The 121,896-nt window shown below is 47.3% G+C and overlaps 3 protein-coding genes across 7 annotated transcripts in view; 1 reads left to right on the top strand and 2 right to left on the bottom strand.

Moving 5' to 3' along the window:
- Positions 1 to 955: 955 nt before the first annotated feature.
- CCDC180 (coiled-coil domain containing 180) lies at positions 956 to 59,974 on the bottom strand. Its single transcript, XM_032478027.1, has 40 exons — positions 59,844 to 59,974; positions 58,943 to 59,007; positions 50,372 to 50,462; positions 48,885 to 49,075; positions 46,217 to 46,305; positions 45,083 to 45,192; positions 43,981 to 44,109; positions 43,767 to 43,877; positions 43,551 to 43,646; positions 41,490 to 41,653; positions 39,950 to 40,069; positions 36,406 to 36,485; positions 33,976 to 34,064; positions 31,841 to 31,963; positions 30,544 to 30,717; positions 29,588 to 29,703; positions 28,363 to 28,489; positions 27,726 to 27,765; positions 27,116 to 27,597; positions 25,682 to 25,893; positions 22,142 to 22,317; positions 21,249 to 21,314; positions 20,521 to 20,701; positions 19,427 to 19,573; positions 18,583 to 18,727; positions 18,277 to 18,393; positions 17,025 to 17,123; positions 14,954 to 15,073; positions 13,151 to 13,320; positions 12,847 to 12,902; positions 12,666 to 12,744; positions 10,955 to 11,032; positions 9,458 to 9,524; positions 8,569 to 8,710; positions 5,521 to 5,681; positions 4,823 to 4,960; positions 4,230 to 4,341; positions 3,247 to 3,352; positions 2,281 to 2,416; positions 956 to 1,128 (listed from the first exon to the last, which is right to left on the bottom strand). Exons 1-40 carry the CDS (start codon positions 59,889 to 59,891, stop codon positions 997 to 999), a joined length of 5,085 nt encoding a protein of 1,694 aa, XP_032333918.1. The 5' UTR covers positions 59,892 to 59,974; the 3' UTR covers positions 956 to 996.
- LOC116663192 (stimulated by retinoic acid gene 6 protein-like) lies at positions 55,638 to 100,121 on the bottom strand. Of its 5 annotated transcripts, XM_032478030.1 has the most exons (19): positions 100,039 to 100,121; positions 99,461 to 99,616; positions 88,127 to 88,202; positions 86,263 to 86,363; positions 84,056 to 84,186; positions 82,725 to 82,845; positions 82,265 to 82,310; positions 80,939 to 81,067; positions 77,900 to 77,970; positions 76,407 to 76,518; positions 73,911 to 74,064; positions 69,167 to 69,242; positions 65,931 to 66,012; positions 65,553 to 65,601; positions 65,009 to 65,126; positions 63,817 to 63,936; positions 61,754 to 61,917; positions 60,881 to 61,027; positions 59,685 to 60,184 (listed from the first exon to the last, which is right to left on the bottom strand). In XM_032478030.1, the coding sequence occupies exons 2-19, from the start codon at positions 99,478 to 99,480 to the stop codon at positions 60,036 to 60,038; spliced, it is 1,866 nt and encodes a 621-aa protein (XP_032333921.1). In that variant the 5' UTR covers positions 99,481 to 99,616; positions 100,039 to 100,121; the 3' UTR covers positions 59,685 to 60,035. The 5 variants fall into 5 exon arrangements, 3 of the variants coding, with proteins under 3 accessions (XP_032333920.1, XP_032333921.1, XP_032333919.1); XM_032478029.1 differs by lacking the exon at positions 100,039 to 100,121 and having other exon boundaries at positions 55,638 to 60,184; positions 61,754 to 61,842; positions 99,461 to 99,716; XM_032478028.1 differs by lacking the exon at positions 100,039 to 100,121 and having other exon boundaries at positions 99,461 to 99,715.
- Positions 100,122 to 112,480: 12,359 nt separating this feature from the next.
- The window catches only part of IGFBPL1 (insulin like growth factor binding protein like 1), a 14,822-nt gene continuing 5,406 nt past the window's right edge, over positions 112,481 to 121,896 (top strand). Inside the window, exons 1-2 of the mRNA XM_006187826.3 lie at positions 112,481 to 113,057; positions 121,537 to 121,646. Coding sequence (XP_006187888.2) covers positions 112,610 to 113,057; positions 121,537 to 121,646 — 558 coding nt within the window. The 5' untranslated portion in view covers positions 112,481 to 112,609. The remainder of the gene's footprint in view (positions 113,058 to 121,536; positions 121,647 to 121,896) is intronic.

Below are 121,896 nucleotides of genomic sequence, written 5' to 3'. Positions count from 1 at the left end.
GTTGGGCCAGGTGGGAGGCCGTTTTCCAGCGAGGCGGAGCCTCGTCACCCACAGCAGTGGCCACTCGTCAAAGCCCCTTCAGTGGCTTTTCTTCTTCCAGGCCCCCAATCCCCATGTCCTCGCTCAGGCTTCTTGGGGTCATCTCCAAAACAAACGACTTTTCCCCAAGTCCTTGTCTGCTTGCAGGGAACCCAAACTCTGCTGAGGTTCTGTCTGGCCCTTCTGGACTTGAGTTTCCACATCTTTAAAATGGGCAAAACTTACCTCATCGAGTCGTTGAGAGATAAAGCATGTGGAAACGCAAACTGAGGCCACGTCAACATGCAAACTGTGCAGAAGCAGCAGGAGCTCAGGAAGTGGAGGAAGGAGCGGGAGCCTCTGTCCAAAGGGCACAAAGAGCCACTGACAAGTGAGGCCTGGCACGGCGAGGCTGTGTTCAATCCAAGAGAAAGGTGAAGAGGAAGACGGTGGAATGCAGGTATTGCCAAAAAGAATGATCTTAGTCTTGTGGGACTAAAGAGGTCCTTAGGAAAGTTAAGGAAGCCTAGACGATTTCTGCCAAAATGTTATAATTGGCCAAATGGCCAGACACCCAGTCAACACAGGATGAAGTCTTGGCTGGTTCTAGGAATCAGTGCATAGTTGCAATTATAACCACAGTTTGTTAAATGTGAAATAGATTCTTTCTCATAAGTTTTAATTATTTCATTTTTCAAGATGAAGTGCTCAGTATGCCTTTTGGGAGTTATTTCCTCTGAAGTATTGGTGATTTTAAGTTACCCACCCCTGTGATCTGCCATCCTAGCTGACCGTGTGGAACTCCCCCTGTCACTTCTGTCTTCCTCATTGGAAGTGACCTCCATGTGGGCTGGGTCCTAGTCACCATGAAGCTACAGCGCTCAGCATAGAGCACAGGTGGATGGATAGATGGATGGATGGACAGACGCAGAAGGAGTCCACACAAAATAAGCCTTTATTTGGGGAGGGTCGAGGGTGTCACAAGTACAGGCCATGGACGGTGCGCACGGAGCGCTTCCAGCTGTCCTTCCAACACTGAGCCTCCCTCACCTGCAATGTGTTGTCATCTTCGATCTTCTTCAGCTCCTCTTCAAATAATGCTAAATATTTCTGGGAGCAAGCAGCAGCAGGAGGCCACATGAGGAAGGGCTTCTGGACTCTGTGCCCTAGAGGAACACTGTAACCTGCTGGGAGGTAGCTTTGACCCCGCTGCAAGCACTGGCAAGAGCTCCACAAGTCATTTCTCACGTACTTTGCCCAATAGGCAGGCGTGGGTGTCTTCCTCATTTTATAGATGGGAAACTGAGGCTCACAGCCTTGCCTGGGGTCATCCAGCTAGAAGGAGGCTGAGCAGTGACTAGGACACAGGACTACCTGATTCTGGACTCTTCCCTCCTTCCTAACCACTGTCCTGGGGCCCTGGCTTCCCCGAGAGGCTGAACCCTCCAGGCCTTTAATGCCCACGGAACTCAGCAGGCAGAGGTGTTCCCTGCCTAGAGCTTGGCATGGTGGCTGGGGAAGGGCTTGCCCGGGCACTTGAGGGCTCTCCTAATACAGGGGTCAGCATATCTCTAGGCAGGACGAGGTTTCTCTCTGGGACACTCAGACCAAAGGTCCACACATCCTTAGAGTCGAGAGGTCCTGCAGGTGGCCTCTGGGTGCCACCTCCTCTTCAGGTAGGCCCCCTGGGGTCTAACAGGCACTGGGTTCAAATTCTGACTCACCCACTCTGCAGGGGCACAGACGGGACACATTTCTTTAAGGCTTAGTGTCCTCAGCAGTAACATGGGGACAATTCTGTCTTCCTCACGGGGTTGTTACAAGGAGCCAATGGGAAGCCTCCTGTCAAGTACAGAAGCTGCAGCAGGTGCAGTAACTGTCCCTTATTCTGCCCATTGCCACCGCTGCTCCCATGGCCCCTGTGCCTCTGGCTATTCTGTCTCAACTGTTCCTTGGAAAGCCTTCCTTTACCGCCCCGCCCCCAGGTCTGGGTGTGGAGTACGGGGGCTCACGTCATCAGACCCACGCTGTTACTGGAACTGGACATGACCTGCAGCTCATGTCCTGGTGCCTGAGACCATTGGCTGTCCTGAGCACTGACACTGTGCCCTGGGGCATCCTGACATGTGTCATGTGCTCCATGGGCCAAATGTCAGGATACCTGGTGACGGGAAGCCCCCTCCTGCCCAAGGCAGCCACACTGAGCTGCCCTGTGCTCCCTGGGATACACACCCCCTACCCCACCCGCATCTCTCCGCTCACCAGGTAGACAGCATCTCGGGCTTCCACGGACGCCAGGTGGCCCAGCGTGGTTTTGGTGGTCGTGATCGATGATGTTTTCTTGAGGAGAATCTTGTTTTGGATAGTGACTTCAGTGGGTTTGATTCCCGGCCATTTCCTACAAACAAATATGAGTGAAAACTCCTGCAGGCTTGTCTTCATCATTTGCAGTACCCTCTTCAACCTTGGTGGAAAATGTTAGCATTTCTTTAAATAAAATTATCATGCTTTAAACATCTTAATTAAAAGAAAAACCCTACTGAATATTTCACGTTAAGTGTGTTCATGTTCATTATTTTTCGTATTTTCTCACTGTTTAAATCCATGTGTACAGACAGGCTTGGGTTCTGCATGGGGCTGGGAATCCCACACCTCCATGTGCTCCCCTTCTCTGGGCCTCAGCTTCCCCATCAGCCCACCGGCCTGGGGCAGTCCTGGTTCCTGGCCCACGTTTCCTATTGTGCTATAAAATCCACTGCTGACAACTGAGCTGGGCAAATTGCTGCCTTACTTCTTCTTCCAGAGTCACATTCTCACATTCTTGGGGCACAGGGGACAAGCACTTTGGTAGCCCTCATCATACATGACAGACCGCAGCATTGGTTCACAGTGCCACCAGCAATCTGAGAATGTGCCCCAAGCTGGGACAGGCCTCCCTGTCTTGGGGGTCCCTTGTGGGTCCTTATCACGTGGACAAATAGCTGCTGAGCTCTCAGCATGTGCCAAGGCACTCCCAGTACAATCTCACTGAATGTTCTCCTCATGATTCCAGGTAAGGTTGGGTGCCATGCCCATTTCACAGATGAGGAGACTGAGGCTCTGGGTGTAATGGCTTTCTGAGGTTACCGGATCTGTCTGACTTCAGAGCTCCTGCCCCTGACCGTCCCACTGCACCGCCCCCAGCATGCACAGCCAAGCGTGGTATTCCTCCCAGGTCTCGGCTCTCACCTGCTCCCCCGTTCAATCAGGGGCTTCTCACTCTTTTCCTCCAGGGAGAGCCCAGCGAGCTTCCTCCGTATTAGGATCGATGTTTTCTGTTTGGGGGGCTCCATCTCTGGCAGGCAAGAGACAGGTTACTGATGGTGGCCTCACCCACAGCCTGAGATCAAGGGGTCTTCCCCCTGACCTTACATTTAGCGAAATAAGGGCTCACTCCCCTCTTCCCGACTTGGAGCCTCAGGCAGGAGACAGAGCCCTCTCCCACAGAGGGCCCGAATGCAGCTGGAGGAGGCGAGGTGTGGTCTGGGTGCCGTCTCCAACTCCACAGCCTGGGGCGTGATGCTCTGACCACACAGGCCCCCGAATATGCTTTGTAGAGCCTCCTTTGGCTTATACTGGCTCAAATAGGTCCTGAACTAAGAATTTCTTCTGGAATGAACACATTTAAGGTTGTCCCTCTCATGCCTGGCTCACTGACCTGTCCTTTGATGTGGGGAGAAAGGGGCTCCGTCCATGGAATGAGAGTCAGCAGGCAGGAGTGGCCCTCTGCACCCTGGTCTGTAGGGGTGGCAGGGCCAGGCTGCTTGGCCCATAGGCTACTAGAGATATGTTCCAGTTTGTGGTTTCTTTCCATCCTTTGACATTTTTCTTTGTTTTTGTTTTGGCCACAGAGAGGTGCCGGCTCTTTCCTTTATGGCTTCTGACTTGCATCTCACACTTAGGAAAGCTGTCCCTACCCCAATATTATGAAAATATTTACTATTAGGGTTTCATTTTTTACATACAATCTTTGACCTATTTGGGATTTGCTTTTTTCATTAAAAAGGAGTTACTTTTAATAAAAACAAACAGAAATTCAACAGTCCCCTCAATGGAGAATTTGTTTGCATCCTGGTGGTGCTGGGTGAAAGCAGAGTCCCCCAGCCCCAGCCCATCACCCTGTGCCTCACCCACCCGCTGAGGCCTGGGCACAAGGCTGGTGATGCACCTACTTGCAACCTTGACATCGTCAATGGTGACCACCTCATCCAGCTGCAGCAGGAACTTCTCGGTGAAGGTGGCCAAGCTGGCTATGAAAAGTCGGCCGTACCTCCTGGTGAATTCCTGGAGGAAACAGAGGAAGCACGGTGCTGCAGGGAGGGGACCTTGCCTCCAAAGGCAGGCTGAGGCGGGGTCTGGGGATCAGCGTGTGAGACAAGACCAGGGCCACGTGTCAACTGTGTCCAAGTTAACTGGCATCTGGTCCTTGGCCAGGAAGCTTCTCCCAAGAGGTGACTTGTTTTGAAGATAGAAAAATGATTCTAAAATGGCCAGACAATTTACCCAAGAGGAAATAAAACTAGACATGGATCTTGGGACAAAAAAGTTCTCATTAGTAATTCTGTAATTAATTAATTTAGAAATTAAAAATCCAAGTTAAAACTACCAATAGTGACCATAAAACCTGCCTGCTTTCATGCTCTGCTTTGGCCAGGCTTCCAGCTGAGGGCTGTGCTCTGTGCCGTTGGTGGGCTGTCAGTTGGGGTGACCGCTGGAGGGCAGTGCACAGCAGCACCTAGACGTGGGGGTTGATGGCACTACTGACCTCCAGCTTCTCCTTGGTCGCCGCAGTCAAAGCATCCAACTCTTTCTGCCTTTTCTCTTCCACTTGACATAGAGACTTCATTTCTTGGAAATGTGCGGGGTGTCCAAGATTTGGATGGAGCTTCTGGGCATTTTCATCCTTCAAACAATCCAGAAATCAGCAAGAGTTCTGACCTGGTCTTAAGGTTGAGACCAAAAAGCCACTGGCCTATGCCCTCTGCCAATTATGGCCACGGCCAGACTGATGTGTGCTCTGATTGGGGTGTGCAAAGGGCCGTGGATGGGGAGAGGAGTGGCAGAGAAGGCAAGACAGGAGCGTGGCTGGAGCTGACTCTGAGGGTTAGGGAGTGAGAGGGCTGAGCATCCGCCCTATAACAATCAAGGCTTTAGCCCAATGAAATCAACAGCACTCACGTCCCATGGCTCTAAGGACCATGTGGACAATCACTGTTGATCTCAATGACCGCAGCCCCAGAGAACCCAGTGGACCCACCCATTAAATCCAACAAGGAGTTTGCCGATTGCCTTCTATGAAGGAGCTGCTGGCTCAGCTCTCATTTCTCTAGTGTCTCATGTCCAGGAATCCCAAGCCCGGCCCATCTCCTTCCCTGGGACTCAGTTCTGCCAACACTCTGCCTCCATTTCTGAATCCCAGGGCCCCTGGTCCTGGAGAGGAAGGGCTGGTCCCAGGATCCCCACCTTCCTTTTCTCCAGCTGTTCCTGATACTTGCGGAACTGTCCCCGGATCTCTTCGGTGGAGGCACAACATTTTTTCCAGTGGTGCTCCTTGAAATTCTCCATCACCTGCCAACACACCTGGGGCAGCAGCTCCTCAAATCTTCTCATCTGGGCCCGTAATTCTGCAGGAATCGGGGGTGGGAGGCCGGGGAGAGAACAGAGCAGAGCCAAGCTGCCAAGGTGATCTCTCCAACAACAGCTCAAAGCAGCTTCCCAGAGAGAAAGCTTGGTCTACAATGTGGTAATAGCTATTCTCTCGAAAGGGTTCCTGTGGTCAAACCAGTACAGAAATACTGAATTAATCAAGTTCAAAGAACTTTTCTTCTATATTCTGCAGGACTTTCCAGCACTTTTAAAATGCACAGTGTCTTTCAGCAGTTCTGTCTCATCTGTTATCTCTTCAAATACTGCCTTGACCCTAGACTCCCACTCTCCCTCCGGACCTGTCAGGCTCACTCTTTCATCCATACCTCTTCACCTCTCTCCCTTGGTTCCACCTCTTTGTTTTTCTAAGTTGCATTTTGGTTATTTTCTTAGGTAGTAAAGGCACGCATAATTTTTTAATTTCAATGATTTATTTTTCCAATATAGAAGTTTGATTTGGTCCTCTTTCATATTTACTTGGTCATTTTAATAGCCTCTTGCTCCTTACTCATGTTTCCAGTTTCTTCTTTACTTAGCTCTAATAAATACACTATTTTATATTCTGTGTCTGATACGCTCAGTATCTGAAGTCTTTGCTGGCCTCATTCTGCTGCCCCATGCTCAAGGTGCCTTTTTTCTGTGTGTGTGTGTGTGTGTGTGTGGTGTGTGTGTGTGTGTGTGTGTGTGTGTGTGTGTGTGTGTGTGTGTGTGTTTATGGTGAGCTCTTACTCTGGGCATTTTATTTGTGGGAATTCTTGGAGACCTGAAATGAAGGTGGGTTTCTCTGGAAAGGATCTGTAGCGTCTCTACTAAACAAGCATCTGGGCATGACTAACTCAAGATCATTTTAAGCTAATGTATCAGCTGGAGGTCTTGTGAGTGATCCACAAAGACAATGTTGAGTTCAGGTTTATCTAAGTGTGACTTCAGGTTTCAAAGCCACAGAGGGCTGGCCTGTTGTTATGGATTCTCGTTGGAGTTTTTCTTCTTCTTTACCCAGAACCATGGCTTGTAATGAGACAAATTTCCTTCTAGTCACTGGCGGAGGGGGTTCATGTCTGTCTCATTCCCTTACTCTGCAGATGGGGCCCCGTGGAGTCTGTTTCAGGTGGCTGCGCCCTTTCAGACTGCCCACCTTGGGTGGACTGGGGCTCGGTCTCTGTTCCCAGTGCCCTGAGACCATGAAAACAGAGGCTCAAGTGCTCCAGGGAGTCAGCAAAGCCCTTAGGGCGAGAGCCAGAGCTACTGCTCAGTTCACCCCTCTGAGTCCCTATTTCACTTCACCTTTGCAGCTGGCTCATCCACGCATTTAAGAGAGCTCATCACAGAAAAGCTATATGCAGCAATTTTACACGTTTTCAGTGGGAATACTGGGCTCCCAATCTGAGGGAAACGGAAGTCTCCATTTAATGTGAACTGCCAGCCTTCCAGAGAGGGACAAAATCCTCAGTATTTCCCGAGCCCATCTGACCGTGGAGCCCTTCTTTTGAGGAAGATCACGCGGGATGGGGTCCCACAGAGTTCATCTGGGGAGATTCTGAGCTAGAGAAATGAAACGCGGTCTACAGTTTCAGTTCCAGTTGTTCTCCGACGACAGTATTGAGAGCCACTGCCGCTGATGCTCCCTGGACATGGCAGGTCCGGGAGGGGCTGACCCCCCAAAAAAGCCTTGCATGGCGGCTGTTGTCATTGTCTCCAGTTTACAGACAGGGAGGTTAAGGCTCACAGAGATGACGTGACGGTCAAGGCTACACGGCTGGGAGATGGCTGTGCCAGGTCTTGACACCAGGTCTGGGTCCCCTAATCCTCTCCCTCTCTACCCCTGCTGCGCCTCAGCCAGCACAGAGGCCCGTGATGGGCCCTCAGATTCCCTGCCTTACAAGCAGGAATAATTAGGGCTTACGACTGCATAAAACGCACGTGGACACAGAGAAATGGGGGCCTGTGCATGTGTCTCCTTTTCTGTCCTGATAATAAACAGCTCCTTTTCTGTCCTGATAATAAACACATATGGTAAGATGTGTTCTACCTGCCTGCTTTCGTGTCCCTCTTCTCCAGGAGGTTGTGTCTACCAAGCTCATCACAGCCCAGCAAGGCCAGCATACAGTAGGCACTGTGGAAGGAGCCTTCAGTGATGGAACACAGAGGCACCCCAAGACCCAGCAATTCCACTCCCAATTATTCACCCAAGAGAGATGAAAACATACATCCACACGCAACACGTAATGAATGCTTGCAGCAGCAGCATTCATATCAGCCCACATGTCCGTCACTGAGTGAATAAACAGACTACTGTATATGTATACTATGGAATATGATTCAGCCACAAAAAGGGGTGAAGTCCTGACACCTGCTACAAAGTGACTGAACTTTGAACACATGCAAAGTGAAAGAAGCCAGCCTCAAAAGACCACATACTGCATGATTCCATTCATATGAAAGCCCTGATAGGAAAATCTATAGAGACAGAAAGTAGATTAGTGGTTGCTTCAGGTTGGGGAAGTGATGGAGGGACAGGGGGTTCCAAAATTCACAGTGGTGATGGCTGTACAACTCTGTGTACAACTCTGTTAAAATCTCCCAAATTGTACATTTTACATGAGCAAATTACATGGTAAGTGAATCTCTCAATAAAGCAGTAAAAAATATCTATGCAATGAGTGAAATATTTTTGATAATGCAAATTACCACATTTCTCAAGAAAAGGGAACTTTTGGGGGGGCATTGCTGTTTCTCCCCAGTTAAATCTGATTGAGATTTTTACCTAGTTCTAAGATGTCAGCTTTTCCCAGGGAGGCTCCTGTGCCTCCCCGGTGACCTCCAGGTGGCTCTGTGCCACATCCTCGGTCTGCGGGCTGCACCCACCTATGAGACAGGAGTTGTGGTACTCCTCTGCCTGGCTGTGGTACTCCAGGATCTTCCTGCCAATGTTCTCTGCGCACTGGTCGAAAGTATCGAACATGAAGTCAGGCCTGGCAACTGGGCGCTTCTCTTTGCGGTAAAAGTCCTGCAGGAGAGAGGTGACAGCTTGGGACATCCTCCACTCACTCTCCTCGCCTCCCCGCCTTCTCTACTGCTGTCCCGTGTGCCAGGATGCTCCTCCTCCCTGTCTTTCTGTCCTTGTCACCACTGCCAGTCTCCCAGGGCTATAGGAGCCAGGAGCGAGGAATGGCAACATTCTATGGATCCTTCAAGACCCAAATGGAATCTCACTTTAACAACCAGGCTGAGAGCTTTCTGTGAAGCGCCAAGCAGAGCAGGAAGCTGTGGGCCACAACTACAGATGACCCAGAGCTCTGTTCTGTAGACTCCCAGCCTGGTGGGAGGTAGAGCAGAAAGCACACAGACAGCCCTGTCGGGGTATGCTGGGCCAGGGCACTGGGCAGCTCCCACTGCAGGTCTCCTGGCCCCACCCAGCACTCTGTGGTGCCACAGGGTCTACGGCCCTCCGCTGGGAGCTGGCCTCTCAGGGACAGGGAACGGGGCCTGTTCCTCTCGGCACACCACTATCTGCCACACGGTTAGCACCCGAGAAATATTTGGTGGCTGCATAAATGGATAGATGAATGAAAGAGCTTTAATTCCTAGGATGAAAAACACCACACTGTGAGAGAGGCTGGGAAGTTGTGGGCATGGGGACTGGAATACCCTTTGCTCAGTTTCACCCACAGGGCCACTCTCAGCAGAAGACAAGAGGCAGAGGCAACTGGGCACGTGTGGCCTGCAGCTGGCAGAGGGCAGGGAGAGCCCTCACCTCCACGACGTTCAGCAGGTGCTCGTTGCTCTCCCAGAGGAGGCTCAGGATGATGCCTTTAAAATCCCTGCAACACACGCAAGACAGATCCCTGGGAGTCCTTTCTAATCACACCCAATGGTGTGGACAAAACAAATGGACAGAACATTCTGAGAACTCAGCAGCCCAGCCTGAGCTGGAGCAGGACAGCTCGTGAGGCCAAAGCATGGTCCCACCTAATATTTCTACCTGTCTAGTTTAATGCCACTTGTATGTGACAAGCTGAGTTTGGCCCCTTCCAAGCATCGTTATCCTTATTACCCCCTTGTAATTACTCACTTCTGCCCCATTGCTTACACTGATTCCTCTCCAAGAATGCTAGAAACTTTCTGTTTGGTCACATTTGTTCCTGCTCTTCCTCTTGGCTCAGTGGCAATTCCTACTGACTCGTTCCAATACTCTGAGTGGCTCTCAGCTTTGCCGCTCTCCCCACAGCTGTGGGGACTTGGGATGGATTTGTGTGACTGCCCGATTAACTTCCACCTCTCCCAGCAGACGGTAAAGTCCACCAGGACAAAAACTCTGTGTGTCTGTTTTGTTTAGTGCAAAAAGTCACTCTGAAAAGGTCATATACTGTATGAGAACATTTATAGGATATGCCTAAAGTGACGAAAGTGTAGGGATGGAAAAGAGATTAGCGGTTGCTCAGGGTTAGGGATGGTGAGGGAGTGGGGGTGGGTGGGGCTATAAAGGAGTAAAAGGGGGAGATACTGGTGATGGACCAGTTCTGCTTGTTGATTTGGTGATGGCTGCATGGATATAAACAGGTGATAACATGACAGAACTATACAAAATTGTGAGAGTCAAGGTTTTAATGCAATGTCTTTCTGTGCATAGGAAAAGGAGGTGTCTAGCTGCTGACTTGGATGAGGCTTCTGGGTCACTGGATGTAAAAGTCGCCCTTCTTTGTATAGTTCACAAAATCCCAGAGATAAGACTGTGCGGTAAAATGACTGACGAGTCGATGCTGTGAGGCTGGGCTCCCTGAGGAAGGGGTGAGGGGACTCTGTTATAAACACTGACTTTCTCTGAGTGCTTTCAATTTTCTGAAGTGGAAATTTTGCTTGTTTGCTTGAAATGTAGCCATGTTAAGTGCAACAGATTTTGTTTTAATCAATGAAATTCAAATAAAGGAAGAGAGAAATGGGGAAGGGGGAAGCATTAAAAAAACTGCAAAAACCACAAAAAACCCAGCTCCCACCCAAGGTATGCTGCCCTGTGACCACAAAATACTTGGCTTAGAAAATGTGAATTTGGGGTAAAAATATCAATCAAAACATGTATGTGAAATAGGCTCAAACTGACCTTGACCCTTATCCGTCCCCTCGCCAGCCTCTCCTGCTCTGCCCCCCACTTCTTATTTTGCCCTCAGGTGAGTTAGGAGAACCCTGCCAAAGCTGCCCCCTGACAAAGATGACAGGTTAAAGTGGAGTTAAAGGAAATGGCATTGTCACTTACTCAGCCGGAGGAGGTGGCTTGTCCCCGAGCACCTGGTACTTTCTGTCCAGTCGGTTGGGCTTGGAGTACCGTGAGACGCTGTGGGACAAAGGTGGGTCAGTGCTCTGGAGGCTACGAACAAACACAGGCAGACCTGAGCCTGCGGGAGCCCCGTCCAACTCAACAGCTCTTGAGACAACCTTGTCGTGGGGATGAAGCCCTAACCACTAAAATCTACACAAGGCCATCAGAGGGGCCAAGGGACAGAGGTGCTCGGGCCCAGAAATGTGTATCCTTGCTTCCCTCTGGTGAGGACTCAAAGAAAAACAGGTTGAGCCACATGGAGGGCTGTCAACTTTTCAAATAAAAATACAAGTTAAACTTAAATTTCATGTAAGCAATGGGTAATTTTTAGCATTATGGCCCATGCAGTATTTGGGACATACTTATGTTTAAAAATATGTGTTGTTCATCTGAAATTCAAATCTAACTAGGCATCCTGAATTCTTTATCTGGCAGCCCTAGCAACGTGGACTTCATAGATAACCACTGAGAGACTGAATATACAAACGGGCAATGGCTGGGCCGTATATGAATAGAGAACTCAGGCCCATAACCTGCAACAACCTGCCCAGGAAACCAACTACTTAGCTACAATGAACAACTCAGGAAACCAACCCACTGGAAGTCAGACTTGCAGGAGGACAGACTGTCATCTCTAGTGACCATCAGGAAGATAAACAAAACCTACTGTAACAATCAACCCCAAATGGCTAGGACTTAATTAGTAACTGACCACTGCCCTAAATTTTGTCCCTGTTTCCAACAGAGAAAGCCAAATTGCACCCCTAACCAATCACATAGGACGCCGGCTGCTGGCTGGCCTGACTCCAGCTTCCTCAGGCCAGCAGCCTCCAATCAGGCACATCTGAAGCCTTCTCTTTGCTCCACTATATACCGCTCCCATTCCTTGCCTGCCTTTGAGTCTCTGTTAAAATGCAAGTGGGAGTGAGTGGTGGATTCCCTGGCAGGAAGCAAGTTCTAAATAAATAGCCTTTGCTTCTCTCACTTGGTTGGTCTTTGTTTATTTCCACATTGCAGATGGCATGCCTGTTCAAAAAGGCTTTCTGGATGTATGCAAAGAAGGAATTTCTTCACTGACACTTCCTCAAAACCAAGAATTCAACCAGGTTAACGAGGGCTCACAGCAGATCCAAAAAGTCAGCTCAGCCACGTGGCTTCTGTTATCCACCTTCTATAAAATTGGTGCCAGGGGCCAGCCAGGGCTCATACTCACTGAGGCATGAGTCTAATGACTCCCATGGGGCATAATAGGTGGAGCATATGACCAGGATGCAGAGGCCCAGGACTCCTGATGCTCCATCATCCAAGGGAAGCCATCTCCAACGTCACTCTCTCTGACCAGGACAATGTGTGGGGAGCGAGGTAGCAGGGCTCGGACCCACCAGCTGGCACCATGGAAAACCACTGAGCTCCCAGAAAGGTTCTCAGGGTGGAACACACTTATGTCCATGTGAGCCGAGTCACTCAGCAAGAATGAGCACAGGCCTGTCTAAAGCTGGTGTCAGAGCCGGCCCCTCACGGGGTCCCCTGGAGTCTCAGAGCTGTGAGCACAGGAGGTGTGCTCTGAGGACCCAGTCTGGTAAAGGGTGGCCTCTGGCCTCTGTTAGGGGAACAGGTCTGGCCTGTGCATGCAGCCCAGCATCTCTACCTCGCTGCTGACACAGCACTGGCGATGGACACGTCCTTCTTCACGGAGCATTCTCCCCAGTTCCGGTGTCTCCTCAAGGCTTTGGTGATGAGCACCCAGAACAAGAACAGAGGATCCAAGGTAAGGACAGGCCCAGTGGCACCACCAGCTTCCCCACCGCCACTGCCCTGCCTGCCCCTACCTGTCTGGGACCGATCTTTGTCACAATGCTGGGTTAAACATCTTGAGTCAGGAAATCTGAAACCAAAGGAAAGGATGTAAGCTTTTCCCCAGTGACCATGAGGACAGCTCAGGCCAGGCACTGGGCACCATCCCTGTTGGCCCAGAATGCCACGTGCCTCTGCCCTTCAGGAGCCCAGTTTCAGAGAAGGAAGCTGAGGCTCTGGAGGAAAAGCCTCTGCATGAGGTCACAGCTGTCAGGGTGGCCCACGTGGGAGCTGGCCCCGAAGGCCCAGGGCCCCCCTGTGCACCCCAGGGCCACTCACTGTAGGAGCCTCTTGACCACCTCCACAGCTGGGTCCTCAATCATGGACTTCCCCATGCGGCTTGGCTGGGTGAAGGACTCAGGGTTGACCGCATCAACCTTGGCCTCTTCTTCATGGGCTTCTGAAGACACCAGGATGTCACTCTCTACCTCTAGGTTGGTCAAGATGTCCTGTAGGCCAACGAGAAAGGCCCAATTGCATGGACCCAGTCTAGGTGCCAAGGAGGCAGGCGGGCTGGGTTCACGTTCCAGCTCCACCTTGCCCAGGGGCTGGGGCTGGAGGACAGCTGCCTGGCCTCTCTGAGCCTCTCCTTCCTCTTCAGTGAAGCAGCAGTGATCATATCTGCCTTAGAGGGCTTCCTTTCTTTCATGCATGCATGCATTCATTCATTCATTTATGCATGTGCCAGCCTTCAGAAATGTTTCCTGAGTGACTGCTTTCTGCAAGGCTCTGCCTGGATCTGGGACACAGGGTGAAGAGGCCACCTGTGACCCTTACCTGCATGGAGCTTACAGTCTAGTAAGAGAGACAGACATTTAATATGGACTTCTGCAAATAGTCAACACTGGGACCAGTGCTGTGAAGGAGAAGTTCCAGTGTCTTCTATGAGGCTGAGGGACATGGACCTGTAAGGCTGCCTGCAGATGTGCACAGGCAAGGTTTCTGACCGGTGGACAGGGGAACGAGTGAGTGTATGGACAAGTGCATGGCCACCTCCACCTCGAGCTGGACCTTAGAGAAAGGGTCTGAGGGGTGGCCCACAGCTCAGTTGAACTGTTCCCTATTTTATTCTGAGTCTTGGCTTAGTGGGGGACTGTAAGCCCCACAGGGGAAGGACTCCAGCTGGACTCCTGAGTTCCGTCCTGTCAGGTGCAGCACTGAAGGCGTGAATGAAAGCTTCGAGTCAGTGGCATGGCGGGAAGCGCCTCCCGATAGAAGGAAGGGCTGGTTCAAACCGTGGAAGTAAGAGGCAGGGCCTGAGGGCGGCCAAAGCAGAACTCGAGGGGTGCACACTTCTGCTGCCATTGGCTCAATGACACGTCCTCCTGGAAGTGGGCTGAGCACCTCTGATAGTGAGAGAGGCTGGGTGTGTGGTGACAGGCTCTGCCCTCTGGGGCACACAGTCTAGGGAGGCAGCTCTCAAAATGGAAACCTTACAGCACAGCCTGTGGGCTCATGGGGAAGTGGGATGTGCTACGGGGTCCCAGAGACCCTGGCCCAGACCAGGAGTTGAGAGAAGATCTGGGGGAAGTGACCTCTTAGGGGGGCCAGAGAAATGAAGAGGCTACAGAGGGCAGACCAAGGAGGAGGCTGTGTAGGTCCAGTTAAGGGGGCTGGATTTATCCTGAGGGCAGCCGAGTGATATGGGCAGACTGGCTGCAGCTCAGGGATGGGGTCATGGGGAGAAGTGAGAGGATGAGCACAGCCACATGGGCAAGAGACAGGGGACTTGGACAAGGCCAGGGGCAGGGTAGGGGGAAGCAGTGGCTGCTCACAGATGTGGGTGGGAAGGAAGAGGCTGAGAAGTGAGGCCACTCTGAGAGCTGCTGGACAAGGTGAGCCGAGGGTCCTAATGGGATGAGGAGGCGCTGCCGGGAGATGAGGGGTCTTCCCGTGCAGGGAAGTGGTCCATCTGGGATGCGAACCCAGATCTGACTTCACAGGCATCCCAGTGGGCCTGATGTCCAGCAGGGGCCTGGGAGGCCTTTCCTTAGGCTCTGCTGGTCTTTCCTGTGGGTCTCTGGGAGCCTGGACCTAACAGCCCACCCACCCTCCCCCTCATAGCCCCACCCCATTCCTTACAGTAAAGACCATCTGAGTCACGGACACCAGGTCCAGCTTGCAGTTGAGGTACTGAATCCGCTGGCTCAATTTTTCCTTCCAAGTTCCAACAAGGCCAAGGAGGTCTTCTGTGGTTACCATCTAGTGAGAACACAGAGGGGAAAAGCCAAAGGAAGCAGGCTGCGGGATGGCAGGTTGACTCCGTCTGAACCGCAGGAACAGGCTGGCTGGTGAGGACACCTCTTGGTTCCATGGTGGCCCTTCACTTGGAGGGAGGGCCCTGGGGGAGTAGGGAGCCCTGGGCCAGCTCTCTTGGGCAGCTGCACTGGGGCAGCGGCTCCTGCACTGATGGGGCAACGGGAGTTCTATTCCTCGTCCTATGGGTTAGTTCTGGGAAAATGATTTAAATTTGCTTAACTTAGTCTGCACATCTGTGTGACAGGGCACAGAATGTTCTTGGGGATCTCTTCCAGCTCTAATACTCTGCCATCTCCATAACAACAACATGTATCAAATACATGACCCCTCAGAGCAGCGATCCCCCAGACCATACCCCACGGGGGTCAGGGAAGCTCCATGAGGGCATTCACCTTCACCACACAGCTTGCATATCACTCAGCGGTCCTCGCACATTGTTCCCTGAATGGCTCGCTGACCTAGTGGGTGACCTAGGCCACGTGGCGCCTTGGCCTCTTCCCATTTCCTTCATTTCCAATGCACTCTGAGTCCCACCCAGCCCTGGGATTGGAACATGTCCCTGCTGGCACCTTGAATAGTGTCACTATTCAGTCTTGGCACCCTGCCTCATTCCTACCCGTCTCCCTGCTTTTTTGCACCCAGGAGCCAGAAAGATCTTCCTTAACGTGGCACTGAGCACACGGCCCTGGTTGTACCTTTCCCTGGTCCCTACCACCTTCACTGTGCATCTGAGGCATCGCTTCCGTCTCCTGGTCACCACTCTGCAGAAGTGCCCAACCAGCGTCCTCCATCAACACAGGATGGCCCAGCTGTTCAAGTTCATGCTCCCCACCTTGTGCCTGGAATCTGTGCAAGCCCCTAGGACCATGCCTAACACCCTGACACATCAGGAGGGGGAGGGGGCGGGGGCAGGTAGGAAGCAAGGAAATGTCGGAGAGCAAATGCTTCTGCTCTGAACAGACAGAGCTGTCCCTAAAGGGCCTGCTAAAGGGGTCACAACAGGTCAAGCCGGTTTCCCCCTGCTCCCCAGGGGATGTGTAGAAACATCTGCATGAAAACACAGAGGTCACACGGGCTCTGCCCCATGTGGGGAAGAGTATTCTCTACTCTGTGCTTTGTGGATGTTTGAACCTTTTTCAACAAGTACATGTAACTATGCAAGAAAAAGCAATAAAGATAGAAAAAGAAATGTTAGCTCTCAGTGCTAACAACACAACCTCAACTTAGTCACTGAAGTAGAAAAGACAGAAACTCTGGCTGGAACGTGCGGTTCTCGAGTGCCTGGCTGAGCTGTGGAGAAAAGATTACTGGGGTGACCAGCAGGCAAGTGGCACAGGGGACAGAGACGCGCACCAGAGGCAGAAAGATAAGCAAGTCAACAACGTGAACACCCACAGACCTGCTATGCCGATCAGGGCCTGGCAGGCACTTAGAACTTTGCTTCTCCCAGACTTTCCACCAATTTGGACATTTCATAGTTTATACATAGAAAACAGAAGTAACCAATTTATGTGCAAAGGTCAAAACAGAGGAAAAAATCAAACAAAATGTAGTTGTTCAGAGGGTAGAGTCCTACTACTGTTATTCAAACAGGGCTGTGTTCCAATAACACAGAGGGATGCCTGGTGACATCAGTGTGGAATGAGGGCAGACTCAAGCCTCTCACTCACTGGCCTCCACACATCTGCCTGGGAGGCCCTGGGGATTGGGGGCAATGGCTGGTTTCCCTTCTCTTCCTGAATTTCATTGAATAAAACAGGCGTTAAGTAGGAAGGCTCAGAGGACCCTCTGGTGCTGGAGAAATCTTGATCACTGATATAAGTTTATTTCCAGTTTATGATTCTAGCATGATGTATCTTTACTGTTAATCACTTGGTATCTACTGAGTACTCACTGTTTTATCTCCCTTTGAGATTCGGCACATTTGAATCTTGCTTTGAAGCTGTTCCAGAGAAGAATTTAATCCATCTGTTTGCAAGTTAGATTTTGCCACCTAGGAAAACCAGAGGTTCCGAGATTAGTTTCTAGAAAACTTACTTTGATCAAGAAAATGTTCAGCAAAACATTATCCGGGAGACGGATTAAGCACTGAAAAAAATGAAATCAGGGGGAAAACGTATAACCTTATTAGAAACCAGATCAACGCAAATTTAAAGGACTTCTGTATAAGTCACCAGGAAAGCACAAAAAGCCTTAAAACGTTCATGCTCTAACCCAATAATTTTAGCTTTGGGAGATGCCCCATGGATATAACCAGAGATTCCACTGCAAGCATCTCTATCACACCATTGTGTGAAACCCACCAAATGTTCCTCCAAAATGGAATGGTTAAGTAAAAAAGGTAACACACCGAGGAGAGGGAAGCCATCAAAATGATGTTTTTGAAGAAACTTTTAATGATTATACAGTTTAAATAAAAACTGTAATAAATAGCACCCTTCCCCAATCCCCACTGCTCAGGCCCTCCCTTCAGCACCGGGAGCCCAGATCACTTGGCTCTGCTGACCCAGTCACCTCTCCAGCCTCCCTGCTCCCCACTTTTTCTTGCTCAAGCTCTCTCTCCTTTGGGCTGCAGCCCCCGGGATTTTTTTCGTGATCTCTCTAGGACACTGCTCCCCACTTCCCTGCCTGGCTGGCTCCTACTCCTCCCTCAAGCCTTGGGAAGCACCCTTTTCCCAGCCCAGGTGAAATCCTCCCCTCTCCATCCCCACGCCCCTCACAGGGCCCTCTTCCCTTCTGGAGCCCTGATGGCCTGGCAAGGTTAAGGCCCTCATTCTGGTGTCAGGCAGACCTGGTTCACATTTTGGCTCCATCATTTAGGAACTCTGTGTTCTTGCCTCAGTCACTGAATGACTCTCTGCCTCAGTTTTTTCTGAGTCTCTAAAACGGGGATAAGAACAGTACTTGCCTCACACAGCTCTTGTGAGGACTCGTACAGCTAATCAAAATAATTCAGTTAGCAGGATGCACGGTGCATAATAACTCAGTGGATGTTAGAAGTTACTACGATCAGTCTCTGACTGCCCGGCTGGAGTGCAAGTCCCACAGGGCAGAGACCACACCAGTATTGCCAGCATCTGGGACAGTGCCTGGCATGCAAGTGTGTGTGGTAAACATTCACCAGATGAAGGATAAAGCTGTCCTACCTCACACTTGATGTTCACTTGCAGATTGGTCAGCAACCGCTGGATTTTCTCTATGAAAATAAGGTCCACAGTCAGGTTGTGGAATTTACTTTCAAACTTGTTGATGACCTCATTAGCCTGTAAAGAAAGAGAAAAAATTAAAAAGGGGGGCCATAATTTGGAACTTTTGGACTTTAGAAGCAGATGGGACAGGCTCAATTAATGTTGGAAAGGGTATGACCGGCCCATCAGGCAGTGAGCAAGGTGACCACCTTGTAACCAGGCGTCCTGGGAGCCCGGCTGGAGGTCGGGGCAGGGTCCACACACCTGGTCCAGGTATTCGCTCTCCATCTTCTCCATGTTGATCATGATTAAACTTTCAACAAACTCTATCCGGGCAGCTTCCTTCTCCAGTCGATGACACAGTGACTTGATTTCCTCAGAAGAAAAGTTGCCTCCCTCTGAAAACAACCTGAAAATAATTTGGGAGAAACAAAAGCCACTGATCAGACCTGAAACTTTCGACCCAGTCCAAACACTGTGATTGACAAGGCTTTAGATTAGAAGTACAAGATCGTGGAAAAATAAATGCAGGGAGTCGAAGGAAAGCAGCAGGGAAACCACCCAAATGTCCTTCAAGGGATGAATGGATAAATAAAATGTGCTATATCTACATAATGGAATATAATTCAGCTCTAAGAAGAAAGGAAATTCTGACACATGCTACGAGACAAATGAGAATCGAAGACATTATGCTAAGTGAAAAGGCCAGACAGTCAAAAAAACGAATATTGTGTGATTTCACCTATAGGCGGTCCCTAGAGGAGTCAGATTCGTAGAGACCAAAAACAGAATGGTGGTTCCCAGGGGCTGGAGGAGGGCGAAAGGGGCTGGAGGAGGGCGAAACGGGCAGTTAGTGTTTAAGTTAATGTTCATATAATTTCAGTTTGTGAAGATGAAAAAGTTTTGGAGATGGATGGCAGTGATGGTAGCACAATAATGTGAATGGACTTAATGCCACTGAACTTAACCCCTAAAATGGTTAAAATGAACCATTTTATGTTATGAATATTTTATCACAATTAAAGAATGAAGGGGCAAACAGGACCATGGCCACCTCTCAACAGAGGAAGCCCAGTGGCCCACAGAGGCTCCAGATGCTGACTCCCACCTGCAGTGCTTGATAAACTCAATGTTGCTGTAGCGAAGCTTGCCCAGGCTCTCCTCCAGATACTGGCGGAAGCTGCGCAGGGACAACTGGATGACGTCAACGTAGCTGAGCAGCTCCTGGTGCAGGGTGCTGCTGAGTGCGACGAGCCTGTGGGACATGGGAGCGCAGGGGGGTGACCTGGGTGCGGACAGCAGGCAACCTGGGAGGCCCGGCTGTGGGGCCACCAGAGCCACTGCCTGTCTCCTCCGGGTAGAAAAAGAGGCATCAGGAGGAAGCTTCCAATGCCAGCATGTGCAGGACACCGTGTGGAACTCTCAGGGTGCTGATCAGGGGGTACCCCTCTCCTCTGGCTGGCCCCTCACACCAAATTGGTAAAAGAACCCCCAGGTCCCACTGGATCTGCGTCCTCCTTCCAGCACACTCTCTCTTTCTAACTCCTGGCAACGTGACTCCTGTGCCCCATTCCTGGAAGAGCGCCTGCAAGTTTCCTTACACCCAAGTCCCTCCTAACGGGCTGCTTCTTGTATACCTGAGCACTGTACAGACACCCAGAAAGCTCCTCACATGAAAGGAGGCCTCCCTGGGCACACGAGAGCCTCCACCTCAAATCCCTGAAAGGCTTCCCTGGAACCCCTTGCTCTGCCCTGAGCACATCCCCACCTAAGGCTGGGCCAGTGCTTCTCCTCTGATGGGAGAATTCTGCCCCCTCCCCATCTCCCCTCATCCCTTGTCCCAGGGCCTCTTTCTGGAAGCTCTTGCTGATTTCCCCTGATAGAAGTGATCTCTCCCACCATGAACACTTCAGGGCACATCGTTTGCACCCCTGCATTCTGATCGCATGCACCCTTTTCTCTCTCTGGCTGCTCCCCCGTCCCCAGCACCCAGGCCCTGGCCAGATGCTTTGTACAGTTGGACCTTTACTCTTGTGAAGGGGTGAAATGAAAGGAGAACGTTGCTGGGGGCCTGGAAAACCTGACTCTCCTTTTATCCCCAGGAGTGGGTGGGGATGGGTAGGGGGTCACTCCTTTGAGAACGGCTACCTGGCTGGGATTCTAGGGCCACGAGGCTAGGGTGGAGACTCCCAGGGCCCTTACTTCTGGCTCTTTGTGGCGTTCAAGAAGATGTGCTCCATGTCACGAATCTTGTGGCGGAAGTTTTTCCTCCTCGTGTTCTGCTCTTCTTGGAACTGGCAGAACATCACCCTCTCCTTCCTCAGCATCTCCATCACCCCCGCACAGTGGGTGTCCAGTCGCTCTTCATGAAGCAAGAGCTCAGCTGAAAAAGGATGAGGGGAGCTAAGGCCCTCCGGGACAGAGCTTTCCCGGACAGTGATGTGCCTCTCCCGGGACAGCTGCAGAGCAGGGATCATTTGGGCCAAGGTCTCTTATCCTGTCCCCGCTGCCCTCACCAGGGCTTGGCCTGGGAATGCACGCAGATCTCAGGGAGGCCATTCTGAGATGGCCCAGAGGTCTTTAACTGGAGAGGAGGCTCTGGCCAGCTGTGAACAGGGAGGTCCCTGCTGGTGGAGATGCCCTGCCTGCAGCAGAAGGGAACAAAGCCTAGGAGACAGAGAGCATCTCTCATCCCCAGAGCAGGTGGGATGGGTGGAGGGTGTTGGCAGGGCAGGGATCCAGTGAGAGGGTCTGGGAGGAAACAATCAGCACAAAGCTGGGCAGTCAGGGTTTATCCCTTTAAATCTGTGGCTACTCATTTCCAACGAACCTGAATTAAAATGGACTTTGAAGGTGGAGTAAAAAGGATTTGGCTTCAAGAGGTCCATCATAGGCCTTTAGAGCTAGCAGAGAGCCCCAGATCATCTTACCTGACTCCCCTGCTGCCTGGGTCTCAGTTCTGCCAAAAATAAATTCTGAGGTTTTGCTTCTCTGGCCTCGGTTTTCACATCAGGAGCAAGGAAAGGGGAAGAAAACCGGCCTTCAGGAACATCTTTGTTTGTATTTCTATTTAATGCACACATTTTTCAGATGAGGACAATGAGGTTCTAAAAGTCAAGCAGGTCTCCCAAAGCCACAAGCATTAGGCCTCTGGACCGGTTATCTGAGTCCACCCTCTCTCACTGCTCCAGGCAATAGGAGGTTGGCCGGCATCATGTAGGGGCTGTGAACTCTCAGGGTCTATAATGAAGCTTGAAGTGTGACTTGAGCCAAAACCTGACAAAGGGTCATTGAAGGCACCAACTAAAAGTGTGTTCTCCCAAACTGTTGGAGGCTACTGCCTTAAAGAGAAATGGCAGAAATGTCTTTCAGTGTTAAAAATTATAAGCTGAAAATAATGGCTACCACTTTTGGAGACTCTGGTTTGTACCAGAGGCGTGTGATTCCTCACTGTACAACATGCCCTACAGGTTAAGAAGGGATCAGAGAGGTCAGGTAACCTGCCCAGAGTCACACAGCTAGAGAGGTTGAATCTGCTAGCTCTAATTCCTGAACTACAGGCTTGCCGCTAGAGTATAAGCCATGCAGGTGTATGTCTGACAAATATGTGAGCAGATCTGGGATCCACAAAGTTAAAACAGGACAATTTCTCCTCATTTCCTCATCTAACACATTCTTTAATAAAAAAAGAAATCATAAGTGAGGATTCTGAATACCATCTTCCAACGTGTGATGACAACATGCTAAGTGTCATGCGGGTGCAAACCGGGACAGCTAATGAACACAGAGCCGCAGTGGCACAGACACCAGGGGCCTGGGGTACCTGCTCTGACGTTGTGGATGTCCTTTTCAATCTGCTGGGCTCTTGGCTGGTGCAGGTGCAAACGCAGCTCCAGTTCTGAATCCAGCTCATCAATCTTGGTGGCCACGATGACCCGGGTGTTGACAGCACATTGGTCAAACCACTTTTCTAAGTGTTCAAAGAAGCCAGTTCGAAGCCTGAGGAAGAGAAGTGTGAGGGTCAGCAACGGCGATCATGGAGAGACCTTTCCATACTGATACATAAAATGCTTCCCTTTTCCACTCCTTCTTTCTTATTTTATTCCCCACTACATTGGACTATCATTCATTTAACCAGACACCCTGCTGGGGGATACTGGGTGGTTTCCAATGGTTTATTCTTACAAAAAAGGCTGCAGTGAATAACCCTGTACATACGTCAAGTGTAGCATAATTTCTATGGATAAATTCCCTAAGAGGGAATTGTTGAATCAAAGCCTAAAATACATTTGTGGATCTGGTAGATACGGCCAAACTGCTTCTGTCACAAGGCAACTTGAACTCCCATCAACGATAAATAACAGTTCCTTTTTCTCTGTAGCATCAGAATGTACTGTCAAACTCTTGAATTTCATAATTTTGTCATATTATGACTGAGACTTAGCATATTTTCATGTGCTTAAGGCAATTAAATTTCTTTTTCTGTGTACTACCCATTAATATCTTTTGCCCATTAATCTAGTGTGTAGCTCTTTCTTTCCTTATTACTTTCTAGGCGCTCCTTATACATATTTACATATTGAGAACATGAAGTCCTTTGACTGAGATGTGAGTTGCAAATATTCTTCCCAGTTTATTATTTTGTCCTGTTAAAAATGTACAGTGATTTTCCTGGCTATGTATTGTTAAGACGTCAGTTCTCCCCAAATGTGTCTATAGATTCAAGACAATAACCATTAAAAGTTCAGCAGATGTTTATCTTCTTATGGGAACTGATGAGCTGATTTCAAACTTATATAGAAATACAAAGGGCCAAGGATAGTCAGGACAATCTTGGAGAACATCAAGGTTGGAGGGCTTTACACAACTAGACAATAAGACTTAGTGTAAAGCTATGGTAATCAATCAGGGGACATGGTGACACAAGGATAGCCACTTACAGAAATAGAAGAGGCTCAGCAAAGCCGTGGAGAGAGGAGAGTCTTCCCAAATGGCCTGGAGTTAACTGGTTATCCATACGGGAAAGAAATGAATCTGACTCCTACCTCACACATAAACAAAACCAATTCCACTTGAATTATACACCCAACTATGAAAGTTTATAACATTTGTAGTAGATAACACAGAATATTTTCATGACCTTGGGGCAAGCAAAGATTTCTTAGATAAGACAGAAAGTACACTAAACCTAATGAAAAAATTGACAACTAGGACCTTATTAAAACTAAGGATTTCTGTTCATCAAAAGTTAACTTTAAGAAAGTAAAAAAGGCAAGCACAAAGAGAGGATGAACAGTTGCCATGTATTTAACTGACAAAAAAATCATATCTAAGATAGATAACTAACTTGCATAAACTAAAAGAAAAAAGATAGGTAATCCACCAGAAAAAAATGCGCAAAGATTGACTAGGCATTTCCTTAAAAAAATTCCTAAATGGTTAACAAATATATGACAAGATGCCCAACATCATTACTCATCAGGAAAATGCAAATTAAAACCACAATGAAACACCACTATACACATACCAGAATGGCTAAAATCAAAACCAAAAACCACTGACAATACCAAGTGTTGGTGAGGATGTGGAGCAACTGGAACTCTCATACGCTGCTGTAAATTGTTAAAAACAAAACCACTTAAAAAAGCTCTTTGGTAGTATCTCTTAGTTGTATCTCCTCAAGATGGATGCACATATAAGTCAATGTCTCAACAATTCCACTCTTAGTTATATATCTAACATATATGCACATGTTCACCAAAAGACTTGTACAAGAATGTTCAGAGCGGCATTACTGGTATGGCCCCAAATGGGAAACAACCCAAATGTGTATCAGTTGTAAAATGGATATGTAAAATGGGTCATCTTTTTTTACAATAGAATATTATACAGAAATAAAAATGAGCTATAGGCACACTCAAAAATATATATGAATCTTACAAACACAATGAAAGAAGCCTGACATAAAATAATATATCCAATATGATTCCATTTAAATAAAGTTCAAAAACAAGCATGATTATAAATCAATAAAAAATGTTAAAAAAAAAAAACCCAAAACAAATAAAACAAGCAAAACTAATTCAGAAGTTAGAATATTTGTCACCCTTGGGGAAGAGAGGGCAGTGACTTGTGACAGGTATGTTACGAGGGTTCCTGGAGGGTTGGTCGTGCTCTCTTTCTTGTGGGTACTGATTACTGCGTGTGTTTCCTTTGGACAATTCTTTGAGCTATATGTACTCATGATTTCCATACCTTTTTGGTATGTATGCTATTCCTCAATATGCAAATGCAACTGGCTGAACATAGAACCATTTTTGGGGGTTAGTCCCAAGGCTAGATGGCTTTTGGTTCAAGACTCTGACATTACAGGCTCTAAATTCATATCCTGAATTTAATCACTTCCTATCTCAGAGATCTTGTCCAACTTATTAACTCTGAGCTTCAGTTTCTTCATCTGTAAAATGGGCTAATTATAGCACCCCTCTCATAGTTATTGAGAGTATTAAACCCTTTCAACAAATATTAGCTCTGGTGTTGGTCCTTGCTTTTCTTCATCCCATGGTCAATGGTGAGGGCCGGTGATAGAGGAAGGAGAAGGATGAGGTTCAAAGCAGGAGACATTTCCAAGGTGAGATGACACTGAACTGAAGGAGAACAGAGTCCCAAGGCCTGACCTTACTGATTCTGCTCCCTGACTCTGGTTACCTGTCCATGTGTAAACATGGGAGGTAGACTAACCAGGTGATCTCTAGCTAGTCAATCCTAGCTATGATACTGTAGTGTCAGGTTGGCAATGCAAATGCTATCATCCGAAAGCCAAATGCAGATTTCCACATTTGTTCCAAATTCAAACATGAAGGCCCAGAAACTTGCGCGTTAGGGTAGCGTAGCTAAATGCTCAGTGGTAAAATTATTCTATATTCTTCACTGCCCTTTTTTTAAATTTTCTAATTTTCTGCACTAAATGTGTTACATAATCAGAGCAAAATACCATACTGATATATTCATATCTATGGTCTATATCTATATACTTAAAAAAAAAAAAGAAAAAGAACTCTAATACTATAGACATGCCAGAAGGGAGAACCCAGAAACACCTTGTAGGGAAAACATTATTTCTTATGTAAAAGGCCCAGGCCTGCAAAGCGCCCTGGGAAAGGCAGAAGGCTCGCTCTCACAGAGGATGTCTGTGACTGCAAAAAATTCCTGGGCATTTGCTACTTTTTATTGTGTGTCTCATCTCTAGCCTCAGTTACCTACGTTTCCTTTTCCAGCTGAAACCAGTCCAATCTTTTGTTATAGTATTTCACCTTGTTAATAAAACCCAAAGAGAATGAGAATAAAAGGGGTTTTTACTTACTGTTTCTTAATTTCTAAAACTAGTCTGGACGGAATGACCACTTGTTCTAGGGCTTCGGCACTGGAAGCGTCACTGAAGAGAATGGCAGAAAGGCTGGAATGGGGTCTCTTGCTACTGTCTTCTTGTTCCAGGGGTAGGAAGACAAAGTAAGTATTCCCACTGGAGGTTGTGAAGGACTCCATGTCCTGTAGACTCTCTTCCTGGGCTTTGACCTAGGCAAAAAATAGGACTTTACACTTGACATGATCAAACAGGCTTGGTGATCCCCATCACAGGTTTCTTGACATCAGAGGTTGTAAAACTGTGGGCCAAATCTTGCCTATATTTTTTTTTTCCCCAGACAGTGCTTTTAAAATTGGGAAATTCTACCTAGTGATCTGGGTTTCTGATTTCTCTTAAAAATCAGAAAATCTGACAATTCTGAGCCTACATTCCCACATGGCATCATTAGCTGGAACTGAACAATGGCTACAACGTTGTCATAGACTGAATATTGGTGTCCCTCCAAAATTCATATCCCCAATGTGTTGGTATTTGGAGGTGGGCTCTGGAAGGTCATTAGATCATGTGGGCAGAGCCCTTCCTCATAAATGGGGTTAGTGCCCTTAAAAAAAAGACTGCAAAGAGCTCTTGCCCCTTCCACCATGTAAAGGACACAGCAAAAAGGCAGTTGTTTATGGACCAAGAAGCACACTGAAGCTGCCAGTGCCTGGATCTTGAGTTCCCAGCCTCCAGAACTGTGATAAAGAATGTTGTTTATAAGCCACCTGGTCTATGGCATTCTGTTACAGCAGCCTGACCGGACTAAGACAATAATCTCCACCACTTGTCACTATTTTATACTTGGTGTCCAGCCCTCTTTTCTATTACATGCCTGTGGGCGTTTGAGTTTGGGGTCCCTGTTCAAAAAGAGGTCTATATGCCAATTCTTTCACAGAAATAAAGAGAAAGTCTTTTGCAATGCCATAATTACTGTACTGTGAGTTTGAATGTGTTCTGAGGACAAGATTTACAAATTTACAAATTTACAAGATTTCCCTGCACTCTAAGGAGAGCTGCCTGCTACCCTGGATACGGATCTTTTTTGTTACACAACCAGAGAACAGGAAGAGAGAGAGAACGGAGAGGCTAAGTTGATCTACACAATAAAGAGGAGCTGGGAAACAGAGAGGACCAGGGAAGGATGAGGAAAGTTGAGGGGTGGCTTCAGAGTAGGCTGCAAGACGGGTTGTGAGGAGGGTGAGTTTTAAAAGCAATACTGTAAGATCAGAATTGGATCCCTGTGGACAAAAATAACAGGTGTGCATACATTTGGAATTCCTCATATGAACCTCAAGGGAGCCTGGGCCACTGGGGACCCAGCTTGTATTAGGGATGCACAGAGTGAGCAGAGCACAATTTCCATACCCGAGAGTGAATCCATGGCTGGCCTACCTCATCCACAGGTGAACTCTCGTAGTCTTCCTTTTCCTCCTCTTCTTCCTCCTCCTCCTCCTCCTTCTCTTGCTCCTCTTCCTGTTCATTCACCTCCTCCTCCTCTCTCTCCTCCACCTTTTCCTTCTTCTTCTCTTGCTCCTCTTGCTCCTCTTTCTCTTCTTCTTGAACCATCACATTTTCCTGGCTCAGGGCTGGTTTTAAGGAGCTGTCTTTTTCAACCTGCATTTCTTCTAATCCTGGAATAGAGTCCTCCCTGGATTCCTCCAACTCTTCACTCAGGACAGACTTTTCCTGTGGGCTCACTACCACATCTTGAGTTGTGGAGGACTCAGTTTCTTGATCTTCTTCTGTCTCTTCTGCTGGCCTCAGGGAACTCGTCCCCCTACTTACGCTTTCCTCACCTTTGCTCCCGTCTGCTTTAGCTCTCTGTTTCCCCCTCAGTTTTCTCATTCTCTCCTGGAAGTCCTTTGCATGTGGTTCTGTTGATGACCAACCCCAAAGCACAAGAAAAGACAGGTTATCAGTGCAGGCTGATTGGGTCTCCCCAGGCCCCAGATAAACAAGAACGAAGTCAGGGAGACTCAGACTTGACTTGTAAAAATGTTACCTGGTTCCCTCAATTGGAAAAAGACTTCCCCATCCAAGTTCTACAAGGAAAAAACACAGGACACTGAATGAGCAGTGTTGCCTTCCTCCAGGGTGCCACTTCTGAAGGCCTCTCTTTCCTTTTAAGGAAAAGGACCGGCCCCTTCCTCTTGACATCTGTTGTAGGCCTTGACCTCTTATTTCATGGGGGTAATCAGGGTGTTCCCAATCAGTTTTCCTTAACCCCAAGCAGGCTAGCAAAACTTTCATCACACAGAATAAAATCTTGTTCTGACACATTTTGATAGTGATCTGGGGCAAAGAATAACAAAGTATAAACTGAAGGATGCAAACAGAAGAGCGAGAATCTGCTGCACCCAGTGCTGGATGCGCACACACAGAATGAACAGGATTTACATGACCTGGGAGCTCCCTGAGAGCCCTGAGGCCTGGATTCTGAGCCCTGCAACCTCTTTAAATCTGAGAAAGAGATGATCTCTATAGGACACACTTTCAGCACTCCTTGATATCCTGACAAAGATTCTAATTCCCCACGGGTTAGAGATGCTTTCAAAATTGAGTCAAATAAGAACTAGAAGTCATCTTCCCCCCTTTGCTTCTTGGTGAGTGGCTGGGTTTTTCTGTATCCCTTTCCATACCTGTTCAAAGATCTCACGGACGCAGAAGTGTCGGCTGAGGGCGGAGCTGTAGGAGTTGAGTTCCTTCAGTATGACCGCTGGGTACTCCATCACTTCCTTCATCAGGAGGCCATGGAAACTCTCATACCTGGGAGGTTGGCAGGTGAGACCACTGTCTAAGTGGGGCTGGCTGGGCATGAGAGACCTCAGCTAAGAGCCATGCCCTGGACCACATGGAGTGGGCTAGTACCTGGCGTTTAGTTCTACACAGAGCTGCCACCTCACTTCAATAATAGTCTTTGGTTTGTTTTGCTATTTTTCTGATCTCACAAAGAACATATATTCTTTGTAGAACGTTTAGAAAACACACATGAGTTCTCTGCGTGTTGTAACATGGATTCCTGTTTCCTATCCACTGTCCTAACCCAGTCCTTGAACTTTACCTACATTATTCCATCAAACCCTCCAAAACCCCAAGGCCCAGACTTTTACCTGTTTCCTAGGTAAGAAGACCAAGGTTCAGGGGGTTACTTATTTGCCTTAAAATATTCTTCTGAATCTAAGTACTGAAATCAATTTGCAGTGCAGTTTCATCTCTGTGAACTGTCCTTACGGAATTAGTTGTACAAAAGCACAAGGTTCAAGGTAGATCACAGGGACTTGTTTTTAATATTGAGAAGCTGGAACCAATCTTAAAAAGTCCATCAATGTGAGCATGGTTAAATCAGTATGAAGCATCATATCAATGAATGCTACACGTTCATTTAAAGTGAAATGTATCTGCAGTTATAGAACAATTAGCAACCTTTATTTTAAAAAGCATTATATATACATATATATGTATGTATCTCCACATACACAATATATACAAATGTCTATGTCCATTAAAAAGGAAGAGTTGGGTAGGAATGAGGGGAATTATCTATATGTTTATATAGGTTAACTTTTTTTCTTTAACAAAAAGCATGTATGCTTTGAAATTTAAGAAGGTGGGGGAGGACCCATGCTCTTGACCTTTAAACTACATGGCCTTGTAACCTCCCTCCATAGACTTTTCCAATCAAATTCCCCCTGAAAGCTTTTGGGTTGGCTGAGAGCAGAGCTGCAAATGTTCTCCAAAGTTGGAGGCAACATTTTAATCTTGAGCTTGCTAGGCACACCCCTGGGCTCCTAAGCAGGCAGCCTCTGACTTTGAATATGAATTCCAAGCCATCCCCTTCTGCGTTTTAGGGTCCGGTCTGCCCACCTGTATTTCATATTCTTCAGAAGATCTTTGGCCTTTTCCAGGTGAAACTTCAGGGTATCCTCATTGCTTTGCTGCCTCAGTTGGTCCAAGAGCTTGTCGAGGTGAGCCTCCTGGGCCTGGCAGCCGCACCCCAAACAGGAGGAAGCAGATGTGAGTTACCAGAGCTCAAAGACTGTACGCGACCTGCAGAGACTCTGTCCCTGGAGCTGTGGTCCAGGTGCCCCGGGCAGGCTCAGGACTCTCTTTTCTATAAAACGGGCACCAAACGTGCCAACACCCTTACTGTCACTGCTCTGAGCGTTTGAGTTCTTCTCTCTGCCTAGAATATTCTTCTCTGTCTACTTCACATCCCTGGAGACCTCGCTTAGATGGGACTCCTCAAGGACAGGTTCCTCCACCCACCCCGCCAGGGCAGGCCCCCGCTCCACCTTCCGGAGGCTCCTAGTCCTCACTCTCCTCATCTGTTGTACTTGATGTCAGATGCTGAGTACCCCTCCACCCCAGACGGTGTGAAGGCAGGTAGGTGGGGACCAGCTCATGTCCCGTGGGGACAGGAGGACTGCCAGAGGTAGATGCTCCATGCCCCCAAGTCTGTCTGTCTCACAGACACATCTGGATCTGGGACCCATTGCACGGCCTGGACCTGACTCAGGCAGAATTCCCCTCCTCCCATCCGGTCCCATGACCAAGGTGAGCCTCAGTCTCCCATCTGCTCAAGTTTTATAGCTTGAGGTTTTACACTTGAGTCAAAGATATGCTTGGGGTTAATTTTTATATAAAAGTTAAAATATAGTATGTATAATATGGTGGGAAGTATGGATCGAAGTCCTTTTGCTCTTATATCTGAGTGCTGGCTGAGTTCACAGGCCACTGAGCAGCGCCACTGGGCACTGACAAGCTGAGTGTGGCCCTTCACTCGTCCCCTGTGGGGGCTGCCCTGGATGCTGGGGCCCCACCTGGTTCTCCTGGCTGTGCTTCTGCCTCTGCTGCTCCATCTTCTTCTCGAGCTCCAGCTCCTGCATCAACAGCATGCCCTGATGTGTCTCCCACAGCTGCACAGCCTCCTGGAAGTAGCTGAAGAGGTTTGAGCTCTGCCACTCTGCCTGCTTTGCCACGGCCTCAAAGGATTTCTGCAGTGGCAGAACGCAGAGAAGGGGCTGTAAGTGCCCACCTGCCCGGGGTGAGCAGGAGGGGCCCGCTGGTGGGGCTCCCTCGCTGGCCTGTGGAGGCCCTGAGTCTCATGGGACTGGCCATCACTGCGTGGGCACTACCCACAAGGTTGTCTTCCAGGCCCCATCTTGGCTCATGCCCCACCCCACCCCAGGACAGCATTTCTGTTTTGTCCAAGGCCATGCGCTTGTCTTGACTGACCTGAAGACCCATTTCTACACCTGTTCCATGTCCACTGAAGTCGCTGACAGGAAGAAGAGTTTGGGGCCAAGAAGGAAGAAGGAGCCACCCCAGACGTGAGCCTGGTCCCTCAGGTGGGCCACACCCACCATGGCCTGGGGTACGTTTCCTTCTCTGGAATTCCCTGACTCAGCATCTGAGCCAAACGCCACACCCTGCTGTTAAATCCTCACCTCTCCCCCTTTCATATGGGTTTTACACTCTCATGGGGTCTGGGGTTGGCAAACTATGGCTTTTGGGCTAATTGTAGCCTTGTGCCTTTTTTATTCAACCTTGGGAGCTAAGCACAGATTTTACATTTTTTTTAATGGCTGAAAAAAATCAAAATAAAATATGTAATGATGTAAAAATTATATGAAATTCAAATTTCAGTGTCAACAAAGTTTTCTTGAAATGCAGCCATCCCCATTCATTTCTGCATTGCCTAGGACCGCTTTTCTGTGACAACAGCAGAGCAAGAATTTGTGCCAGAAACCTGACAATACGCAGAGCCTAAAATATTGACTATCTGGCCCTTGACAGAAAATGTCTGCTGACCCTCTGCTCAAGACTCTGAGTATCTTGGGATGGGGGCTTATTGTTCCTCATGACCTTCGGCACCCAAACTCAGCAAGGGCTTGGGAAGCCCTCACTGCCTGGGACTGTTCGCTTGGAGTCCTGGTGGCAACAGCGGGGTGGCTGGGGAGCCAGGCTGAGCCTGAGTGCTGCTCCAGAGGGGCCGGCCGTGACCGGCGGTGGACTCACGAATGACAGGGAAGTTGTAAGCCTGAGGACTCCCACTCCTCCCACAGCCCAGCACCCCGGGCGACCCTCCCACCCCAATCCTGCTCTCCAGCTACGCACGTCCAAGACCTCCAGCTCCTCCTCCACCTTGCTCTGGAGACTTCCCACCATCTGGAAGAAGGACGGGCTCACCAGGCCCTCGGCCTCCTCCTCGGTGAAGGCTTTCCAGTCCAGCAGCTGCTGCTAGAGAGGGACAAGGCAGAGCCTGGCTCAGGGCTGGTCCTGTCCCCTGAGACTGCCTCCCACCCATCCCTGAGAACCCCGGAGGAAACCCCCACAGCAGTGAAGATGGTCCAGCTTTCCATCCACTATGTGCAGGTGCTGGGTGCTGCCCCTGTTCACTGACTCCCCCAGAGGTGTTCTCAGTAGCCCTGTTTGGCAGGCAAGGAAACTAAGGCTCAGAGAAGTGAAGGAACTTGTTGGAGCCCACACATCTGACAAGTGGTGAGCCCAGATCTGAACTCAGAATAGTCCTACTGCAGACCCTACAAGCATAAACCACCACCCTAGACAGCCTCAGCGTTGCTCCAAACCAGACAGGGCTTCCATCTCCTGTTGGAAACTATGCCAAATGAAAAGTGAGCTCTCTATATTAATAAAGCCTTGGCTTTTGCACAGAATCTAATATAAATCAACCTCCCCCAAATTAAGAATTTCTCTCCAGTTGTATACTTCCAATGCTGCTGAACAGGAAACCAGGTGCCATCTGTCAAGCTCAAAGTGCTCTTGGGGTACATGATGACTTCAGCACTCATCCCTTGCTTGCACCCAAAAAGTGCAGTGAGCATGGGCACAGGTGTCAGCACTCAGGGCCAAAGGGGAGGGGTGAATGAGGAGGGGGTGAGTGCCAGGGGTGTGGTCTTGGGAAGGCTCTCCAGGGCACAAGGCTCCCCTCCCAGCTCACCCTCCAGGCTTCACTCCCAAGATCTGACACCCTCTAAAGAGCTAACTGAGAGGCCTGTGACTGGCCCTAAGGCCATAGAGCAAATGGGCAGAGCCCTGTGGGCTCCGGCGGCCCCCAGAGTTCTGCAAACTTGGTCTTCTCATCTCCAGATGGGGCCAGCGACACTCGCTCTGCAGGACCTTGTAGGATTCAATGAAAGTGGGTGGAGCGCAGCACCTGCACCATGCATTGTACCGGAAAGTGCTCTGTTCCCCATGAACGCTCATCTCAGAGTCCTGGAGGCAGAGCAAAAGCTCAACAGACTGAAATGTGAGGGGTGGAGCAGCAGGAGCTTCTTGGCGGCAGCAGGTGGACCCTCATGGCTTGGGGACTCCTACTGCCACAGCTGGCAGGTTAGACCATCTTCAAAATGATTAGCCTCTTCTGGGTTTTTCATCTAAACAGTTTCACCAAGGAGGCAGGGAGGGGGCATTTTGACAAAGTATGTTCTTGTGCCTCAGAAAACCAGGCACTGTAATTGAAGGGGTTTGTGAGTGAACTTACTGTCTCACCCTCTAACAGGCAGGCAGGTGGAGGGTAAAGTTGGGGCTGATGGCAGTGGCAACACTATTTATAAAAGGCAAGCATGGAGATAACTCCCATGATATGACCTCCACCGAATAAATAATGTCAACTGCCACAAATGAACTCATTTACCAAACAGAAACAGACTCACAGACATAGAAAACAAACTTATGGTTACCAGTGGGGAAGTGAGAGGGGAGGGATAAATTAGGAGTTTGGGATTAACAGATACTAAATACTATATATAAAATAGACAAACAACAAGGTCCCACTGTATAGCACAGGGAACTAGATTCAATATCTTGTAATGGCCTACAATGAAAAAGAATATATATATATATAAAACCAAATCACTAGGCTATACACCAGAAACTACCATAACACTGTAAATCAACTATATGTCACTTTAAAAAACAATAATAATAATGTCAAGTGCCAAAAGTGATAGAGGGTCAAGAGTGAAGGCTGGGGTGATCTGACAGTGTAAACTTTATCTGTGGAGTCAGGGAAGGCTTCCTGGAGGAGGTCATGTTGGGGCTACTGAGGGGTGGGTGGGAAGAGCTGGGGAGGAGGGGGTCCAGGCTGCAGGAGCAGCTTCAGAATGCCCAGAGGCCAGTGAGGAAGGAAAGCAGGAGATGCAGGCTGGAGAGGGGCAGGGGTGTGCGGGGGGACACCAGGCCCCGTGTCCTTTGCTCCTCTCCTCAGACGGGCTGGGAAGGGCACCCACCTTACACTTCTGCACTTGGGCCAGGCACTCCTGCCAGGTCTTCTCGTACTGCAAGCGGATCTGCATCATGCAGTCCACATGGTAGGCATCTCCACGGGTGGAAAAAAACACGTCAGCAGCTTTTCCAGCAGGAAGTGGGGGGGAGGTTAGGAGAGGAGTTTCCCATCGTTAAGGGACGTGACTTCTCCCCAGCCAAGTGCCTCGATAGTGGAGATAATTTAGACCAGGGGCTAAGGTATCTTCCTCCTCACAAAGTTCTCAATACCTACCCAAGATACGGACCTCAAATAAGGAGCCACCTTCTTCCGCTCTTGACTCAGTTTCAATGCTGGTGAAACTCTTTTTGGGGAGTTGTACCAAGTCATAAAACAGTAACCGGGTTGCAAATTAATGAGAGTTTACAGATCATGTCTGTGGTGAATTCCTTAAGAAGGGAATGGACTAGCAGAATGGTCAGAAGCTGACTGATTGATTGACTGACTGACTGACTGACTGATTTTCTCCTCCTCCTCCTCCTCCCCACTGTTTCTCGTTTTTAGTCACCTCAGTGTGACTCTTTGTGTCTAAATAAGCAAATGAAGTTTAATGTTCCCAGCAGGTAACATAAAGACTGTGTGGTGATTGTTCCTCGACAAGGGCTGGGGAGGGCAGACTGGGTGGCAGTCAGAATACTGGGGAGGGCAGATGTGCAGGGGAGCTGGGGAGCAGAAGCTCTAAAGCTTGTTTCTCCCATCCCCAGGACCACTTCCTAGGCCAGCATATCCTACTCTTCCTGTGAAGCCACTGTGATGAAGCCCCCAGGGGTCTCTGTGCTTCTGCTCCTGAACCCCTGTGACCTGCTCCCCACTCTAACCTTATCACTCCCACCTCAGAACCTTCCACTGGGTTCCCACTGCCTTCAGGATAAAGTTCAGCCTCTTACACACGGCCACGTGGCCAACATAGCCTGGCCCTTTGGCATCCTCCAGCCTCCCCTGCCACCTTCCTTCCCAAAGGCCCCAGCTCTGTCTGGTCTTTCAGCCTCCCCACATACTGGTCTTCCTGCTTGGAGTGCTCCCTTGAGCCCTGGGCTTGGCTCACTCAGACTTGCCTTACAGGTCCCAACTGGGTAATCACTTCCCTGGCAAGGTCTTTAACCAGGCTGAGTTCCCAAATACATATTCACTTGTCCACTCTGCTGTGACATCCTGCATGGTCTGACTTCAGCTCTGGGCTGGAAGCACCCAAGGGGAGACCTGCCCTGCTGGTTACCAGGGCCCAGCACCATGCTTGTTCCTAGGAGGTTCCCAGTGAACAGTAACCATTGCTATTATTTGGAGTCTCAGGGTTCTTACCCTTGGTATTATAATATAATACCTTTGGAATTATAAACCTGAGAGCCCTGGGAGCAATGATGAGTACTACTAACCAAAGTACCCACGTCAAATCCAGCTGTGACACTTCATTAGCTGTGTGACCTTGGGCAGGATACTTCACCTCTCTGTGCCTCTGAGACCTCCTCTATCATAGGGCAACAATGACACCACTGACCTCACTGGGTTGCTGTGACCCTTAAAGGAGATGGAAATATTATATATCTTCCAGAGCAAGACTTGGCGAACTTTTTCTATAACAGGCTAGACAGTAAATATTTCCATCTTTGAGGGCTCTGTGGTCTCTGTTGCAACCACTCATTTCCACTATTGTAAAGCAGAAGCAGCCAGAGACAGTATGAAAACAAATGAGCAGAGCTGTGTTCCAATGAAATTTATTTACTGTCAGTGGCCCATGGGCTGGAGTTTGAAGATCCTGGTTATAGAGAATTTCTAAACATACCATTTATTCTTGAGCACTGAGTAAGCCAGACACTAAACTATGACTGGACGGCAGGATAGCACGTGATTCTTACATCAGCCCCACAAAGTAGGCACCTTTATTTTTGCTCTTGAGATCCCTATTTTATGGAGGAGGAATTTGAGTTCAAGAGAAGACATGAATCCCCCAAAGTCACAGAGAGGGGACAGTGCAAAGCTGGGCACCAAACCCACATCTCTCTGCCTGCAAGACCAAGTGCTTAACCTCACACGCCCAGGATCTGGCCCTCCCGCTGCCCTCGCAGGTGTCCTTGGAAGCCATCCCTCTGGCTCTATGCTGTGGTCAGGGGTCAGAGTGCAGGGCTGGCATTGCTGCAGGCTGGGCAGTGACTCAGGAGGTGGTGGGAGGGAGGAGGGGGCTCTGCCAGGCAAGGTCTTAGGGCCCAATATGAACCCTCAGAGTTTACTCTTCCCTCCACACCCCAACCCTCCTTCCGCAGGAGGGATGTGCCACTCCCTCCTGAATTTGCAACAGACTCTCATATAAATGACTGGCCGACAGACTGAAGCTGCTATGAAGCTACTACCTGAACAGAGTTTCGGAGAGAACTGAGTGGGATCCCACAACCTCACTTACCGAGGTGCTTATTCAGGGAGTTGAGAGAAGAACGCCATTCCATTAGCTGAGCTTTGCTGTAATTGGGGGGCAGGAGGTCACTGGGGAAGGAAGATAGGACAAGTGAGCCATGCTTGAGTAAAACAGTCACTTGCCAAAATTGGTAGCATCTTCAAGGAACATAGGTCCAGGGTAGCATCTATGTAAATAGTGAAGAAACAAGTGACTTGTGGGGATCTCTGGGTGCCAAAAACATACATCATGAAAAGGTCTATTAATATTAATGTGCCTGTTACTTAGGAAACAAAACCAAATATTCCTACTGCAAAAAAAATCCAAATGGTTCATATCACTTGACCAAGGAAGCCACTTCAAGGAACCTAATCAGAACTAAGAACATAAGATGCATACAAAGTTTATGCATTAAGGCAGTTGCTTAACAGTCCTGTTAATAAACACCCCCAAAATCATAAGCAACCTTCAAAAATTGGGAATTGTCTAAATAAAGTACATGAATTCTCTTCTGTAGTCATTAAAAAGAGTATGACAGATTGAAAAATGATCAGTATTGTTAGCCCCTCCCACCAGGAGGTAGAGTCTACTTCTCCATCCCTGGATCTGGACTTGGCCATGTGATTTGCTTTGGCCAGTGGGATACCAGCAAACGTGACAGAAGAGGCTGGAAAGGGCTTGTGCATTCTGCTTGCCCTCTCTTGTCGTAAGGAGTTCTTCTGCTACCACCACCACCACCCCTACGCCTGGATTAACCTGGAGTAGGCTGGAGAGCAACTGGAGAGAGGCCTTAGCTATCCCAGCCTGGGCTCCAGACACAGGAGTGAAGCCATCCAAGACCATCCAGCCCCAGCTGCTGGCCCACAGAATCATGAGAAGCAAAAAATGATTGTCGCTTTAAGCCACTAAGTAAGTTTTAGGTGGTGTTTAATGGCATGGAGAGATGCATATGGCATATTATTTATTGTCCAAACCAGGATATTTCTGACAGTGAAAGGGGGATGCTATTCACGATTATGCCAGGACAAGATGTGTAACCCAGGATGGTCTTGGGCACCCCACTTACAGTGGGACAATAGAGAGCAAAAGGTAGATACAGGAGTGTGCAGGGCACAATCTCAAGTCCAAACATTGTACTAAATGCAATATGGTATTCTAGGTTGGGTTCTGGAATAGAGAAAGGACGTCACTGGAAACACTCGTAAAATCCAAAAAAGTCTGGTATTTAGTTAATAAGAATGGACCAAACTTAATTTCTTACTTTTGACAAGTGTCCAGTGGCCATGTACAAGGACAGCAGGAGGGAAACTGGATTAGGAGCACACAGGAATTCTGCATGCTATCTCTGTGACTTTTCTGTAAATCTAACATTATTCCAAAATACAAAATTTATTTTTTAAATAATTTTTAAAATACATGCACATATGCTTATTGAGTCCAGGAAAATCCATGAGGGTTCTCCTAGGACTTTGGATAACTTGCTCTTAGGGCACTGAGAGTCTTAGCAAGACCCTCCACCCCTCTGCCATCACTCCCCACAAGCCTGTAGAGGGCCTGGCATGAGCAGAAACAAGGATCCTCACTGGGTTTCTGGGGTTTCCAGGGAAAGGCCTGAAGCTGTGGGTCTGGACAGGGTGTGGGGCTGCCTGTGATCCCGTATGAGGCAGTTTCCTGGAACAGCTCCTCAGACTTGATTGGAAGGCTCCCTAGCTGCTGACAGGTGAAGGAGAACTAGGTGGTATCTACATGGTGTGCTCTGTGGGAGCGTCAAGACCTCCTTGCACAAACACCAGAAACCCAAACCTTCCCTCTTGACGCTCACTGGAATTTTGTGATCAAGGCTTTGCAAATTTACCTTTAAGTTGTGCGCTTAAGCATTGTGTTTGCAATGTTTCCAGACACTGGAATTGTGTCCTGATTTCACCTTTTTATATCGCCCCACTACTGAGTCCTGTAAATGTACTCTTGCCCGTGATCTCTTAGAACTGCCCCCACCTTCCTCCAGCCCAGGTCATGTCACCCACCCAGCTCTGTGCTCTGCCTGCAAACACCACCATTACATAGTGTGTCCTAGCTGTGGCCACAAGAATCAATGAATGCATTTTTCTCCATGTCTTTGGCCCTGTCTCTCCCCTCCACTCAGACAGTAGCCAGCCTCATGTTCACCACCTATGCAAGGGATGTGGTGGGGCAGAAAAGACATCAGCCTAGAAATCTTTCTGCATTTTGTTTGCAAAAGTCTAAGTTCTCAGGAGAGCCGAGAGTGCTGGTGAGGAGAAGGCATTTGTGGGAGTGGGCTGAGATCCCTGGGGAGGAGGGGGATCCTGGGGACCATGACTATCTCCTCACCCAATAGAAAGCCACCGGGGGGAGGTGCAGACAGAGCAGGATGGACAGTGCCAGCCTGGGTCCTACTTCCTGGTGGCACCGTGGGAGCAGGTGCAAGATCCAGCTCCCTAGACAGGAATGGCTGCCTGGGTGTAAGGACACAGGGGCTCTGAGCAGTCCCTCAAGACTCCTGCGTCCAGCTGTCAGGAGGCAACAGCAGTTGCCCAGTGGCATGTGTGTGGACCAAACACTGATGACCAGACTTGGCTTTGGGTGGGATGTCCATCCTTACTGGCCAGGACCCCCAAGAAAAGACTAAATTTTGTCCAGTTTAATGAACAAGGACTCAGAGTCAGAAGTAAGTGGAGGCACAGAAAACAACAAAAGCATTTTTCCTTGTGCTGAGATTTTTATCCACCTTGCTAACTTCACACCTGCATGAAAATGTGGCTGCGCGTGGGGCAGGAGATGCCCATCCCGGGGGAGACTCTCTGGCTCAAGTCGTGTGGGGTCCTAACAGTCATTTACATCCTAGGAGAACGTGGGCTCTGTGGTGGGAAACGTGAAGAACCTGTGTCCTGGGTGGTCAGGGTGAAAGGGAATGACAAGGTACACAGGTCCCAGCACATGAAATATCTCTGCCTTGCAGGATCATGAAGGCTCCCTCCTGCTGCTGAGGGTGAATGCGACAGGCTCCCCACGCAGTGGGCTTCCAGGGTCTAGTACACTCAGTGTACCCCCACCAAACAGCTCATTGTGGGGTCAGAGCTGATGGACCCAGGTCTGAGGGAAGCATCTTCACCCTCTAACAGGTCCCCTGTCCGATGGCAGCAGCCCCCTCACCACGCTTCGGGCCTCCAGCCTCACACCCTTGCATCCACCCTCCAAACTGCAGAGCTGATGGAGCCACTCTGCTCCCCACTGCCCTGGCCTGGCTCTTCCCTCCCCGACTCTCCTATGACCTTACCCCTTGTCACTGCCTGCTTCCAAGCTTTTCAGCACAGTTGCACTAAACTTCTTTCTACAGCAAATGTGTCATGTTCCCTGTTGCCACTGGGGCTAGAACACCCCAGAACGTGGGCCCAAGTGACCAGCCCAAAACCAGAGAACTGGGAGATGGCCTGGTCTGGAGGACACCTCAGGGGAAAGGTCAACGCTGATGACTGCACCTGCCTCCCCCATGGACCCCCGAAGCACCCCTCCCCAGCAACCTTGCCCGCTGTACCAGATGGTGCAGAGATGTTCCAGCCGCTTCTGCTGCAGGGTGCTCTGGTTCTTCAGCATGCTCTCCAGTTCCTTCTTCACAGCTGGAGGAGCCTGGATCCTCTCATTGGCCATGAACTCACTGGGTGTCCAGATACATGAGCACCATGGAGAGAGGAGGGGCAAAGTGGGTGGGTAGGAGAGAAGGGATGAGACCCATAGCAAGAACATTCAAACCCCAGCACCTTGACACCACTCCAAGACCCTTCCTCCCTGTCTAGGCCTCCGGGACACTGAGGAGAGGATGGAGGAGAGGTGGGGGAGGGACAATGGGAGAGAGAAGGATGGAGAAACTGCCAGTGAAGCTCTGGCACTAAGAGCATGGGACAAGCAGGCACAGACAGAGTAAGGGTCCTGACTGCCACCTCCAGCTCTGTGACCTTGGGCAACTCACTCCCTCTCTCTGAATCTCAGTTTCCTCTTCTGTCATGGAGCTAACGACAGCACCTTCCTCATCTGGTACTTGTGAGGACCCAGCCAGATAACTCAAGCAAAGCCCTTAGCACCATGCCTGGCCACTGGGAAATGCCCAGCGGATGTCAGCTCCTGCCATCACTGTCGGTGATTACTGACATCTGTAACATCCTTCCAGGCCCAGGCCCAGGCCCAGGTCCAAGCCAGACACTGTCAATACAGCATCTTGTTGATCATCACCAAAACCCTAGCACCAGGCCATCATGGGGCCTGCAGAAAAAGGCTCCGAATGCTCAAGCCGTTGATCAAGGTCACAGGGCAAGTCAAGTGGAGCCAGACCTTGGTACATTTTTCCTTCATCTACAGCGTCAGACTCTAGGGCTCTCCATCTGGAAATGCAGGTTTATAAATGGGCCTCCCACCCCTAGGCCTATAGCGCAGACAGACAGATGCTCTTTGGTGTCCTCACACATCGTGGTCCCAGGCAAAAGTGAGCCTTCCTTGTTGGCTAAAAGCTCCAGGACCCCTTGGTCAATATTAACAAAAGTGTCACCTGGTGGGGGAAGCTTGGCGATGAGTCCTCTCTTCACCCTCCTTCCCATGGGGGAAGCCTGCTACCACAGGGCGGGAAGCGTCCCAAACTGAGGGGTGGCCATTGGCCTCTGTCAGCAACACTGGGTTGTGTGGAGTAGTAAAGAATGGTCACTGGACAGATAATCAGACTAATGTTTTCAATTTGCACTGTACTCAGAAAATGCTTATGAGAAAATGTGCAAGAAGAAAACGAGGTACAAATCTACACACACGGTAAGGGTCTAAAAAAGCTGGGAGAAAATATACCAAAATATCAGCTCTGCTTCTCACTGTGGTGAGGCATTAGTGGTGGCTTTTAATTTCTTCCTTATACTTTTATCTATTTTAACTTAAAAAAAAAAACAAGAGCACTTATTATATTTACTGCCAGAAAAACAGCACTTTAAAGTAACAACAAAAGATGGGGAAGATGCAGAATGCGCCCCCTTGCCCATGCCGCCGTCTGTCCGGGCGGGCCGGGGAAAGAGCCACGGGCAGTGTGGGCGGCCACCAACCTGAAACCCCGCACCAGGTCCTCCTTCTTGAGGGCCTTCCAGGAATCGACCAGGCTCTGCCAGCGCCGGTGGCTTTCGAGCTCCTGCTGCAGCGCAGCCTCCATCAGGTTGACAAACAGCTGGGCGAGGGCCCTCCGGTTGCCCAGCAGGGCGTGGTTTATGACCTGCAGACACAGGTGGGCAGTCTGTAGATGCAGCAGGGACTCTCTGAGGTCAGAACAAGGCTTGGCTGGAGAGGGCCAGTGGGTGCTGGAGAGGGGCTCGGTGGGCTGCAGGCTGACTGCAGGGCAGCGGCAGTGTCTGATGGGGACCGTACTGGGCACGCAAGGAAGCTGCCTGAGGGTCAGCGGCTATGGACAGTGACAGGGGTCCCTCCTGAGAACTTAACTATGAACCCTGACCTGTGTATTTCAACCCAGCTACAAGGCCACATCAGATTGTTTTTAAAAAGGTGATTTTAAGTTCACTGGAGTTAACCACTTCAGTGGGTTCTCAGTGTAACTGTTTGTTTATTTATTTTTAATAAATTTGTTTGGAAAGCAGAGTGCTCGTGCTACCAGGGACCAGCCACATATGGCTGTGACGAGAACAGAGACCCAGTTACCAAATGAGGCCAGAGCTAGAACATCCTTTGGCAGCCCTCCCAGTGGTCCTCACCAGGGCGCCTTCGGCATGGCAGTGGGGACAATGCTTCACTGTGTGGTACTGTTCTGCCGCGAAGCTTCCCTCCCCTCCTCCCTTAAATGAGAGCAGCCTCTCCCATGCCCCCAAGGACTGGAACAGCCAATAATGCCTCCCCACAATTCCTAAGCTGTTTAGGCAACGCCTGGGGGCAGGGGTGAGAACCGCCAAGCTCAGCAGGTAGAAATTCCAGTAACAATTTCTACTGGAACCTGAGGTTTGATGCCAGCTGTTCTTCCTAGCTGGGGGGCACTGGCAAGTATTTCCTGAACCTCCAATTCCCCAGCCATGGTGCAGAAATAACGCTATTTACAGCACAGGGAATTTATGAAGTTAAAAGAGATAAATGCACATAGAGCAAACAGCAAGTGCCAGTTGCTCTGTGTACAATAAGCACAGGAAAGTCAAACATCAGAACATAACTGGGACACTGCTAACTCTGACTCCCCCAGTGGATTAAATGGATAAAAGTCAGGAACTCTTGCTTGTCTCAAAATGAAAGCAGCCACTGCTGAGCCCTCTTAAGTCATCCTCCCAACAACTACCGGCATTTAAGTATCATTATCTCCATAATTTGGACAGGGAGTTCCACGTGCAGGGGCCGAGTGATTTCGGGAACTGCATGTCTGGGCAGTGGAGAGGGAGGTCTGTGCTCATCCCCTGTCTGTGCTTTGTCCAGGACCCCAAGGCACAGGCCTGGGCTGGAGCCCACCTGTGATTCTGAACACTGTACTCCTTCCCTGCATGCTGCGAGGAAACCTGTTCTCTGGAGAGCCTAGCTTTCTGCATGGGACCTGGAAACCCATGCAAGAAAAAGCAACTCTGAGTAGCCAAAAGTGTCCTTTCATGAACAACCTTGAACTTCTTGTTTTCTATCCCAGAGAAAGCATCTGGGAGATGCTGGGGGTGTGGACAGGGAAGCAGTGGGGACACAGCCAGGGGGCTGGCATGGTTCAGCAATAGGCACTGAGCAACAGCAGGAGGAGAGACAAGAACCACGAAAAACTAGACATGCAGAGCATGCTGAGGTCACTTATGAGTGCACACACCTCCCTGAGATGTGACAGCTGTGAGACGATGCCTCTGTCATGTATTGTCATGCAATACATATCACACTGCACGTGGCAGCTGAGACGTGGCCCAGTAGGTGCTCATAAAAGCAGCAGTGCTCAGACCGATGACTAGATTAGGTATCCCGGGATGAACATGGCAGGGAAGTATGAAGTGTACTAGAGAGATTTCCACTGAAAATACTCAACAAAGCCTCTGGTCCTGAACCTGAGTTACTTGGAGATGTTATATAGGAGAAGCCCATCGTTCCTGAGACCCCAGGCTCTAAGGCTCCCATGGGCTGGTCCCCTGCACATGAAAACCACTCACCATGGCTTCTTTATTTATCAGCCTGTACACGTCGGGCTGCATGAGGTAGGAAGTTTTCTCTATGATTTCCACATATTTCTTCAACACGCTTTTTAGCTAGAAACGACAAGGCCCCATACTGAGTGACACTCTCCTGGAGAACTAAAGGGAAACAGGTGATGCCTCGGAAACTCCACAAGTGAAAATCACCAAGAGCCCACCTGCAGGCCAACTCACTTTATCTGCCCGGGAGAACTCAAGAGAGTGCAGCGTCTCGTCCAGCTCCTTAATCTCCTGCTTCTGGAGCCGGAACTTCTCGGCCACCTGATTCCGCAGTTCCAACAGGGTCTGTGCAGAGAAGTTTGGGTCGGGTCGGGCTGGGAGGATGGGTGGCAGGGAGGGCAGGAGCGGGATGCCGGCAGGGTGGGCTCCCCCATGAGGGGACCCCTACCTGGATGGTGTAGTCTTCAAGGTTGCTGTCGTTTTCCACCTTTTTGAAGAGACAGTTGATGTCTTCATCAGAGTTAGCCAGCTTCTTTAAAAAAAGCACTCCTGGCTCCAAAATGAGAGGCTCCATTTCCTAAAACAAGCCAGGAGGGCAAGAACTATGGTATCAGCACCTCTGGGACAGGAATGATGCCCCCCACCGATCCTGTGATGCGGAAGTGCCAACTGTGGTCCCGTCTCAAAAATAATAACTCTTACCTAGACCTAAGGAGCTAGGATTTACTAACTGTTCATAGAGCCTAGGGCAGCACCCTTTGGGGCACATGGCATGCGTGAGCCCATGTCCTCAGGCTCACTTGGTCCTCATCACCACCTGCAAAGTAGGTGCTGACATCATGCCTGGCCCATGGTTGGAGCTCAACAAATACTCATTAAAGAAGTAGCCAATGAAATAATTCCAAGAACACTTCAGACAAGGGAGCTGAGGCTCAGTTAGGTTAAGCCACAGACTCATGGTGAGAGTGGAGCTCATGTCCAGTTGGGACGCATTAGGAAAGTGATGAGCTGGCTGGGAGAGAGCCTTCTTGGTTCTTTGGGTCTACAGCCAGCTCCAGGAATCCAGGGAACTCAGGGAGAAAGTGGTGACTGCAATCCATGGCTCAGAGAGGACCCGAAAGGGCAAAAGGGAATGTTCCAGGGACAGCGTGTTTAAAGATAGGATCTCTGGAGAGGAACAGGGAGCCAAGTGAGGGCGGTGCCTAAGGGCCAGGCTGTTTGGCCCCCTGTTAGTAGGACTGAGCAGGGAGATCAAAGACTGGGCTGTAGGATCAGAGCCAGTGTCCAGTTCCCACTTGGCCCTTAGATGCCAAATCAGGCAGCACTTTCTGGGCCTCACCAGTGAAGTGGGGATTATAACAGCACCTGACATATAGGGCTGTGCTCATAATCAGCACCTGCAGCGAGCCATTTGACCATGGCTACTGGGACTCTGTCCACATGGGGGTGAGCCACTGAGGACCTGGGGGAGGGGTGGTGGGTGCAGCGCCAAGGCCGCCTTTTCCTCGGAAGGGCCCAGGAACAAAGGGAGTGAGAGGGGGAATTCTCACCATCCCAATCTGAGCGATCTCCTTCTTAAAGCTCGCCAGCGCACTTTCATAGCCCTTTCTCTTGTAGTCTCCTCGCCCTTGAAGGGTGACGGTGCTGATCCTCTCGGGAACTGAGGGAGAACAACAGAGGGGCTGAGGCTGCCCTCGGAGCACCAGGGAGAGGGCAGAGAACCCGGGAAAGGGCAGCAAGGTAGAAAGGGCCTGGGTTCAACAGATGGACCCCAGAGCAGGCCAGCAGTGTCAGAGACTTAAGGGAAAAGAAGGCAGTCTGTAGAGCTACAGGGAGTTAAGTCATGAGTGGAAGAAAGTTCCAAATGGTAGGTATAGAATAGGACCATTGTGTTTTTAAAAAAGTTTTGTGGGAGAAAATACATATATGGATGGGATTAACCAACACTTGTCAGCACTTACCATTTACCTGGTATTGTTCTAAGTCAATTACTCCTCGGGATGAAGCCAAGAGGCAAGTTCTATTATCGGCCCCATTATACACGCGAGGACATGCAGGCATGGGGGTTAAAGTACAACGGCAGTCGGAGGCTGAGCAGAGTCTGCAGGGGGCCCCCTGCTTTAGGGTCTGCTGTCCCCTGAATATACATGGGAACCTGGACACTCTGTGGTTTCATGGGTACTGGGCAGTCAGGGGGAGAAGGGGTGCTATTGTGGAGGCGGGGTTTTTACTTTCTGCTTTATCTCCTTCGTTTTTCTAGAGCGAGCATGTGTTACTTTTTCTATCACAAAGAAATGAGCCTTCATATCAGGATAAAGTCAAACTAGGGTGACGTGGTATGAAGGGAGATGATGCAGATCGGAAAATCCTCCTGTGAAATCACAGTAAGCGAGCTCCATCCCTTACCAACTGGCTTCATCAGTAAATGCCGACTGTGCAGGGAGCCCTGCCCTCCTCCCCCAGCTCCCTGCTCTGGGAGAAGGCCCAGGGGACAAGGCTGAGGAGAGAAGAGTTAGGGGAAAATGTTCAGGGACAAAGACCCGGGGGAGAGGTTCACATGAGGCTGAGCAGAGGACCACAGTGGGACCTTCAGGTGCTTCTACATTAGAGCCTCCAGGAGATGCCCACAGAGCTGTCTCTCTGGCCCAGGCCAGGCCTGCCCCCATGGCTGAACGGAGGCTCACCGATGGTGTCTGTGAGGCCCCGCACTTCTCGGGCAGCAATGGTGTTCTCACTCTCTCGTGCTTTTTCCTTCTTGGCTGTTTCCTTTTCTCTGAGGCACAAGCAGAGGAGAACAATAACTGCCCCAGCCCCCTCACACTGCCCCCCACCCCAGGGATCTCTGCACATGATGGACTCTCCAGAGGGACTCTGGGTATTGGCAAAAGCTTCGGCCCCTCCAATTCCAGAATGTCCCGAGCCTGTGCCCTCAACACACACTGCCTCGCATCTGCTGCCAGCAAACACCACAGCCTTCAGATGAGAAGTTGGGGCCTGCCCTCGAGGAGTTTCCTTCCACTCTGGCTGTAAACCAAGTGTGAGTGGTGGGCAGGAGCCATTTTCCACACGTGGAAACTGAGGACCAGAAGGGGCATGGCCAGCCTGGGAGAGCCAGACCAGGGCTAAGCATCCAGCATGCTCCTCATTTGCTTCTTCAGCAACCCACCTTATGAGGCAGCTGGGGTAACCCCTTGTCCAGGACAGGGGAGGAGTTGGGGAAGTCACTGTACAAAGCAGAGCTGGGACTCCCAGACCCAGCATGTGATGCCAAGGTCCCTGGTCTGTGGGGTTTGGGTCGGGGAGGAGAGAGCAGGACAAACTATCTCAATAGGGTGGGCCAGAGTGGGTGAGCATGGAATAAAAATCCCTGAATGCATTGTCCACAGGGCAAGTTCTCAGCGATGCCTGCCATTCCCTGGGGCCCCGACATATGCAGCACTTTCCAGACATTTTCTTATGTATTCCTCACTGCAGACCTACCATCAAAGAAGACTACAGGGCCTGGGCTGCAGCTGATGGGATCCAGGCTGACCCTCCAGAGCTGGGTCTCTCAGCCTTGACAACCAAATGCTCCTGGACTAAGGTGGCCCCACAGGAGCCCGGATGCCCCGACTATGGGAGCTGCTAACAGCTCTGGCTTCTCGGCCACTTGCTCCGGGGACTTGGGGGCTTGGTTTATACTAGTGGTGATCTGCCCCTACCCCAGGGTTCCTCTTGCACCCACCCAGAGGTCCTGTCCTCTGTAAATGAATCCACAAGTTGACTGGTTTGGCTGGCCGAATTTTCAGGAAGGGGACGAGGCACCTCAGAGAGGTGCCGATGTTGAGTTAGTGATCCCAGTCATACTGAGGGTGGCAGGGCCTGGCAGGTTACAAACACATCCTTGTTCCTGCCACAGGGAGCTGTGCTCTGGATGTGTGTCCAGAGCAGAGCTGGCCTTGTCTGTCTATGCCAGGAAGCCAGCACAGCACAATGCCAGGGCAGCGATGGTGTTCTCACTCCCCCTCCAGGTGCCAAGGCCATGCTGACTTGCTGTTTATGTGCTGATCTGGTTTTTTTGAAATCTTAAAAGAATTTACCCCTGACTTGTTTAATATTCTTTGTTCTGACAAGACATAAAACTGTGCTGAAAACCATGTTTCTCTGGAGCAGTCCCTCAGAGTTATCTGAGAGGCTGTCTTCTGGGCTATAGTCCTCAGTTTGGCTCAAATAAAATTCTTCTGTTGCTATTTAGACTGTTTATTGATTATTTTCTTCAACACCAGCATTGGGTCAATCCCTGCTCCAACGGGGGTTAAAGGATCACAAAGGCAGATAGAGCAGGACCAACTTCCTGTCCCAGAGCCCCAGACCTGAAGGATTGACGGCTCATGCAGAGCTTGAAGAGTTGAAGGGAAGCCCAGTTCCTGCCTTACTCTCCAAAGCGCCCCGTGAGGAAGATGCAACCCCTACTTTCCTCTCCTCTCTCTCTCCGTGCGTTGTCTGAGCTCAGGGAGCTGAAATGGCATGCTCAGGAATCTCAAGTTCAACCTCTGACCTTGGAAGTTCAGAAAGAACTCCTGATCCTCCTGTCTCAATGCCCCTTGCTCCCATCTCAGGGAATGGCTCCTCTGCTGTCCACCCAAGCACTTAGGCCAGAGACCTAGGACTCAGGAAACTTCCCATCCAATCTGTACCCTGGTCTTGTGAGTTCTGCCTCCAAAATAAGTCTGGAGAGCCCTGCTGTCCCTCTCACAGTCCCACTGAGCTTACGTGGACTGCGGTGGCCTCCGCCCTGCCTCTTCTTACTGCTCCCCACATTCCGCACACCACAGCCTGAAGGTCTTAAAAGTGCAAGTCAGCTGCTCACTTCAGTAAAGTCCAAAATACTGACTGTGGCCTGCAAGCCTCTCCTAGTCTCCTGTCCCCACCTCTGCCCAGGCCTGCTGACTTCCCCAGCCTTCAGGAGCGGGCCAAGCTGGTGCTGTCTCGGAGCCTCACCCCAGGCTTCCCCTCTATCCTCTGGTCTCAGCAAGTTCCCCCTCAGACAGCTTTCCTGACTCCCATCTGGCCACCTCGTCCTCTGTGTCAGAGCCTCCCCACCTTTGCGGAGACCTGCTCACTTATTTCCTATTGAGGCTTCAAGTTCCAGGAGGTTGCGATAAGCATACCCGGTGCCTCTCAGGGAAGAGGGAGGAAGAGAGGGAGAAGCAAACAATCCTGCAAAGTAGGCGTTCTGACCTCCCTCTCTCAGGGCAGTTTCCTGGGACTTCATTCCTACCTGGCACTCATGTTGTGTGAGCTCTTTTTGATTTTTGGAAACTCTGATATACCCCTAGCATGTGGAGGTGTGGCCTGGATGGCAGGTCCTACCTGTAGAGAACAGGGTTTTCGGTGACCCAGTCATTGGGTAGGCTGTGCACCCATTTCCGCTGCCGAGGAGATAACATCTCTCCTTCATAAATATCCGTCTTCTTCATCAAGGGCTTCCTGCCATCCTTTGGGGTCATGGACCGCTCCACAGCCCGTTTCCTGGTGGCTGCCAGGGAGCAGACCAGCTGCACCTGAATCCACGGAAGACCCCAGTTAGGGGGATCAGAAGTGCAGACTCCCAGCACCCTCAGGCTGGCTGTGCTGTCTTAGAAGGTCAAGTGGGAGCCTGCCAGCAGGAAGGCACTTTGAGGGAGGCCTTCAACCCCAGGGCACATCCCATGCAGAGGGGCTCTCACTCCCCATAGCAGTCATTCAGCCACTTCTAGGAGGCCATCTTTTAAGAAATCTTTAACAAGGACCAAGATGCTCATCGCAGCATTTTTTTTTATAATCACAAGGAATTGGAAAAATGGAATTGTCCAATTATAGGGGATTGGCTGAGTAAATATTGTATGTTCCCTTCAATGGAATGTTAGGAATTTATTAAAAATGAGATGAAGGGTTTTTCATGACATGAGGAAATGCTTATGATATGATATACCATAAAACATATCACTCAAGAGCATAAATTAAAATTATAACCAAAATTATACATTATGATCTCAAAATTTTAAATACATAGCAAAATGACCAGGGGAAAATATGCCAAGTATTAAGAATGGTTGCTTCCAGGGAGCAGGATCACATGAGTAATTTGATTCTTTGGTCTATTTGTACTATTATAATTTCCAAGCCTTCTAGAGAGCATTATTCAGGGCTCAAAGTAGGAATAAAAATGCCTTTTAAATAAGCAATACATAACTTCAAAGGAAGGGTTTGAGTCTCTGTGTTTCTTTTAAGATTTCATTTTGTCTGTGCAGTTTTCTTATAGAAGATGAAATAATGCCAATAACCTACAAGGTTGTCAAGAGGGCATTACTTTAATATATCATGGGAAGTCTTAGGTCAAAAACTAGGCAGCCACTAAACATCATGAAGCACACGAATGTGCACTGACATGGGAAAGGCCTCCAAGACACTGTGAACAGGGGAAAAGGGAGGTTTTAAAACGCTACTATAGAATCAAACCCAATTTTTAAATAGAAAAAATTAAAATGTTTTCATGTATAGGAAAAAGATCCTGGACACTCAATGGTTAATTCTAGCTATTTCAGTGTAATTTAAATTAAATTAAAATTTTAAATTTAACTTAAAAATTTAATTTTAATTTTTTAATTTTCAAGAGTAGACATTCTAATTTTGTATTCCTCCACTTTGGGAACCAATAAGAATTATTTTTAATCAAAGCAATTTCAAAGCTCTCATTTCATTAGATTCCCAGGCAAGGAAGTCTTCAGAGAGAGGGAAGTTTCCTGGAGATCAGAGGGAGGTTTGGGGAGCAGAGAGAAAGAGGAGCAGGAAAAGGGGGAACAGAAAGACAGGCTTACCTCTGCCTCAAAGATCTGCTGGTAGACTTTCCCACAGGGAATCTGGGTCACCTTCCCCACTGAGGACATCTTGGCCTCTGGCTGGACACCGCTGCAGGGAAGCCATTGTCCAGGAATCAGGTCTGGGGTTTGGTCTCTATTAGACCCGGATGGATATTGAGAAACCTCCCCACTCCTCTCCAAGGAGAAGTCCTCCCAAAGGACAAGGCTTCCCAGGCAGTCAGGTTGGGGCAGGACACACCCAGGCTAAGACCCCTCTGCTCTGGGGGGAAGCATCAGGGCCCCTTTCAGGTCTCAGGGTTTTTACATTAAAAGAAGGCGGAAGGTGAGGGGGAGGGTATAGCTCAGTGGTGTAGTGTGTGCTTAGCATGCATGAGGTCCTGGGTTGGATCCCCTGTACCTCCATTAAAAACAGACAAATAAACAAATAAACAAACTTGATTACCTACTACCCCTCACCCCCCAAAAAAATTCTATGAGAAAAGTGACATCTTCTAAAAAAAAAAAAAAAAGAAAGAAAAAAAGAAGGCGGGAGGGAGCAAAAAAGCAAAAAAGCAAAAAGGAAATCTCAGGCAAGAATTGAACTCGAACTCACTGTGGAGGCCCGCTCTCCCAGCTGGGCCAGGAGCAAATCTGAGATTGATTTCAAGGGGGTGAAGAATAACAGTTACTGTTTTTGTGCTTCGCTCTTCAAGCTCTTCTAGAAAAAGTCAACGTACCCAAGGTGTCAGCTGGGATTTCAGTTCGTCCTTGAACCCCCAAACTGGCGCTGAACGCGGTTCAAGGACCCCCTCTGCTCCCAACGGTGGACACCTGGGTAGGGGGAAGTGGAAGGAGGGAGGGAGGGAGCGAGCAACCAGCTCTTGGTTACGCTAATTAGGCACCCACTGAATGCTGAGAAACCCAGCAGGCTTCTCTCACGCCAGCCCCCCAAGCCCACTAAGGAGCGAGGGTGGCGGCAGTCTCAGGACAAGCCCTCTAAACCCTTCCAAGTGGTGGGAAACCCTGCTCCCAAGGCCCTGCCGCACCCCTACCTGCAGAAAGCACCACTCAAGTCAGCCCGGGCTCCTCCAGCCCCAACTGCAACAGCACACACTTGGTCCCCAAGGCAACGCAGAGGGGAGGGAACTCCGCTGGCCCCGCCCTCACTTCCTTTCCGAGGAGGAGGCGGGGTTTCCCTTAGCAACGGGAGCCGCCCCTTCCCCTACGCCCCGCCCCCAGTGGAGTAGTGTAAACTCCAGGCCAGTTTCCCCTTGGTGCAGGGGACACCCCAGGGCTGGTAGGAACGTCCAGAGCAGCACAATGAATGTTTTGAAAACCAGTAGGAGAAAGGAGATGAAGCTCTGAGCCACTGTGGTCAAGAAAAACCATCCTATCTTCTTTGTCTTGTTAAAACCATCCTCTGCAAAAAGTAGCATTGAGTAGTGCTTGGCTGTAAATATGAAGGAGAAAGCATCTCTAAAAGAGACCGTCTCTTTCTCAGATTAAAAGAAGTTGCAGGGCTCAGAATCCAGGTTCTGAGGCTTGAATGGAATTATAATAAAAAGGCTAATTTGTATGATTCTTTGAGTTACATTCATCCAACCCACAGTGCCACATAATCCTACTAAAAATATAGCTCTAATCTACCCGCTCTCCTGCTCAGAAGGCCCTTACCAGGTCTGCAGACCCTACCAAATCCAGCCCACGGGACTCTGGTCAGTGGTGGGGCTGGGTGAGGCAAAGGCAGCTGGCACAGGGCCTGTGGCTGGAAGGGGAGAGGCCTCTCCTCTGTGAGCCTCTGAGCGAGTCGCTGCCCCTCTTTGGGCCTCTGTCTCCTCGTCTGGAAAGAGTAAGGTGATGATCCTGTGGTACAGGCCTCACAGGGTGGGGATGAGTTTCCAGGGAGGGAAGAAATGTGCTGGTGGAGTGAGCAGTGATAGTTATATGACACTGCATCCTGAGGAGACCTGTGAGGTAGATGAAGTTATCCCTACACTTTCCAGATAAGGAACAGGCTCAGGGAGGCCAGGCTGCAGGCCCAAGGCCGCACACCAGTGGGTATGGGAGCTGGACTGTTCTAGCATCAGAGCACACTGGAGGACAGAGTAGCACTGGTACCAAAAGACTCAGGTCAGATGTCTGGGGTCAGTGGTTAGGGGTTCTGGGGGAAATAGGCTGAGGGGAGTATGACTTCACTGACCCTGTCCCTGAGCCTGGCAGGAGGGGGACCTGGAGATGATCCCCTAGAGAGCCCAGAAAAGGCAGCAGCAGCAGAAGGCGAGTGTGCCTGTGGCAGAGGGGCTCCAGGGTCAGAGAGGAGGGGGCTCACCCCTTTCAGCAGGAGGCCTCCAAACCAAGAGAGGAGGGACCTTCCTCCTCCAGCCCTGCCTCTTGTTGCCACAGTGCCTCAAATCCTCCGTTAGAAGTGACCAGGAGCCTGAAAGGGCTTGATTTGGGGGTGGAAAAAAGCCAGGGACCACATACGCTATAATTTGCCAAAAGCAGACCCAGAATGGTGATTAGGAGGAGCCTGGTGTTCTCAGAAGGTGAGGAGAGTGGGACCTGAGGGCCACTAAGGGTCCTAGGCTCTCAGCACCTGGCAAACCTCCTGTCATGAGAGCTTCAGCCCTCCTGTGAGCCGGGCACCATGTCCATTTTAGGAATAGGTGAACGAAGGCTCTGCATAAGATACCCATCCTGGTTTCCCAGCTAGTGAAGTCGCAGAGCCACTTGACTGCAAAGCTTAGAAGGTTTTGGTCAGGAGCTAGTCAGCCTCCCCCTCAGATGGTGCCCATGGAAGAGAAAGAGATGTCGGGTTCCTCCAAGACCCTTCTTGCCTGAGGCCTCAGTCTGCCCATCTGTCATCAGACACGATTGAGCTAAAAGGTCCCTGAGGCTCAACTCTCCTGCCCTGGCAACTAGGGAGCCTAGAGCCTGGCCTAGGTCCAAGCCCTGTATTCTGTGTGTGCCCTGCCCTCTGGAGGACTCTGGTGGCAGTGCAACAGGAGGAGGGGTAAGGATGGAGGGCTAGTTATGGACTAGGGGGCTCTTTCTGAGGGACTTTGGCTGTCTGCCTCCTAGAGGAATCAGATCAACCTCCAGAAAAGGAATATTCCTCTAGAAAAGGAGTAAGGTGAAGAGCTGGTGCACTCACAGCAGGGAGGGGAGGTGAGTGGAAATCAGAGACCCTCTGGGCCAGTCACTCCCTGCTCTGTCCCCTGCATTTTGCATTTATTGGGAGAGTTTCATAAGAGAAGTGGGAGACCCACTGAATTGGTAGGTGGGGGAAGGGGCCTGGCATCAAGGACAACTTCCTGGAGGAGGGGCTTTTTACATCCATCTCTGAGAACAGGTAGGACCTGGATGGAATTGGAGAGATGGAGAGCTTCCATGTGTGCAAAGACCCAGGACCAGCCCCAGCCTCACTCCACCCTGCCAAGGCCAGTGTCTGTGTTCTGTCCTTCCCTCTGGCCCCAGGAACCCGAAATAATGAGAGAGCCCCTGCTGCTCCAGGTGGCTGCAAATCATTACAACTTCAATCTGGGGCCTGGTTCCAGGACGTGGAGCAGCTCTGTGAGAATGAGGGGTGAGGCAAGGCAGGAGTGGGGTGAAGGCAGGTACAGACTCCACCCTCATGGCCAACTCTTCCGGGTGGTCGGCTCTGAGAGCCTGTGCACAGCTGTGGCTCCCTGGTCAGCCCCACACCTTGGTGCATGGGGACCTCTGGTGCACCTGGACTGAGTCGCTGGGCAGGCACTGGGAGGCACACCTGAGGTGTGGTGCCTGGTAGGTTCTCAGGTGCCACCCTACCCTGTAGCTACAGCCTATCCTGCCACCTGTCCTAGTCGGCCAGCAGAACATTCAAGGCCAAGGAGTAAGAGAGTGGCCAGGCTGGCAGTGGCTGAATCCTACGGCTAAGCGTGGTCTTGGGGAGTCAGAGCTCAGCTCTACAATTGCCCAGTCCTGTACCTGGACGATTCACCTCAGTTTGTTGGGACTTAGTTTCCTTCTCTGTGAAATGGGTGATGCTAAAGGATGGCTCCCGCAGCAGGGACAACTAGGCTATTGTTTGATGGGCTGAGCACTCAGCACAGGCTGAGAACACAGAGTGCAGTGGGGGCCCAGAGAGGAGGGTGGGACAGGCCCCCTGAGGTAATACCTCTCCTCTCTCCCACCACCAGGCCCCCAACACAGCACCCACTACCTGTGGAAGATTACACTCCTGAGACCAGCTCAAGTACAACCCTTCCTCAGCAGTGGGGACACAGCTAGAGCACTTGGGGTGCACCAAGCCAGCTCCTTCAGCTCTGAGGTGAAGGAGAATATTGTGAGCCTTTTCCTGGGGTCCCTCGAGGCCAGGAGAAGAGGGGGTGACCCCACCCCATCTCCCTGACAGTTCATCCCCAGCATCCATTTACCTACTGGGGAGAGGTAACCTATTGTAAATAGTAAATGCTAGATTTAAATATTACTATACTAAAATCCTGTTTCTTTTACGGCCTTCGAGTTTTGGTTTGGTTCTTTCACTTCCTACGCTAATTTAAGTGAGATAGAGACTTCTCGCATTCAGTTTTTTGTATGTGGGAGAAGGGCAGGAGGGAGATGGGCCAGCCCCTCACCCTGGGTGCAGAAGGAGACCCACCAGTACAATTCTTTTTGAGGCACAAATTCCCTAGAAAGCCCTCAGCCTTTCTGTCAGTGACACCACAGCCAATCCTCCCTGGCTGGGACCTGATGGATCACAGGTGAGCTCTGGTTTACCTGGTTTATCAGGATCAGGGTCATTTCCTGTTCAGTGGAAGACCCCCACAGTCCCCCTGCTGACCCAGGTGATTTCGGGGGCCATGTTAACCTGCGGTCCACGGTCACAGACAATATCCAGTTTACACACTCAGTCCTACTGCTGTCATCTACGTGCCCTAAAGGGGTAGCTAACCTGTGCCCCTAGAGCTTTCTGGGATGGCTGTGTTCTTTTCCATAGTCGTGTGCTTTGCTTATGCCATGGAGAGTGTGAACCTTCCCTGCTGGAGCTCTAGATGATGAGATATGGAGGGCGGGGGTAGGGGTCCAGCAGGGGAATGCCACCAAACTGATGATCTGTGCATATCCATGGACCATCAGTGCCCTCTTTAACAAGGGAAAGAGAGTTGAGTGCCTTTGAATTTATTCAGTTAGAGAACCAATTCCAGAAACCCCAGAACAATTTGAGAAAACAGTCTTTAAGATTCTGTTGCCCTAGAACCATCTTTGGTTTTGTATGTCAGGGTTCTGCAGAAAAAAAGAACATACATAACATGGACATATATGTGTGTATGCATTTATATGTATATGTGTATATATATGTATGTACTGTGTATGTATATGTACACGCACAGAGAGAGACACATATAAAGAGACTTATTTCAAGAAATTATTCTTGTTGTGGGGCTGGCAAATTTGAAGCCTACAGAATAGACCAGCAGACTAGAAACTCAAGAGGATTTTATCCTGCAATCTCAGGCGTGATTTCTTCTTCAGTAGGAAACTTCAATTTTTCCTCTTAGAGGTTTCAGCTGAGTGATTGAGACTCATCCAAATTTTCAAGGGTATCATCCCCACAAGTCAACTGATTGTAGATGTATTTGATAAATAATCAGGAACGATAACCTAGCCAAATTGACAGGCAAGACCATCTCAAGCTGTAAGAATTTTTTTATATATTCTGAATATTAGTCCCATATCAGATATATGATTTGCAAATATTTTCTCCCATTCTAGGTTGTCTTTACATCTCCTGATACTGTCCTTTGATGCACAAAAGTTTATCATATTTATGAAGTCTTGATAGATTAAGTCTTATGAACTTATCTATTGTTTCTTGCTTGTGCTTTGGCTGTTATACCTAAGAATTAGCAAATCCAAGATCATAATATTTATCCTTTTGTTTTAAGAATTTATAGTTCTAGCTCTTAAATATAGATTTGCTCCATTGTGTTTATTTTTGTATATGGTATAAGGCAAGGATCCAAATTCATTCTTTTGCATGCAGATTTCCCGTTTTCCTAGCACCATTTGTTGAAAACACTGTTTTCCACATTCAATGGTCTTGACCACTTGTTTAAATTCAACCATTTGTTTGAGAATCATGTGACCATAGATTATGGTTTCTTTCTGGACTTTCAGCCTATTCCACTGGTTTATATACCTATCTTATGCCAGAGATGCAGTCTGATTACTGTTGCTTTGTATTAAAACTTAAAATCAGGATGTGTGTGCCTTCTAACTTTGTTCACCTTTTTCAACATTGTTTGGGCTATTTGCAATTCCATTTGAATTTTAGTATCAGCTTTTCCGTTTCTGCAACAAACATTAGTTGGTATTTTACAAGGACTGCACTGGAAGTGTGGTTTACTTTAGGGAATATTGCCATTTTACCTTAAGTCTTCCAGTTCTAGTCTGCTCTCCTATCAGGGTTAGGCTGGCCACATCAAATGTGAAAGAAGTGTCTCCTCCTCTTTTATTTTTGGGGGGAGTTTGAGAAGAATGAGTTTAAATCTTCTTTAAATGCTTTGTAGAATTCACTCATGAAGCCATCTGGTCTTGTATTTGTTGTAGGTTGTGTGCATTTTTTAAAATAATTTTTAAGAATTCAATCTCTTGTTATAGGTCTATTCAGTTTCTATTTCTTCTTGAGTCAACTTGGCTAGTGTGTATGCTTGTAGGAACTTGTCCATCTCACATAGGTTATCCAACTTGTTGGAGTAAAGCTATTCACACTATACTCTTATAATCATTTTCACTCTTGCAGAGTCGGTAGTAATATCCAACTTTCAGTTCTGCTTTTAATATTGTGGTCTTTTCTCTTTTTTCTTAGTGATTCTAGATAAAAGTTTGTCAATTTTGTTGATCTTTTCACAGAACTCACTTTTGGTTTGATTGATTTTCTGTATTTTCCTGTTCTTTATCTTATCTCTGCTCTCATATTTATTATTACCCTCTTTTTGCTAGCTTTAGGTTTAGTTTACTCTTCCTTTTCTAGTCCTCAAGGTGTAAAGTTATTGTTTTGGGATCTTCTTTTTGATGTAGACATTTACAACCATAAATGTCCCTATGAGTACTGCTTTTCCTGCATGCCATAGGTTTTGGTATGTTGTAGCTTTATTTTCATTTGATTCAAGGTATTTTCTAATATCCCTTGTTTTCAACTTTCACTCATTGGGTGTTTAATGGAGAATTGTTTAATTTTCCCATATTTGTGATTTTCCCCCCAATTTTCCTTCTGTCACTGTTATCTAGTTTCATTCCATTGTGGTCAGAAATGATACTTTTTATGATTTAATTTTTTAAAAATGTATTAATACTTGTTTGGGGGCCTAACACATGGTCTATCCTTGAGAATGTTCCATACGCACCTGAGAAGAATACATATTCTGCTGTTGGATGGAGGGCTACGTCTAACTGGTTTATGGTGTTGTTCGAGTTCTCTATTTCTTTACTGATTTCCGTCTGGTTTTACTATCCATTATTGAAAGAGGACTACTGAAATCGCCACTATTAGTACAGAACTGTCCATTTTTCCCTTCAACTCTGTCAGTTTTTGCTTCATGTTTTGGGAACTCTGTTGTTAGATATGTTTATGTTTATAATCATTACATCTTCTTGATAGAACACACCTTTTATCATTATGTAATGTCCTCAAGGATGAGAGAAACCTGATCCCTGCCCTTGAGGAGATCACAAGGCAGTTCAGGGAAGAGATTGGGAGACAATCATAGCAGGAGCTGAGAGGCCTGTGCAGCAGGCAGGACCTCATCTCCCTGGTGTCCTGTGTCCCTGGCGTGGTGACTGCACGTAGCAGGTACTTGGTCAGCATTGGCTGGGTACAAATGAGGAGCACTGGCTGGGAGGGCAGCACTAGCTCTCATTTAGGAAAACTGAGACTCATGCTCCTGACAGAGCTGGGACCGAAACCCAGGGCTCCTGACCTTCTGTTTAGTGGTCACGCGATCATGATGCCAGGATTGATTCCAGTATTGAATTCATGGCTGAAAGATTTATTCATCATGGCCTCATTCTTTCATTCATTCCAAGATCCTACTATGTTACTACAAGTACTTGGTAATGGTGAGTAAAATCTGAAAGGGCCTCTTTCTTCCTGGAGCTGAGAGCATAGTGAGAGGCAGACATTAATCAGATCACCATGAAGTGTAACATTACAAATAAAAATGACTGATATTTACTGAGAGTTTAGGACATGTCAGGCACTGGCTTAGGAGTGTTTCTGTGTATTAACTCATCTTATCCTCAAAATAATTTTTAGTGGTGCGGGTATTACCCCTCTATATGTAAGGAAAAGAAAGCACAGACAGGTGAAGGAATTTAGCTGATGTCACACAGCTAGAAAGTGGTGATGTGGGGATCCCAATACTCTGAGTCCCAGTTTTCTTAGTTTCAAAAAGTAGAATGACAAAATTTGCAGAGATTAAGTTAAAAGAGGTACATCTGGCAAACACATCAAGCAATAGGACTGGGTTTACAGTAGATGCTTAATACTGATTACTGAATTTCAGTGGCTCTGGGACTTGTGAGCTGGGCAGGGACTTCTCTTACCTGTTGTTGAGTCCTCCTGGCACCTGCACAGGCTTCGTGAGAGACAGGCCATCAGAGACCTTATGCTTGGGCGTGAAGAATTTGCATTAAGTACTGGGCCCTCTGCACAAAGAGAGACCTTCTTGGATGGTCTAGCCAGCTTCCAGTGCCATGCACTGCATACACCAGAGGGTTCACCTGCCTCGAACTGGGGCTTTCCTGCCACCACACCTTTGCTCTTATTTTCCCCCACCTTGAATGCCTGCCCATCTGGTCTCTGCCTCCTCAGCCAGGTAGCTTTCTCAGGAGATCACCCCTCCCACTCGGCAAGAGCATCTATACATCTCCCTTGTGACCAAGGCGCAGGTCAGTTCTGATCTGTTCCCATCCCAGTGGCCATGGGAGAGAGCTCAGTGTGTCCCACTCTGCTCTCCCACCTGGACTGGAGGCTGGGATCATGGATTTCCTTGTCTCCCACCACCATATGGCCTGGAAAGGAGGAAATGACTGAGGACCTTATTGGATTAAGGCTACACTTTCTCCCAGAGAAAAACTGTATCAAACAGTTCAGCTCTCCTGATATAAAAACCTGATAAAAAAAAAAAAAAAACCACCCTGGGGGGAAGGGTACAGCTCAGTGGCAGAGTGCATGCCTAGCATGCATGAGGACCTGGGTTCAATCTCTAGTACCTCCATTAAAATAAATAAATAAACCTAATTACCTCTCCCCCCAAAACAAACAAAAAACAAAAGAAAAAAAATTTACCACCTTTTTCAGTAACACAAAATTCTGCCCTGTGGTCAACTTAAGTGCATCTCAACACAGAATGCCCCAAGGCTGCCTCCTCACCAGGGATAGTGGAAATTATTACTGGGCAAAGTTTGTTCAACAAAAATTCTCTTTAGTTCTTGATCTGCTTACCAAGGGAGTGAATAGATCTGAGGTTTCATGGTTCAGCCCGGGTGCCATCCCATGAATGGCTTGGTCTGTGTGCCACCTGCGTGGACAGGGCTGTGCGTCCTGTCACACTGCAGGATGCAGCTGCAGGGGTGCCTGGGCCTTCTTGGCGGCACTCATCCTGCAATGGCCTTATCGTAATGCTGCAGGTCCATGTCAGATCTCCGAGCTCGTCAACAGAATCTGGGTAAACTCCTGGGAGCCACGATCCGGCCTTGATTTCCTGAGCATGACCAGTCTGGGGTTGTTGATCAGGGTCTGCAGCAGGAGCCACCTTGTCCTGGACCTAGCTGAGATGCAGGGACCTAGGGCAGAACCAAGGCAGGTAGACTCGAGAGGGGGCAGCTAGTCTCTGTCCTTCTCAGAGGCTGGAGGGAAAGCTGCCCAGAAGGTGTGAGGTGTGGACGAAGGAGCTGGACCAGGACTCCTGGGGACATGAAGACAACTGGAGGGATGATCTGGGTATAAGTGCTGGGAGCAGCAACACAGCCCAGACTGATGCTGATGAGACATGACTAACTGGTGGGCTTTCCAGCAGAAGTTAGAGCAGAGTAATAGGGGTGGCAGGGGTGGGGGTAGCCAGTATAGAGACTTGAGTGGGTAGGAGTTGGTGGCTGGCAGAGTTTGTGACAAGCAATGGGGAAAACTAAGCAAAATTGCATACCATCTTGAAGGGCATCTGGCCTGCAGCCTGGGATGTGAGTGGAGTCTCAAACAAATGGCTGAATGAATGACTCAGCTAGCAAACTAGAGCTCATTTCCGGGAACAAGGAAGGAGCCCAGTTAGCAGGACAAGGACACCAGGCCTCAGGGGTCCTGTAGCCAGGCTGACTGGGGGCTAAGACTCCTGATTTCCTGGGTAGAAGGGCTCCCGGGGCATGGAGTGTGGAGGAAGGGGAGCAGGGAAGGAGGAACTGGGGGCATCTCAGGGGTCCCAGGGAGGCCTCAGATACTTGTTTCCTGGTGTCCGACCCCAGTGTAGGTTCAAACAGGAGACTTACCTGCTGACTGATTTAGGTACCAGCATTTGATGGCCTGCTGCAGCCTCCTCTCCCTGTGGCCTGTGATCAGGATGTGACAAAAGCTGACGAGCACGGGGTTGGTGTGATAATGATCCACGTAGAGCATGCCAATCCATGCACTGAACCCTGAAATCCAGAGGGCAAGTCAAGCCATGCAGTACGTCCCAGGATGGCCCAGCTTATGCTTTTTCTGACAAAACTGCAGTGTTACTTTGTTCCCAAATAGTGCCAGGGTTTTTGCTGAGAATCTAGAAAGTGAAGCATAAAGAGCTGGAAGGGTCACACCCTACCATCCATTTTATGGGCATTTGAAGCTCACAGGGTCTAGAAGCCTCTGTGGCTTATACGGAGAAGCCATCAGCCTCTATCGAATGAATGAGGCAATTAACCGACATGGGTCAGAAATAGAACAAAGCCAATTTTTGCTCCACAGAAACAGCTTTGATTTTGGAGCATTTCAACAAAACAGACTATTTTCTTAACTAAGTTCGTGTCCAGCTAATACCACCAGTAATTGTGAAAGATGTTCTTTCTTGAAATTTTCAGAGGCATGCGTTCATAAACTGCCTTCTAACTGTTCAAACAGAACTCTGCTATTTCTTACTGTCCCTCATTTTACCTCAAAGGCCTGTCAAACATGCAGGTATTTAGCAGCCTGAATTCCCTGTGGCCATGGGGCTGAATCTTTTTTTTTTCTTTTTTCTTTTTCTACTCATCTTTAAGATAGTCTTCTTGGGAAGATAAGCTCTAAGCATAAAAGAAGAGTATGATCGCCAGGCCTCTGGGACCCAGTGTCCAGGCAGCTTCTGCAAAGGCGCAAGCCCAGCGCTCCCCAGGTGCGGAGCCACGTACCCATGTCTGCTCCCTCATAGCCACTCTGCAGGATGGTCCTGTCGATGCGAGCAATCAGCCATGTGCCCAGGATGCAGCTGATGAGAAGTCTGGAGAGGCAGGCGCCCAGGCCCAGCAGCACGTTGTAGAAGAACAGAAAATAGTTGAAGTTGTGGAATGCTCTCCTGCAAATGGAAGCAGGTGGAGGGGCGGCACGTTTCAGTGAGAGAGAGGGTGGCTAGGCAGGTGGGCTCAGGGCCCCTGCTGACCTGTGGTCGAGTCCTACACCTCCCATCTCCTAGCTGTGTAAACTCTTGCTGTGAGCAGGAGCTGACTGTCCCCACTTAACAGCTGGAGTGAGGACTGGCTGAGAAATAGCGTGGAGGGCACTGAGCCCAGTGCAGGCTGAATGTCAGGGGGCACTGCAAAGTTTCACAGGACCCTGTGGTTTTGAGGTTTCCTGTATGATAAGAAACCTCATGTGTCTTGAATTTGTGTAAGCACATTTGACTGTCCTTTATGATTGGATTACTGCATTCTGTTGATTCTTATTTTGTGGTTGGCTTTATTCCTTTGATAACTATGTAAGTTTAAAAAGCTAAAGCTCTAGAGGGGTGGGAAGGGACAGACTGGGATTTCAAAATGTACAATGGATAAACCAGATTGTACTGTGTAGCACAGGAAAATATATGCAGGCTCTTGTGGTGGCTCACAGTGAAAGAGAATGTGACAATGAATATATGTATGTTCATGTATAACTGAAAAATTGTGCTCTACACTGGAATTTGACACAACATTGTAAAATGACTATAACTTAATAAAAAAAGTTAAAAAAATAAAATGCTAAAGCTCTAAGCTGTTCTTAGAAACAAAGAACAATACATACATGTAAATTAAAAAAAAGAATATCCAGAATAGATAAACCCAAAGAGAAGCAAAATTGATGTTTTTCTGCCTAAACAAACTAGAACTATGTAAAATAGTTCACTTTAAACTGCTTCTTTCTTGTGTTCTTGACTATTAGTTTTTTGTATGTATGTAGCAAATTTCAGATAATATTAATTAAGTTTAAAATAAATTCTTAATTCATTTTTCAAAAAAAAAAAGAAAGAAAAAACCTCATGTGGCTACAGCTGGGTTCGAGGTTACAGCAGAAGTGTGGCTTCCCCACTGCCTGTTGCACAGTGACCTGCCCCCAGTTAGAACTACTCCAAGTCCTGCAGGTGAAATTTCCCAAATAACCACCTGATCACGTGGTCCTCCACTGGTGATAGGATAAAGCCCAAACTCTGCATACTGAATTTCTGGGCCCTCTGTAACAGGCCTTTCTGGCACTGTCACACTGTGTCCCCACCCCATCCCTCACCATCTAAGGCCACTGCATGCTACTGTATTGGATTTTCACTCTTCTCCCAACATGACCTGCCTTTTCATGGCTTCCTCCCTGCATCTGTGCAGCAGGAGCTGCAGCCATGCTGTCGCCTCACTGCTGCTTGTAGGAATCCTACCATCCTGCCGACCTCAGCTCGGACAGCCCCCCTGCAGCTGAATGAACACTCTTCCTCTCCCCTACCCCTGCCTCTCCTTCCTTACTCAAGTTTCTCTTGTAATGCTTTCACACCTGCTGGACTCTATGGGCCCTATATGTCTGTCAGCCCCCGAGGACCAGACGGTGTGGGGCACCTCTTTACCCTCAGCGCCCGTGTCGTCTCCTCTATCAGTGAATGTCCTTCAATGACTGAACTAGAAAGGATGACCATGGGCCAGGTATGACTGTTCTAAGTTCATATCTTAATACCTTTCCTCTCAGAACACTTCTCTGAGATATGTACACTTATTTGTAAAATGAGAAAGCAGAGGTTCATAGACGTTGAGTGAGGTCACACGAGGTCACACAGTTCATAAGGGGAGGAGCCAGGATGCAGTCCCAGGCAGTTTGGCCCCAGAGCTCAGTCCTGAACCACTGCCCCTCATGTCTCAGAAAGTGCAGAGTCCACCCAGGAACCTGTCAAAGGTGAAGAGGAAGGAAAGAGACGGCTTGAGGCTGAAGCCCTGCAGTGCCCTACTCCCCTCTGTGCCCTCACCTATTGTTGAGAGCCAGGGGCTTCTGCTTGTCAGCTGTTCCCATCTTTGGCTGCAAGAAGAATTTGGCGGCAATCCATACCTGCAGGATCATGAGACCCAAGACGATGGATATGGTGAGGCTGAAACACAGAGTGAGATCATCCTGAGGTGGCCTTGTCCACTCTTCCCAAGCCTTCTTGAATGCCCAGTGACAGAGAGGAGACAGATGCTGGCTGACCTCCGGACAACAGTAGCATGAGCTCTTCCCTTTGTGCCTACAGAGCATGTTCATGCCCACTGTGCAGATGAGAAAACTGAGGCTCAGAAAGGGGAGATGACTTTCTCAAAGCTGCATTGTCAGGTCTTCTGGCTCCAGACCAGAACTCCAGTGTTTAATTATGTCCTTTTGCTGAGAAGTGGCAGCTGGGATGAGTGGTTTAACGGCATGGGAATCAAAGAACGGAACGGGGTTTTTAGAAGAGCTCATGAAGGCCACGGGAAACCGGACAGGGCAGGTGCTGCCCCTAGACTCATAGGAGGCTCTAGGTGAGTTTGGATCCAAGTAGCTCAGAGCAGGGAGGTCCCCAGAGAGCACCACACCCTGTGTCTGCGTCCCCTATCGGGGGTTGTGGTGAAATGAGGCTTTGGTTTCAGATGCCCCAGCTCCCAATCCTGCCTCCTCTCCTCCTTGGACATAATTGCTCAGCCTTTCTGTGCCTCTGTTTCCTCATCTGAAAAAAAGGAGCTAAGATAAGTCTCAACCTCAGAGGGTCCTTACGATAGTGAATTCTCGACAGTGTTAGCATTCACTTTTACTTTCCATATGGCTAAACTGAGGCTCAGAGAGGCAACTCACAAGTCACACAGCTGATCTAAAACCTAAGCTCAGATTCCCTCTCTCCTTCCACTGTACTGTCCTTCCTCTCCGCCTCCCTGAACCTCAGTCTTCCCAGCTATTAATGGACATCCATGTATCTCCCACAGACACAATCGTGAGGACACCATTGAACAGTGAGAGTGGAAACATTCTGTAAACTGTAAGGTTCCCAGCAGAGTGAGTTGCTATTTTGGCCCATCCTTGGGCCAGAGCTGAGAGCATGGGTCCTGGGATTGGTGAGAGCCCAGCAAGGGAGGGGCATCTCAAACAGCGGCTGCGAGGGCCTACCATCTCCCAGGCCCCAGGCACTGACAGGAAGCCCGCCTACAACTCACGTCCCGATGCCCAGTCCTCGGAGCATCTTCAGGGCCTGATTGTGGATGACAGGCAGCACCAGGCTGTACATGATCACCAAGCCACACAGGCTCTGCATCACGTGGATGATGAGGTAGCCTGTGGGCCAAGGGAGCCAGTGGTCACACATGTCCATCCCTGCCATCCCCCCTCTAGCCTCCTCCCACCGTAGGTACTGGCACTTTTGCTTATGCTGTTTCTTCTGTCTGGCATGGCTGCTGACCTTCGGCTCACCCTGCCAGGTGCAGTTCAAATGCCAGCTCCTGTCTTCACTCCCTGTCCTGGGTCTGGACAGTCACCTCCTCCTCTGGGTCAACACCACCCTTAGCACATTCGCCCCATGGGCCCAGGACAGATGGTGACGAGGACCTACAGGAGCTGTGTTTCTTGCTCCTTCCCAGAGGGCCCTCGAGGAAGAGCTGGGGCTGCTTCTGCCCCGCCTGGCTTCTCCCTACCCACAGCCGGCTCTCCCCGGCTCTCCGCAGCACCCAGGGAACGTGTGCTGAACTGAGTGGTGACACTCACCCCACAGAATATAGGCTATCTGCCAGCCAGAGTACCGCGCAATGGCCACCTGAGATTTAAAAAGAAAAAAGGGTCTCAGAGGGGAGAAACCCTGATTACCTCTAATGCACGAGTCCAGCCTCCGTGTCTCATTTGAGGGTCACCCACCAACCCACGAAGGCAGGCGTCATGATTGTCCTCATTTTACAGATGAGAAAACCGAGGACTAAATAGGGACAGTGTTGATCCCGAGTCACTTAGCAGCAGAACATACTAGAACTGGGGACTCTGGACTCCCAGCCCAGGGCCCTTCCTCCCCCAGCACACTGCCCCTGTTTGAGGCGTAGGACAGCAGGCTTTGGCCTCGGAGCAGGGAGAGAGAGGCCTCTGCAGACTTACCACACTCTCCGACGAGGACGGATTATGGAATTTCAAAGGGAGAAAGTGTTTATCTCCTGCCCACAACCTCTTGATATGCTTTCTAGAGAAGAAGAGGGAGATCAGTAACACCCATGACCAGAGCTCATAAGAAGATGTAAACAGAGAGGCCCGTGCAGGGAGATGGCTCAGTCCCCGTACTGGTCACAGCTTATGGCATGGGGCTAACTAGCCTTAAAAATACTTTAACACTTTTTAAAAAATTGAGATGTAATTGACATACAACATGATTATTTCAGGCATACAATATAATAATTTGATATTTGTATATATTGTGAAATGATCACAATAAGTCTTGTTAACATCTGTCACCTCAGTTATAAACATTTTTTTTTCTTGTGATGAGAACTTTGAATCTATTCTCTTAGAACTGTAAAATATACAACACACCATTTTTTAACAATAGTCACCATGCTGTACATTATAGCCCCAGGACCCCATTACTTATTTTATAACTGAAAGTTTGTACATTTTGACCCCTTCGCCCATGTCATCCAGGCCATGCCTCTGGCTACCATCAATCTGTTCTTTGTATCTATGGGTTTTGTTTTTGTTTTGTTTTCTTTTGTTTAGATTCCACATATGAATGAAATCATGCAGTATTTGTCCTTCTCCATCTGACATTTCACTTAGCATAACACCTTTAAGTCCTGGTCCATGTCTTCACAAATGACAAGACTTAATTCTTTTCTACGGCTGAATGGTATTCCTTTTTACACACACACACACACACACACACACACACACACACACACACATCATCTTTATCCATTCATCCATCCATGGACACTTAGGTTGCTTCCATAGCTTGGCTATTGTGAATAATGCTGTAAAGAACACTGAGGTGCATATACTTTTTGAATTAGTGTTTTCGTTTTCTTTGGATAAATGCCCAGAAGTGGAATTGCTGGATCATATGGTAGTTCTATTTTTAATTTTTTGAGGAACTTCTACACTAATTTTCCACAGTGGCTGCACCAATTTACATTCCCACCAACAGTGTATGAGGGTTCCTTTTTCTCCACATCCTCGCCCACACTTATTTCTTGTCTTTTTGATGATGGCCATTCTGACAGATATGAGGTGATATCTCACTGTGGCTTTGATTAGCATTTCCCTGAAGATTTAAAAATCAAATCCAAAACATTTTGTAAAAATAACATATAGCTACCTAATCTCAATGGTGACTAAATGTGATAATTGAGACTGTGTATGTAGCTTTTATCTTCTTTAATTTGTTCTATTTTCTTATTTTTTCTACAATGAATATCTATTGTTTCATGTAATAATATTATAAAACAGGTAAAAACAGAAAACCATTTTTAATGATAGTGCCTACCTTGTAACAACGTAAAGGGAAATGAAAAAGGGGCCATGACCCCTCACAATCCTGGCACCCCAGGAAATCACTGCATGCTTTTCCACATGCCCGTCTTGGCCTGGCCCTTTGCCTACAGATTAGGTTGGCATAGTTTCGTTCACAGTCCACATTCACATCTGTGTCCTTTTTCCTTAACATCCTACCTATAGCAATTTCCAGGTTGTTTTGCATTTCATGAACACTGAATTGCGAAAACTTAGTATGAAGTAAAGAATGTGAATATCTCATTGTTAGTTTGTATAGTTATTTCATGATGAAATGATGGTATTTCTATTATGTTGGGTTAAACAAAATATATTATTAAATGATTTTCACTTCCCCCTTAGTTTTTTAATAGTAGGCTATTAGAAAATACAAAATTGCATTTGTGGTTTTCATTGTGCTTCTGTTTGGCAGCACCAGAGTAGAGAGTGTTACCAGGAATATAAACACACAGACACATTTGCATGGTGCAGGGAAAATTTCTGGAAGGAGGCACAGAAACTGAATAATAATGTTTAGCTCCTGGCTTAGAGTCTGAATGGGAGGAAGACTTACTTTACACTAACATGTTTTTACCTTTTTTTTTTAAAGAAGAGCTTGCGTATAGTCTGAAATAATTCTAAGAAAAATAACAACACTGGCACAGTGCTGGTGCTGTCCAGTTTGCAGGGTGCTTCCTCATCCACTATTTCCTCTGCCCCATGGTCCTGTAAAGGAGCAGGGCAGGGATCATCACTCCTGGGTGACAGGTGTAACAGGGAAGGGCCATCCTGGACAGAAATGAGGCCAGTCCACCACAGGTGCCCTCTCACCCCTGTGCCCTCAGCTGTCCTCCACCCACATCCATGCAGCCAGCTCTGCGTCACCGCAGGTCAAATGCCTCAGTGAGAATCTCCCAGCCGCTTGTAGGCTAATGAAGGAAGGAGCAGACAAATCCCTCCATCAGGTGGGGACGGGGGAGGCAGCTGTGTCCAGTCCACCCACAGAGTCCAGGGAGAAGAAAGCAGAGAGAGGGAGCAAGGCAGGGCTGGGATGGGATGGAGAGCTGGGCCCTCTTTGTGCCAGGAGAGTCTTCTCATGGATGCCATCTGCACGAGACCTACCCTTTGGGCAGTCAGAAGGGGAGGATGTAAAGGCAGGGTTAGGATATGGAGGGGTGGGAACCAGCCATGGGCTTCCCATGAGTGAGAATTAGAGACTGAGACAGAGAGACAGGCAGAGACAATAGCAGAGAGAGATGGAGAGAAAAGGGAGGAACAGATACTGAAAATTCAACTTCTATCTGCATGCAAATGTGGGCTACATACTGAAGCCCATCCCCTCCTCCCGCACTGCTGCTCTAGAGACTGATGCACCCGGTTCCCTTGACCCAATCTCCTGTGATGTCCCCTGGAGCCAGATTCACCTGCTGGGAGCCTGGTGTGATTAGTCCTGGAGAGCAAGGCGGGTCTGACACCCAAAGAGACTCTGAAGTGTATGAGAAATGACAAGGTCAGAAGGGGTCAGACGATATAATCAGCTGCTAATAGCTTGGGTAAAGTGATTTGTTGAGTCTCGCCTCTTTAGCAGTAAACATGGAGACAAAAGTACCCCTTAGGGTTGCGATGAAAACCAAACTAATCACAATGTCAAGCTTACAGTGGAAGCGCAAATCAATAGTTTTTTGTTGTCTGTTTTTGTTTTTTACTACTAATTTAATGTGGTTGTCCCTGGACCCTGTATATACTGCTGTTCCCAGTTTGGGCTCTGAGAGCACTGCTTGGGAATTCTGAGAAAAGACTGTCAGCTGCTTTCCTGGCTGAAGACACACAAATGACTCCCAGAACCCCCTTACCTGTAACATGCCAAGATGTGAAACAGATAGCTCACACACGTGAGAGAGGCGGGCAAAATGGTCACCACCCAGACTCCTGGAACAGAAAAGGTGATTTGAGAAGCTTCAAAAGATGCACCAGAAACTATTTTTAAAATGCAGAAACTCACAACAGAAAGGTCTGGACAAAGTCGATTGTACTTCCTTTAACACAACTTTTGTGTAAGTAAAGTTTTGCTTATATGGCTGTTTCATTTTAGTCACACAACCTTCATATCCTTTATTTCCTGCATATTTATAATTTTTTCCTTTGGTATTAGTATTTTCAATCCACAGAAGGTAATTACAGAGTGTACACATTGCAGGGAGCCTCCATCCTTGTAAAACATCATTAATACTTGAACTTCTAATCACCCCTTCTGGGGTGGGGTTACCCGTCTCCAGTAAAGAGCCATCATGTGCCAGAGTAACTGGAATCAGAGGTCTCAACTATTCATTTGTCCATCTTTCAGTATGTTTTTAACATCTCGTATCTAATTTGCTTTCCAAGTGATTCTGTGTGCTCGTGAGAGAGGGATGGAGAAAGAGGGAAGGAAGTAAAAGCTTTTGTACGAGCTGATTCTCAACAGGTGCAGAAAAAGCATTTGAGAGAATCCAACACCTTGTTATAATTAAAAACACTCCATAAAATAGAAATAGACGGGAACTTCCTCAATCTGAGAAAAAGCATCTGAAAAACCCCATAGCTCACATCATACCTAATTGGTGAAAAACTGACTGCTTCCCCCTAAGTTCAAGAACAAGAAAATCAATGTCTGCTCTCACCAATTCTATCCAACATTGTACTGGAGGGTCTAGCCAGGGCAATTAGGCAGGAAAAATGTAATCAGACTGCAAAGGAAGAAATAAAACTATCTCTATTCACCAATGACATGGTCTTATGTATAGAAAATCCTAGGGAATAAACAAATAAACAAACAAACAAAAATAAAACTAATTAATAAACAAGTTCAGCAAGTTTGCAAGGCACAAGACCAATATATAAAAATCAACTGTATTTCTGTACACTAGGAATGAGTAATCTGAAAACGAAGTAAGAAACAATTGCATCTGCAATAGTATCACAAAGAGTAAAATACTTAAAGATAAATTTAGTAGAAGTATACAACTTGTACACTGAAAACTATAAGATTGTTGAAAGAAACTGAAGAAGACCTAAATTAATGGGAAAAAACACACCACTTTCATATATTGGATGTTCTTTGTGAACATGGCAATATTCCCTAAATAGATCTACAGATTCAACCCAACTTCTATCAAAATTCCAATGCAATTTTTGCATAACTGCACAAGTTAATCCTAAAATTCATATAAAAATGAAGGGACCCAGAACAGGCTATACCATCTTGAAAAAGAAGAACAAAATTGCAGGACTTAACATTTCTTGATTTCAATCTTACTGTAAAGCTACAGTAATGAAGACAGAATGGTACTGCCATAAAGACAGACAAGTAGATCAATGGAATAAATTGAGAATCCAGAAGTAAACCCTCATTGTTAATGTATTTTCAACAAGACTGACAAGCCAATTTAAAGGGGAAGGAATCTGCCTTTCAACAAATGGTACTGGGGGGGGGGTCTGATATTCACATGCAAAACAATGAAGTTAGACCCTTACCTCACACCATATACAAAAAATTAACTCAAAATGGATCATAGGCTTAAATGTAACAGCTAAATGATAAAAAAAAAAAAAGTCTCAGAAGAAAATATGAGAGTACATTTTTGTGACCTTGGGTTAGGCACTGGTTCCTTAGCTATGCACAAGTGATAACAGAAAAAAAAGATATATTAGACTTCATTCGAAATAAAAATATTTGTATTTCAAAGGACATCATCAAAAAAGTGAAAAGGCAACCCACAGAAAGAAATACTTGTGAATTATATCTCTTATAAAGGATTTGTATATAGAATATATGAAGAACCCTCACAGCTCAATAACAAATAGACAAATAACCCAATTTAAAAATGGACAAAGAATTTAAATAGAGATTACTCAAAGAAGATGTACAATGGTCAATAAGTACATGAAAAGATGCTCAACATCATTAGCCATCAGGAAAATGAAAATCAAAACCACAATGAGATACTACTTCACAGTTACTAGATAGCTGCAATAGAAAAGGCAGATACTAACAAATGTGGGTGAAGATATGGAGAAATTGGACCCCTCATACATTGCTGATGAGAATACACAGTAATGCATCTACCTTTGAAAATAGTCTGGCAAATCCTCCCAAAAGTTAAACAAAGGTACCATGTGATCCAGAATTCCACTCCTAGGTATATACTGAAGATATATAAATATATGAAAAACTTATAGATGACTGTTCATAGCAGTATTATTCATATTAATCCAAAGTTGAAACAACCCAAAGTTGCAACAACCCAAAATTGCATTAACAGATAAATGGATAAATACAATGTTGTATATTCCTATTACAAAATAAAATTCCGCAATGAAAAAGAATGAAGTTCAGAGACATGCAATAACATAATTAACCTTATAAACATCTTTCTATGTGAAAGAAGCCAATCAAAAAATGCCACATATTGTCTGATTCCATTTATATAAAATGTCCAGAATAGGCAAATCCATACAGCCAGAAAATCGTGGGTATCTAGGGCTGGGAGAGTTGAGGAGAAATGGGGAGTGACTGAAAATGGTCATGATTTCTTTTTAGGGTGATGAAAATGTTCTAGATTTGATTGTGGTGATAGTTGCACCACTAGAGAATATATTAAAAAACCCACTGAACTGTACACTTTAAATGGGTGAATTGTATGATATGTGAGTTACATCTTCATTAAGGTGTTTTTGAAAGAAGGGAAAAGAAAGCTGATTTCCATTCCTTTCAAGTTTTAAATATGTCTTTATCCCAGCATCAACAGGACTAGGCAATTGCTGTACCCCAAACCTTCACCAGCACAAAGGATGCAGGTAAAGCGCCATAAGTCTCACCCCTGGGGATGCCGGGGAGACATCCTTGGGAGGAAAGGATGGGAGAAGTCTGGCCACAACAAGAGTGAGTGCAGACTTGCTTAGGCCAGCAGCAAGAACCCAACTGTACGCCTTTAATTTAATGCCTTTATCATCCCAAAGGTGAAGCATGTTCAGCCTAAGAGTCTCTCTTGGCAAGAGGGTAGCTGTTCAAAGCTGGAAGAGATGGAGACAAAGTGGAAATGTTATGTTTCAATTCTTAAAGTGTCTAAACATGTGAGAAATACAACAAAGAGGAGATAAAAAATAGGTGAATATGGTTAATAGTCACTACAATCCCCCTAGACCAAGTAACTGAGGTTGGTGTTAAAAAGTTTCCCAGAAGAGGTGTAGAAATGTGAATTGTCAAAAGTATGACTTAAAATGAGGATTATTAAATTAAATACTAGAATATGCTCGCTGAGTATCATAGTAAGGGACTCATCAGGCTGAACATAAATCTACAGTAAAGATGAATAAAAACATTCAAGGGCAACAATAAAGTATGGCAATACGGAAGAAGCAGTATCCGCCTTAGTGTTCACCCAAAAGGTTACCTTCCATGCCACGTACTCGTAAGAAACTCTTCGTCAAATAATTCATGGTAGATCTATTCCCCTCTGGCTTTGATTTTACTTGCCTGTGAGTCTTAAGTGAAATATATTATCTGCATCACCTGTTTCATGGCTTAAAAAACATCTGGTAATTTATAGCCATCAAAGGGCAGAGCTACAAAGGCTTTTGGAAGCCACTTGGTACCCTTATCCAAGCCCCATTTTAATGATGAGAAAACTGAGGCATAGAGAAGGGACCTAACTCGTCCAATGACAGAATTTATCCTAGCATCTTGTGCAGGCCCTTTCTCTGCAGGGAACAGTGAAGAACTTTCCTCCCTTCATGGACAGTGAACATGTAATTGGAATATATCATTTTCAAAGAAAGCTGCTATTTTAAGGTAAAGCGACTGCTACAGACAGAATGTGTGTACCCCCCTGGCCCTCTGTCCAGCCCACCAGAAAGTTCAGGTATTAAAACCCTAATCCCTAATGTGACGATATTTAGTGGTGGAGCCTTTGGGAGGTAATTAGATGAGGAGGGTGGAGCCCTCACAATGGGATTAGTGCCCTGATGAGAAGAGACAGGAGAGAGCCTGCATCCCCTCCCTGTTCTCCAGCACTCCAAGGATACAAAGAGAAGGTGACCACCTGCAAGTCAGGAAGCAGGCCCTCCCCAGATACCAGATCTGCCAGCATCTTCAACTTCCCAGCTTCCAGAACTGTGAGAAGTAAATGTTTGCTGTTCACACCACACGGTCTATGTAATTTGTTATATAGCAGCCTGAACTAAGCAGAAACTAAATTTGAATGATGTAAATAAACTTTTCATACAATCACAAAAAGTCAAGACTTACTGTTTTATCTTTTATAAAGTAAAAGATATGATAACCTTAGTTGTTTCCACTGGCATCAAGCAAAATAGGCTATTTAAGATGAGAAAACTCTATCAAGGCATGTTCGATTCAGCCCCAAAGAGGTTTTAACAAAACAGCCTGTGTTCTGATCCCTTTTTCTTTCCAATCAACCCAGGGAGGCATAGAACAATTGTAATGCATGTCATACCAAGACTGGCAGCAATGCTTACTATAGGTGTGCACATGCCATCAGTCACAAGTCCCGCTCTGTTTCCCACACAGGTGCAGGAACAAAGGTGGCAGGCTGGTTTTACCTTTGATGACGCTAATCAGCTCTTTCACTTGCAGAAGGACTGGGGTCAGGGTCCCCGTCTGGTTCACAGAGGCAACGTAGTTCTCCAATTCACCTTCAAACACGTCCAGCTCATCTCTCACACACACAAATATGCAGAACTCAATGACAATGAACTGGGGACGCAGAGAAAATGTTTCAAGGTCTCACCGGAGTCTAGCTCAGTATATGAATAACATATGGGTTTCTCTTTGATTTCAAGGTCAAAACTCTTTGCAGCTCAAAACTCATCTGAAATAGACTCTGGACACTTGCTATCCTGAGATGAATGGGATTGTGACTTCTTTGGAGACAGGAGTCACCCTAAAATCTGTCCTTCACATAACAGCATACAAGACAAGGCCCCACAAGGGCTCAAGGAAGTCTTCAAACAGTAACTAAATCTGAGTGAAATGTATGCCTAACTCTGAATGAGGGGTGACCTTGGGGACAATTCCAGCCACATTTCTCACTGTTGCCCTTCTTGCATCTTGGCAATGACCAAACTGAAGAAGGTCCTGGTCTCTGTATGCATGTCATGCTTGCTCCCCTCCTAACCCCCCATCATCCTGCCATCATGCCCCCATCATCACGCCATTGCGTCTAGAGTTCCTGAGGCCATTTTACTACATCAACCAAACCTTGCTAATCTCTGAAGTGGAGCTCAAATACACCCATCTTCAGGTATCTTCTTGATCCAGAGTAATTCACTTAAATTTCCAGAGCACCATTACCTTTCCTTTTCTCTCTTTAGACAGCAGTTCTTCATACCATATCTTATCTCTTAGACCCTGGGCTACTCCTAGGCCAAGACTCTGCTGACTCAGTTCTCTCTTCTCTTCCAGGTCTTAGCAAAGTTCTTGGCATAGAGTAGACAACCAATAATGATTTAAGAAACACAGTAATGCCAGTTGAGTGACTCACTGCTGCAGAGGACTCTAGTTAGTTTAATGGACACATTAAAATCCATTCTCCCTTCTTTGGGCACGAGGCTGGACTACACTTCCCAGCCTCCTCTGAGTTAGATGTGGCCACATGACAACATTCTTGCCAATGGGAAGAGTGGAAGGAATGTGTTCTGGGTCCACATGGCCTTTGAAAACCTCCCATGTGCATTTCTCCACACGCTTTCCCCTTCTGCTGACTGAATGCAGGTGGTGAGGGTTCTCAGGGATGATGAAGGTGCAGGATGAAAGAAACTAGTTACAGAATAACACATGGAAGACTGCTGCCTCCCAAACCTGAACAGCCACTCAACATTGTTACTGGGACAAAAATATATATGGTATTGTCACTGAACTTTGGGAGTTTAGGTCATCATAACCTAATACGTTCACTTAAAACTTGATCACAGGATTAGTTTATACAGGTATCACCCTAGTACATTTAAAATGTGCAAAAGACAACTTGGCCACTTTTATCTCTCCATTTTGACTCTGCTTTTGACTCACACATTTTACCCCAGATAACTCTGACCATATGAAATGTTTGGATTCTGTGCTTTACTGGTTTTGTTTTCAATTTCATAGGTTTCTGCTCTAATATTTATTACATCTATTCTTTTGCTTACTTTGGATTTAATTTGTTCTCTTTTTCCTTCCAGTTTCCTAAGGTGTAAGTTTAGATAATAATTAATTTTAGATCTTTCTTCATTTCTAATAGATATGCTCAATTCTATAAATTTCCCTCTAGGCACGGTGCCTCCCACAAATTTTGGTAAGTTGTATTTTCATTTGTTCAAGTTATTTTTAATTTCCCTTAAGATTTTTTTTTGGCCCATATATTACTTAGAAGCGTGCTGTTTAATATCTACTGTTTGGGGATTTTCCAACTATCTTTCTGTTACTTATTTCTAGTTTAATTCCACTGTGGTCTGAGAGCAGACATTGTATGCTTTCTAATTTTTTAAATTTATTAAAGTGTGCTTTATGTTTCAGGATACAGTTTATTTTGGATACTCTTGAGAAGACTGTGTATTCTGCTATTGTTGGTGAAGTACTCTATGGATGTCCAAAATACCCAACTGATTGATGGCATTGATTATGGTTCAGATTTTCCTACCTCAGCACTGGTTCCCATGAGGTTTCTGCTCCATTCTGTCATGATCCTGTCCATCTCTCTAATTTTAGGGGCAAAGGTTTGCTACATGACCTCACTTCTCTTAGGGATCCAAAAAGAGTTGTTGATTCTTCAGCCTGTTCAGATTTTTACTTGTTGTTAATATGGTGTGGCAGCTTGCAAGCTCTTTACATATGGAAGTGGCAACTGGAAGTCTCCATAAATAATTTGATTATATTTATGAATAATATACACCACGTGGGTAAAAGTGTCCTTGAAATCAAAATGGTGGAGTCAAAGAACTGTACTTCTTTGATTTACAGATACTCAATTTTGACCCAGCTTTTACAGAACAACTACTATCCCAGCCCCACCCCATCCCATCTATAAAGTAGAAAAGGATTTGCTTAGATCTACTTACAAGGTAAAGGCAGATGAAAGCCAACACAGTGGTTCCAATCATTCTGCTCGGGAACTGAAAGCAGGGGTCCCACTCATATATCTTGGTTTGGAACCAAGAGTTTTTTCTCTCTCTGAATGGATAAACACCAAGAGAAGACAGGTTGTGGTTGGTAAACAAAGGCTTGATTCTCCTGAAAATAACATCATATCTCCTTCTTCATCTTAGAGTTTAGTGAAGAAAAACAGCACTGATAGATTCCACAGTTTTCATACTCCCCTTGTTCTTAAGAGCAGAGACTCAGTTTAATTCAGTACAGCAATTCACCAAATAAAAGGCTATAGTTCCTGTCCTGTCTCACATCTAACAGTGACCAAGACTAAACATGCCACTTAGGTGTGACAGAGGTCGTGGTGTGGGACCTGGGAAAGGCTGGTCAGATGGAAGTGACACAGCTGGGAGGGTCCCTTTTACCCTCATTCTCTTCTCCCACCTGCCATCTGAAGGCAGTCATGGCGGCTGGTCCAGGCTGGAGCCCCAGTATCTATCTGGGACCTTGGACAGCCTTCATGATGGAAACGACTAAGTTACTGGAGTAGAAAGACAGATAATGGGTTAACAGCCATGGTAGGTAGTCTGCGGTTAGTACAGACTGCCTGCCTCCAGGATTCTTTTACATGAGAAAGAAATCTCTCTTTTATTTGCACCAGGATTATTGTGCATTTTCTGCTATATGTAGTCAAACGTAGTTCCAACCAAGGAGCTAGCCTTGCCACCATATGACCTTGATTAGACATGTCCTTTTTCTGGGGATTATCCCCTTGTACATAGTGGCAGGGGTAGGGTGACCAGAACGATCACTGAAAACCAGGTATTTTTGCCTAGCCAGAGCTCTGTCCTCTTTTAGTGGTGACAGCACCTCAGTTTTTCTCAGGGAATCTACTCTTCCCCACCACCAGTCTTGGTGGTTCAGTGAGGCGGAACCACTTCCTAGTTCTGGTGGTGAACATGTGACCCAGGTCTAACCATCAGTTTACTCCAATAACCATAGTAACTGGTTCTGGGATGGCATGTGGTCCAATGTGATCCAATGAAACACAATCGTGAGACTTTTGTTTGAATTATTAGAAAGAAAAATTCTCTTTTCTGTGAGCTTAAACCAGGAGGGTATAAGCTTAGAGGTTCTGGGGGCCAGCATGGGGAGGAAGCCTACCTAACTATGATGCTAACACAGATAAAAGTAGAGCTGAGAGAGGAGGGAAAGAGACTGAGTTCTCATGGGATCAATTAAGCCCCCATCCACCTGTGTCTGAAACTCTATAGACTTTTTAATTATGTACAGCCATAACTTTCCTTTTTCCCTTTAATCCTGTTTGAGTTGAGTTTCTGCTATTAGCAAACAAGAGATCTCAAAGAGTGCCCTTCCAGTCACCTCTGGGTCTCTGACACTGTCAGGGCTCATGTATACTGGTGCAAACACTGGGGTGGGGAAAAACCAACACAACTGTGCTTACTGCCGGGGCCGCTTCCTCAGGAGCTGCTTAACATGCTCTGCCTGGTGAGCTTCCAGGAAAGGCTTTTCCTCCTGTGAGAAAGGAGAGAGGTTTATGCTTTGGCTCACAAATTCTTGTTAGGGTTTTGGTCTCTTTGAGGGGCTATTGCCACAGAGGCCAAGATTTGAGGTAAAACTTGCTCTTCAGGGTTGAGCCATTCCCAGACACCTGTCATTTATGGAAGAGACAGTAGGGACCCATCTGTTTAGCAAGCACTTGCTTCCAAGAAATGCTAGGGGTCTGTGACTCACTGCTCACACCAGCCATGGTTTTGTGAAGTTGTTTTTTTGCTTTGAGATTTGGTGATTTCTCATCATAGTCCAAAACATTGTTTCAGGGATGAAACACCTCAATTCCCAGGTTTTTATTTTTTATGCGTAGGAATTTCTCTTGCTCATTTCTTATTTTGCAGTATTTATGTTTTCTCCAAGTGTAATGAGCTTTCTGCAATAGTCATTCTTTTTGCCCATAAACTGAATATGTAAATTTTATAGATTATGAGATGCAATCTTATACATCGCAGATGTTGGGAAGAGTACAAAAGATCTGGTTAGAACTCTGCCTGGTGAGCGACATTAGCAAGCTGGAGAAGTAGGAGGTTCCAGCCCCCATATCCCCTCAGAAACACTAGTTTTGACCACCATTCACAGAGGAGAGTATCTTTGAGGGGATCCAAGTGTCCAGCTGGGCCCAAGGGGAGTTCACCTTACAGGCACTCAAGTCAAGCAAAAACCCCAAAATAGTTGCATTAAAAAGGATAAGAAAAACAGTTTCACTTCACCAACATCACTCCTCCTCCAAAGCAGTATAGCTCAGTGCATAGGGAGAAGCCCCTCTTAGCCTGCAATTTCTCCTATGAGGGAGAGTTAAAGTGAAGTAAGGGCTCAGCTTCCCGAGCCTTGTGGGTCACACCCAGCAGGTCCATTCCTGTATCACACCACTCAGAACACTGAGGGGGTCAGCATGGCTGAACACTCTGGGGAAAGCTGGGAGCAGGGAAATGAGGCAGGGGAGTACCAGAAGGAACAGAGAAAGAGAAAGGGGCATAAAGCTTATATTAAAAAATAATGACAGAAAGCTTCCCTAATCTGGGGAGGAAAACAAACATCCAGATCCACGAAGCCCCAAGAATCCAAAACAGACTGAATACATAGAGGTCTTCATCAAGATATGTTATAATCAAAATATCAAAAGTCAATGACAAAGAGAGAACTTTGAAAGTACAAAGAGCAAAATGACTTCTTTCACACAAGGGGACCCCTTTATGGATATCAGGGAATTTCTCAGTAGAATCCTTGCAGTCCAGGAGACAGTGGGATGATATATTCAAAACACAGAAAGGAGAAACCTGTCAACAAAGAATACTCCACTTGTCAAAACTGTCCTTCAGAAAAGGAGAGACAAAGACTTTCCCAGGCAAACAAAAACTGAGGTAATTTACTACCACTAGACCTGCCTACCAAAAATGTTTAAGTGAGTTCTTCAAGTTGAAATAAAAAGATGCTAATCAGCAACATGAAAACATATGGAAGTATAAAAATCACTGATAATAGTAAGTATATAGTCAAATTCAGAATACTCTAATACTGTAATAGTGGAGCATAAATCGCTTTTACCTCTAGTATAAAATTTAAAAGACAAGAGTATGAAAAACAACTACAACTATAATGATTTGTTACTGGTTAAACAATATAAACTACTACATTATTATATATTATGTATTAATAAATTATATCTTTAACATATTAAACAATATAAATTTTTATATAATATAAAAATAAAAACATTACATATACAAAAGATTAAGGAATCAAAGCATACTTCTACAAAAAATCATCACATCACAAAGGAAGCAAGAAAGGAAGAAGGAATTACAAAAGTCAGAAGACAATGAACAAAATGGCAGTTTTAAGTCCTTATCTGTCAATAATTACTTTAAATGCAAATGTGTTAAATTCTCCAATCAAAAGACACAGAGTGGCTAAATGGATTTTTTAAAATTCCACAGATAGGCAATCTACAAGAGACACACTTTAGCTTTAAAGATACACACAGGTTGAAAGTAAAAGGATGGAAAAAGATATTTCATACAAATGGCAACCAAAATAGAGAAGTATGGCTATACAAACAAAAACAGACTTTAAGTCAAAAACTATCACAAGAAACAAATAAGGTCATTATATAATGATAAAGAGGTCAAACCATCAAAAGGCTATAAAAACTGTAAACATATGAGCATGTAACATCAGAGCACCCAAATATATAAAGTAAATATAAGCAGAAGTGAAGGAAGAAATAAACAGCAACACAATAATAGTAGGGGACTTCAACACCACACTTTCAACAACAGATAGCTAATTCAACGAAGCAGCAGCTGACTTGAGCAATACTATAGACCAAACAGACATATATAGAACATTCCATGCAACAATAGCAGAATATATATTCTTCTCAAAAGCGTTTTCCTGGATGGATCATACATTAAGCCAGAAAACGTCTTAAATTTAAGAAAACTGAAACCATATCAAGCATCTTTTCTGACCACGATGCTATAAAGCTAGACATTAGTAACAGGAGGAAAACTGGAATTCACACACAATACACTCCTGAACGACCAATGGGTCAGAGAAAAAAAATCAAAAGGGAAATCAAAAAATGTCTTGAAACAAATGAAAATAGAGAAACAACATACCAAAATTTATGGGATGCAGCAAAAAGCAGTTCTAAGAGGGAAATGTACAGCAGTAAATGCCTACATCAAGAGGCAAAAAAAAAGATCTCATACAAACCACCTAACTTTTTACCATAAGGAACCAGAAAACGAAGCACAGTGGGTGAGAGAGAGCCTCAACAAATAAACTGTCTGGGTTTGCAACTCACATCTGTGGGTCCAAGTTTCCTAATGCAGAATGGGAGAAATAACAATAGGACCTACCTCACAAGGCTGTTGTGAAAACGTAACCTGTCAGGACACACACAGTGTTTTTACCTAGTACTCACCGTCTGGAGTTCCCAGCCCAGGTGGACCCTCAGAGACTTGACAAACATGAGCAGGAAGCGGCCCAGCAGGAAGGCCAGGCACAGCAGTGAGGGCCAGTAGAACATGACGGTCTCATACTTCCCCACAAACTGCAACAGAAGCAGAGCACGGAGCACGGGCTTTAGGTGGGCAGGGCCAGGCCACCGGCAAAGGAATCCACCTGCCCCAGCCCGCGGCCACCAGGGCCCACTCTCTCAGAGCTTGGAGGTTAGTAGCCAGTCCCTGGATTCCAGGCCACGATTTTTAACTAGTAAGTCATGTTAGCCCCTGAGCCTTGCTTCCCTAGCAGTGAACTGGGATGGCACTGACACACTGTCTCCAAAATGTCTTGAGGATTCTCCGGTTAGTGATCGGGACAGAGCCTAGACCAAACGCCTAGCATACAGCAATTCTTAGTGTTAGTGATTCTCAGCATGCAAGTGAGACCCTGCCCCCTCCCTCAATTCACCATGAATATTTAGAATTTCAAAAAAAAAAAAAAACCCACTGGAAGACTGAAAGCTCTCCAAGACTCCAAAAAAAGTACCTATGATCTGGAAAATCTGACAGAATAATCTCATCTCTGCATCCAGAGCAGAGATGCAGAGGGAAGGCCCAGCCTCCAAGTCTCATTTTCTAATCTGACTCTCCCAGACTCTCTTTATTATACCCTTTAATCCTCCACAGTTACCAAAGCCCAGGAAAGGCTTTGGCAAGGCTCCCGTGGGCTCCTGGCCCAGGTGGCCTTCTTGTACTCCCCTCACCTGCCTAGTAACACTTCTAGGTGCAATGTGACACCCCTCTTTCATTTTACTCCTTTACCTGGGGTACAGATGAACCAGCTTCCTCTAATTCTGAGAAAGACAATGCATGGCAAAGGGAAAAGTGATTCATCTAGTCCGAGTCACCCATTTTACAGACAGAGAAACTAAGGCTATTTGAAGGTGTGGAAAGAAATGAGCTTTGGAGTCAGCCAGACCTGGTCTCACCTCCCAAATCTGCTGCTTCTCAAGAGTTATATAATATACTTGCACCTGAGTTTCCTCACCTGTAAAACAGGTTTGCTGAGAGCTTCCCTATGTTGAGGGGCCACTGTGAGCATCAGCTGAGAGAACAACTTCTGTGAATGAGGAGCTAACGAACATATGATGCTCTACAATGGAAGAATCATGAATGGCCCCAGCTCCCCCTTCTGTCCACATGAGGAAGCTAAGGCCCAGAGTGGCAAAGTCTTGTCCGAGGTCACACAGCAAGCTGGCCATGGTGATAGGACTGAACACCCTAAACACAGCTAGGCGGGGACTCACCTGCCCGTGAGGACACTGTGTGATATGAAGGACAGTGACAGCAAACCTGCAGGACAGAAATAGGGTTGAGGCCCTAGGGTCTTTCCCGGCACAGCCCCTGTGAAAATAGCCCAGATCCCATCAGCCTGGAGTTACCTCCCCCTCCTCACCCTTCTTAGGAGGGCTGGTTCCCAGGCCTCCAGAAATGAATTTTCCTACAACCCTAACTTCTGGGAATATTCTAATCATGAGCAGCCTCCTATGGAGCAGACAGAACGCTGGCCTGACCTTCTGAAGCCTCAAGTGCAGCCCCAAGGAGAGGCCACAGTGGGACCTTGGACCAGTCATTCCGCCCACCCTCCCTCAGTTCTGGGCAAGGTGCCCTCCAAGGAGAGCTCTCGGGTCACCTCCAGCCCGCTGTCCAGAGTTCAGCCACGGCCAAAGGAACTGGAGGAGGGCAGGCAGGCAGAGTCCATTTTACCAGGTGAGAGAGTAGCTGAAGCCCAGGATGGAGCTGACCAGCCGGAACTCCGAGGAAAGGCAGGCAAAGAAGGGGAAGTGGGACAGGCCGACTTCGATGCCTCCAATCAGAAGCACAAAGGCTGGGAGAGACAGGACCAGAGACACTGTGAGTTCTTCTCCTGGGCTCGGGGGAGTCCCAGGGCAGCTATGGGGCTTCATGTGACTTGCAGTCACAGACTTCAGGACTCGAGGAGGTAAGTGGACAAGCCCAGCTCAGCCCAAGAAAGAATGCAGGGAATGTCTTTCATGCATGCACACAATAGACCCTTTCTGGTACCTCTTCCATGCCAGGCACTATTGAGATGAAGACTTGGTCCCTGCCCTTGATTAGCTCACAGTGTGTTGGGCAGAAACAGACAACATAAACAAACAAAAATCACTGAGAGGTAAAGGACCATAAAGTGTCCCACATCAACACAGAAAGCAGCGATGTGCTGTGTTCTAAAACCTCTTGCAAACTGATGTGTACTTTATACACAAGACAATGATAATATTAATGCTGCCACTGACTAGCTCTGAGATGATCTAACAGGATCCAGTAAAATCTAATTGGACAAGGTGGCCTTTCCTAAGTGTCTGCTTTGAGCTGGGTCTTGGGCTAGGCACTAAGGACACAGGAGGAATGAACAAAGACTGACCATGTGTTGTCAAGGACACAGAGAAACTGAAACTCTCATATACCAATGGTGGTAATCTAATACGGAACAATAGCTTGGAAAACAGTTTGATGGTTCTTAAAAAGTATGATCTACTACATGGTCTATATAATCCAGCCATTCCCCTCAAAGGTATTTACCCAAGAAAAATAGAAATGCATAAAGGTGCATAATGCTCATAGCAGCTTTACTTGCAATAGCCAAAAACTGGAAATAAATCAAATGTCTATCACCAGGTGAATGGATAAACAAACCGTTGTTATCTCCATATGGTGGAACACTACTCAGAAATGAAAAAGCAGTGATTTCTGATACATGCTAATAGGTGTCAATCTCAAAACCGCTATTCTGTGTGAAAGAAAACAGACCTCCCTCCCGCACACAAAAAATCACAAGTTCATTCTGATGATTCCATTTATATAGTTGTCTGGGGATGGGGGGTGGTGACAGGATAGGGGTGGAAGAGAGTAAAATGGGGAAAAGGTTAACTTCTTGGGTTCATTATCTTGATTGTGGTGGTGACTTACAATCCACAAAGGTCATCCCCTGATCCCAGAGAACCCCTGCCATGAGGTCTCTGAAAGCACGAATTTCCATGGCAAAATTCCTAGCAGGTATGAGGTAGCCCACGTACCTTGGGCCCACTGCGGGACCTGCAGGGGCTGGTAGCCTTCTGAGAACAAGAACATGACCTTATTGGCTGTGGCCCCAAAGGCGACTCCATAGGACCATCGGTTACTAAAAGTGCCCACGAAGTCCAGAGGTCTGTGAGTCAGAGAAGCAACGTGTGAAACCAAAAGGTGGCTCATTCTCACAGTTCACCTCCAAGTATCAACCCCACTCTGAGGGGGGATTCTTGGGCGGTGGACTATTCATTTCAGCTGACACATCCTGAGGCCCTCTGTGCTGATTCTGGGGCTAGGCATGGCTTCAGGGTACTGAAGCTCTGAGTCTAAGGGGACACAGGAAGGACATCAGGAGCCATGACAGTAAGCGAAATAGGATGAGTCTCATCCACAAGAGACACAGGCAGTATGACTTGGGGGCCAAAACTAGAAGTATGTCCCAGACAGTGGAGGTGCCTGCCCCACCCCCTGGCCATGGTCTATGAGAGTTCTTCTTTCCAATATCCCTGAGAAGGTCTGTGTATCACTGGCTGTGCTGGTTAGATGTGATCACACCTTCCTGGCCACAGCTGACTGGACTATGGGTGATGACTGGACTTTGGATGAGCCAGTCAGATGCCTGGTCTTCTATTCTGTCTGAGGACAGGAGCCAGTTAGCTGTTAAAATTCTGTTCTGGAAAGTCATGTCAAGTTGGGTCCTTCCTGGGGCTCCTCAGGGCCAAGTTCATGTCTAGGCTTTAGTGATTGCTCATTTAGTGAACCATAAACTCCTCTGGGGTGGGAGCCTAGCACAGGACCTTGAAAAGGGTAGGTGCTCACTGTACGTTCATGGACACGCACTTTGTTGAACTGAATTAGATTCCAATCAATCCCACCTGTAGGAATTAAGTGCTACTTGAGACTCAGTTCACCCATCTTTAGAACAGAGATGACACCCCAGCTCTGCTCAGTATCACAGAAACACTGTGGATGGCAAATGAAGCGCTGCTTTATAAACTATGAAGTGCCACGCACATGCGAGGGGGTATTCATGAGCTGAAGGGGTGAGCCAAAACTACTCAGAAAAGCAGGGGTTTGGATAAGAAGGTGACCAGAGAGCAAGCAAACTGTGCCATTATCCATTTAACTCAAAGCAGTTTAACACGATGCATATAGGGGTCTCAATTTACGAACTCCTGCACTAGGCCCTATATCCAAATGCCCAGGACAGTCTGCAGATCTTCTTTATCCACCAGCCTCAGTCTCTGTGCTTCAGCCAATGTGCTTAGACCTGGCAGTTGGGGTCTGACTGCTCTGATGGGCGGGATCCAGAACGTCTGCTACTTGGAGCTGGTATATGTGGTCCTCGGACATCGCCGTTGGCTTTTCTCTCACCCTGAAGCCCGGGTCACCCCTAGCCTCTGCCCTGACATCCTGGCTTCCCCTCCCTTCTCCAGAGCCCAAGGCTGAGATCTCAGCATGTTCATATCCATGAGTCTGCTGAGGTTATGACACTGGGGAAATCAGAGCAACAGCAACGAGACCTGGGTTAAAACTCCTGTCGCCTGGTAGCTCTGTGGCCTTGGGCAGGTTACTCAACTTCTCTGAGCCTGAGCTTACTCATCCATTACAGGAAGATAGCAACTTCTGCCATGCTGGGGTCCATCCTAGTCATGTAGGCAAAGCAAATGGCTCAGTGCCTGGGTCACAGTCAGTGTGTGACAGATGCTAACTGCATCATAACTATTATTAATTAGAAGGTGATTAGGCAGAGATATGAACAATTACAACTCAAGGGAAAATGTAAGGGGAGCAGAGACTCAGACTGGCAGAGCTGGAAGGGCCCTGAAAGCTCCCTGGCCCAGCAGGCTCTCCTGGGGCATGACACCTGCCTCCATCCCAGCAAAAAAGCTTCTTGCCACCAGAGACAGAGAACTCTCCCTGCTCCTTCCTGGGGAAGCCATGGTGCTGAGTGTGGGCAGGCCTTTCTCATAGTGAGCTGAGCCTTCTTGAAATGTCTTAAGTACATCTGGGCAGCTTTGGGTGCTGAGAGCACAATGGCTTGGAAGCCAATTTTGCACTCTGAGCTTTGGGTGGGCTAGGGCAAGGAGGGGCAGGGCTGTCCATGGTGGGGTACAGGTGCGTGGGGAGGGAACTGGGAGCTGTCCTGGCCTTACAAATGGTGTGGGCCCCATTTGTACCCCAAGCGGAAGTGATGGACCTCAGCTCAACTCACATGATCATTCCAAAGTGGTTCCCCAGAAGGTGAGAAGTGTCATCTCTCTGCCTACAGTGCTCTTGTCTTTGGAGAAGGGACAAGACCAAAATGATGAAAAGCTGTAGAAAGAGAAGATGAGTCTGTCAGAGGGATATTTATCCTCAGCCTGTCAGTGCCCTTGTTAATGGAAAGTGTAGGGGTGAGAAGAATGCTTAGAGCATCTGGGACTCAAACTCCAGACTCAGGGAGCTGGCTGAATGCACCCGTGAGCTTCCAGAATATTTTGTGTTGCCCTGAACAGACGTGGGTTCAAATCTATTCTCTCCCACTTTCTGGCTGGGAGGGAGACAACTTCTCTGAACCTCAGTGTTCTCATCTGTAAAAAAGAGGTACTACCTGTCAGGTTGCAGATCCTTCTTTGCTTCTTACTCCTGTGGATTCAGTCATATTCTCATAGACTTGATGCCCCTTTCCTCACTTTCTTTTACTAGAAACTTCCTGAAAATGAACTCACTTGCTGTTCCCATTTTCTCATCTCTCACTTGTTCTTCAACCCCCTAACCTGGCTTCTACCCTCATCATGCCACAGAAGCAGTTCTGGCCAAAGTCACTAATTACCACCTTGTTGCTCAATCTGAATGTAAACTCTAAGATAACTCTGCTTGACCTCTCAGCAGCATCCACAGCACTGACCTCTTCCTCCTCTTAGAAACGCCCTCTTCGCTACTCTTCCATCAACCACGCTTTGCTGGTTTTCTTCCATTACTTCTCAGGCTCCTTTGCTGGATCATTCTTTACCCAACTACTAGATGTGAAGTTCCTCATGGTTCAGTCCAAGGACCACTCCTCTTGCTCTCCAAGCCTCTCTTTCTTGGCAATCTCATCCATGCTCATGCTTTCAGGGGCCACCAAACACACAGGAGACTCACAAACTTGAATCTGCAGCCCAGACTTGGTCCAGAATTGTACTTTCAACTACATGATTGGCAATTCTTTTGAATGTGTTGAAAGCATCTCAACTTCAGTATGTCTTAAATGGAACTCATAATTTTCCTCTCTGCCCTGTTCCTTCATCCACACCAAACTTGGAGCTCTTCTAATTTCCCTTAACAAGTGAATGGCCGGTACCACCATCCATCCAGCTGTGCAAGTGAGAAACCCAAGAGTCACCCTCAGCCTCTCCCTCTCCTCTCCTCTCTATCCAACCCATTACCAAGTCCTATTGCTTTTACCACCTGAACTCTCAAGTCAACCACCATCATCCAGGAGGAGGTAAAACTACCTCACTCGGACCCCTGCAACCATCTTCCAATTGGTCTCCCTGCCATCTCTCTTGCCTGCCTCCAACCTGATCCCCACAGTGCAACCAGAGTGATCGTTTCAACACATAAATCTGACCCCACCACCCCAAGCTGGAAACACTCGAATTACTTCCCGCTGTGTTTAAAACAAGGACAAAACTCCTTCACAAGGGGACTGGCCCTGGCCCTGCTCACCTCTCCAGATACCTCCACCTCAATTCTCCATTCCAGCTCCTCTGGCCCCCTCAGCTCCTCACCCTCCACCCCACGCTCCTTCCCCCGACAGGGCCTTTGCGTGTACTCTCCTTTCTGCCCAAAATGCTCTTTACTACATCTTCCAACAGACCTTAGCTCTGTCACCGCTTCCTCAGAAAAGCCTTTTCTTATTCCCCTAAAAGTCAGTGTCCCTGACTCTTGGGGTCTTCAAAGCTTTCTTCTGCCTGTGTTTTTGGTGCATAATGTAAAAAAACAAGTCTCTGCTGACCTATTCAGACCCCTTTGGGAGCCTGTGTATGGGAGCAGCCCAGGTCTCCTTCTATACCCTCCTTGTCCCTCCCTGCCCCTCCCCTGCCTTAACTTACTGATGGGATGAGGGAGTAATGGAGGAAGAGCTCCATGTCCACTGAACTGGTACAGGTGCCATTTAGCTGCCTGGTACTGAAAAACAGCCAAAGAACACATTCACATCATCAGTCACTGCTGCGGTCAGTGACCCTTTAGCCTTGAGGATCACTGTTAGGAATTTGGCTTGATAAATCTTTAGCCAGACTCATCAATAAAAAAAGGAAGAAGGCCCAAATCAATAAAATCAGAAATGGAAAAGGAGAAGTTACAACTGACACCACAGAAATACAAAGGATCATAAGAGACTACTATGAGCAACTATATAACGATAAAATGGACACATTCCTAGGAATGTATAATCTTCCAAGACTAAACCAGGAGGAAGTAGAATATATAAACAGACCAATTACCAGTACTGAAACTGAATCAGTAATTTTAAAACTCTCAACAAATAAAAGTCCAGGACCAGATGGCTTCATGGGTAAATTCTACCAAACGTTTAGAGAAGAGTTAACATCTATCCTTCTGAAACTATTTCAAGAAATCGCAGAGGAAGGAACACTGCCAAACTCATTCTATGAGGCCATAATCACCTTGATACCAAAAACCAGACAAAGATGTCACAAAAAAAGAAAATCAAGGGCCAATATCACTGATGAACATAGATGAAAAAATCCTCAAAAGATACTAGCATCCTAACTCCGGCAATACTTTAAAAGAGTCATAAACCATGATGAGGTGGGATTTACCCCAGGGATGCAAGGACTTTTCAATATCTGCAAATCAATCAACGTGATGCAGCACATTAACAAACTGAAGAATAAAAACCATATGACCATCTCAATAGACACAGAAAAAGCTTTGATAAAATTCAATATCCATTTAAGATTAAAAACTCTCCAGAAAGTGGGCATAGAGGGAACATACCTCAACATAATAAAACCCACTTATGAAAAATCCACAGCTAATATCGTACTCAACAGTGAAAAGCTGAAAGCATTTCCTCTAAGATCAGGAAAAAGACAAGGAGTCCCACGCTTGCCACTTTCATTCAACATAGTTTTCAAAGTCCTAGCCACAGCAATCAGAGAAGAAAAGGAAATAAAAAGAATCCAAATTGGAAAGGAAGAAGTAAAACTGCCACTGTCTGCAGATGACATGAAACTATACATAGAAAATCTTAAAGGTGCTTCCAGAAAACTACTACAGTTCCTCAATGAATGTGGTAAAACTGCAGGATACAAAATTAACATACAGAAATCTGTTGTATTTCTATACACTAACAACAAGATATCAAAAAGAGAAATTAAGGAAATAATCCCATCTATCATTGCATCAAAAAAAAATAATAAAGTACCTAGGAATAAACCTACCTAAGGAGGCAAAAGACTTGTACTCTGAAAACTATTAAGACATTGATGAAATAAATTGAAGATGACACAAACAGATGAAAAGATATACCATGTTCTTGGATTGAAGAATCAATATCGTTAAAACGACCATACTACCCAAGGCAATCTACAAATTCAGTGCAATCCCTATCAAATTACCAATGGTATTTTTCACAGAAGTGGCACAAAAAAGGTTAAAATTAGTATGGAAACACAAAAGAACTTGAATAGTAAAAACAATCTTGAGAAAGAAGAACAGAGCTGGAGGAATCATGTTCCCTCTCTTCAGATTATACTACAAAGTGATAGTAATCAAAACAGTATGTTACTGGCACAAAAACAGACACACAGATCAATGGAACAGGATAGAAAGTCCAGAAATAAACCCACATACTTATGATCAATCAATCTACAACAAAGGAGGCAAAAATATACAATGGAGAAAAGACAGTCTATTCAGTAAGTGGTGCTGGAAAAACTGGACAACTACACAAAAGAGACTGAAATTAGAACATTCTCTAACACCATATACAAAAATAAACTCAAAATGGATTAAAGACCTAAAAGTAAGATCAGATACTATAAAACTCCTAGAGGAAAACATAGAACATTCTGACTTAAATTGCAGCAATATTTTTTTGGATCTGTCTCCTAGAGTAATGGAAATAAAAGTAAAAATAAACAAATGGGACCTGATTAAACTGAAACCCTTTTGCACAGCAAAGGACATCATAAACACAATGAAAAGACAACCTACAAACTGGGAGAAAATATTTGCAAATAATGTGACTGACAAGAGATTAATTTCCAAAATATACAAACAGCTAAAATAGCTCGCTTGGTCTCTCGCTCTCATGCTCTCCCTCTCTCTCTTGCTCTCACTCTTGCGCTTTCTCTCTCTCTCTCTCTCTCTCTCTCTATATATATATATATATAAAGAACAACCCAATAAAAATATGGGCAGAAGACCTAAATAGACATTTCTCCAAAGAAGACATACAGATGGCCAACAGGCACATGAAAAGATGCTAATATATATGTTAATTATTAGAGAAATGCAAATCAAAACCACAATGAGGTATCACCTCACACTGGTCAGAATAGCCATCATCAAAAAGTTTACAAATAATAAATGCTGGAGAGAGTGTGTAGAAAAGGGGACCCTCTTACACTGTTGGTGGGAGTATAAATTGGTGCTGCTACTACAGAGAACAGTATGCAGGTTCCTTTAAAAACTAAAAATAGAGTTACCATATGATCCAGAAATCCCACTGGCATATATCTGAAAGGAACTCTAATTCGAAAAGACACATGCACCCCAGTGTTCATAGCAACACTGTATACAATAGCCAAGACATGGAAGCAACCTAAATGTCCATCGACAGATAAATGGATAAAGAAGATGTGATACATATATACAATGGAATCCTATTCAGCCACAAAAACGAATGAAATAATGCCATTTTCAGCAACATGGATGGACCTAGAGATTATCATATTAAGTGAAATAAGTCAGACAGAGAAAGACAAATATCGTATGGTATCACTTACATGTGGAATCTTAAAAAATGATACAAATCAATTTATTTACAAAAGAGAAATAGATTCACAGACAGAAAACAAACTTATGGTTACCACAGAGGGGGAAAGAGGAAGGAATAAATTTGGAATTTGGGATTAATAGATACATACTACAATATATAAAATAAACAACAAGGACCACAGGGAACTATATTCAATATCTTGTAATAATCTACAATGGAAAAGGATCTGAAAAAGAATAGACATACATGTATAACTGAATCACTTTGCTGAATATCTGAAACACTGTAATTCAACTGTATTTCAGTTTTTTTAAAAATGTCTTAAAAGATTAAAATTGAAACACCACAAGAACAAAAATGACTATTAAAGTGGGAATTACTGACAATACTATCCAGAATTACTGAAGGTTAAGACACGTCGGTATTCATTTGCTGGCAATCAGCATAAGGAGGTACAACCGTTCTGAGGATTAATTTTGCAATATATACCAAGAAACTTTCAAATACAGTGATTCCATTTCTAGGAATTCTACTAAAAAATTACACACTAAGGAAATAACCAGAGAGGTGTCTGAAGACATGTTATAGAATGCTAAGATTCTCACCCTTCCTTCTTGCCTCCCTTCCTCATATGTGTGTATAACATTTTAAACGTAATTTATGCTCACAGAAAACATTCAAAATGTTTACAAACGTATAAAGTAGTAACTAAAAGCCCCTTCTCCTTCCATAATTATTCATGTTTAAAACCTGTAGTTTTAAGCAAAAATGGGATTAGACTAAGCTTGATTTCTTCATTTAATCAATAAAGGAAAGGAATTTCATTTACTAAAGAAAGGCAATTTCTCACATCAGTATATACAGACCCATGGAACTCTTTTGGCCGGGTGACCCTGCCTACACAGATTCGCCCCCGGGCTTGTTACCTGCTTGGAAGGCCTGAGCCAAGACTTAGTCTGGTAGCAGCAAGAAACAGGTGAGCTCAGTGAGGGCGGGGAGCGTCACTCTCTAAATAAGGGGTCCACGGCTACAGAGTCTGGTCCCCTGGGCTATGCTTCACTCCAGCAGCCACTGCTGGGAACGGATGAAGCAGGCACTGAAGCCAACCCACGTTAGAAGGCCACAGAGACACACTTCTTAGTCTCTGAGACTCATACTGCATCCTGGACCCAGGGCTGGTGGGACAGATCTGTTGAGGGGTGAACAGCACATACAGGGCAGCAGCAGAACAGCACCCCCAAAATGAAGAAAATCCTATTTTCCACTGACGATAGCTTGGAACTGTGTTTACAATATACTGTTATGTGAAAGAAAATAGTAAGGTAATATGATCCCAAATTGTGAAATGTTGTAATCTCTGGGTAGTGGGATTTGAGGTCATTCCAAATTTTAAGAATGATTTTTTTCTGAAATTAATGAGGGTAGTGAATAGATGTATTTTGTGCAGCTGCTTAGAACAGTGCTTGACACAAAGCAGGCGGCAATCAACACAGGCTGAATGAATGCAGGGGCTGCCTTTGTAACCAGGGAAAAGACTGGATGTTGTCCCAAAGCAATAAAACGCCATTCTGAAGGGAAGTTGCCATGAATCAGCATAAAGTGAAAACATACAAGATCTGTTCTGTATAGAGCATTAATTACAAATATTTCATTAATTAAAAGAGATTGAAAATAAGATGTGTGGGCAACTCCAAGCAGCAACATACAGCCAGTGCATCTAGAGCATAGATTATCCGCACTCCCAACTTTTTCCAACACCCCCATGCTGATCGCCTGCTGGGTGTGGTGGGGTGTCTCTGTGCTCCCACAATTCTTCTACTTCCTTTGTTCCTAACATTATCACTCTATATAAGTTAAACATATGACAATAGCTTTCATTGATGACATCTCTTTACTGTGTGTCACTATGTCCAGGGAATTTTGCTAATTTGTATTACCTTATTTAATCTTTACAAGAATCTTGTGAGGTAGATTGTATCACCTCCTTTTCCAAATGAAGAACTGAAGCCCCAGGAAAGGCAGAAGAGGCTTCCTAACTTGCCCTGGAGGAGGCGAGGCTGGCAGCCAGGCTCCCCCGCATATCACCATCCTCCCAGCCCCCGCTGCTGGCTCACATGGAGCTCCTAGCGTTCACTGACCTTCTGGGCTATGGCTGACTCATCTCTGATCCCAAGTCCAGCCCAGCACCTGGCACAGCCAGGCTCAGGACCTGTTTGCTAACTTCCACGGGAACTTCCCTCAGGAAGCTGAGGTCCTGAGGCAGCCAGTGAGCAGAAAACATCACAAAGTCCAGGACTAGTTCAGGTCCAGCTCAGGGGGCTTAGTGAGCGGGGCACTGACCACGTTGGGAGCAGCAGAAGGGAACTTGGTTCCCACTACTGAGCGCAGTTCTCCGGGAAGGAGGCTGGGAAGGAGGAAGAGGTGTGTGTGGTGCGTGCGTGTGTGTGTATGTCTGTGTGTGTGCGTGCATATGCACGTGCGTGTGTGCCCATCCATGTGATGCTTCCAGCAACGCAGCAGCCTGTGTGCTGGGGTGTCTGATTCTGACCCAGCCCTGCCCCACCTTTGTGAATCCCATCAGTCCCCTAATACACAGCCTCCCACAACCCTGCCTTGGGGTTGGAGGCAGACATAATAGTGTGCTCAGGCTGATCTTCGGACTTGATGTCACATTATCAGGAATTTTGCAACCCAGTTGTTAAACACTACCACTGGCAAAAAAAATTATGTAAGTGTATAATTTTGTAAGTCTATAATTAATATGTAAGTGTAAAATTATGTAAGTGTATAATTAAATAAATTATGTTAAAAAGAAGGTAGTAAAGCCTCAAAACCCATCACTTCCTAATCATTTTGCTACCTTTTGCTATGATCTATGCTCTTGGGGTTATTTGCATCTGTTACATCTGCCCAATGAAGATGCTACGTTATGGTGTGTGCTACTACTGGGCCTCAGAATGTTTACACCAGGGAAATGAGTGAGCACTACAAATCAGGCTTTAATTTACTGTTCCGCTGATTGTCTAGAAAATTATAGACAAAATGTTAATGAGACAGATTAAATTTAAACGTACGTTGTAGCCGTTACATTGCGAATAGCAAAAAAAACAAAAAAGAGGAAATATTCTTTCAGAATTTAAAACTCTTACCCCATTCATCCAAAAAGTAGTTTCCGGCAATTGACAAATGAGTGGAGTTCTGACTTAGCCTTACCTCCACTGTTTCACGTTTGTCTTACTCATGAACGTAAATAAAAATATCAACCAACATTCATGGCAAAACTATGCTCACTGGTCAACTGCGAGCTGGCTGGCTACATACACAAGAGTTCCACAAAAACCAATGAAAGCATTCCGTGAGATTTAATTGGCTCTGTGGAATCTGCAAGAATGATCATTGCATATTTTATTATTTGTAAGCTGTGTGTGATACATCTGTTCTATCAGTACAACCATGTTAAACTTACGCACACATATGCAGACTTTTTTCAGGGAGTGAGTTATTACACACATCCCGGCACTGGCAAGGTGGGACGCTGGCTCTGGCATGGTCAAGAATAATGTGGATGCCTGAGTTTGGAGACCTATGTCAGTATAAACCATGCTTTAGGGGAAAGACAAATTTAGTGGAGAGAATACAGGATGGGGCCAGTGCCTGACTCTAACCCTCTTCAAAAGCTCTGCAAATGAGGAGGCTGGATCAGATCCGTGTTTTTTAGTTTTGTGACTATGAGTCAAAAACACATTATAGTCACAACCCAGTTCAGACATGTGGGTGTGCAAAACAAAAGTTTCATGAAACAATAACCTGAACATGCACAGTGATCTCCGGTACCTTTATAATTTGATTCAATCCTATTCATCTTGTTCTCCATTCAATTTTGTAAAATGCTGGTCATAATCACGAAATTAATTTTACAACTCACTCAAGGGTCTCAGCTAGCTATGTGTAAAAAACGACAATAACTTGACAACGAGGTGATTGCTAGGGTAGAGCCTGTGCCTCCCTGAGGGTCTCTGACTCCTGACACCTGCAGTCTTTGCACTGCAGTGTTCCTGGACACCAGGCCTTGCTCTGATGGACAGACAGCAGGTGAGGACATTTGGAAACTCTTTAGCTCAGGCCCTCATTGTCTTTCTGGAACTGTCACACAGTCTCCTTGATCATCTCCCTTTATCTGTTAAAAGGATAAAGTTTCATTGGACTATTTATTGGTCTTCTCCTGATAAGAAGTTGTGAAAGGTTTTTCTTCACCTGTTAAGTAATCCGTCCAGAAAGCAAAGGTTCTGTGTTTTATCAAAATAATTTCCCGGTGCTTCATGTTATCTTAATCAGATCTTTGATTATTTAAGAGAACGGAATCATTTAATTTTAAAAGAGCTAACTTTTGCTCACAACTATGTAACCATTTCTATTTGTCAGTGATCATTCTTGCAATTCCACAGAGCCAATTAAATCTCACGGAATGCTTTTATTAAAAACTTTTATTGTCACTTTGGTTAAACAGATAACTAAGTATTGTTTCTTAGTGACCTGCGATCCTTATTTAGTCAAGTGTCTAAACCTTTTGATATTTTTGACAAACTTCCCCAAATCAAACTTTAACTAAAGTCTTCTTGACATAGAAGTCACTTTGGGATTTTCCAGAGAGCCCTTGGAACATCTCAAAAGATCTTTCTCCTTAAAAACAGAGAGACAGAGGCTTATTGACATGTTAAATTACATGGGAAGCACGTCAAATAAGAAGTAATACTAGGCTTTCTTCATGCTGTATTCGTATAGGTATATAAGCGTTCCGGAAATTGCATAAATTCCTAAAATTCTGATGTCTGGTATAATCAGTCATAATTCTAGTTATATAATTCTTAAAATGTCTGTTACAGAAATAACCAAATTTCTTTGTCAATTGCATTATAATGAACCTTAATCAGATCTTTAACCATGGCCATTTTAAGTCTTTTGTCATTCACAGAAGATAGGGTTTTACTCTGACGTTTTTACAAAAGTGTTTGCAAGTGTGCTTCATATTCAAGGAGATTCATGGAAAGGACTCTGGCAAGCACAGGCTTCTGATTACTCTAAGATCATAAAACTGAACTGGGTCTAAGAATTTCCAGAACTGATGGAAAAACTGGATTCAAGCAGAACAAGAATCAGTAACAGACTGGATGAACTGATGGGGATGATGATAATTTTTATGACTTTTTGTCTGAAACATTGCTGGTTCTTTAATGTTTTTTTTTTTTTCAGGTTAATTACTTTAATGTTAATATTAAGGAAACTTTTTCCTCTTAAGCTACCTAGGAGTTAGAGCAATTTGGCAAAATATACCTTTGTGAATAAAGATGAAACAGTTACTTTTTCTCCTGACCTGATCCCTCCAGAATTTTGAAGCTTAGTGAATGTTCTTTATGGCATTATATTTATTTACATAAGTTAATAAGAATCTGTTCTCCTTGTAACAGGATACAGTTGGAAACATTGAAAGCTTTGGCTGGAATGTCAGATTTGAGAAAATGCATAGAATCAATATGATAAGACAACTTTAAGTAAATAAGGTTGACTTTATAGAGACAATAGAGTCCCTTGGAAAAACAGCCTGGTACCTTGCTTACAGGATTCCTGACAGCCTTACCAGGTGAGAAAGGAAGGTCACTTCCTGGCAGGTACAGGAGCCTCAGGATATTTGGGGGACCTCAAGAAGAGAGGAATTAACTTAAATCTCTAAGTATTACAGGCAAAATGTGATGGAAAGTCTTTGGCTTGGCTTCCTGGGCTCAAGACGCTTTTAAAAGTTCAGTCTGTGATTCCTTATGAAAAGTTCCAGTAAAGAAGATTTAAAAGAGCCTATAACGTCAATTGCTATTCTTGTTAAACCTATGTAAATAATTGGGTCAAGTTCATTGAAACTAGACTATTTTGTGAACAAATTAGTTTTCTTTTGGCTATCTTTGATAGAAATGGGGTGATTTTAGAAAAATTATGTTTCAGTAGAAACTATAATACACACTTCTAGATATTAGATTCTAGTTCTGTTAATTGTCTTCGATGTTTCGTTTTTTCACCTGTAAACTGGACTGCATCCTGAGTTTCAGTTTCCTCAAGTATCTGGCTATAAATCTCCAAACTAATGTTTCCCATTTTCTCCCATCTTTTCGACTTGGAATCACTAAGAACAAAAGCTGCTGCCTTTTTCCCCGAAACCCTGCAAACTGAACGTGAATGGCTTGATGTAAACTTCAGAGAAGTCATCACACCAGCTCTCACTGAGACAATAGTTGTGCCTATTGCTGTGTGGGCCACTCAGAAAGTGTACCTGAACACCTGATGACATCATCAGAGACATTCAATCTGCAAAAGATGTTTTTGACCCTAACACCTAGAAATTTTCTTGACCAGCTGCCTTCTGGGCTCACACACTGGTTAAGAGTCTGCTCCAACTATTAAGCTTTGGTGTTCTGTTTCCATAGAAATGCCTCTTATGAAATACCTGATTGCCTGCACCACACAGGCCTACCTCTGGGAACCCGCCTGTGAGACCACCTCCTAAAACAAGACACAGCTCTTTAACTGAACCAACCGAGTCTCAGTACTGAGACAGGTTCAGTCAGACGAAGCAAGTTGTTAGCTCAGCTTCTGGACTGTGAAACTGTTTGAGACGCTTCAAAGGTGGGATGAAGGAAGGCAGAATCTGTTACCCTAAGATGCGCCTCTTCAGCATAAGGATTATTTTAAGATGGTTGTTTTTAAGAAACTGTAGGCAGACGAGAAGCTTTGAAAATTGAGCAGAAGTTCCCCTTTTGTAGGAGACATTTACAGGTACAGGGGAAATCTCCACTTGTAAATCTACATTTGGGATCTTCTTTACTGTACCAAAAATGGTAGATAAGGTAGACAAGGTAAGATGACCCCATCTCTAGAAACTCTTACCAATGCAGAAAACAATGACTTAAATCTGCATAACGACCTTACCTTTGTTTACTGTACTTTTCCTGTAACCTCCTATAACTGACTCCCCACCCCCAACATCTTCTTTTGTCTTTAGCTGAAGGTGCTATTTAAGGTGACAGCTTCAGCCATTTGGGGGGGCTACTCAGTTTTCCTGGGTACCTCCCATGTACACAGGAGGTGTACATGTTATTAAACTTCTGTTTGTTTTTCTCCTGCTAATCTTTTTATCACAGGGGTGTTTCAGTCAAGAATCTAGAAGGGTAGAGGCAAAATTATTTTTCCACCCCCAACAATCACATCTATCGAAAGTCTAAACAGATAACACTAGGACACCAGAAAGTGATGGTTCTATTTTGGAGTAGCCTTTTAAGCTCTGGGATCATTTAAGATGAAGTGTTCAAGTTTAAATGGTTGAGTAACACTGACATCTGGACACCCTCAAAGTCCTTTCACATTCTCCTCGCGTATTTACAAAGCTGTGGGTTAGGTAGGACAGGGGTTATTACACCTGATTAACAGATGAGGAAACTGAGGCTTTAAGATTTGCTAGAAACTACAGGGTCAGGATTCAAACCCAGGTCCTCTAACACCATGTCTGAGTCCTACCCACTCCACTCCAAACTGAAGACGAACAGAAATATTTTCAGTGACTCGGGAGCCAACCCATAGTTCCTTCCTCTGTGTCAGCTGCCCACAAATTAGCTAAACTATGCTTTCCTCCCAATTCCACGAATCACCAACAGTAAAGAAGATAGTTGCCAGGTTTCTCAGAAAACTAAAAACAGAACTACCATATGACCCAGCAATTCTACTCCTGGGTATGTATCTGAAAAAAACAAATACAGTAACTCAAAAAGATACATGCACCCCAATATTCATAGCAGTGTTACAATTGCCAAGATAAGGAAGCAACCTAAGGGTCCATCAACAGATGATCAGATAATGGAATGTATGGACTGGAACTAAGCCACAAAAAAGAACGAAATTTTACCACTTACAACAACATAGATGGACTTGGAGGGCTTTACGCTAAGTGAAACAAGTCAGACAGAGAAAGTCAAACACTTATATGTGGAATCTAAAAATACAAAAAATTGGTGAATATAACAAAAAGGAAGCAGACTCACAGACATAGAGAACAAACTAGTGGTTACCAGTGGGGAGAGGGAAGGGGCAAGACAGGGGTAGGGGAGTAGGAGGTACAAAGTATTAGGCGTAAAATAAGCCACAAGGACATATTGTACAGCACAGGGAATGCAGCCAATATTCTATAATAACTATAAATGGAGTGTAACCTTTAAAAATTTTGAATCACTACATTGTACACCTATAACTAGTATTGTACATCAATGATACTTCAGTTAAAATTGTTTTTAATTTTTAAAAATTAAAAAAAAATAGAAGACAGCTGGCAGGAACACGTGGTTGTCCAGCATGACTTGTCTTAAGCCTGACTCTGACTCACCTTGCGTTTGGGAAAAGCATCTTGCTGGAAAAGCACGCGCTGCCTGCAGCCCCGGTGGGCAGCCTGCTTCTCTGGATTGTTCTTTGGGCTTCTCTGGCCTCTTGGTGATGACTGCTTCTGATATTCTGATGTTCTGGCCAGTTCTCTTCACAGCACCTAAAAAAAAAACTCAGGGAGAAGGCAAACATCCAGTCAAATATTTACCAGAGAAAAGACAGCAAGCGGGTGGCTTTCTTCCTTGTTTGGGAACACTGCTGGCTATTCTGCTCTCCCGCCCTTCTCCGGCTTCCTCACGCAGAAGCAGGAGCTGCCCCCCTCCCTCCTCCCTCCGGGACCCCTTCTGTCTCCTCCAGCCCCCGCTGGCTGTGGCCACTGGCTCCTTGAGCTACTGGAGCTCCGCCCAGCAGTCGAGGCCCCTTCAGCTAGCTGTAAAAATGATTACAGGCAATAAAGTAGGACTCTGCCTCAAGGAAATAAATTAGGAAACCAGGACCACTGGCTTCAGGTATCTCCTCGGAAACAAGGCCATTTGCAGGGAGAAGGGGCTGGAGACAAGTTCAAAACCAAACCCCACCCACGTGGCAGAGCTGGCTAGCTGTCCACCAGGAATTCCTGCTCCCGGGTCATAAAGTGAGGCTGATGCTGGCAAGGATCTGCCCAGCCAGGGGCCGTGCTCCCCAGCCCAGCAGGAAGTCTCAGAACAAAAAAACGGGACCAAAGCTCACCAATGGAATGTGAGCAGAGGTGGCGTGAATTACTTCCGGGCCAAGACAGTTAAGACGCAAGTGTGTCTTTTCTGGCTTCTTTTTCCCCACCTACTGGTTTAGGACTCAAAGGCCCTAAAGGAAACGGGATGGAAGAAACCTGGGTCTCTGAGCCACCACGTAGAGGAAGCTGTCCTCTACACCAACTGTTCGTGAGCAAGAAACAAAGGTCTATTGTGATAAGCCAGCAATGTGCCGGCTTATTTGCTGCAGCCACTACAGTGTTGCCCTGGCTAACGCAGCACAGAATGTGGAGGAATTGTAAGCATCAGGGTCCAAGTCCTTAATTTTAAGGATAAGAAGATAGAGGTTTAAGGAAGGGAAGTGTACTAACAGGACTGGCCAAGCCTCAGAGCTGTGCCAAGGGCGTGAGCATCCATGCTGGCACCACGTGACTCTGCCCCCGAGCACAGCTGACCGGATAGAGGCTGACTGCCTGACCCAAGAGCAGACAGCCACACACCACATCGATCTGTCACCTAGGATGGACACTCTGCCCCACAGGCCATCCCTTTCTGGAGTCTGACCTTGAGACATAGAACAAGAGCTGAGCATGCGTCAGGGGGACCAAGAACCAAGTAACACCCAGAGAGATGCAGGAACCTAAGGAATCATCAAGTCCTGATCAGGGCAGAGCATGCCTCTTGCTGCTGAGAAGGTGTTAAGATTTCCCAGTTACCAGAATGGCCCATGGATTCTAAATGGCCACCCTGTTTCCAAATGATCTTCCAGGGCCAAATGGGAATGGGACCCCAGGTGTCCTTGTCTGTCAATTCCCTGCATCCATCAGCTCCCAGGCCAGCTCATGGCACCACCACACTCTCATCGCCCATGAGTTCTCTGTGGCTCCTCCCCTCCTCTCACTGCATTCACTCTGTCTCTGGGTAGTTCTTACCTAACTTTCATCTGTGTGTCAGAGAGTTTGTTCCTCTTTACCCTTGTGCCAGCTTGGAGCTGCTGTTAAGAATGGTGAAGCCACAACATGGAAAGAGCCTGGGTCCCTGAATCAATGCTTGAGGAGACTAGGAATAGCCATTTAAGAGCTTACATAAATAAGGAACAAACTTCTATTATATTAGAGCCATTATACACTTCGGGGTTTGTTTGTTAACAGCAGCTAGTTCTTATTCTATCAATACAACATCCTTTCCATCCACAGGGCTCCTGCCCCAGCTCCAGCCCTCACCACCTCCTGCCTGGACCATCACAAGGGCTCTCTAATGGCCTTTCAGCCTCCAGTGTCCACACTCAGTGCAGAGATGCATCTCCCTAAAACACAGCTCAGATTTGCCGACCATCCTCCTGTGGTCTGCACTCCCAACTCTGGCTTTCCAAACCCTCCAAGAAGTGGCTTTGACCCTCTTTTCCAGCCTCATCTCCAGTGGTTTCCTGCACATCTATATTCTTTTCAAAGTTGCTAAACATGGCCTTTCATGCTACTCCGGCTCTTTACAGAGCAAGGAACAGAGATCCACTCAAGTCGCCTTGAGTTAAAGGGGTTTCCTTCTACTCCCCAGCAAGGGCTGGGGCCCAGCCTGGGAAGGTTCTGGAAACTGAGACCGCTCTTGGGAAAGGTCCCTCCCCATCCCCATGGCCAAGGGATCTCTCTCGTCTTTCTCTTTTTTGGCCTTTTTCTTCAATCTTTCCTCTCTCTGGCTCAGCCCCTTTGCTTCCTTAGGGTTTCTGCTCTCTCAGGGCTTCAACTCACCACCCTCCTGACCCTAGCTCATGGTATCCTTTCTAGCTCTCTCCCAGGGCTCCCCCAGTCCTAATGCTGAGACAAGAGACCTGCCCAGTTCATCTTCCCCGGGTGGGTCTCAGCCAGTCCACGCCTTCCTGTCTTTGGCTCAGTCATACACCCTTGTATCAGCTTGCTGGGGCCGCTGGAACAAAGTACCACAAACTGGGTGCTGAACCAGAACTTTATCTTCTCACAGTTCTGGAAGCTAGAAGTCCAAGATCAAGGTGTCCGTAGGTATGGTGTCTCCTGAGGCCTCTCTCCTTGGGGTGCAGACAGCTGCCCTCCCACTGTGTCCTCACAAGGCCCTTGCTCTGTGTGCGGGCATCCTGGTGTCTCTCTCTCTCTGTGTCCTAATCGCCTCTTCTTATGAGGACACCAGTCAAACTGGATTAGGGCCCACCCTAATGGCCTCACTGTAATTTAACTACCTCTTAAAGGCCCCGCCTCCAAATAAAGTCACATTCTAAGGTATTGGGGGTTAGGGCCTCAACCTATAAATTGGGGGGGGGGGAGCACAATTCAATCCATAACACCCCTGGTCTAATCCACTCCGATGGAGCAGGAGGGGGTCATGGAGGTGGTGAACAGGCACCATAACTGACAATTCAGGCCACTTGTGTTCACCCACCTCGACCCCTCAATCCTGCATAGACAGCCCCTCCCACCTCTGCTTCTCACCACCAGTTTTGTTCATTAAGCCCCACCTCAAGCACAACATCCCACCTGCAGTGTCTCCTGATCACCATGGTGTAATCTTATTGGCTTGTCCTGCATTTCTTTCATGGTGCACATTTAGGCCTTCTTTATTTGTTCCTTTAGCACATATCTATGGAGAATCATTCTGGGGCAGCGGTTCATAATGTGGACTCTGGGGCCAACGCCACCATTTACTACCTGTGTGATGCTGGCCACGTGACACTGTTAACCCCTTTGATCCTTGGTTTTATCTGAGATAAGCTATACCTACTTCATGGCATACAGGATGAAATAGGCTAATATAAATAGCGCAGGATGATGCCTGACACACAGTAAGCACTCAGTGAACATTAGCAATTACAGGGGACCTATTCTGTGCCGGGCACTGACTGGGATGGGGAGCACACAGTCACATCCCAGTTCACCATGTCCACGTCCCAGTGCCATTACTGGATCACAGCAGCTTGGAAACCATGACTAGATCTGATGCAACATGACAACTGGGATACAGGTGAGGCCCCATTGATGCTTGTTCTCAAAATTGAAAATGATGAAAGAGAAATACAAGGATCAGTCCAACAAAACTCTCTTACTGGACCCCTAGGAACAAAGAAGCCCCGTCAGTGTGTCCCCCTGAAAGCAGGCCCCCTCCTTCACAGAAGGAGCAGTTAGTTTTTGGTGCATCCCCATCACACCATCCACAGAAAGAACTGCAAAGCTCTTCTCCTTCGGCCACATGCAGATGCCATCACTCCCGGGATCACCCATCTGCCAGGGGCTTCCTGGCTCCACCACCCAGGTTTCAAACACATGCTTTAAATTCTTGGGTTCTCATGGTGGTTTCCCTCACAATTCTACAATTCCTCTCTCATACCATTAAGGAAGAGTTATTGAAAAGGCCACCAATGGCCCTGGGGTGTTGAGAAGGCAGCCACGTCACAGTGGGAGAAAAGCTAAGACTCTTGTTCTAAATGCTTATGCTCAGCAGTTTCATCCATGGTAATAAGGACCCATTTCTAAGTGGCCACCATGCTCCAGACAAGGCCCCTTGAACCTGGAGACAACCCTGTGTGAGACACTTCACTTCCCTCTCTCACGCTTTCTCATTTCAGTGTCGAATCTAAACGGAGAACTTGACATGTATTTGTAGATCATTTCAACATTTGATTTCTGTCTGCCATTCTAACCTATGCAAGCCTTTTTTGAATATTGCTTCTTCTAGCCAATGCTTTGGGGCATTTGAATACTTTTGCTGAGTTCATCCAGGTTATTTACAAAAGCATTAAAGAGAACAGAGCCCTATAGCACTCCACCAGAGACCTCTTTCTAGGAGCCATGCAACGGTGCTACAGTTGACAGAAAGTGAGGAAGAGATGACTGAGTATACCAGAATCCAGGTTAGGAAGACTTACTCTATTTGAGCCCTGCATTTGGCAGGGTCCAGAGTTCTGGAGGCAGGACAGAAGGAAATTCAGCAGTGCATCACAAAGGCCATGCTTGTCTCCCAAGTGCTGACCGCTTATCACAGGACAGCCTCGATTTCTTCTATAGACACTGGGCTTAATTATTTAATTTAGAAACAAGGAACCCAGAAGACTCAGTGCAATTTCTTCCTTAAGTAATATGGTTGGCTTTCTGGAACAGGTATGACCCTTGACTAAGGACAGTATTTCTTATTTAGAAAAAAAATGAAACTATCCTATATTCCCATCCTGTCCCCCTTCTGTCACAAACAGCTTTGGCTCCCCCTGCTGGCAGAATAAAAACAAACTCCTTTGCTGGGCAAATATTCTGCAACTTTTATGATCTGGCCCCAGTTTATCTTCCCAGGCTAGTCAACTCTGGAAAAGTCCACAGGAGATCTTGACTCACCTCTCAAGTGCCATCCACCTCCCCTCCTCCCCCATTCATTCAGATCACAAGATTTACAAAGTACCTGTGTGCCAAGAAGTATGGTAGTCCCTGAGGACAGATACCCTAGAGATACACCTTGTGCCCTCTTCCCAAGTTGGTCAAGATCCTGTCCTAAGCACAGTGTCCTCCCTGGGGAGGTTTTGGTGCTTTGCAACTTATCACAGGTGGAGTGCAGAGAAAGAGGGAAGAGATGACTGCAGCAGGAGGCAGGCTGGACAAACTGCTGGGACGGGGCTGAACAGGTACAGAGAAGAGTGGCAGACCAGACCCTGCAAAGGCCATTTCTGGAGCACTAGGAGGGGGACCCATTTTAACCAGAGGCCAGCCATGCACAGGAAAGGGGTCCTGGCCTGGGACACCCCCTGAGAAGGACTCTGACTTTGAGCAAGTCTCTTCCTGCCCTGGGCTGCTGTCACCCCCTCTGTAAAGTGAGGCTGTCAGAGGTGGTCTCTAAAGACCTTGCTCCCGACCTGACCCAGCTCAGATGTCACCTCTGCAAAGCTTTCCCTGATCTTCTCACGGACCCCATTACTTCAGGCAGACTCACACCTCTGAGCATTTGGTGATCTGCTGTATGCATTTCTGTCCTCTCTCCTCCAAACTGAGGGCTCCTTATCCCAGCACTTCTGCTCATCTGAATGATTAGGAAATACTATATATATTGAAAATGAATAGGAAGTCATTTTTAGCTCCCTGCATTGTCCACAAGGTGGCAGTCTGCACAGGTGGCTGCTACACAAACCTTCCATTTTGGTGGAAGCTCTGGGAAAAGAGACCTGAGGAAAGAAAGGAGAACCATGAAGGACTCTCCTCAAAGACTTACCCTCTGGCTCATCAATGTGTAGGTACTGTCCCTCTCTCTCCACCTTTAAAGTGCCAGTCTCAGACAGCAATGCAGGCCTGAGCTACCAGGGCCAAGTCTGGATCCCAGGCTTCTCGGCTGGCTGGGCAAGCCTGCGATCCAGCTCTGGCCGGGCCTCCTGGGCCTCCGCACCCCTCCACTGGCACTGCAGCTGCGCAGGGCCATCTTCTTGCTCCTGCTGTGCCGTGTTCTTGCTGGGCTTCCTGGCTTCAGACACACTGTGCCCTCTCTCTACTGTCCTTCCAGGTAGAATCTGTTGGTTCTTCAAGACCCATTTGAGTATTGGCAAGGATGTGAAGAAAAGGGAACCCTCAAACACTGTTGGTGGGAATGCAAATTGGTGCAGCCACTGTGGAAAACAGTATAGAAGTTTCTCAAAGAACTAACAATAGAACTACAGATGACACAGCAATTCCACTCCTGGGTATATATCCGAAAAAAAATACACTAATTCAAAAAGATACACGCATCCCAATGTTCACAGTGACATTATTTACAATTGCCAAGATATGGAAGCAACCTAAGTGTCCACCAACAGATGACTGGATAAAGGAAATGTGGCATATACATAAAATGGAATACTACTCAGCCAGAAAAAGGAATGAAATGTTGCCATTTGCAGCAACATAGATGGATTTGGAGGGTATTATGCTAAGTGCAACAAGTCAGACAGAGAAAGACAAATACTTTATGACATCACTTATATGTGGAATCTTTAAAAATACAACAAACTGGTGAATATAACAAAAAGAAGCAGACTCACACATGTAAAGAGCAAACTAGCAGTGACCAATGGGGAGAGGGGCAATATAGGGTGGGCGAGTAAGAGGTACAAACTACTAGGTATAAAATAAACTACAAGGATATATTGTACAACACAGGGAAGACAGTCAATAGTTCATAATAACTGTAAATGGAGTGTAACCTTTAAAAATTGTATATAGATTTTAAAAAGACCCAATTGAGAAAGCACCTTTTCCAGAAAGCCTCCTTGACTCTCCCACCCCTCCCCCCAGCACTCTTCTGTAGTTCTGCTTACTGCACTGAAATTGCTTCCTATCTGCTTCCTTTTTAAGTGCCTGGCTTGCTCATCTATAGCCCTCCTCCTCCTTGCACTGGCCTGGGGTAGGCTGGCCCTCTGAGAGCTTGTTGAATAAAGAATGAAGCAACGAATCTATGAATTAGGGATGTGCTGTAGCAAGATGAATGGAGAGCCTGCCTCTTCCTAACAGGGGAGTCATTTGAGAATGAGAAAAACACCTTATTTTCACGTTGACTCTGGTTCAGGAAGGGACCGAGTGCTCCTTAGCACAATAAAGGCACATTATTCCTTTGAAAGGAGGAGGGCAAAAGGCCTGTTAAAAGAGGAAAACGCTTTCCTCATGTGAGACTGGGCTGCATTGCCTTCTGAGAGTGAATCTTCCCTCTGGCAAGGTGACTTCTCCTCCAATTATTTATAAGGACACTGATGGCAGCTATTTTACTCTGCTGGCAGAAAAGGGAAGTTCCAGGGGCTTCTTGCCTCCTATAACAGCCCTTTTTACCCCACTGTCACAGAACAATGTTGGGATTCTGCCAGTTGCCAAGTGTGTCTAGTCAGTTCCGGACCTGGAGAAGTAACCACAAGGTGGGTTCACTGTGACTGGAACGTGGGCCCTGACCGCCCTAAGCCCTCACCCTGACCGTGGGCTCCAGTGGACCACTCTAGTAAGCCCACTCCAGGTCCCTCTGGAGGCAGCTTAGAGGAAGATTTCTAGAATTGTTATAGAGTACTTCTTCAAGGGGCATGGCCTCCCCTTCCAACAAGGGGCTCCATGTCTGGGTGAAGTCTGAACCTGGATAAGAGACCACGGCTCTCTTCTGTGGTGACTCAAATCAGCTTTTGGACATGAAACCCGGAGTTTCTCCTGTTGCATAGCACAAGAAACATTTTAGTAGGAGGCCCATCTATTTCATTCCTAGGGACACGGTGACAATTAGCCAAGGCCAAAGATCCCTGCACCTGCTACGTCTCTGGCGGCTATGTCCTTGCACCTGGCCTCTGCCCTCCCGGGATCCCATCATCCCCAGTGGATTCAAGGAGCCCGTGTCGATGGTGGCATCTCTCATTTCATTTTCAGCAATGTCAGTATGTCATTTTCAGCAATACCGACAGAGGAGAGCCACCACAGAGCCTGTCCAGGATACTGCTGAATTTCCCTATGTTGTAGGGAAAGGAAAGTCCTCTGGGCCCCCTTGGGGAATGGAGTGGGTGGGTGGGTGTGCAGGTTGTCAATAATAAATCTTTCCCAATACTTTCCATAAGCCTTTCGACTCCTTCCTTTATAACATGCTAGGGAAGATGGTCATCACCGAGTCTCAGCTTCACTCAAACAGCTAAGTAAACTACAGCTATTCACGACTGCACAAACCAACACCTTAAACCCATAATCTCAGGTCAGGCACTTGTATCAATAAATTCAAGTCTTTACTGAATTTATTCAACTGGCCTTCCTGGTCTAACACCCTTGGAATCTACTCCTGCATATATTCCCTAAGATGCTGCAATGTAATTTCGCAAAACCTGGCCACTTTTCCCGTGCAGAAGCTGCACCTCCCCGGATCAGACTGGGGAGTCTGCCTGTCCTGCTTGAGCCTGTGGAGCTCTGGTGACAACAGCGAGTCTGGTGGCCACAAGGAGTGGTTGGGCTAGGTCTTGAGGAGAAAAGGCATCCCTTGCAAGGTCACTGTCCTGGGTGACTGTACAGCAGGATCCTGAAGCAAGGTGAAGTGAGTATTCCCACACATAATTGGCAAGCGGCTTCCACTGGCAGGGGAGGCTTAGAACAACTCAGAGGCTCAAGACTCAGCCTCACTTGGGGCCGCCCTGACATCCACATTCTAACTCTCAGGTTCCCACTCCTTCCTAACTGACAGCCTAACTTTCACAAGAGAGATTGACAGGCTGTAAATTCAATGCATACTGTAATTATGCAGCCCACACTATTACATTGGATGTCATTTTCAGCAATACTGACCCTGCAGCTGTAAGAAACAAATTTATTATTTTAGTAAATAATTTATATAATTATTGGCGCTTATGTCTAGTTAAGGTCTCTGGTTCTCTGATCATGATCCATCTTTGAGGGTTGTTTCCTGGGACCATTCCTGGTAACTGATAGATCACTCAGGGTCTAATCAGGTTTAAAAAAAAAAAGGAATTTCACATAAAGAATTGCTGACTGGGTAACTTGGTGGTAGCAACTGCAGGAAGCAGCTACCACTATCAGGGCTAGAAAAACAAAGGGAAAGGCTGGAATTATTTACACTTTGTAGCCTATAGGATGAGCCCTTGGAGCTGAAACTCAGACCTCTTCCGTGGGTGGCTGCTTGCCTGGTGTCTCTGAGCTGGGAGAAGGGGTCCCATGGGGCTGGGCATGCAGCTCTGGATGGGCCTGACCTCCTCCATCCCATCGGCACCATGTGAGCCCCGGCATCTCCACTCAGCTCTCAGCCTCCCAGCAGCTGCTCTCTGCCGGGCCTCCAGGGCTCACCCTGCACTTGAGCAGCTCAGGATCAGCCAAAGGTTGAAGGGGAAATTCCACACACACTTCCGTCGTTCCCCCTCTGTGGTTCCTCCCTCTTTTATATCTGCCTCCCCTCAAAATCCAGGTGCCTGAGCCCTGAATTCTGATCTCTGCCTCTTCTGTCCAGCAGACCTGCCATCGGCTTGGGCTCCACCTCTCCGCACTGTGGCCTGGAAAACCTCCCCAGCAAGAGTGCTGGGGTAGATGCGGGACTCACACTGCATGCTCCTCGCTCAAGGAGCACAGCCCCATGTTGGAAAATACCATCCAGTGCCTGCACACAGAAGTTTTATTTATTTGTCCAGGTTTTATCATTGTTTACAGCAGGAGGGCAAGCCCTCCATCATTTTACTCTGGCTGCTCAGCATCTGACACCCCTCTGCATCATGCTGTGTCCTCCCTTACACAGTACTGAATTGAAACCTGTGCCTGTACAACTCCCACCCCTCACTCGCGGGGCTTCCTTCTGGAAACCCACCTCTCCTTCTACCCAGGATTGGCCCAGCAGAGGCCTGGAGACAGGCATTCCACACTCCCTCAGCCTAGATGGGGGCCTTCCATGCATGGCCTGACCGTTATGCTTGAGATTCAAAGGTCCAGCTTGTTTATGGAGACCTCTCTGCTCACACGAGCTCCTTTCCTCTGCACCAGGAGCAACTAGAGGGCAGAGGATGCCTGTGGTTCATGTCTACGTTCACAGGAGGAGTGAACAGACTGGGACATTCACACCCACATCAGCAGCTGCTGGGCATGTGTGCGTCCACCTAAGTGGGGCATGAGCCAGCCTGCCCTGGGAGCCCCGGGGAGCAGAGGAGGTAGACATTCACACTATGGGAGCTCACATTTGCCACTGGGAAAATTCATCTCCACTTTTCCCCATAATCCTATGAGCCCACAGGTGTTGCCCATGGTGTTAACCGGCACTCAGAGAACCTGAGTTCACTGGGCTATGGGCTTGCAGGGGATTTTTTAAAAGAAATGGATTCCAGGCAACTTCAAAGCTTTGGAATGTTTTCTCTGCCCAGATACCACAGGCTCAGTGCTGGGAAATAAGTCTTCTGCTTTAATTCTCAAAGAGTCATACTTACAGAATGCTCTTCCTACTACTTAAAAGGCACAGAGATCATTGTAAATGTGCCTCTGTGATGGGGTATCCCAAGCTGCACTGAGCACAAAATCAGTTTCATCATTATAACACCGTTCAGTTACTGTACTCTCAGTGTTTGCATAAAAGGCAGGCAAATCATTCCCGTGTACATTTATTCACCAATCACAACCACGTTTTGCCCCACCTGGGTCTCAGGGTCAGGCACTGTTCTGTGAGAATATGGGAATCGTTGGCTCAGTTTGAGGGACTTAACGATCCTCACACCCAATCCCTGATGTTTTGATCCCCTCCACACTCCTTGCCAAGACTCATCCTTGAACTCCTCCACTGACAGGGAGCTCACTATCTCTGGAATCTGTTCTCTCCTTTGACAGCCATGCATTTGAAAGTTTAAACCTACTAGGAAGGATGTTTCTGAAAAACAGCATGGAGCCTCTCTCTTTTGTTTTTAAGTCCTGCTTTGTTCCACTTAACATTATGAGTGTTTCTTTCACACCATTAAACAACCTTGGATTTCTGCACATAAATACAACCACATATTTACAAAAATGTCATCCACTAGATGTGCAATTTCTAATTGCTATTTCACTAAACTATCTTACAAGCATTTTTTCATTTCAATTAATCTATAGCTCCTTCCTCAGTTTCAGGTGCAGACAATCCTCTATTGCTGGATATACCATAATTTATTGAATCATCGCCCATCAGTGGACATTTAGGTTGTTTCCAATTTTTTTTTGCTGTAGTGACCAACTGCAGAATTAAATCTTCACACATTGTGATATTTCCTGAGGAGAGTCTCATAGAAGGCTGTAGAGGTCAAGGGGTGTGGGCACTTTAAAAGACCATTCCAGGTAAAGACAGCAGCCTCCTAGTTGAAATCAATCAGTTAGTAAGTAGTGAGAGCCATGCTGAGTGCTACACCGACACAATTATATTTAGTCCTCATCACCACCTACCACCACTCCCAGGGTGCTTGCCTGTACACTTTCTATGTGTCTGCTTGTAAGGGAAGAGCTGGAGCTGGTGAGGCAGCTGGCCCTGCTCTGCCCACCACATAAAGTGGCCTCCACAGGGACTCTCTTTGGGGATAAGGACATCTCCTGAAAGACTGCAAACTGAGAAGGACCTGAGCTTGAAAAGCAAAAAGGAACCACCCAGAGTGCTGTACCTGGTCTTCCTAGACTCCAAGAGAATTTCTTCTCTAGAAGTTCAGAAAAGAAAGAAAACAGCACGGGGCAAATGAGGGTTGCAGGGTGAAGGCAGGTAAAGCCACTCAAAGCCTGGTCAACAAGTCCTTCCATCCATCCAGTGTTTTCATTTGGCCACATATCAAAGTCCAGCAAACAAGACTCCCCTGGGTTTCTTGTCTGGGTCCCCTGCCAGGACTGGGCCAGGGACCAGGTACACAGAGCCTGACTCCGAGCAAGCACCGGGCTGCAGGAATAAAAATCTGACCGCAAGAACCTGTTCCACTTCATCTTCCCAACACGCACACCACACTGAGCCACAGATACGCTGACACTTGTGTGCCGGGACACCCAACAGAGCATTATTTGTAGTAACAAAAGTACCAAAACCAACTGGTTAAATAACTACGGTTTTCATGTAATTAAATACTTTGCAAAGTTAAGAAGCCTGAGGACAACACAAAATATATCACTGTCTCATCATAGCCAAAGTCAATGCTGACTGTGAGTTGCACCATGACTTCACGGAGCATCAAAGGGAGGGAAAAAACCCAATTAAACTATGCTCCATTGACTCTACAAGACGCTGGATTTCAGAGATGGTAGGAGGTGGGGAAACCACGGGAAATAACATGAGTAGAAAAACCAAGTGCACAATAATGTGTAGGGCATACTTCTGTGTGTCTGTGTTTAAAGGGAGGAACTATACAACCATTCGTGCTTTTATAAGCATACAAAATTCCTGGAAAGATAACCAAGAACCTGATAACAGGTTTGGCCTCTAGACGCTGGGTTGGGGTACTGGGACACAGGGTGGAAGGGAAGCCCTCTTCACAGTTACATTCATTTGTAAACTCTGAAATTTTAAACCATACAGTCCCTTTTTTATGATAAAAAATTTTAAACTACCAAATGTAAAATAAAATAAAATAAAATAAAATAAAATAAATAAAATAAGCATATCCTTCTGGATTAAAGGGCATAGCACTTGGAGCCAGCCTTGGATCTAGAGAATGTACTTCCAATCCTAGCTTTGCCAGAGCGACCTCGGACAAGTTCCCGCCCCGACTGGGTCTCTAAGAGCCCATTGGCTGTTGGAGAGCGGGTCTCAGAACATCTTTCCAGCTCAGAGTCCCGGGCGGTCCAGGAGCCCACCCCGCAGCCCTAGTCCCGGGCCGGGCAGCGGACTGCGGGCGCCCCGCGGTGCAGGCCGGGCCAATCAGCGGTCGAGGGGCGGGCGGGGTTGCGGCACCGCGCGCGCGGAGCTGAGCGCAAAGCAGAGGCGCCACGGCCGTCCTGGAACAGACCATGCCACGCTCACCCGTGCTCTTCCCGCTGCTGCTTCTGTTGCTGCCACCGCAGGCCCTGGGCCTCGGGCTTCGCGGCGCGGGCGGCCGGCGCCCGCAGTGTGGTCCGTGCCGGCCGGAGTTCTGCCCAGCGCTCGAGCGCTGCCCGGCTCCCGGCATCGCGGCACGCGACGAATGCGGCTGCTGCGTGCGCTGCCTGGGCGCCGAGGGCGCGAGCTGCGGAGGGCGGGCCGGCGCGCGCTGCGGCCCGGGGCTGGTGTGCGCGAGCCGCGCCACTGGGGCGGCGCCCGAGGGCACGGGGCTCTGTGTGTGCGCGCAGCGCGGCACAGTCTGCGGCTCCGACGGCCGTTCCTACTCCAGCGTTTGCGCGCTGCGCCTGCGCGCCCGGCACGCGCCCCGCGCTCACCCGGGCCACCTGCACAAGGCGCGCGACGGCCCCTGCGAATTTGGTGAGTCCGGCTTCTGTCCCGCGGTGCTTGGGTGGGTGGAGAAGGAGGGACACCAACCCTCTGGGGGAGTAGGGCAAAGAATCCCCCCAGCACCGCGATGTACAGTGCTGCCTGGGCCTCAGTTGTCTTTTAGGGATCAGTTTTTCTTACCTGGTCAGATGCTCAAGAAGACAGTGACAGGAATCCACATCCTGTAACATCCCTTACGACACCCATGGACACAACAGCCACTGAGCTGGTCGGAATTTTGGTGAGCCTGCTGTCCCTTTTGCTACTTAAGTACTTGCTGATACAGTTATTTGTAGGACTGGCATGTTTGCCTCCAGAGACAGGGAGTTTGGGGAGCAGGGTGTTCCCACTGGGTACAAGTCGTACTTGGGTCCAGCACTGGCCATGTCCAGAGGAGTGTTGTTTGAATGAAGAGGGAGGGCAGGTGAAGATGCTGGAGGAGGAGGGGGCTTGGACTCCAGATTGGGACTCAGGAGTCAGGGGATCAAAGCAGTAGGGCTCAGTGAGTGTGGGGTGGGGTCCTGCTGGGAGTCTTGAGGAAGCACCCCCCTAGGACAGGTAAGACTTTGAGAGACCTAAGCTCTGAAAAGATTATGGTGCCATCAGGGGCAGACCCAGGTTTTTGTGAGGATAAGGCTTATATAATTTGGAGGGTTCCACTTGAAGTAAAGTAATAGAAGATGATTAATTGCTTGGGACCTAGAAACATAAGCTTCATTAACATCACAATAAAGCCATCTCTGGATGCCATCTTTGCTCACCCTCTACATGTAATTTTTAAAAATCAAACAAAAATAAACCAAAACATCTATAGAGGAATCCCAGCCAATCACCCTGCTGGCCCACTAGGTTTTAGAGAACTGCCCCTGCCTAGACTGCCTGGAGTGGGCAGTGGAGAGTTTAGGGTGAGTGGGCTTGTCGCTTGGGGTTCCAGCCTGGGACTGGAGACCAAGTCTATACCTAAATGCCTCAGTCAGTGTAATGCCCCAGCTCCAACAAGGAAGCCTCAGGGGTGGGGGACAGGCTTTTCCAGGCCTTGGAAATTTCTATTATTATTTCCCCCCAAGCATTCCAAGTAGATGCCCTCAAGTCCAGGAGACCTAACTGGTTGTTGGAGATGGGGCAGGAAGGCCCCTGTCCCTGGAAACAATGTGCTGCCCATTGAGAGGGCTGAGGCAGTCCCAGGAGCACAGGAAAGTCACTATTGGCTGTTCCTGGTTGGGGCTTTCAGCGGAGGAGAGGGCTGGCTGGTGCTTCCCCGGCTGCTGCTTTGGCTGTCCCTTCCCTTCTCTGGGCTGTGTCAGCCCCTGTGGAGCCACTATTTAGGTCGAACCTTTGTTTCTGCCATGTGGCATTTAAACAGTCTTACCCGTTTTTACAGTCTGCTTTCCTCAGCAGGAAATTCACAAGCAGGTCTCTTTGTCTCCAGACAGGTAACACTTCCACTTCACGTGCAGGAGACATGAGAAATGCTGACCAGGTCCCCAGTCTCTAACCAGTGCTGATGGTCTCAGATGATTCCTCCCTGGACTGGTATTCTGTTCCTAAAAGAGAGCCACTTTGAAGGCATTTTGACCAAATCTACTAGTATGCAGAGGAGACTGAGACCCAGGGGGCAGGGGACTTGTCCAGGGTAACCGGTAAAACCTGAGTGGCTCCCAGGTCCCTGGCACCTGGTTCAGTGCTGTTTCAGGACAGGACTTGATAGTGTTAAGTCAGCAGGTGGTGGTTGCCATGGTTACCGGAGTGCAGCCAGATGGCAGATGGAAGCCCCACACCCCTAATTCACTGAAAATTACCAAATGACAAGTAAATGTGACAGCCCCTCCACTCTGATCTATGGGCTCTGAGCCCACCCCAGGCATGGGCCCCAGGAGTAAAGATGTTCACGGGGCCAAATGGAGGCAACTCAGAAGCTGCTTTTAATGATCCCATTAGTGGCAGGCGTCAGGCCTCCCCAGAATTTAGCTCTCCTTCCCCACCAGTGATTGTGTCATCAGGCACTATCCAGACCCCAGCACTGTTTTCCCCCACCGTGTTTTGTCCTGAAATGCTTGTGTGGGCCCTACCCTTGTGTCCTGGTGAAGCACGGAGGTGTGGATGTGGACGGGGATCTTTCCCAGCTAGGGAATACTGTACCTCATTCTGGGCTGCCCTCAAGCCATCCTTTATTCAGAGGACACGGCAGGAGCACTTTTTAACAATGCCCCTGGGGACCTCGCTTGAAGGGAAACAGACTGAGTCAGAGCAGCAGCTGTTCTGCTTCAATATTGGTAATAAAATCACCCCTCCCCAGCTCCTCACCTACGCCGTCAATAAGCCAGCACCTGACTTTAACGGAATGAGGCCTCCATAAATATTTATTAGGTTCCGCACAGTGTAAGAGGTGTTCTTACTCCTGCCTCTGAGGAGCATTTGGAAACAGTTTTCAGGCTTAAATTCTGACCTTTCCTCCTACGCTTTGAAACGCCCCAAAATGCTAATAATGAAATAATCTTTTGATCAACACACATGTATTGAAGACCCACTGTGTTCCCACAGAAGAATAATTCTTTCCTGTTGGAAATCGCTCTTGCATCATATCTTCTTCCTTGATTTTTACAACTACCCAGGCCAGGTCTCACTTGAATGTCATAGAAGGGCAATCTGAGGCAGCAGAAGGGAATTCCCTGGAGCCACGTGGCTTTGTTGCCCACTGAGGTGGGGCTGCAGCCCGGGTTGTTCTGGCTCTTTTTGGATGTGGCCGTGCACCTCTAGCCCGCTTGCAACCTGATTAGGAAGGTGCCGCAAATTGACTACCCTTGAATCTCGAGGGTTTCTCAGTCTGTATCCACTTTCCTGTTTCTCCCTTAAAGCTTATGACTGGGTCCTCTGTTTAGCACCTGGTGATGGCTCCTGAGAAAAATGGGGTTAGCTTCACAGAAGAGAAAGCATCTGAGAGGGGCCTTGAAGGATGGGTAGAAAATCTCTGGGCTGAGAAGGGGGGATGGGGAGCACAGCATACACCAAGGCAAGGAGTTAGGCAAGCCTGTGGCGAGTGTGACCAGTGGGCCCACTGGGCAGTTAGGGGACGTCTGGGGCAGACTCACTGCAGACCTTGAGTGCCAGGTTGCCAGGTGAAGCTTCATTCTGTCCTGGGTTATTGGTCCGTTTAACAGTTAAGGTGACATGGCGTTGTTTTTGTTACTGTTATTTTTATCATTACTTTAAAAGGCTGCTTTGTTCCACATATGCACCCTGGCTGTTTGCTAGCATTGGCAGGAGGTTGGGATCCTGCAGACAGCAGGTGGAGTTCAGGTTTTGAATGCTGCATGAGATAGGAACAGGGTCCCATGCCGATGCCCATCAGGGCACTGAGCCCCCAAAGCTTCCGTGAGCTCTCAAGATCCTAAATCTGAAAAAATTCGCCTTGGGTTGAAATTCCAGCTCCACTTAGAAACCTCAGTCTGTGCGAGGCATGTGTTACCAGGTAACCAGGAGAGGCAGCGAATGCCACTTTGTGAGAGGGACAAAGGAGGGGGGCCTCGTGCTCAAAAGCCTTTCATGCCGAGGGAGGGGGTCTGAGGCACAGGCTGCAGGGAGCCAGATTAAACTGTTTCTTGTTCCACATCGTAACGTGACTATTAGCATAAATTATCAGGGCTATTCAGTGCATTGATTATTAAACTCTTTGGTTGTGTGCTTTTTCATACGAGCAGATGGGGTCCTGGAGGATGACTTGTGATATTCTTTCTTTCCTGAGTGCCATTAACTTTAAAGAAATCTCAGAGGCATTAGGGAAGATCTGTTATTCCAGCCATCAAGGACACACTCAGTTGACGGGGTTGGGGGACAGATCCCCACACACTAATAACAGTATCGATCCCTTTCATTTGTATCTGTGGATAATAATGCAGTCACATCCCTCCTCTCCGTTCACCCTGGAGGATGTGGGGGCACAGTCCTCATCTTCATTTGTAGATAAGGAGGAAATTCTTAGCAACTTGACTAATGGTTGGCGACTGGACCCCCAGGCATTTGAATTTCCCTTGGTACTATTTTGCCCACCTGCAGTGCTGCCTCTGTAGGTGCACACCTGGGTGACTATTCTGTTTCCTGATGGTCAGTCTGTGCCACCCCAGCATTTCCAGGGCTGTTGCTGGCATGAGCAGAAGCAAACAAGTGTTTAGCAAGGAAGAGCTAGAGAGATGAAGCTGGTGCATTCCCAGACCGGGCCATCCTCCCTCCTGAAGGCAACATGACTCTTGCCAAAGTCGGTAGAGACGAGAGCCCCAGCTCTTTCAGGAGTGTGGCAGCTCTGACAACAGTAAGGTGAGAGGCTGGGCCCTGGGCTTGCCAGAATGAGGGCAATGAGCCACTGCCTCTGGAGCCTCTGGGCAGCGCCCACTAATAGGCCCGCTCCCCAGAGGCCAATAGAGGGTCTTGAGCAGGCGGGGCACCTTAGAGGAGACTACCCTTGGGTGGCACACCCTACCGATTCCTGAGGTCCCTTCATGGAAGCCTTTCACAGTTGGCAAAGTGTCTTGTAACTGTTCTGCACAACAGCCTATGGGGCAGGGAAAAGAGGGAGAATGAACTGTGCCCACTGTAAAGAAGAAGAAACTGAGGCCAAGTCACACCCCTGGAGTGTGGCAGAGGTAGGATTTGAACCCGAGTTCCTCCTGCCTGCGGTAGTCAGGAAGTTGAGCACCCCAGTGCCACACTCAAATGAGCCCTTGGGGACAGCAGGCCTGAAAATGACCGGCCAGGATTAAGGACACATCGCCCATTTACTGGCATCCTCACAAGAGCTGTTCCCTTGGGTGATGTACAGAGGGTTCCACTTCTGTGCAGAAAAGAGTAACACAGCAGACTTGAGGCTGGCATCCTTAGGAAGGCCTGCTGGGAAGGTTGACCCTTGGCTGGTATCTGGGAAGTTGGATTTGGGGAGGGTTCCCACTGTTTCCAGAACTGATAACAGTAGTTCACTGTCTGAACTGTACAAACAACGTGGTTTACACTTTCCTTCTAGAGGTCTGAAATTTTGGTATGCAGTAGGCAGAGGGTGCCTGGGGACCAGCTCCCAATGGTGCCACCAGGCACTGAGTGTCCAGTGAGCTTCCTTGGTAGAGGGCACGTCACATGTGTTGTCACATGTTTGTTGCTAGGGAATTAGGTGCATCCTGTGTGACTCCACTGGGAGAGGCTCTTGGAAACATGTGCCTGATTCCCCCAGTCTCTGCTCCTTGAGACTTTTCCTTTTGCTGATTTGCTTTGTCTCTTTTTGTTATAATAAATCCCAGCTGTGTGTAAAATATGCGGAGTCCTGTGAGTCCTCGTAGCAAATCATTGAACCTGGGACTTGTCTTGGAGGCCCCCAACACAATCCCTAAGGAATTCTTTCATATTCTGGAATGGAATCCATACAGATAACAAATGTTTCACTTTAAAAATCCATATGGAATTCACAGGATCAGGGTGCCGGGGTTTGGGGCCCTGCTCCTCCAGGCGCTTCTCCTTTCTGAGCCTTGGTTTTCTTATCTGGAAAATGGGGATAAAAGCACCTACTTTGCAGGGCTGGTGTGAGGATGAAAGGTGGACATGGAAGTGTCATCTCAGGAGAAGTCAAGATGGTGTGGGACAGAGCTCAGGCCAGCCCCTGGGGCTCTACTGTTTAAGCCTGGGTAACCCTTGCTAGCTCCCCCAGCTGGCAGCTGGGGTGGTTGCTGGAAGGATCAAGTGGGTTAACCCTACAAGCAAAAGGGTACGTAGCACTTGCAAGCTCTGTGTTAGCTGGTAGCATCATTACCATTACTACTATCATCATCATGATGACTGATTGTAAAGAGCTATTATGGATAAAAATATTTTAAATTTAAAATCAGATATGTTAACATGCAAAACCAATAACTATGACAGAGCAGCATGAAGAAATTTTTTGAGATAACCAACAGCGCAGTCTTGGTACTGGTTACACGACTATGTGCAATCATCACAACTTAGAACTGTACACCAGAAGGAGTGAATGTACTGTATGGACACTTAAAAATAAATCAAAATTTGAATGTCACTTTATCATCAAAAGCAGGGAGCACTTTTACAAAAGAAGTGCTGTTTTCTGCCACGAAAGGCATGGCAAAGGCAGTATTTCCAAGACAGTCTTTCTTAATTGTAGTTACTGAAAAAGAGGGAAATGCAGGGAGAGAGATGAAATGTGATTTACCGCTGTTTTCATTTAGGCCTGAAAGGGATTGATGAAATCTCATTTAAAATTTATGACTTTACATGAACGAAAGTAAAACATGTTGATTGAGTGTCCCTTTGGAATCCGTTGAGGGCTTTGGAATAAGATGCAGCTCTGATTGTTCCCACAGCGAGCCATTTGAGGACTGGTTTGGGCTCCAGGGGAGGTGCTGCTGGCAGGAGGATGTGAATAAATTAGACTCTCTTTGTCGTCCGTCGCAGATGGGGCTCTGCCAGAGAGGCAGGGTGTTGTGGTCCTTTGTGGCAGTTGGCAGGTGGCTGGGGTGCGGGCAATGTTGGAAGTCTACAACCTTGGTTCATTCGGGGCACTGGCTACCCTCGGGGTTGTGAGTTGGGGTGTGGTGCTTGGAGGGCATTCAGTTAGTCACAACTGAAGGAGTGAGTTGATCAGGCTGAGGGGGAGAAAGCAGCCTGGGGTGAGGAGGGCAGGCAGGGTGATGCGGGGCTCCTGAGGGCAGCCCTGGGATTGACAGGTGGGAGTTACAGGGAGACGGGTTTTAGCTCCAGGTGAGGACAAGCTATCTCACCAGCACAGCCATGGTTGGAAGCTCCTGGCTCCGTAGGTGGTGAGCTCTCTGTCACTGGGGGCGTGCAAACCAAGGCTAGATGAGCACATCACAGTCAGTCAGGCACACGCTCCTGGGGAGTTGGGCTCCTCCAGTTTGAGACTCTGGCCCTTAGACAATTTCTCAGAGATTTTTTGGCACCAACTTGACCGCTCTGTAGGGGCCAGATCAGTCTCATTTCTTTGCCTTTCACTCCTTCCCTCCACGCTCTTTCTCCAGCCTTCTGTCTCCCTCCCTTTGTTCTCCTGCTTTATCACAGCCCCACCTGGTGGGCAAGGGCCCTTTCCCTCTCCAGCGCTGGCCTGTGGAGGGCCGCAGGGATGTCCATGAGTCTCCAGGTGAAGTCCCAAGAGTTGTAGTCTCTGCAGTTTGATGGCCCAAGGATGAGAGTGTTTGCTCTTTGATTTGTCGTGTTTCTTTACCCAGTCATCTGTTTGACAGTCCTACTCCTGCCCCCACTTGCATATTGTGTGAACTTAAACCCTTATGTTCACACTCATCATGTGGTAAGATCAGCTCAACAGCCCTGTGAAGCAGAGAGTGTTATCCCCATTTACCAGCAGACCTGAGCAGAGAGCGTTTTCCTTGCCAGGCCTCCACACTGTGCCCTGCCCAAGACCCCCCGGGGCCAGCTGCAAGGTGGGGCCAGTGAGACCAAGTGGAAGTGCCTGGACTACACGGCAGGCTGGGATTCAACAGGTCAAAAAGGAGCAGACCCCCCCCATCCTGGACTAAGACCCAGACCCCCCAGGCCCTCAGGATTGGGAGGTGAGGGTGCTTCCGATGTGGAGGGGAGGCAGGGCAGTGAGGGCAGATATGCTGAGGGCCGGATGGAGGAGGCCCTGAAGGCCAAGGCACCTGGACTTGAGTCTTGTAGTCCCAGTGTGAGCAGAAGAGATGCCAGGCACAGGGAGGAGGGCAGAGTGTGGAGTATCAGCTAAGAATGTCTGACTCGAATGCCACGTGCTCTCCAGTCCCACCCAGGTGCGGGGGGAGCCCACACCTCCCTGTCCTTTCTGTAATGTCCTGGCAGCCTAGAACCACATTGCCTGACTCCCTGATTTGCCTCTCTCTGGGCAGACAGGCTCAGCTTCCACACCTGCAGTTTTGCCCTCAGGGATGGGGAGTGGGGGGGGTCTGATATGCAAATGAGTATCTTGAACTGCAGGGGGTCTCAGCTCAGAGTGAGCACAGCTGCTCTTCATGGCATTATTCTTTGAAATGCCCTCCATGCGGAAGGAGAAAAGCCCATCTGTTAGGAGCCTGCCATGGGTGAAGTGACACCAGCCCCTCCCGGAGCCTGCCGCCATACGTGTAGTTGAGTTGTAAGCAGATGGCAGCTGGGCCCTGGGAGTGAGGGTGATGAAACCACAGACGCACTGGGGGACTTTGGGAAGTTGCCCTTCCTCTCTGCATCCCTGTTTTCCATTGGTAGAACAAAGGCGATGAATGAGGAAACACGTAGGCATCTTTCCAGGTCTAGGGGGAACACTCTTCTATGATTCCTTGCCTGTGAGTGTGTCCTTTCTGTGTGGAGAGTGCTCACCTGCCCTGCCCCGCTCATGTTAGACTGTCCCAACTTGCACTCTGCAGGCAGGGAGTCTTCGATCTGGGGGGCTTGGTCAGGGTCAAGGTTGTGTTCCCTTGTCTTCTTCTCCCAGCTCCTGTGGTCATCACTCCACCGCAGAGTGTTCACAACGTCACTGGGGCACCGGTATACCTGTCCTGTGAGGTGAGGGCTGTGCCTACCCCAGTCGTCACATGGAGGAAGGTATTTATATCCAAGAACTTCTGTGTGTGTGGTGGGGGTGGATGTAAATGTTTTTTAAGTGTGTTTGTATCTTTTTATGTGAATCGGAGGATTTTTAGAAACATCTTATGCTCCACTCCTCTGCCTCCAGATTTATGCCTCAAAACTTTTACTGGAAAGCTCTCCACAGAGAAGAGCTGTTACCATTTCCTCCCTCTGACACTTTAGCTGTCCTGAAAGTTCTGCTGTTTATCTAGCCTGGGTCAGCTGG

This window comes from Camelus ferus, chromosome 4, assembly GCF_009834535.1.
Source record: "Camelus ferus isolate YT-003-E chromosome 4, BCGSAC_Cfer_1.0, whole genome shotgun sequence".
Lineage (NCBI taxonomy): Eukaryota > Metazoa > Chordata > Mammalia > Artiodactyla > Camelidae > Camelus > Camelus ferus.
Note: the sequence above shows the minus strand (reverse complement) of the source record. Positions and strands in the feature narration are given on the sequence as shown.

What these genes read in the sequence shown, in the direction of transcription:
- CCDC180 (XM_032478027.1), bottom strand. Translation starts at nt 59,891, where the DNA reads ATGGCACCCGGGCTGAACCATGAAACCTCAGATCTATTCACTCCCTTG. An exon ending in CTCCCTGAATAAGCACCTCG is followed by an intron (nt 34,065 to 36,405) that starts GTAAGTGAGGTT and finishes CCACCCGTGGAG; the next exon opens with ATGCCTACCATGTGGACTGC. An exon ending in CCAGGCAGCAGGGGAGTCAG is followed by an intron (nt 20,702 to 21,248) that starts GTAAGATGATCT and finishes ATCCTTTTTCAG; the next exon opens with CTGAGCTCTTGCTTCATGAA.
- LOC116663192 (XM_032478028.1), bottom strand. Translation starts at nt 99,648, where the DNA reads ATGTTTGCCTTCTCCCTGAGTTTTTTTTTTAGGTGCTGTGAAGAGAAC. An exon ending in TTCAGCTACTCTCTCACCTG is followed by an intron (nt 82,311 to 82,724) that starts GTAAAATGGACT and finishes TCTGTCCTGCAG; the next exon opens with GTTTGCTGTCACTGTCCTTC. An exon ending in CGAGGACTGGGCATCGGGAC is followed by an intron (nt 63,937 to 65,008) that starts GTGAGTTGTAGG and finishes TCTGTGTTTCAG; the next exon opens with CCTCACCATATCCATCGTCT.